Raw genomic sequence first — 117,859 nt, forward strand, 5'->3', positions numbered from 1 at the left:
CTTCGCTAATATTAATATCGGTGTTATCTTATAGAAAAAACACAGGGGTCCTCTGAACTTAACTTTTCATCTTCGAGATCTCTTTTATTGGAAGCAAAACGACTGATATTATCAGCTTCTATATTGGCGGTTCCTGAGACATGGGATATTGTAAAGTCAAATTGCTCCAGTTGAGAAAGCCACCGAGCTAGCTTGCCACTAACATTTTTAGATTGTTTCAGAAATGTGATCGCTCTACAGTCCGTTTTTAGAAAAAAATGTCTTCCGATGAGCCAGTAACGAAAAGAACGTAGTGCATACACCACCCCAAGAAGCTCAATCTCATATATTGAGTAATTTTTTTCTGTGGCGTTTAGAGATCGGGAACAATACCCAATAGGAACTAATTTACTGTCAGGGTTATCATCAATTGGTTGCTTAGCAACCGCCCCCACCCTAGATTTACATCCATCCGTGTACAGAAATAATGGTCTGTTGGGGTGATAGTTCATTAAAGTTGGTGAATTTATTATTGCTTCTTTGAGTTTTTCAAAAGCATCCTGTTGTGGCTTTTTTCAGCTATATTTAGCATCACGCTTAAGTAATTGTAAAAGAGGAGCTGAAATTTCACTGAAATTCTTTACAAAGCGTCTCACAAAACTACAAGTGCCGAAAAATGACTTGAGTTGTTTAGTTTTTGGACGTTTGTAACATTTTATAGTGTCAACCACTGTCAGACACAGAAATACCATATTTATTTACTTTATGTCCAAGAACAACTACAGAAGTCTGTGCAAACTTGGTTTTCTTTGGAGACAATTTTAAGCCTCGCTTGCGAAAAGCATCAAAAAGTAATGTGCATCATTCTAACATTTCTGGTATGGTGTCAGCTACTATAAAACAGTCATCTAGATAATTCAATATATGGGGCGATGGAATGTCGGCTAATGTCAGTTTTATGAGGCGGTCCAACGGCGCAGAAGAACAAAGTAATCCCTGGGGAACCACATTATAATGAAAGGATCCTTCCCCCGGAACAGAGAATGCTGTGATTGGTTTGCTATCTTCTGTGATGCGGATTTGGAAGAAGGCATCTTTTTGATCACACGTTGTAATAAATTTCTTTCCAGAAAAACGATTTAACACGTCCTCCATGCTAAGAATTGGAAAGGAATCCCCCCTACATTGAACATTTACAGCTCGAAAATCAGAAACAAAACGATAATCACCTGTTCGTTTTTTAACTAAGAGAATAGGTGAGTTCCATGGGGATATAGTTCTCGAAATGATCCCTCTTTGTAATAAATTGTCCAGCTGTTTTTTAACTACAGCGCGCAAATGATACGGTATAGGCAGGGCTGGTTTGCAAATAGGCGTGTGGTCTTTGAGCTGAATTTGATATTCATAATCCTTAGCAAAAGAAAAATCTTGATCGTGCCACATGAAAATATCAGTATAACGATAAGCGAGATAATAAAATTTCTCTTTATCACTTTCAGAAAGTTCGGGGTTAACCTGAATTTGTGACCTGTCAAACAGTTTTTTTTCTAAAATTTCAGGTGACAATTCCTCCTGACTTTGACCTACTAGATAAGCAGAGTCTTCCTCTGATATTTCTTCAAATTCTTCGGCTAACCCTATTTCTTGACCCTCGTTTAACGTTATGTCATTAATAGTAAGATTCGTAATCCATACACAAGGCTGAGATGGTGACAACATACAAAAAGGAATAAAAATTTCTAATTTATTCTGCAAAGAAATATTTGGCACTAAAAGATTCTTATTCCCTTCTATGTCGTAACGTTTAGTGAGAGAAACTCGAGTATGCGTTTTCGCTGGAAGCACTATTCGTTCAGAAAGTGTGTAAATAGCTTTAGAAAGAGACGCTAATTTCTCTTTTAAAGTTTCAGAAATTACACCTTCATTGTTATTACGTGGAAGCTGGTTTAGAGGTGGTTTCCCAAATCTATTGACTGAAAAAATATTGTTCTGAAAATCCAGGAAAACATTGTGGGATGTTAAGAAATCCTGACCAAGCAGGGGCTTAAATGGAAACCGAGGAATTATTCTGAACGGGTGTGTAAAACTCTTTTTTCTTATGAAGAAACGCAAAAACAATATGAGATACTTCAATTGTGTTGCCCGTCACTCCCTTTAATTTTGTAGTAATTTCTATTTTCTTTGCTCTTTTAGGAACTAAATTTTCAGGGGGACAAGAAACTTGTGATCCTGAGTCGATTAACAATGGAGTGTACACGCTCCCTGCTCTAATATTAATGTATGGGAGTTCTGATTCCTTGAATATAGGGACTTGTAACACAGAATGACAAATAGTTGTGTTCCCAACCAACTATTCCGTTTCTTCGTTTAAAAATGCGCGACAACCTCGGGCTATGATTTAATCCTTGGCAGCGCCCACAGACGATGGGAGAACGTGGTGGTTTAGATGTTCCCGCAACGGGGCTTGAACCCTGGTCACTCGAGTTATTGTCAATCGCGTTACCTCTGTCACCATTACTCCCTTGATTTTGAGCATAGTTTTTGTAGTAGCGAACTTGGTTTCCCCCTCTACCTCGACCTCTTCTTCCTCTGTTATTACCACGAAAAGATGAACTTGCATTTCCTGTGTTTGTCGATTGACCTTGATTTGCAGTGAGAGACGTAATATTTAAAGAAAGTTTCTCTAACTGTTGCTGTATTTGCTGCAGTGCATTGGAGTCAGGGACCTGAGAGTTTACATGTTTGTCAGCATTTTTCTGAGCAGAAATTTTCTCAACTGCTCTGGATTGTGTGGTAGGCTGAGAGCAAGAATGCGTATTCATCGGGTCAACATTCGTATTGCTAGAAACTAATGAAGACTGCAATATCGATGAATTACGCTTAATGTATTTCTCGATGGTTTTCCGTTCTAATAAGATCTTTGTTTTTTCCTCAGTTATTAAGTCTGATCTCAGTTTTTCAACTGAATCATATTCCTTACGAATAACGGCCCTAAAATACTCAGGTTGCAACCCTTCTATGATTAATTGTGTTTGTTTCGCTTGAGGGGGGGCTTGAGGGTCTACCCTCAAAATGAGGTTGAGTTAGAATAAACATAATCAGATATGCTCTCAGTTTCTCCTTGTTCGCGAGCACGCATTTCACTTTCTGTCAACTGAGGCATGGTGTTGCTCCCAAAAGCTTCTATAAATTTTGCTTTGAGCTCATCGTAAGTCCAATTGGCAAATTCGGGTTTTTTGGAAGTATTGTCCATCCAAAATTTAGCCGGACCTTTCATCAATGTACATAGGATAGCTTTTTTCTTATGCCTGTCCAATTATTGATGGAGGCAATAGCCTCGTATTTCTGGAAATACCGCGTGATGTCTTCTCCTAATTTAGCATAAAATGGTTCGGGCCTTACTATCGTATGAATCGAGGTCAATGAACCTTCTACATTCTCACTATTAATCTGGGCCATGTTTAAACTGTCCGGTGTGAAAGAATAAGAAATACTTGAAACTGGGGGTAGATAAATGCAAATTGTCTTTAAGATTGGTATAAAAATTTCTAGTAACTGGAATGGCAATCGGTGAACAAATCGGTTCAGGTTCAAAGTACTGCGTAGTGGAAATATCGTTTGGATCATCAAAAGGTTGTAGATACTGTTCAGCTAATAATCGAAACATGCAGAAAATGTTAAGTAAACATGCATATAAAATCAGTGTCAACACAACATACTTAAACTTAAAATAAACCCAATCTTTGCGTCACTTAAAAAAAATAAATAATAAGAAAAACATGATTTGATGTAACAGAATGGTAACAAAAAATGATATGATAAAAATCGTCGGATTGATGTTAATTTAAAAGTCTTATGGTTCGGAATTTATAATAACAATGTCTCACAGAAGCTGCATTTCTACATTAGGAGAAAAAAATCCTAAATGCTAGGCAAAGGCCTCAAAAATCTTCACAAAGTGAAGGTCCACATTTCCACCATCTTGCTGTACTCTACTGTGAGGTTACAACCAGTTATTTGTCTCGATTATCAGTTCTTTACTAAAAGAATGTGGGGATAGCACTTCGCATGGCAAGAGAGAAAGTACGTGGGGATCTGAGCAGTACAGCGCTGAAGTAATTAATTGGGAATGAATGAAATAAAATGCATGTTTTCTAATAGAAGAGATCACAGAGACGCAAAGGTTAGGAAAGGAAAGGGTCTTACTGTACCTCAGCCATTTCGATATGATGACCCTCTTCAAATATCGGGTGAAGCCTTATCCTCCAATCCGTTGAGTATTTCCGTCTGGTATCGATCCCGGACCTCACGTTCGAGAGTGAAGAACCTCCCTACCTCAGGGCAACAGCTTTCAGATGTCCTGGCCTCCTCGAAATGACACCTCTGTCATGCAGTGGATGGTGAGGGCCCAGGCGTGCCAACCGTCTCTCAATTGCTGCTACGACGACTCTTCTGAATAGGGGTCAAAAGTGTGTTTCTGGCGGCTTCTGTCACACTTCTCACCTCGAGGGTCCCATGTCCCCTGGTTTTGTTCTACTTCCTTGTTTTCGCTTCTTCCTTGTGCTCCGCACATGGATGACCAGCTCATCACAATTATCTTGGTCAATAGGGAAGTTTGTTAATTGCTGAAACGGCGTGGCTGAGTTTGTTTTGATGAAGTTACGGAAATTAGGAAGAGAATGGTAAGCATGAATTTGTATTGGGATGAGGTGACAACATAGGGAAGTCTCTTCTATATTATTTAATAATTACAATTTCTTGTTTGAAGAACAATAACAACATACAGGGAGAATTCAAAATAGTCGCTAAGCCTGATATCCTCTACACTCCCTGCTCTATTTCTCCACGATGATTTTGAAAAAAATTCGGAGTGTTCTCCTGGAGACAAGTGTTGTTGACCAAAGGATGCTGTAGTAATTCTCCAATGTCCTAGTGGACTTCTGCCCTAATTAAGCAAACTTTGGTGGGCTTTTGTCCTACCTTTGGAAAGTTAGTGGGCTTTTGCCCTACTCTTAATAAAATACACTCCACAGAGTATATATAGAGTATATATATATATATATATATATATATATATATATATATATATATATATATATATATATATATATATTGCAATTCTGAATGCTTGCTTGGTTTCAGAAAAGTCTGGTAAAATATGCTGTTTAAACATTTTTATTATTTTTTAAAAGAAATTTGTTATGTGATCCTCGTATCTCCATTTGAAAGAAACGAATATCTTAACCAATCATATAATTAATTCTTAGAATGAAATAGGTTATATAATGTAATTCATGTATAACTACAGATGTGATAATAATAATAAATTTAGTAGTACAAATATAGCTGTTACCGTTGGAATTAGCTACTTTCGTAACATTATTGCCAATTAGTTACTGCATCGTAGCAATTTCGTGTGGTGGTGGCGAATTTCAGAACTAAATCAGGTGAATGAAAAAGGCACAGGACCTAAACGGCACAAGTCCTAAAAATCATTTCGCGGCACCAGACCTGAACGGCACTAATCCTAAAAGGCACAAGACCTAAAATTTAGGATTAGTGCCTATATTTTAGGACTTAAGCCGTGTAGGTCTTGTGCCTTTTAGGAAGCGACTACATCGAATCCGCTTTGGATTCTGTTCAATTACGAGATTCAATCAAAATTGAAGCCTATTGTAAACTTGTTCTCTCTTGGTCGATTCGAAATCGACCACCAATTTCATTTCAAAGATTTTTAAGCGGAAAGATACTATAACAATTTGTTACGTTATAGCAGTATAATTCAGTGGCGACTTTAGCGGGTAGGCACGGATCTACCAAAACATTTTGAAAAATAAATAAACACTAAAAGATACAATAAGAAGTAAATATATTTTCCACCATTCATATTAACGATAGATAGTTGAGATTAACAAATAGCACCAACCACTACTGTAAAGGGAATTTCCTACTGTCATTAATCAATCAAATGTGTGGGAGCAGGAAAATTCGGTGTAGGAAAACTTGGTGTAAGAAAATTTGGTGCACGGAAAATTCGGTGTGGGGAATGCTAGTGTAAAGAACGATTCGTTGTAGTAGACCGTAGGATCTATTAGAAACTTAAGTTTGAGAATAAATGAACGTATTAGTTTTAAGTTCAAACTGTCTACTAAGTCTTATAAGGAATTTAAAAATTTGTGCTCATGAAATAATTTCAATTCGATATTTCGACGGATTTTAACATTTCATGACTAGAAATTTGTTTTTCTATGTTCGTTCGTGTGATTTAGCGGAGCGACCATTGCTACCAATCGACATTTAATTTAAAACTTAAGTTTTTATGCTGTTTTAGAGAGTGTCTCCCAGAATTTTCTACTTCCAAAAGTAAATATAGGTTACTGGACGAGTAAAGTTGAAAATTGCAGATTTTTCAAAAATGCTCTAAGGATTTTATGTTTATTTTATATATAAATATTTAAATCTAAATTCTTCAAAAACGATATAGTTTATTTATCATTTGTTACTCAAAGGTGCCAAAAGAAATGCGTCAACTAAAGTATCTACGCCTGATTGAAGAAGTCAATAAGGAGCCAGTACTTGCTTACCTTAAGACAAACTGAAGTGTCTGATTGGAGGAGAAGTTAACTATTTGTACAACTATTATCTGATAAAACCATCTTGGTTTATATTGCCCATCTCACTAAGACTTTTTTTATCATTATATATTTGCATCTTACATGTGTATATACCTACATGTTCTATGATGTATTATATGGAAGGTGTTTTTAGTTGTTTCTATCTCTGAACTTATAGTTGCAATTGTTTTATTTCTGACAAAAGGTGTTAGATTCATTGTATGATGAAAACTAATTATAGTAATAGCCCACAAAAGACATACAAGAGATATCGGACTCAAAACAAATAAATAAACTGCTTAACTTAAAATAAGTAATAACATTTTATTCGGTACATTTTGTGGTGTTTTCGTTTTCACAATATGAAGTTTCGTAAGTTATCGTAAATCGTAATATGAAATATGTATTACACCGAATCTTCCTAGATTCCAAATGTGTACATGTATCCATAAGCGAGGGAGCGGGCTTATCCAAAATTAAAATCATAGGGACGTTAGACTCAAAATCAACTAAAGCTGTCCCTGGTATAATTAAAAGATGAGATTATCATAGCAATGAGAAAGTAAAAGAAAACTATGTTGAGACTTTGAGAAGGAGATATTAAAAGGATCATGTATTTGAACAAAAGAATTTTCAAATGAACTCAAAACAATTGCAAAATACGTTAACCTATTATTAATGAACCTCTACTCCATATTGCTAGTAGTATCCGTCCTTGTACTTTTGACCCCTGTACCATTCTCCTGCCGTGCTTTCTATACTACTTCCCAGTTATTATATTCCTAAATATCAAACATTTCGTGTAAATGCTAGAGGGTTTTCCCACTTTTTTCATTTGCATATTTTAGTTATAGATTTGCCACTTGCATAGTTGTCTTCCCTTTGTTTAAGAGGCAAAAGATTTTATTCGTATTTTTTTTATGCTGGGCTCTTCTCAAGTTAAAGGGTTAACTACTGCAACATTTCCAACGAAAAGGTTAACTGCTGTATCGCTAGACCCATTTTAGAAAATATACCAGATGAATTGGAGAATTTATTTTGGTTTGTGAGTGAAAATCAGATGAGGGGAATAGTAGAAATAAAGAAAATACTTATTGTCTTGTAAGCGGCACTATATATGGAGGCGGAGGGACTATTTGGCGGACAGGTCACATTTCATGATTTATGGGAAAGGCGTGTAGAAATGTTGCGTAAATGACAAGATTGTGACACATTTCAAAGTTGAATATTGCGCAGACGCGACAGCTTGGAGTGGATTGCAGCAGGGGGATGGAAAATAGATAGGATGCCGTTTCATAAGAACTTCAACAGTCACAATGGACCTTCAGCATAATGTCAGGTAACAATGAAATATCTGAACAATCGCTGTACTTTAATGATTGACTTCGTTTCGTAATAAGTACGATCACAAAAAACACCTTGTTCAACACTCGAAAGATGTCCATGGTAACTGTTATGGTATTCCTATATAAAATAGCATCATATTTTCTTCCAATCTCCCACTCATAACCCACTCTAAGCTATCGCCTGCGCAATATCCAACTTTGAAGTGTGTCAGTCGGCTCCGAGCCACCCTAAACGAACTGAGGTAACACAATGTTCTGTGTTTCAATGTTCCATTGCGACTGATCATATAACGTGGCGTTTTTACCTCTTTCGGTTCCCACCCAGCCAACTAATATAAGTTATTACGCCTGCGCAATATTGAAGTTTGAAATGTGTCAGTCGGCTCGGCACCACCTTGTATTTGGGAATGCAATAGTTGGAAAGTGGTATAGAAAGCAAGGCAGGCGAATGATACAGAGGGCAGAAGTGCAAAGACGGTATGGAAAAAGAGGTTCGAAGAATTGATAGTATGGAAGAGAGTTCGTTAATAATGGGTTGGGCGTATTTTACAGTTATTTAATACTTATTGAAACTGCTTTTATTCAAATACATGAGCCTTCTAATATATTCTTCTCAAAGTCCACCCTCTTACCCAGAGTTGGAATAGACAGGGTTGCGAGGCGGAGATTTCCGCCTGCGCCTATCGTCTTATGGCACCCCTTTGTCACCATAAAATAGCCTTAGTTGTATTGAAGTCAAGACAATTTTAGTTAAATTTTCCATTATTGTCTTTATAATAAATATATAACAGAGTTATTGCAGTGCGTAGATTATTTCAAGGCTACAAGCTGTCACGACGCCGTGCTCTCCTCGTTGCGGGTGCCAGCACTGTCAGATATCCTAGTTGATATGTAAAAACTCGGTCTGATTTATTATTATCACAAGTGGTCTCATTCTCTCGTTGCGTTATTTGACTGAGGTAATGTAACAGTGTTAGCGTTGAGACTCAACGAAAGCGGCGCCTGCGTATTCTCAAGTAGGAAAGTAGATGTTAATTAAGGCAAGAATATGGTGTTATTTACAGTGTTACAGGCTATTGTTTACAGTGTTATTTAGTAATATAAAATTGACTTCAGTGTCATAGATGATGCTAAAAATGGATTTTTTTTATATATAAAATTTTCTTCAGAATTTTAATATCCAAATTATACGTAAATTGCGTTTAACATGTCTAAAAGACATCTTCACATTCCGTCTGGCTGAATTTTCAATATTTATGAAATTATAAGTTTATTTTGGTTAAAAGTTAACAGTCACTCTTTTGACTAGATCAGTGTGTTGTCTGCATTGTAAGAACGAAAACAATATGTAAATGTAACGTTTAAAATTTTGCTAGATCCACAGGGTATTTGGATTTTATATTTTATAATAAAGCCCAATATTTATTTATATTCTAATTTAAAATATAATTACATGCAGTGCACATGTGATGTAAAGAGAGCAGAACAGCCAGAGCAGTAAGTTTACGAAACAAATGGCTGAAATTCGAAACTAATGACAGCAGCTCTTTACACAAAGCTATGTGAGCTTACAACATTAACTTTGAATTACCCACTGTCCCCAAAGATAGACTACTTAAAGGCATGGGAAATAGTCCAAACATTAGCTACAAGTTTAAAGACACTCAGAGAAATTTTCTCACCTGTATGGAAACGTTAAAATGTTCTCGGAAAATCTTAACAGAGAATGAGATGAAAACGAACTTCTCAGGGTGGATGCTGATTTTGCAACGAAAAGAATTCGGTGTAAATTTTTTTTTTTTTTTTTTTTTGACGAAAACTGCTCTGATGAAGATTCGTCTTTGCAAGAAGAAGCCAAGTGGAAATGTTCTATAGAATTTGTAACACCGCTTTTACAAGTGTTGAGAAGAGGTTTATTCCAAAAGAACATTTAATACGGTAAAAGATTGTGCGTGTTTGGACCCAAAGAGATTTGAAGAAGTAAAGAAAATGGATTACCAGGTGGAGCCTTGAAAACATTAGCAGAAAATACAGGCGTATGTAAAGAAACCCTGTCACGCGAACTCAAACAATTTGCGACTCATTACAAAAATTACTTCAAGAATCTGAAGGATACTTCTACTAGTGACTTCAATGTAATTCAGTGCCCAGTTGATTCTGGAAATGAAGACGAATTGAGTGAAAACAAAACGGAAGATCAGGATCAGCTGAATCCAGGGTTGTATACACTGTACGTTTCACATTCTTGTATGAGCTGACTTCAAATGAAAGTACTTATAGCAATTCACAGGGTTGTCTAAGAAGTAATGAGACTGAGTCTATAAACAGGAATTTATTCATCCGATTTTAACAACTTCTAAAAAATTCTTCAAAATCGTCTTTTGAGCGTCGATATACTGCTGCCAGCGTGATTTCCATGATTCATACGTTCCCTGGAAGTATGCTTCCGAAATGCCTTTTAAAGATTTGGTTACGGCCGGCCTTCGGGGTGGCGGCAGCGTCATCAAAACGGCGACCTTTCAGGGCGGTTTTTACTTTGGGAAACAGGAAAATGTCTGCTTTACCTTTCATAACCTCCACCATTTCACGGCACACGTCAATTCGTCGTTGTTTTTGTTCATCACTCAACACTTTTGGTACCAATTTTGCACAAACTTTTCTCATGTTCAAATTCTCGGATACAATGTTGTGTAGCGTTGACTTGGATATGTTAAGTTTTTTCCGCTATTAATCGCAGATTCAACCGATGGTCAGGGTCCAAGAGTTCTTTCACCTTTGACACGCTTTCATCCAAAGAACTCGTCGAACAGCGTTCAGACCAGTCCTCAACTGTCTCCCGCCTGTCTTTGAAGTCCTTATGCCAGCAAAAAACCGGGCTTTCGACATGGCATTTTCTCCGTAGGTCTGCTCAATCAAGGCAAAGTGTCTGAAGCAGTTTTACCCAAGCGAACGCAAAATTTGATGGTGTATCGCTGCTCTATTGTCCGCTCGATTTTTCGCGTTTTATCCCGCGACCAAAAAAAGGCATTGCGCAAAGATCGATCCTCATTCTCTCACTGCTCAGAAGCAACTTCCGCGCGGTGCGATGCTTAGGGTAGGGAAGACCCTCACCACCGATACCAACCATTGAGAGCCCTCTAGTGGCGACTGGAGCGCTGCGCGGCGGCCAGTCTCATTACTTCTTGGACAAACGCTCTATGTTGTGTGTACAAATATGATATGGCTCTTCCAACTAATGTAGTAACTCGTGCATTCTTATTTACTAAGTTGAGGATCATTAAATCAAAACTGAGATCACTTTTTGAAGCAAAGTCTACTGGTAAATTTAATCCTCCTTAATACTGAATATGTCCAAAATTTTCCAGTAGATTACGATGTTATTGGAAGCGAAATAGCAAAAAGCTCAAGAGATCTTAAACGATTACTCATGCTATGAAATTTAATACAGTCATACAATTGTATTTAATGGTATCTTTTCCTTCTGTTTGTATTGGAATAGGTAGACTACTGCTAATTTATCCCAATTCACATTTTTGTTAGCTGTAATTGTAATATTATTCTGTACTATGCAACATTTACGGTATTTCGTCGTAGTCGTTTTATGTGCAACTGTGTATAAATTAAAAAGTCATTTTAAAAGCCAAAATGTTTGAATAAATTTATCCATGAGTCGCCCCTCTAAGTTTCCATCTCCGCCTAACTCTGACAGCTCCAGTCCGACACTGCTCTTACCAAACATTTTCTTCTCCACTATTACTGCTATTTTAATTTCGTATTTTAATTATTCTGCTAAAACAACAAATTGTAAACGCTCTTCAGAGAATGCAATATCAATGAATCCCCTCTTCCTCAACTACCAATCTCTTTTTTTTAATTCTGATGAATCATCAATTTGTGTGACATAAAGAAATACGACCTTACATAACAGAGCCAAAACTGATTTTAGTCAGTTTTTATAAATCACATTTTGGTAATGCTCCTTGAATACATGAATGTAGAATAACTTTTCTTTTTTTTAAGTTTAACGTGGGAAATTATACCCTAAAGTTGCGGGAGACGGCGATGATGCTAACTAAAAATTAAATTAAATTTTTCAGTTTAACGTCCCACGATTATAGAAAAATTGGTGGAGCAAGAATGTGGGAGGAAACAGAAGTACCCCGAGAAAACCAACGGACACTATGTTGTGTACCACAAATTTACTTGGCAGGGGATTGGACCAAGGACGCCATGCACAAGAGGTAAGCATTCTACCATTGAGCCCCTGCGACGATGATAACGAATGAAATATTGGAATGAAAAAAGATACAGAACCCCGAGAAAAACCTCGATGAATATGTAAGGGGAGGGAGGTCTCTCCAACAGTCCAGATCTTCTCTCTGAACACTTTTTTCTTTTTTTTTCTTTTTTTTTTAACGATTCTTGTTTAAAGCAAACATATGACATTACTAAAACATACTGAAAATGTTTTTATTTACAAAATATGTTTTCACATATACACATCCTCAGACTTTACAAATAAAAATGTACAAAATACAAAGTTTATACAAAATATCTTTAAGAAACGACTTCAAAAAATGTTCTTAAAATATTGTAGCGAAATAAATTAAAATTCTGAGGAACGCTAATTCTAGTTTAATCTGGATCTACTTCAACTAGATCCGGATGTATTAAAATTCTTTATCACATGCTAAAATAGAATGACTTAATTAATTACAAATTTTAAATAGTTTTAAAAACTAATTCCATAAACCACCCTACTAATCTCTAATGTAAACGTGCTTTTGTTGTTGGTTAATTACCTTTTCAGTTTAACACGATTATCAAATGAAATGCTGCAAAAAGATCTCAATATTCATAAATACATGAAACAATCAAATAGAATTGAAGCTGAGTAAAATGATAACTGTATCCTTCAAATGTACACAGAATCCTTTTATTTGGACTTCTGGTTTAGCATGATTGGATAATTTCCTTAAATTTTTTCAACTCCTAATTATTCCTTAAAAATATTGAATACGGCAGTAACCTCGATGAGATAAATGAAACTTTACGATAAACCGCATTACAGATCTCCTTCTTCAATATAAATAGCATAACTTTGAACATACGCTGCGCTAGCAATACCAGTCTTCAGGAAACAAATGTTGAAGGTCCAAAGACTGTTGTTGCTCTTAATGTTAATAATAACAAAAGTTAGATCTCATAAAAAGCACTAATCTACCTTGTTTTCTTACTTTCCCATGTATAGATTTTTCTGATTTTAATATTCAAAACTTTCAACTTTTGTTTCTGAAGACTCATGAATATTTAAAATGTTGTTACTCACAGTGGAGAGTAACATTAGATAAAAGTAGTTACTTTTTATATTTGTTTTCTTGTTCAACCATACCAAATTTGATAATACATGTACTTATGAGCGTTTGTTATTCGTTTTTTATTAGAAATGTGCACTGAACTGTAAGTTTTCATTAATTTTTACAAAATTATTTTTTGTACCTGCTTACCTATCTCAAATACAGATTATCTTGTCCAAGGTATCGCACTTACATTTGCTTATACAGTAGAAAGGCATAGGAAAGTAGATAAAAGTTCAGTGAATTAAATTCAGTGACTTAGAGACAGTTGTCAGCTTTACATATAAACATATAACAATTACACATCTTAAATATTAATGCATTCGCATGCTATCATGTAATTGTAAACATAGCGATTGAAATAAAACATCTTTTAAAATATTGGAACAGCTATTTTAACAAATGCTCAATGACGTTCGGATTAAATTTATCACTCCACGTACTAATACAAACGAACTTTTAAGTTATTTACCAGTAAATTAAAGAAAGAAAAAACACGGTATGACGATTGAAGTATTTTCATTTTACACTAGTGATGGCTTCAATAATTTTACTTCTGGAAGAAGGATTTTTGATGCCCATTTCCTCGAGATCGGATTCTGTCAATGAAAAGAATGTGCCGATATCGACCTGGAAAACAAAATTCACTTGTAGTTCATCTTATTTATGCAGCATTTGTTAATCCACTAAAAATTGTAGAAACACATGCAGGCTTTACGTTAAAGATGCTACAAATCTAACAATCTGAGAGCTCTATACATACAGTTTCCGGAAAATTACACAATTCACCAATTATTTGCTGGTCCTTCACTGTGATTCAAAAAAAATATACGGAACTTTTAAAGTCCCATGGTTATGTACTTTAGGTTAAAGGAGACGTATAGTTAACCCTCTACAGGCCGCAATATGAGTTGTAACACCATCGAGTGCAACTAATCCGTAAGATAAACAATATTTGCCAATTTCACTGAATTGGACTGAAAGAGTACTAAAATTATTAAGTTTATTTAAGTTGTTCATTAGAAACTAAAATTGAAGAATAAAGCACCCATTAGAATAATAAAATTGTACCTTTTTCTGAAATTAAATCTATTATAATCATTATCAACGTCAAGAAATTTGAATTTTGTTCATGAAAGACCTTGTTTCACAAGAAAGGTATAGCTTTATTATTCTAACGGGTTGTGTTGTTTTTCAATTTTAGTTTCTAACATATAATATAAATAAACTTAATTTCTTTCAGTTCGTTACAGTGAAATTACCAAATACTAATAAAGTTGCCAATCTGATAGATTAGTTGCTCCCGGTAGTATCAAAAATTTGTTGCTCACGAGCCATACCATTGAATAAAATATTTAGAACTTGATCAGATGCAATAAATCTCTCAGATTGTTTCACACAAAAGGCATCTGTTGTTAGTAACCTTTAGCGCTCAAGAATTATGGCATACTCATGAAAAGAAAATTCAGTTTTGGAAAATAACAAAAAGTTACACGATAGAACGCAAGTAATTCCACAGATTACAAGCTCACTACTCCAGACTGCATTGAACTGTGAGAAATAATAAGGTTATAGTATAGATGCAGTTAAAATAGGAAGCTATAGTGGAGCCAATGCCATTCCCGGGAAAACTAAGTTTGACGAATAAAAACTTTGCTCATCATCTTGCACAATATATATACACAACAGAGGGCCAATGAAGTTTAATGATTATGAAAGAACCGGTGGAATAAGACTGCGGAAGGACCGCGAGAAAACACATGAACATGATGTTCACCACAAACTCATATAGCCTGGGATGCAACTAGAAACTCGTAGCACCAGAGGTGAAACCTCTACCACTGAGCTACCATACCCCCCGTATAATAATGATACTTCGGAATCGTTATCACGACAGCGAAAGCTCTAGTGTATCAGGTTAACGCTTGTTCTACTGTTCTTGCACCAGAGAAGGATAATACAGTTGATTTTTTCCGAGCTGATAATTATTTTATTGACGTAATGTGTTCTAATAAAATATATATATATATATATATATATATATATATATATATATATATATATATATATATATATATATATATATATATATATATATTGAAGTTGAATTTTAATCATATATAAGCAGTTCATCGATTTATATCGTCATTATTTTTGGCTCTTTTGATCCGTTGTATAAATTAACTGCTTTAAGATTCGGTGTCAGCACCGAAAATTATAAACGACCACTGTGAATCAACCCTAGAACGTACCTTCAACTAACGACAAGCAAACTAGCCATTGGATGCATGGAAGACAACACTAACACACAACAAATCTTCAATAAACATCATACATTAATCTGTTTCAGTCATTATTAGACCACGGAAAGCTATATTTATTCTTCCCTCCGTAATGCCATTTAGCCTTCGCGGGAAAAAAAAGTGTTAAGTTGAGGAAGAGCTTCATTTCAGCTTCCATTAAAGACAGCAAACTATAATTACGTACATGGATCCCGGTTGAACACTATGCTTCAATTAAATTATAAGTTTAAAAAATTTGTAAAATAATTCTTTCTTACTAGAAATGCATCACATACATCTAATGCAATGATTGAAGAGGAATACTCCTTGTATTTCTCAGTCATCACATGCAATAAAATTAATTACTCGCATTAATTCTATGAATATACAAAATTTTTAACATCTCCCTCCCCCTTTTCACCCAAAATAATAAAAATAAAAGAATTCTTACTTCTTGATCTGAGAATAAAGGAATTAATGTCTCTAGTTGTAGTTTTGATAGTAATGCTGCAAGTTGTTCTCCTGTACTATCTATCGATGAAATCATATCTTCTGCTAAAGGCAATTTGGAAGCTTCACTCGACACTTGAACTCTACATTGTGTTAACGCATCATCCCTTACACTGGTAGGAACATTCTCCCTGTAACAAAGCAGAGATCGGTAATAGAATTAATTTAAAATATATTGAATAAATAAAACAGGCAACTGATCACTAGACTAGCTGGGTCTTTTGTCAGTTACTAGTGGGTGCTCTAGAACCGAAATCAAGTCTTAGTATCCACTGCCGACATATCAGTTCAATTCACTAGACCGCTCCCGGCAGCTGACTTTGAGAGGTAATTTACAATCATTTAGATATTTTCATTGAAGATTTTGCTGTTTTGTACGAAGATTAAATTCAAATCATTTATTACTGTTAAAAAATCAGCAAATTTTAAATTGAAAATTGAGCGAACGGAACACTATATATAAAATTTGGTATTCACAGAGAGTTCTCCAAAAAAGCAGTAGTAATTAATACTTTCTATATTTCGAACAATGTATTTCATCATCAGGGTTTCTTAAGATTACTAAATTATTGTCTCGTTTCTACATCTTGAAGTCAAGTACATGACTGTATTTGTAGATATGCGTATATATGCTTGTGCATGTGAATAGTGAGACTGTTCAGAATATTTTGGCGAGAAGAAATAACCACTAGAATAAGGAAACCTTTCGAATAAGGAAATTACAACACTGAAACAAAAAAGTAATTAGGAATTTCACTTAGTAACTAGGAATATAACTTATTATACAAGAAAAGTTACCAGTGAAAATAAGGACAAATATCTGTCGTCAATATTATGGAGCTGAGTAAGTTGTCAAGCATTCCAAGCAATGTGAGATATTTAAATACTGATCGGATTTCTGACTTACAAATTAACTTAAATTTCCAGGAAAAGTGTTAACAAGCATAGTTTAAGTACTGTTACTACTGAGAAGGTAAAAATTGAAAACATATTTACTCATAATTTGTTCGAAATTTAACTGATCTGACTATTCCGAATATTCACTGACCTCTTTAGGTATGGTTTTAAATTTGGTGGCTTTACGTACTTTTACAGGAACTTGTTAAGTTCAGAGGGCAGTGTTTTGTATTTTTGGAAACGATAAACGCGAGTCATTAAGGTAGACTGCAAGATATTGTTAATAATGTGCGGGAGCGTCATTTCAAATTTTGCTTAGAGGGAAGGAGCAAGATTCTCTACTGATATAGTTTTACTGTTTTCATTAGTATATTACTATATCAGGGTTTCCAATCCTAATGAAAAGAATATAGGAAATCATGACGAAAAAATATAGGAGGTTTCGTGAAGCTGTGAGAAAGGAACATTTTGAAAGAACAGGCAACAAAGAAACTATATAACAATATTTCCACCTATTGGAAGGAATATTTCAATTATCTAATACACAGAAATAAAAAATAAAAAAAAATAAAAATCCCTTCCTGAAAGAACTATCTGAAATGTAAAATAAAATCTAAAATATAAACATTTTGCAGCTGGCGCTTTTAAGGTAAGAGTTGACTATGTGCAACTATTCTACAATTATCTGCCTACAGTAAGTCCAAAAAGTACTGATACACCTAAATAAATCAATCATAAGTCTTTAGAATCACTACTTCATAGAACTTTTTAATGAATATGACGAAACTAGTTTACATTTTGTAGGTGTATGAATACATTTTGTGGTAACTGTATATTGTTTGGTGTAATTATTTTTAAACAATAAGCAGAAAAGGACGAAACATAGAAGTCTCTCCATTCAACCACGCTACTGTGGAGACAAAAGGCCCTTCAATCACCTACACCTTATTTCGTTATTTTATTTCCACAAGTGGAAGTAGCAATGCCACAAAAATATAGGAGGTTTCGTTAAAATGTAGAAAATACAGGAGTTTATAGGAAGAGACGCAAATATATAGGAAAAATAGGAAATATAGGAGCGTTGGAAAGCCTGCTATATACTATTGATTAAAATATATATATATATATATATATATATATATATATATATATATATATATATATATATATATATATATATATATATATATATATATATATATGTAACTCGAACTCTGGGAGAAAAGGAGAGGAAGGCTCCATAACTTTTTCTGCCATCTTCGCAGGTGATGTTATCATTCTTGCTTCCGTCTATTGCATTTAAAGTGCAGCATTTATTGAACGCCTTAACAACGAACAGATGGAAATGCTTTTCCATGCGACGAAATTCTAATATATCGCTGTGTGCCTGACTTTGCCGTATGGTATTACTGTTTCTGTATTTTAACTTGAAACGGCTTCTTGATGTTCACGTCCAGCGGTTGCAAGACTGGCCATCGGAAATTACAACACACTTACTCTTTATTAGTCGTATTTGGTTCTGACATTACCGGTCAGAAAAAAGTCCACGTAGAGCACCGATTTTGGACTCAACAATACATCAGATCACGCCTCCACATATTTTTCAGCCAGTTGATAATCAATTCCTGGATCATCCAACCTCTTTCGTGGTTTCTGATAACCACACCTTTGAGAAAAGCTATTCATTGGCCCGAGTTTTAAGCTTTCTTTCTTTTTTTTTTTTCCTTTTTTGTTGTTGTTTCTTTATGTTTTCAAATTTATTAAAAATGGTGGGAGCTGAAGTTCATCTGTCGTACCCGCCAGCATTTTGGTGATACGTTGTTTCTCACATCCGGACATCTTGATTGCTACTTGTTTCGCTCCTTTTTCTTCAGTCATGTAGTTTCGTGGATGTCCAGCCAGATTGGAGTCTCACCAGTGATGCAAATTTGACCCAATAATAAACAGTCTTTCCTTCCCGCGGGTCATGTAATGCAAATGTTTGCTGTTTGTGTTCAAAGTCTGAAGGTAGCATCTGACATCGCCATCTGGCGCCAGACAGACAGAATCATGCGTCTCATAGAGCAATTACCCACCCACGACTTGCTTTTAACACGTCCTTTGCTACATTTTGAGATCTCGCAATTTTATTAGCTTTCAGTCTGATGCGACCTCTTTGATCACATGACATAACATGCCGCAAACAATGCACATATATATCTATATCAATATTACAAGATTTATGAATCGCCCTTATTATCATTCTAAACATTCTTGTTGCAGTTCCTGTGTATACACTCTTAAGAGTCGAATAATTCAGTTAAGATCCCTTCTTCTTTTACTATGTGCAGGATTTATTAGCCATAAACAGTCGCACTTTTGATGTCTATTTGGCAATACTTTCAAGAGAAGGTTAAAAACAGAGGGAATGTACGTAGGACAAACGAAAATTATGATTATCAAATAGTAACAAATTATAATATAAACATCTTAAAGTTGCTCTACGTTTTCTTTTACTTTTGGTAACGACAGTGAAAGTCAATGATACTAAATCTTAGCATGAGGTTTATATTAGTAAGACGTACATGCTGACTCCTATTTTTTCTTTCTTCACAAGAATCCTTCGCGCATGATCACTTAGTACTTTAGAATGATTGCTGCTTTTCCATCTGTAGCTTATAATTATTTATATATTATTTTTACGATCACAATTTATTGTCATGTGTGTTATTGTTTCAATGTCAGATAATTTTTGAGACATTTGTTGCTTTCAGGTTTTAGTCCTAACCGATCTCGTACAAAGTTAGTGAGCCAAGAAATACCTACATGTCAATCAGTCAAATCGTTTCTGAGAAGTTGGTATTCACGGACTGACACACGAACGACATGATACAAGACTATAGTGGTTTGTCGCGAGAAATACAAACGACTAAATAATTGAAGCCATAAGATTGAATATTAAGGGTCTATGTGAAAGCGCGTACACATGCAACCAAACTATTGGGCACCTAGAAATTGTACATCAACGTACAATTGATGGAATACTTACAGAAAAATTAGCCTAGAATTTTGTAAAACAAAACAAAATCATTAATAGAAATCCTTACCTCCCCAAATGATCCATTACAGTGTTGTTTGATAACGGCAAGAGTGAATTTACATTTGTATAAATGTCAACTTCCCCGGTTGATTCTGACATTGGCTGAGTTACTACAATCAAAGGTGTCGAATTATGTTCAACTGATTTACTATTGGAAGATATAAAACAAGTAGCAGCTAAAAATAAATAAATAAATAAATAAAAATGAAATAAAATATAAAATAAAGATGCGAAGACACTATACACAACAGGACTACTTTTTAATTCAGTTTCCATGAACTGAAAAAAAAAGAAAAGAAAACAAGAATGATATAAAAATATTAACTGCACAGAAAACTTTCATATCTATGCTACTTTTTAAGTAGGAAATCTATCGATGTTAAAAGCGTGTTAGTGAAGTGCTTCTTTAAACTTACTAATTTTTCAGATTAACTGAACGCATGTGAGTTATATCTGTTCGATTGTCCATGATTGACTGATTTAGAGCTCAGAGTCCCATTTAGCACCGAGGCTATATGAGGCATGAACCTACAACTTAACGAGGGATCTGAACCACATGAACTCCAACTAGGAATCAAACCCAGGTCTCCGACGCCAAAAGCGTGTACGCTAACCATACAGCCCCGAGGGAGTTCTAGATTGTGCATGAATATGTGATGGCCTTAGAGACATGAAATGGTGGCGATAAAATAAATAAATAAAATATAAAAATAAAAGCGATACAAAAGTGTCATTTCTAAACAACAGCTATCTTGACTTTGCACGCCACGAACTGGAAGGAAGTTACCCTCGCATTTTCGTATCATGGATGCTCTTCAATTTAGAGTTAAGTGTTAGTTAAAAATACGATGAAGTATCAAAAAGTAATGCCTCCTGTCATCCCAGATATTTCATAGTGCATCAATTAACATAAACTATACATCATAGTGACGCCTTTTGTACATATGTTTACTGTTCCACATAATCACCGTTCCGTTCAATGCATCTATGCTAACGTTGAACCCAAGAGTCCAACCCTTGTTGGTAAAACTCTGGAGCTTGTGTTTGCACCATGTCTCGACAATTGATTTCACCCATCCACATCGTCGAACCCGGTTCCGCGGAAATGGTTCCTCAGAGCTTCAAAGAGGTAAAAGCCAAATAATGCCAAATCTGGAACGTATGGTGAATGTGACACCACAGACCCATTTTGGCAATTTCCTGTGCTGTTGCAAATGACGTGTGTGTTTGTGCATTGTAGGGGGATGCAGTTGGATGGAATGAAAATCTTTCTGGGTCGCTTCTTCCTGACTGCCTTCCCCAATTTCTTGAGTGCTGCGATTTAGGACTCGCTGTTGACTGTGCAACGCCCTTCCTAGAAGTCAATGAGAAGAATACCCTACGTGTCCCAAGAGATTGTTGTCATCATTTCCGCGTTGATCTTGTAGACTTGAATTTTTTGGGACGTGAAAGTCACTATGGCGTCATTGCATCGATTGCACTCTACTTTTCGGGTCACAGAGATACTCCCATGTTTCATCTCTAGTGTTTCAGCCTTTGAGAAAGTCGTTCTGATGTGTTTCGAACAAGGCTAGGAGCTATTGCGATATCTCCACAGGTCTAGTACGTTTGTCTGCGGTCAGTATTTTTGGGAACCCACTTAGCACATATTCTGTGGAATCCATACAACAGATTAATGCCTGAGCAAACCCGTAAGACAGGTTAAGTACGGCTGCCAGCTCCTTGGTTGTGATGCGCCGATCCGTACAAATCAAATTATCTGCCCGACTTCTGTTGTCTTCCATCAGTGATGTTGATAGACTCCGCTGCGCGATTTATCTCCAATATCGATATCTCCTTTGAACCTCTTCACCCAATGTCTGGAATTGCCCACCTGCACTACAGTATCCCAATAGACATTTGTTAGCCTCTTATAGATTTTTACAGGGGTGTAACTCTCTTTTGCCAGGAACTCAATCACAGCTCTTTGCTTATGCCTCAGCTCCATGGCGTCCTTCAGTCAGTCTGAAACATACGTATACAAGTGTTAGTCAAGGTCTAATAATATAACATAGTAATAACACATCAACAGCGTGCTACTTATTACGAAAACTTATAAAGGAGGTATTACTTTTTGATACCCTCTCGTAACTTCGCATGTAATGTCAGTAGTAATTTGAATAATTTAAAAATATTATTCACATGGCGTAATTACAAGGCGCACGCAAATATAACTACCAAAGTGCACTAATACTGCAGACTTTCGATAGACTTAATATTGATTCTAGGCAAGAGCATAAAGAAAGAAAGGGAAAAAAATGGAATGTGTGACATGTATATTGTTAACAGTCATATTAAGCCACATGATAGGGACGAAGAGTTAACAGTTCATTCTCAGGAAAACAGCAAACTCGAAACAAAGAAAAAAGAGAAAACTAACGTACACATGAAAATTAAATATCGTTGAAGAAACTAAAGTACTAGATATAATCTCCATGATGACATTTTCTAACGCGCACCTAAAGTCCTCTAATCCTACAGCACAAAGAGTTGGAAAATTAAAATATAGTAATAATAATAATAATAATAATGAGGAATATGAAAGAAAATAATACGGTGATTATAGCCGTTTTAATCGGAGATAATAGGTTGCTGATTGAATAGCAACACGTATTCTCACATTTTAGTAAAGGAATTACAATAATTTTGGACAAAGGACTTTCATACTGGTTAGAAAATGAGAGCTGTGATTAATAAGTGATAGGGTTTCTGATGTTACACGATAGTAATAGTGAGTATTTAGGACTATAGAAATATGGGTTTGGGTTTCGCCGATGCAAAACACACAGTGTCTGTAGTTCAATAATTAAGAGAATTGCAACTGATGAAATGTGAGTACAGTTTGTTGTTTCTGGGTAGCCCAACCGTTCAATAATTATCAGCCTAACAATTTAGTGAAGACAATAGTCAAGACGATATCTCAATGGTGTTTTTCTTTTTAACTTATTTACTTCGAACTTCAATATCTCGAAATTCAGCTATGATTTGAAGGAAAGGTAACTTAAATGAAATTCTTTTACTTGTTCTGATTCGAATGAAATTCAAGAGTTTCTAATGATATTTGGTCATGCCGAAATTCCTCTTTTTATTATTATTATTTAGGCAATAGAATATTACCTGAAGCTTTTTTGCCAGTTGGCATCATCAATTTCGTGCAGCTACGCTTTCTCTTTTTCGGTTTAGTTGGGAACGGTGGTATCACAGGCTTGATCATTCGGTCAGATGCTAACTTCAGAGAGGAGACAGGCTGGTCCTATAGGAAAGAAAGAAAAAATATTGAATAAATAGAGCACTTAGTTACACTAAGCTAACTAAGTGAAAAGAAAAGGTTTCATACTACTACAACCCACATTATCACTAGTATTATATAGTTTTATTCAGTTCTTTTAAAAATCTGATGAATTTCAGTTTTGAAAGATAAGGGACTATATTTAAAAATAGACGCAAGTTATCGCCACCTTGTAGAACTAACACTGGTTCACTTCTATTGTTATAGTTGGTATTACACTGCCTGAATGATCCATTACCGTTAATATATGGTCACTGCCCAGTTAAATGCAGTGAGTGTGCCGATTGAAGTACGGAGGTGACAGAATGACAAAAAGGGTCACTGGGTTCGGGCGTACCCACGGGTATACAATACGTAAAGTTGTCTCATTTGTTCGTGCATCAAAGCGGGGTCTCTAACGTGTTTAAAAGAAAAAAGGTCTAGAACACGTGTGAACGCAAATCAGTGTCAAAAGGTCGTAAAAATATCCGAGCTTAGTGGGACCGCCGACGAGTTCCACGTCTGGTCAAGGAAAATCTTTTTCAAATTTCTCCAGTTCACGAATGTAGCCCCATCCAAATCAATTTCCGAAAGACCTCACTTCTCACTGCACACCTTCATTAGATTCAAGAACACAAAATGGAATATAGCGGAGTGGAAACGTGCAATGTAATTCTGTGTTCCAATGATGCAAATAGTCAAGTATATTTAGAGAACAATAAAGTATTTTATCCGCAGTGTGTGGTTCAAGCTTAATGGTATGTGGGTGTTCTTCGTACTATGATTTCAGTTCACCTGTACAGGTGAACGTGAATATAAACCAACATGTTTGTTTTAGACATTCTTAGAGTTATAGATAGTGCCAATTCTCAACCTCGTCATGATGGAAATGCAATGCATATTCCATCTCCCAAGTTGACAACTGCCATAATTCACAGAGCTCAAAACGTTTACATATGTTGTAGGGCATCCTGTCGCATCTGGTCTTGCCTGCAAAGTCCTACTCTCACTGAAAATATGTGAGATTATTTGGAGAAGATGGTGGAACGCAGAAATAGGCATGTTTGTAACTTCATGCAACTACTGAACTTACCGATGAGTGAGTAGATTCACATTGATGTAGCATATCTATAGCATCACATTGACTCACTTCCATACAGAATCCAGGCCAAAGGCAATGTTATCCGGTGACTGTTTTTGTCAGGTGTGATTGATTTATCCAGCACTTTTTTTCTGCTTATACCTCTTACTTTGATTTATATTAGAACAGAAAAATTCCAATATATCATCTTCGTTTTCTCTATACATTGATCACTAAATACTTCGACTTGAAAGCTAAATGTTCGTATACATTTTACTTCGGTGGTTTAGTTCACAGGATTTGTAAGGTCCTGAAGGATTTATAACTGAAGAAAGGAAAAAGAAGAAAACGAAATGTCCAGATAGCCGCTACTTTGGAATCCTGAGTCATGATGTGCAGTATTGCCAGGTGAAAGTAGATAGGTTTAATTACAAAAGATAAAAGTAATGGGACGGGAAAGTAAGAACGCTAACTGTAAGTTATAGTGGAAATGTATCAAAAAAGTTGTAAAGGAATATTCAATAAATTATAAGAAGTCTTGTATTATTATTATTATTATTATTAAACAGGTTTACTTCGTTCTTTTTAGCATGACTATACATAATTATTTTGATTCCAGAATTAATAATGCCCACAATTCATCAATAATTTAAATTTAGGCTTTGAATCATTAAAATTAACACTGTTAAAACTAAACGAATTACAATAGCACTAATATAAACTGTATTCTCAAAAAACTTACTCATCTCCTTTTATAGTTCAGATATGAGTTACTTGCTGCATATGGACAAACTTCACATGATGGTCACTGTAACAATAAGTAACTTGTGCCACATATTTGAAAATACGCTTGAATATGCTTGCGAAAGAATTGATAACATGTATGTGCATATAGATAGGTACCTTAACCACAAAAATACTTGTTTTACCACTATATTATAAGGTCATTATATCTTTATCTTTCATATTGTGTATTGTGCATGCACTACGTGTTTCTATTCTTCTATCTTTATTTATTTTAATTCTAAACACATTCCGAAGAATTAACACCTAAAACTTCACCAAATACTTACAGACAATATGACGTGTTTTGTAATAGCAATATTTGACCAGCTTTTAGACAAATTTCCAAAGGGAGACCACGTATCCACTAAAGGTGATTTTGGTAAATCTAATTTGTACGGTGGATAACTTGTTCGTCCCATCTTTTTGCTTCGAAATCTATCAGAAAGGAAAATAATAATAATAGTTCTACTTTGCCATGCATAGAAAGAAAATAATATAGGCAGATTATGTTTCATTGAAACAATGAAAAAGCATTTTCTTAACATGTCTTTAAATTTAGAATATATATTCAAGTACATTTTCAAACTTCTTCAACTACAATAATTTAGTTCTTGCAAAATTAGTACTTGAAATACAAATATTTTCTCTAAATGATACAACATAGATAAGGTGCATAATGAAACTCACGCACACAATAATAATAATAATAATAATAATAATAATAATAATAATAATAATAATAATAATAATAATAATAATAATAATAATAATAATAATAATAATAAAAAAAACAGCTTTACAAAGAAAATAAGTACTACAAACGTTGAATTTCATATGACAGAGATTTTTTGATAGTAAGCCCTGGCTGCGAAACATTCACAGAAACCTCTATGAAATTTCTAGTGAAACATTTCACAGTTATGCCCTTTAGGCTAAAGAAGACGAATAATTAACGAAACTGAAACTTTATGAAATAATAGTGGGATGAGAATTAGAAGAAATGGGAGAACCCCGAAAAAAAAAAAAAAAACACGGACGTGATACTGTACAGCACAAACTCACACGACCTTGGATCAAATCAAAGACCTCTCATACCAGGGGTTGAACGTTCTACCAATGAGCTATTGTGCCCCATTATTCAGCAAAAGAAAATAACCTCTCAGATATAAAAACGTCAAAATTGCACTGCATAGAATAAGAATAAGTTTGCTAATGCCGCTGATTATGCAATGCTGTTTACAAGTGTTCCATATTTTAGTTTTAAATAATGTTGGAACCCTGTGAATGTAATGAATAAGAACTCGGTTATCTGACTTTGCTGCACCCTATATATATAGGCATAAGATATTTCGAATAAATGTTGAATGATCCGAAAATGCTGCAACGAACTTCGGAAATTCTTACATTTAACTGAAAGTTCTTATTCTATGGTTATAAATCGCTACGGTTTATTCACAACTACATTGTGCTGCCTTTAAAGTTGAACGTGGAAGTATACAGTTGCACATATCTGGTAGTCTAACAATTAATGAGCCTTTTATACACGAAATAACGTTAGTGTGTCAAATCGCAGGGTATATGAGTCGCAGCAAATCTGTCCTAACGCTATTTAAGATAGTAGATGTGCAAAAAGCGACAGAATTCGTATAATCAGATGTAAGGTATTGAGCTGTGAAGATTAGTGGATTTTCCACAAAACTGCGCTACATTTTACAATTCTATTTAGATAAAGGCCCAAATACTGAGCAGGTCCTTGAATAAATTTGTGCTGTTTATGGGAAAGGTACGTTATTAAAAGCAACAACCAAAAGACAGCTCATTAACTTTCATTCTGGCAGCTAATCACAGAAAAAGTGGATGATATTCTGGCGAAAGTCGAGCAAGATCAGCATGTAAGAACTCTTGACATAGCCAGTAACTTAAAAACATCCATCGTTAAGCAGTGTTACACTATTTGGAGAAAGTTGGCTACAAAAACAATCTCGACGTTTGGGTGCCACATGATATGACTCAAAAATATTTATTCGATTGAATCTCTACTGAAATGTAACTAACTCGAGACATTTCTAAAGTAGTTGAATATGAGTGATAAAAAAAGATAAGAAGATAACAGTATGGTGGTTGAAGCGAGAAGTTCCACAGTCTATGAGATTCAGGCTCAGAAAGGTTACGCTGTGCGTTTGGTGGGGTTGGAAGTAGTTCATACATCATGCGCTGCTGCTGCCAGAAATAACTCGGACCTATGTTGTCGATAGTTAGCGCGACTAAATCTAGCAATTCAAAAGGAATAGCCGGAACTAGACATGTCGTATGCCACGCTGGCAACGCCAGACCGCATACATCTGAGAAATTAAGAGAACTTTGCTGAGAAGTTTTAATCTATTGTATAGATAGGATCTGACTATAATAATTTGTTTCGGTCTATGCAGAACTGCCTAAATGGTGTCAGTTTCAAAAGAGACTTGTGAAAAGCACATGTCACAATTTTTTGACCAGAAACCACAGAAGCTCTATAGCGACGGGATTATGGTGTTATCGGCGAAATGGCAGGTCATCAAATAAAATGGTGCATATGTAGTTTCATAACGTTTTTAGTTAATGTTAACTAAATATATTTTCATTTTTGAACTCCAAAAGTTCAATACCTTTCAGACAGTTGAACTTCGAAACGAACTGTTCAATTTCGAAATGAATTTTGTAAAGAACGCATAGGACACAGACATAAGCAGATTTTAAAAGTCATAGCAAAAGGCCTTATCTAAAAATTTATTTGAACAGAAATACACAATTAGAAAGATAAAAATTCTACATAAATCAAGATCACGGGAAGGAAGAAACAGAAAGAGCAACTACGAATCCATCCGTTAAACCAGATCTATCTTGAACTAGGTCTAACATCATTGATAATGTTAAAAACAAAACTCCATAACAGTAACTTAACATATTAATTCATACTCCAAATAAGTTATAATCTGACGATTCTGACACAATTTTTCTTCATAATTTTGATTTGCAGTGCAGACCGCCATCGAATATTTCTTCTTATATTCAGGTAAAATTTTTTCTTATCCTACTTGAGATTCATAGTTTAATAATAATAATAATAATAATAATAATAATAATAATAATAATAATAATAATAATAATAATAATAATAAACGAACATTTGGAACGAGAATCTAACCGAGGTATCCGGTTTACCGTGCCGGTGCGTTAACCACTACGCTATTAGCTCGCTTCCTGATAAACCAGCCATTTTTTACTCTCTAGGTTGGTGTCCAGCATTTTTTACTTTTTAGGTTGGTGTTCAGAGAATCTGATGCAGATCGGGAAGCATAATAGTTGACAGATTGGTACGTAGGTCGGAAGCCCATGTTCCATTCTCAGAAAAGCAGTAATTATTTTGCTTTGAATTTAGTTGAATTAACACCTATAGTATAAGTAAAAGTAGGTTTTCCCTAATACTATACACGAGGATGTATCAAAAAATTCGTGTAATCACTAGGAGACAAACTACCAATCCTCTCGGATGTGTGTATTACATACCTTAATACTTTTAAGTTAAACATACAAAATAGTGATAATGGATATTTATATTTATATATATACAGGGTGAGTCAAAAGTCCTTGGACATCTGCATAAGTTTGAAAATTGACGGGAAAAGTAAAAAGTGATCATGGGAACAGAGGTTTGATGAGGGTCCGCAACTTTTGGAGTGTATGTCATCCATAGCCGCCATCTTGAAATCCGCCACTTTGGATTCAAGTCATTTTTTTTAAATGGGAAGGGGGGTGTATGACACATCAAATAACACTAGTTTGGACTCAGGAATTTAGTGGTGTAATTTGTTTTTTTCTATCTTGTACATTTTAGAAGTTTTAATGTTCAAAGGTGGGAAATTATCTTGATACTGACCCAGTTCTCTCTTTGTTCCAGGTGATCTAAAATGGGTCTGACACGTGAACAGAAGATCGAAATCATCCTTATATCAGGGGAACGCAGCTACCGAACAATAGCAGCTGACTATAACAGACGGAACCCAGACATAGAACCGGTATCGCACAGCACGTTGGCTCACGTGATCACCAAATTCCGGGAGACGGGCTCTGTTCAAGATAGGGCACGTAGCGGGCAACCAAAGACTGCCACCAATGAGGAAACTGCAACCGCGGTTGTTGCGTCGTTTGTAAAAAGTCCTAAATGAAGTACCCGTCGTGGTTCCTAGCATGAAAAATAAGCCAATCCTCCGTTGCCCGGATATTGCACGCCAATCAGTGGCATCCTTACATGCTGCACATGCAACATAAACTGAACGAGGATGACCCTAATCGCCGGTTGAAGTTCTTCATGTGGGCTACTGAACAACACGAACTGGATCCTGAGTTTGCCAAGGGCATACTGTTCAGCGACGAGGCGTATTTCACTTTGAACGGGGAGGTTAATCGACATAATTGCCGATATTGGTGTGACGCAAATCCGAACTGGGTTGACCCGAGTCGAGAACATATTCTAGCGAAGGTGATGGTGTTGTGTGGCATATGGGACACCCGCATCATTGGGCCATTTTTCATTTACAACACCGTAACTGCACCACAGTATCTGATGCTGCTGCAGGACCTTGTGTTCCCTGCCACACTGAACGCTGGCGGCATTTTCCCATCTTATTTTCAGCACGATGGAGCCCCTCCACACTATGGACTCAGTTTCCGTGAATGGTTGGATGAACAACTGCCAGGGAAGTGGATTGGTCGCCGTGGTCCCATAGAGTGGCCGCCCAGATCCCCTGACTTAACGCCCCTTGATTTTTATATATGGGGACATCTTAAGCAGATAGTGTATGCTGAGACAATCCGTGATTTGAGACACACCTGGAGGAACGCATCCAACAAGCCTGTGACCAAATTCCAGGACACATTCTCCTCCGTGTGCAGTCAGAGTGGTTGCGGCGACTACAGTTATGCATTGCACGGGATGGACAACACGTAGAACATGTGTTGTAGCATTCAGTATCAAGGGAATTTCCCACCTTTGAACATTAATAACTTCTAAACTGTACAAGATAGAAAGAAACAAATTACACCACTAAATTCCTGAGCTCAAGCTAGTGTTATTTGATTTGTCATACACCACCTTCCCATTTTTAAAAAAAATGACTTGAATCCAAAATGGCGGATTTCAAGATGGCGGCTATGAATGACATACACTCCAAAAGTTGCGGACCCTTATCAAACCTCTGTTCCCATCAGCACTTTTTACTTTTCCCGTATATTTTCAAACTGAAATGAAAATGAAAACCCATCCTATGAGACAGTACAAAACGAAACGGCAATTTCAAACTGGTTACATGATCTTTTGGATCCCCGTAAATCTGAGAGACCATTTTATACAAATGATGCTACCATGACGGAGAAAGTGGAGATCACACTGGAAGACAGGAGGATAACCACTGAAAATGTGGCTGAAATAGGTGTTAGTTATAGATCCGTCTGGAATATACGAGCACTGGAATTTTAATAGTGGCAATTATTTATTTACAACTGATCCAAAATAGATATATACTACTAAGTTTTATAGTCCTTCAAGTAGTCACCAGCACTGTGTATAACCCGTTGCCAACGACGTGGAAGTCATTGGATACATAGCAACTCCAGCTATATTGATAGTTCTAATGGGCCGGTCTACTGCCTGAAGAATCTCTTGAACAATTTTGAAACGAATCAGGGTGTTCACTCTCAAAGCGTTTTGAAATTCCCGGTTTTCCCGGCTCTACTAGATAAATTCCCGGTTATAACGGGCACTAAAAGACGAATATTTTACGAAAGAGGCGGAAGGATTATTATTTAGTTCCCACCCGAACAATATAAAATTATGCCATCGAAATAAATTATATTTTCTTACCTGTTTACGTTACTTCCCGATAAGTGCATTGATTTTTTCTTCTAGAAGAGCAGCTTCTTTTTTTGCCTCAGCAATTACCTTTGCTTTTTTAGCTTCCATTTCCAGTCTTTCTCGCGTTACACGTTTTCTCTCTCTTTCCTTTTTTTTTTTTTTTTTTTTTCCTTTTCACTCAAATCCTTCGCCTTTGTCTTCAAATGTTCAGTATATCGAGCATGTATATTTCTGGCCGCATGTATCATATCTTTGCTGATTTTAATTGACTCCAATCCACCTAATGCACTCACACCATCATACACTTGTCTCAAGGCAATAAGGCTCTCTTGTTTGATTCTCAAAAATGCATTCAGAATTCACAGAAAATCCTCTCTCTACTTATGCATTTCCGTGTGACAGTATCAAAATACATTGTATAAAACCATTGAGTTCTCGTACACTGTCCTCACTGAATACCCTAGGAAGTTCAACAAAAAATGCATCCAGACGCTTCTCCTTTCTTTTAAACGTTTTGCACTGATTAATAGATTCAGGTGACGAAATTAGCTTCCGATATTGTTCCATAATTTTACCTGCTTTGCTGCCTGTAAACCATCGTTTAGCTACCATCTCCTCCAAAGATAATGTCAAACGCTTCTCCGCTAGTGGCAGGTTGTGACCAAAAGCACAGGATCGAGACACGAAATAGCTCGAGTAAGTTTGTATTTCAATGGTGACTTACCCATTATTTTACTAATCATCGCTGCGATAGCTTCTCTGCATGTTCGTCGCAGCGTTAGCTTGTCTAGATCCGTTATTTCCTTGATTCCATGCATGGCATCCCTACTTGCAAAGCCTATGTCCACATCTTTAGCAGGAAGAAGATTGTTTGGATTTGAACAGATGCACCTGTTTTATTAAGAACATCACCCTTCACTATTTTTTCCATTAATTTTTGTACGAGAGAAGTGAGCTCTTCATGCAAAAAGGGTTCCATGGGTTGGTCTATTTGAAATTCGGTCAGAAATGGTTCCACCATTGAAGCAATAGTTGAGAAAAATGCTAATTTTGGTGCTAGCATTTTGTCGTGCATTTTTTTATATACAACTAAGAACGTTGTCGAGCCAGGTATTTTCTTGTCCTTCTTGACACACGCAATATATTTTTTTTAAATGAGGTAACATTATTAATAAGGCTCGAGATGCAACGTCACTGTAAAATAATTACTGCTAACTTATCTGGTGGTTAAAGATATCAGGAGATTGCAGAACCAGACCTATTACTAAACAAGCAATCATAACTGCCAACTAGACAATCTCATTCCCGCCATTCGCATTCATCTTTACATTGCTATTCATTTTAAACAAAAATAATAAAGAATATATCAAAGGGACAATTCCTGCTACTTAAAGTTGAATTATAGTTAAATAATATCCATATTTTTTTTCTTAAAAGACCAAGGCCAAAACAACAGACCGCACACATGATTGTTGACTACAACATAGCGCTTTTTCAGGATTCAAACAACCCCCTTTGACGCATCACTACTCTATTCTTTTTTCTAAATACAAAACTAACATGGTCGATAAGCGAACCTCAACATAGGATTCAAGCGATCGCCTGTTTCACCGTCGCCACGTTCACTTGCGATTCATCATTAATGCTGAATTCGGCGCCCCAAACAGTGGATACCGACAGGATGACGCTAGATCCGACCCAACGGATCATGAATTCAGAAGCGCCGAGTGACTTATCAGTAGAAAGCAATTGAGCTACGCCTTTCGTTTTTAACTTTCGGCCTTCTTCGGCTATTATCGTTGTGTTTCCCGGTTCTTTGGAGAAATTCACGGCTTATTCCCGGTTTTTTCCAGGTTCATGAAATTCCCGGCTATTTCCCGGTTTCCTGGTTTTTCCCGGTGGGTGGACACCCTGCGAATGCCACGAAGAGGTTCCTCTATCTTAAGAATCAAATCAAAGTCATAAGGGGAGTAGAGTGGATGGTACAGCACTTCCCACTTCCATCGATCGAACAAATAACTCACCCCTTGGGCTGTATGCGCCCAAGCGTTGTCCAGCAAAGTGATGAGTGGGTTCTGCAAAAAGTATCACCGCTTCTTTCTCAAGGCTGGTCGCAAGTTGTGTAACAGAAAGGAACAAAAATACTGCGTACTGACGATCTGATGTGGGGAACGGTATGCGTTAGGATAACATCTCAGTCGTACATGAGAATCTCTATAGCTTTCCATTACTGGGATTCTGAAGAAATTTGGATTTTCGTGGTGACCTAAAATGACGCCATTCACTTGATAGGCGTTTCAATTGTAGCTCGTACGATTTGACCCATGTTTCATATAGCGTAATGATACGACGTAAGAAAGACTCTCCTTCCCGGTCGTACCGTTCCAAGTAGGTACGAGCAGCGCCTTATCATAGGCATTTTTGCATTGCCGTCAACTCATGCGGATCCCACCACGAAGCAGTTTTTCTCATGTCAAAGCGTTCTTTCAGAATGTGCAAAACAGTCGTATGCGTTAATCTGTATGGTGTCGATTGGGTCAGCTCACGAATAGTATGGCGTCGATCAGTGTTCAGTAACAGCATTCACGTTTTCTTCACTGACAAGGGAATGACCACATTTTGGCGTCCCCCCTTGAAGGCTCGTACCCACCTCGCCATTGTTTTGTATGACAATGCAATTACCTGCAAGCCCCTTGAAGATCTTGATGACACTCTCGTACTGTACGGCCTCTAGCACATTCAATTTTTATCCAACTTCGTTCTGGTTTCGAAAACACAGTGACAACAATAATCTTGCCTCAGACCGACCGTCCGTTACGCGAGGCTCTGTTCTTCTCGTCTGCTACCTTTGTGCGTAACATCGGAAAGAAGAGTTTATTTGCGCTGAGGTAAGATAAGCATGTACCGAACATGCAGTACGAGGAACATTATTTGATTTTGCTGCGTAGCGTCTCTAAAGCAATGTGGCCAGTATTAAGGTTCCAATCCTCATGATTCATAAACAGCTGCATCCTCAGAAAGTGTCAGCACGGTGAGTGCCACGGCCTCAATTCCCTTTCAAGAAGAGAACTCGACAGGGAGCGTCAACGGAAACGTTGGATCACTATGAGCGCAATGAAGAGGACTTTTCCGGCCAACTAGTCATAATGAAAGTTGAATATATCTTTATGACGCAGAAACAAAGGAAACTAGCATTGGAAACTAGCTCTTCCTCCTTTAAAAAAATAAATAAAATAATAATAATAATAATAATAATAATAATAATAATAATAATAATAATAATAAAGTGAAAAAGTCTGTCACCAAAGTGGATCTGTTTGTGTTTTGGAACTGTGACAGTATCATGACAAGACTACCTGCCAGAGGGTCAAATGATCACTAGTCAGCATTATTCTCATTTCCTAGATCAGTTACGAGAGGAACTAAAGAGCCAACGTCGAAGAATGCTCAACAAGTGGGCGCTACTGTTGATAGACAATGCAATATTCACCAGGTCTAGCACCAAGGGCTTTTACCACCAGAAATGTCATCTACTCAAAGCACGTCATTTTGTCAGCAGGGTGACGTCATGTCTGAAGTAGAAATATGGTTTCTAGCCCAAAGTATAGACTTCTAAAAAACGGCTTGCAAAAGGTTAGGGATCGCTGGCTAAATGTGTTACGAAGCACGGCGACTACGTAGAGAAAGATGCATGGGGTCCTTGGTTCGATTCCAGCTCGCGCCTAGTGAGCTTTGTAATCGATAAACACCGTGTACGTAAGTTTTCTTGGGGTTTTCCCGTTTCCTCCCACTTTCTTTATTCCATCATTTCATTCGTTCTCATCCTCACTGTCTCCTTTAGCCTAGCTGGCATAACCGTGGGCGTAAAACTTATTTTTTTTTTAATCTAATTCTAATTCAGCCGTCATATGTGTATAAATATAGGCTATGGATTGTTCAAATACAACAAGAGTAGTGGTGTATGTCTGAACGGCTGAGTACCAATTTCAAGACTGAAAAATGCTAATCTGTTCAGCATTCAGCAGACAGCGTAGCGTAGTGCTTAACGTATCGGGGCGCAAAGCCAGGGACCAGGGTTCGATTCCGTTTCAGTTGTTCATTTTTCCCTGAATTTCACTGAATTAGCTCCTATAAAGTAAATGGTGTGATAAAAAACGATTGTTTCCCATATTTGTCTTATAGAGTCAATAATATTACTTAAATGTAAATAAATTCTGACCAAAGCAAACACGTAAACTATTACTAATCAGTGTTACAGTTTATGATATACTGGCAAAGTTGCAACATAGGTTAGTAATAATAAATGGTTGCTTTTGTTAGAATTTATTATTATTTAAGTTATACTTAGTTCCAAACCATGAGCAGCACTCAGTACGACTTCTATAACTCAAATTACCGTATTTTTGTATCAGTTTATTTTTTCTAAGTCGAGGCTATATTAATTAATTGTGGTTCTAGTATGTTAAGTTCATTATGTTTCAGCACTTTCCTCAGATTTTCATCCCTTATCTATAATGGCGCTACTGGAAGGGACTACTTGAACCATTTACTCAATAAAATATTCGACAAGAATGAATACAAGGCAAAACGTGATACAAACTAAAATAATGAATGAAAGTCTCTACAAAACTTTTCCCTTGTTTGTTGTTTAGGATATAACATTGAAGATACGCTTGAACCAAACAAAGAAAAAGGTTATTACTATTTACTATATGGTACATTATTCAGAATTAAAACTCACCTTAAATTACAATATTGAATCGCTGTGTGATCACTTTTACAAAATAAATTTCATTCTTTTCTGATAGTATTCTTCCGGTAAGTAATACCGGGATTGTTTAATAAGAGTATATGTGCTGAACATTCGAGGAATTTTTTATACAATATAGGTTTTCCCAAAAAATAAATAAATAAATAAATAAAATAAAATTATATATATACGAGGGTTGGGGCAAAAGTCATGACAACTATTCTTTTTTCTTCCAGATATGTGAGCGGATCACAAACTCACATGTGACGTGTAGAAGTTCTGCAGGCATAGTGTGGCACGCATAGTATGCAGAACAACAGATGGTTCTGTGATAGCTGGTAGTAGCACAGCGAGGGCTGTGAAATCAGTCAGTTGGTGAGTGTCGTGCGAGATGGAAGTGACCCGTGTTGAGCAGCGCGCTTACATCAAAATAGCCGTTCTCCGAGGGAGAAATGCGATGGAATGTCACAGTGAATTAGTGGAAGCCCTTTGGAATAATGCCCTATCATACCGGACAGTAGCACGGTGGTAGGAAAGTTTCAGCAAGGACGCGTGTCAACCAGTGATGAGCAACGTTCGGGACGACCTGTCAATGTGCGGACCGACGTGGCACGTGCTGTCATCGATCAGCTCCTGGATGAAGACAGACGATGGGCGCTACTGGAGTTGGCGAAGGTAAGTAGCATCCAGAAAAGCATCGTCCACAGGATATTGCGTAATGAGCTGCAACTACGCAAAATCGCATCGCGGTGGGTACCGCATGCACTGACGGAAGTTCAAAGGTAGATGCTCTATGCAATATGCTCCGACCACCTTGCACACTGGCAACAGGACGGCGATCAATTGTTGTCACGAATAATCCCCATCGATGAATTTTAGGCCAGGGCATACGAACCAGAACTGAAACGTCAGTCCGCGGAGTGGCGACATGTTGGATCACCAAGGAGCCAGAAGTTCCGTCAGAATCCTTCCCCAGTCAAACTGATGGTGATCGTCGCGTATGACGTCAGGGGTGTCATTGTTTGCACTTTGTTCCACATGGCAGAACAGTGACCGCACAGTACTACAGGGACTTCCTGGTGCGACAGGTACGACGTGGCGTTCGGGAGAAACGTCCGTATCTTGTGGACAGTGCAATAATCCTGCACGATAATGCAAAACCACATAAAGCAGAGTGTGTAGAGGAGCTACTGCGATGTTGGGGATGGGAAGAATTGGAGCACCCACCGTACTCTCCTGACATTTCGTCCTGTGACTTTGATCTCATTCGAAAGATTAAGGAACCACTACGTGGTAGACGGTTTGCAACACGCGAGGACATTGCTAATGCTGTGCGCGAACAATTGACCCGATTCACACATGGCGCGGCAAATGCTGAGGAGGATGGTATTCAGCGCCTCCCACATCGTTGGCAGCGTGTGGTGCAAGTAGCAGGGAACTACTTTGAGGGTCTTTAGGCCCAGATTTGTTATGTCAACTGTATGCGTACTGTGTTGTCAATCTTTTGCACCGTGAAGGCCATACTGCCCTGTATACTACCGTAATAAATTAGTGTGTTACGATATTTCAGTGCTATTCATTTCCACACATGTAGTTAATACCTTGCCCTTTCGTCTGTATATCTCATATTTTCCAACCGGACTGGTATCTTTAAAAAAAAAAAAAAAAAAAAAAAAAAAGTTGCCATGACTTTTGCCTCAATCCTCGTATATATATATATATACATATATAAGAAGTATAAAGGTAATATATATTTAGGAAGTGAATAACTGATAATTATATATATGGTTAAAAATGGACATAACAATTAAATATTATAGTTTAAGGGGATCTTATACCTCTTCGCTTAGGTTTCTAACTCTCCATTTGATAACACGTAAATTTTGATATGGTATTTTCTAACAAAGTATTGCGCGTGCACTATTCAGTTAGTCAAAGAACTCATATATGTAGCTTGAAAACTACTATTATTTATACCAATATTGAATTAGACCAATTTGTGTAAAGTAAGATAACCATAGTTGGAAATAGTGGAATAGCCAAATCTAATACCATCTTGCAAAGACATTACTTTAGTTTTATTATAGAGGGGAGCATTTATAGCATCTTATATGAGAAGAATATAGAACTTCTTATAAAGATAAAGTACATTTAACACAATATTTTTGTTCCTTCTAATTTGTTAATCCAATCTACTTCTGCTGTTGTCTTTCATATCAACTGTGTCTTCGAGGTTGGCTTTCTTTCTTTTTTTCTCTCGATTCTAACACTGAGGTTCACGGAGAGGAAGTGACCGTTCCAACCGAGAATCAACAATTTCAGGCAGTACAACTGCTATTTCTATAGAGACAGCCAACAAAAGGGCAAAGCTGCCCAAAGCTAGTTTTTTGAAAATAAATAAATAAATAAATAAATAAAGGAAATCAGAAGGAAAGGAACAGAGACAACATTGGTTTTAGCCAGAAGGGATCATAAATATCTACCACGTGTCGCGAAGACTAGTAGGGGTAGGGGTTCAGAGGGCTTTCAATTCCTGGAAAAAGATCTCTCCATATGCTGTACGTTGCCAAATGTAAACGGAAGTATGTATTATAATTGATCTAAATTGATTTGAGCCATTAAATAAAAAATAGAAACCGTGAACTCATAGATATTGCTGTTGGAAAATATCATAGAAAATTTTGAGTCGGTAAGTGCGATATCTTGTTAAATATTAACATAGAAATATCTATGTGTTATCTTATAGGAATTCTGAAACACCTGCAAGTGGGTAAACATCCCCTTAAGGTGAGGACAGAGAATGATTAACTAATAACCACAATATATGAAAAACAGATGTAAGTTCTTAGGGAGTGTTGGAAAGTCTAATTTTTAATTGTAAAGTGTGCGCGCTCAGGATATTTGGGGGTATTTCTTTAGTTACACGACTAGAACAACCACAGCCATAAATACCATTTGGTTTTCTAGTGATTTCTAGCCTTCATCTCAACGCCACGAATTCATAGCCACAGAGGGGTCAAAAATACGAAGTGGAAGTGAAACAGTCCGTGTTGTAATGGCAGTCCGAGGTGTAAAGTGAGTTTTTGATTCCTAAGAGAAAGATATTTAATAGAAACAAAATTACCTGTTTGATATTTTGTGCCAAAACGCTTTGATGGCTTGATTATTTTCATCTTCGAACGATGCAGAGTCACTGACAATACGCGAGCGTCTTACACTATAGGAGGGAATCAGTGATTTCACATGAAGAGAATGGGAAGCAAGTAGTCGAATAAGCTCAACATCACTGTTCTCAATTAGCGTTGCCAAGTCGAAGGCTGTGACTCCATCAAAGCCCTCAATATCTGCATCTGCGCCTGCCTCTAACAATATCTCTACTATTCTTCTTTGGCTAAAATAAATAGTATTTAACGTTTAAAAAAAAAAGGTCAAAATTAACATTTATGTTAAAACATCTCAAAATCTAATACACAACTTCTACAAACGAATAATTCACCCGAAAATACGAAAATAAATAAAATAAAACATTAAATATGAGTCGTACAACTCGTCCATATGATTTCATTCTTGATTTAGATGTATACACAAACCAGTGTAAACTCTAGTGAATATGTGAGTGGGGAAACGCGAGGAAGACATTCCTAATCAAATTAGATTCCCTCGCTCAAACAACTAAAAACACTTGTGAGAATATATCTTTAGAAACCTAAACGTAATTCCAAAGTCTAGCACATGAATTCGAAATATCACTTATGAACATACTACCAACATTGGGTAAAACGAAGTTGTGCCTCTCTCTTGAACCAGTTCAACCATCCTAAAGAAAGCTTGTTGGCTACACTTCTCTCTTCATTTAAATAGGCGTTCCATGAAGCTTCTGAGACTTCGTGATATTTTGAAAAATATAATTTCATTCAACATTTAGTTTGAAATGTTCGTATTCCTTGAGGAATTACTACAAAGGATAAAGTGCCTGAACAAAAACGCACTGAAAAAAACTTGAATAATATTACGTAGTACTGCCATAAATTCTGTCCCAAATGTCACCTATACAGTATAGTTACTCAAATAACCTTGGAGTTACAATTCATATTATTCTGTTCATGAGCACAAAGATTCAAACTCATCTTACAAGTAAAAAGGATGCAACAGGATCAGTAAATAAAACAGATTGCTCCCCTTTCACCCCCTCTCCAAAATATTAAAACTGGTTTTCAGAACAGAGTCGGTTAATGGTAGTTTCGAAAAGGAATGTTTTGTGGCTTTCTGATAAAACCTTTTCAATCCATGCAAGAAAACAGATTGTTTTAGTTTTCATGTTTTAGATTCCACTTCAATGTTAATTAACTCTTGATATGAACCTAGAAATTCTGTCTGAATAAGTTCTTCAACAATTTTGGACTACACTCACTGACGTTTATGAAGCAACCTAACCAACTCTTGACAAGGGTGCAAGCTTCTTCCTGAAATGCATAAATTAGTGATTCATTTTTCTGAAACAGATCTAAAAACCTCTCACATATGATAATGACGCAAGTACTAGAAAATGCAATTGACTAAGAGTTCTCAAAGGAAAATCCTCTAATAATACAATATTCATTTATACCGATGATTTTGCTCTAATTTTTGGTCTCGTTCTTTAATATATTTTACAATATTTTTGTATTTATTTATTGCTGGCCACTGAGTTATGAAAGCTTTCATCTGCTAGATCAAGATCAACCACCATCTTTCAACAAAACTGCAGGGTGAACTCTATGGTAACATTACTTCCGTATATTTATTTCTGATTAAAAAGTGCGAAACGTAGGATTTATCTTTAAAAGTAGGACAACTTGAATTTCTGTCTTGTATACGAGAGACAAAATTTATAGCATTACTAGGCATATTGACCGTATCAAGTAAGTATGATTTATCTGAATCCCATTCGGGGAAACAAGTTATAATTTATTAGGTAAATAAAAATACTTAATCCCGTTGTTATGGAATATAAAACATATGAATTAATTATATCTGTAGTCTCATTCTGCTCTGACTTCAAAACGTAAAATATTGGATGCGAGAATTAGTTAAGAAGGATTTTCTTTTTCCAACTGTGTAAGTTCACCACACCTAAATTCTGTTGCACACATAACGGATAAAATGACACTAATAATAATAATAAACTACCATGCTTTGGCGGAAAACCAAATTTTGTGACCAGACCATAACTAGAAATTTCGTATAGATGTGTATGACAATTATTTTCCGTAATTATTCGTAAAATTGTCGATGTCACTATTTATTTAAACTGACTTAATTTAAATTAATATATAATTTTCTTGTTTCTACACAAAATGATTGAAAACTGTGTAATATCTGAACTATATGAATTCCGATATAATATTAGTTTCAAGATAATTTCTTACCTATGAAATGTTGCATGCATGAGAGCTGTGAAGTGATTTATTCTGTCCTGTTTGTTTAAATCAACGCCAGAGCTTACGAGAAGCATAACAATTTCCACATGACCTAGCATTGATGCTACCATCAGCGGAGTTTCTCCTCTCGTTGTTTCTATATTAGCAAGATGAGGGCAGTTCCTCAATAGCAAACTCACTAAAGATACATCATTATTTCTCACTGCCTGGAATATGTCTCCTTTGGAGCATGGAACTTCTGAAAAATATAAATATTTTTTTCTTTTACGAAAAATATTTACGACTTTTGTGCAAAGAGTAATTATTCATGGCCTTATCAATTAAACGAGTACTAATAATAATACTAATAATAATAACAGTAATAATAAGGATGAGGTAGAAGAAGAAGAAAAAGTTACCCTTATAAACATAATAAACTGAACACCACATAAAATCACACATTATATTTATAAAACACGCATGATGATAACCCATGCCTCCATAAGCATATTTCCGAATTAGAAACTGCATGTACTTAGTGCGAAACTTTCAAATAAATATTTCGATAACTCAATATTAATGAATTTAAAATACCATTGAAACTTGCGTGATTTAAAGATACTAAAATAATGGTCTCTCACATAGACTTCCAAATAAATAAAATCAATCAGAAGTCTCACTTTCGGAAATCCAGAATCACCACAAGAATCTTACCACTTTCTATAAGCTCGCACATTACCACACCCGAAGCAAACTTCAGATAAATTTTACATTCCTAGCAATTTCAGAATTGGCAAACGAAATCTCAATTCTTTTTCCTCTTTTAAAAAATACTTAAAGAAATATTTAAATTAATTTAAATCTAATATTTACTGATGGATGATTTACTTTTATACTTTCTTTAATTAGATCTACTCGAGTTGGAGATTATTCTGTCCTCTGGAGAAATACATTTCATGATTAACTATGTGATATATTTCTTAGCAAATATTAAAATCAACGGTATCAAATAAAAGAACCCTATAAACATGTAAATGCTTTAATAAATTTTGTCTGTTTTACCTATAAGTGGCTTTACTTTGGTCTTCTTTTCCAAATATGCTTTCACTTCTAAGTTTCCTAACGCAATAGAAATATCCAAGGCGGTTTCTTTCAAAACATTGATGCTATTAGGATTGGAACCTCTTTCAAGCAATACTTTCGCTGTTGCTTTATCACCAACTGCAGCTGCTACCATCAGCGGTGTAATACCTACGGAATTAAGCTTTCATTAACGGTTGGTCATAGCAGATTCATTTTAACATTTTCCATAAGTTTACGTAATATCCGAAATAGGGACAGCATATGAGAAAAGAAAGACATATACATATTTGTTAGCAGATTCATTTTAACAGTTTCTAAGAGAATCTTTTGTAATATGAGAAACAGGAATTAGCTGAATTTAAGAGATTAAAAGATTTATAAACCGAAAACTGTGTGTTATCAAGAACCATTTATTAGTTTTATAGAAGTCTTCAAGTTTACGTTTAATTTCCTGACATCAGCATTACATGAGCGCTCTTAAAGTCACTCGAGCAATATAGCCTCAAGCCAGAGAAAAAAAGGAATTTTGTGTGGTTTGATTTGCAAAATCAAATTCTGTATCGTTCAGCGTCGTTTTAAAACAGTATGGTAAACAAAATAATAATTACACTAACCCTTTAGTACTTCTAGTAGCTGAAATTATCTTCGATATTTCAGACACTTAACGAGTATCCATTGTCAAGGACCATAGAGGCTTAAATCATATGCAGTAAAAGTTTTACATGCTTTTAACTTCCAATATCAGTGGAACTTTTAAATTTATATACGAACTAACTATTTTATTTTTTAAATAAACATTATGTTAGGGCTTCACTCTTCTGGATGTGTCCCCATAAAATTATGTTAGTATGAAAAGTGCACTTTTTAACACAGTAAATTTCGAATTGGGTAATAATTATTCCCAAGTACAAAGTCATTTACCTTCATAAACGTAATGCGATGTTATATTGAGAAATGTTTTCAGTAATAGACCAACATGTTAAAAATCAATTGTATCTCTACTAAAAAGACATTAACCATTAATGTTAATCCAGAGTAGAGTTTTAGGAATTTAGTTCACTTAACCTGAGTGGAACGATGTGATATTGGGATCAAATCCTCTATTTAGTAACACTTGCATAACCGAAGTACTTTCACTCAAAGTTCCAAAGAATACTGGTGAAACAACTGATTCCGACGAATGTTGCGAATGATTTGAATCAAGGATTCTTTTTACAATTTGCTGGTGGCCACCTGCTGCTGCTACACACAACGCATCGACACCTGTAACACGTGTTAAATCACTTCATTAGAATTATGATTAAGTTTATTCCTTAAGATTAATTAATAACAAACAAAGAATTCTGGATATATTTGTCATCCTTAACTTACGTATTGTTTGCACTGTGAAGCTATTGAACTTTAATAATAATAATAATAATAATAATAATAATAATAATAATAATAATAATAATAATAATAATAATAATAATAATAATAATAATAATAACGAAAAGACTATATTCAGGATGTCTCAAAACAACACCGACAACATCTGGGAGATGGTTCCTGACACCGAGATAAGACAAAAAGTATAGACCAACCTAGGTGCACAAATGCTTCCTTTCGGTGTTACAGGCTGCCGAAAACATGAAAAAATGAACTTTATAGGTCCATAGCTCCAAAACTATGGAACATACCGTAATCGGGTCAAGACTTCACTTAGGAACTAGTATGACCCTATCCAAACATCCATGTTTCAGAATCCTGCGGTTACTTCCGCAACAATTTTTATAGAGGTAGTTGTTAAGTACTTCAAATTCTATGCCCGCAGCCAAACCCCCTTTATAAAAATTGTTGCATGAATACCTTAGGATTCTGAAACATGGATTTTTCGATAGGGCACATATTAATTTTTAAGTGAAGTCTTGAACTGATTACGGTAAGTCCCACAGTTTTGGAGTTACGGACCTTTGAAGTTCATTTTTTCATGTTTTCGGCAGCCTATAACTCCGAAAGGAAGCATTTATGCACCCAGGTTGGTCTATACTTTTTGTCTTATATTGGTGTCAGGAATCACCTCCCAAACGTTTGTCGATGTTGTTTTGAAATGCCCTGTATATAGTTAAAAAGAGTCAACTGCTTAGGAACACTACAAATATTTAAAATTACCAAGAATGTCTGTAATAACATTTCTGAACTTTCACTTGATTCACTGTTGCTAAAACAACTGACTTCGAAAATTCATACAGTGTTTGTTAGGTAAAGTGTGCTGATTTCAGCTATGAAGTCCATTTCTTGACTTTAAAAATGCTTTGGTCTACTACACTTCTTTAAGGCCACATTTACTTTCCACCTCACAACTGCCATAATTATTCCTAAGTAACAGCAGGTCATTGTGTAAGGTCAACATGCGATTGCTATTCTGTCCCAACAACTCACTCACAACAAAATAAAACAGACAAACAATAGTAGTAAAACGAGAAAACGCTTCACAAACGTTTGAAATGATTCAATGAAAAATCAAGAAAACAGAAAAACCGTTACTTACTTGCTGAACAGAAAATGAAAGCGCCTTAGATTGTTTTAAAATGGAATCTTATTAAAAGATTTTTTTTCCACGTTTAATAGATGTTCTAAGCTATGAAATTTAATACGCAACTACATGTGTTATTTTGCTAAGGTTATTCTTGTTACACAGTTTCTTCTGTATTGCGCTCTACGTTGAACTCAATAACCTATTTACTTTTACTTTCCAATTCAATGTTACATTTTCTATTGACTAATTTACTTATTAAATTAGCGAACTTGTTCAGATTCCATTGCAATATTTTTGATATTGTACTATCAATGTAATATGTACTTCCAAGTTTGAGGTAGTCAGAACCGAGCTTTGACTCCATCTTTTATCACCATATAGTTTAACGATTTCTTTTGAGAGAACTTTCCTTTTAATTTATATGACTGAAATTGCTATCCTGCTCACTTTACAGGAAACAGTAATGAAAAATGTATGGAAGATACATAATCCTTTAACTTTTGGTACAGGAAACTTGTTGATACGCGTTAGAAATCTAGAGTTCGTTTTACTTCTCTAAATGATTTTTCCAAGTCGTCGCATCAAAAATATGTAGTTTAGCCCATTTGAAGATAATCGATACACCTTTCTTAATAAATCTTTCGAAAGTTACCTATAAATGAGTTATTTCAAAGTCCAAACATACAGACTTTTTTTTTTTTTTTTTTTTTTTTAATTTCTGCTGAAAAATACGCGTTCATGCATTTCATAAAAACTTTACGTATTGAGAAAACTTAACGAAAAGAAATTAATTCTTATTCAATCGTTCATACACTTTACTCCTCCCATCACGCAATAGGTCAATTCTCAGGAATGTAAGAATGGCAATAACTAACCTATAAATATATTGTAGATCTTAAGGAAGAGATGATAAAGGTTTCACTGAAATAAGTCCATAAACACATATACATACATACACCACCTTAGTATACATAAACGTTTTCTCTCTTTTGTGCTTCCATTACTTTCTAACGTGACTCTCATGACTTCCTAACAAGATATGATGATTCAACTCACTACCTGTATTTGCAAAATATTTACATAATAAATTCGTTCGTTTGCGTCAGCGATCGCATGAGACGCATGTTTAAGCACAATAATCTTACTTATTCAGTGTTCTATGTCAATGTTACGTTCCTTATACTTTGGTCAATTTCTACAGAGCAATTACGGACAGGTTAGGGAATTTTAGAAATTACAAAAGTAAATTACGAAGAAAGAACAAGTAATTGGTATTGCCTTGTGACTTTAATCTTTTTTGCATAATAAAAAAGACTATTATTATTTACACTTTGATTTTGTGGTTCAGAAACTGACAGTAGATGTCTTCTTTGTTGTCTCGTCAAGAAAAGGATTCATTTCTAGATAAAGTGATGACGTGCAAAGAAAATCGGTTTTTTACACTTTTCTACATGCAGTCATCATTTGTTGGTATCACATGAACCTACTCCAAACAAGCAAAATAACCATTACTACAACAGAAGAGTATGCTCGATGTTTGATAAACTGCTTAGGATACCACGAATCGTTAACAGCTACCTTCTGGTCAGATGACGAATGCAACTGAGTACTCGGAAGAACTGGACGATATGCCTAATTAACTGAAAACTATGGAGTATTGCTTATGAATCGCAGAGGCGTTATTGCTGCCTTGAGGACAACGTGAAGCCACTCGCTGCTAAGATCGGTCGTGACACTATTCTTCAACTTTGTTGAGAAATCCCAATGGATCCCTACATTTCCTAGACATTGCATTGTCGGATTACTACTTGTTCCATTCATTGGACAACCATCTGCGGAGACAAGGTCCGAGTCCTCGACAAGCTTCGGACAAATGCTCTGCAGTCCAGCAACTTTAAACCCAAAAAAGGCCTGAATTGGAAAAAAAATAAGGAGAGATGAAACCTTTTGCAAGATTGCTGGATCCTTATCCCAACACTATTCATGAACTGACAAATCGCAACTCTTAAAAAAATGTAATAAATTTAGAAAACATGAGTCATGGTAACAATTGCAAAGTGCCAGTTGCAATCTTAAAACATGCGGTGAAAATCAGGAGTGTTGCCAATTTGAAAGATCGAATAATGGACATTTGGTGCACATTAGAAGAGTCCTAAATTTATACTGGATAACTATAGAACAAAAATAAGCATACCATTGGCTTTTTGGGGAAAATTTACTATTAAAATGAGATATCACATGCTATGGTTTTCATTTTTCAAAACTTCACTTTAATTCAAAATTGCGGATTTCAAGATGGCTGCCGTTAAGGATACTCTTATCGTATCACTTCCCTCTAGGCATAATATGTATTACCGAAACTTTTATCCACTTATTATCATTAATACGCGGGTTAGAAGCGGAGGTAAGGAACTTACGCACATAGTAAGTATAAACAATTAATATGCCTGCAACTTTTCCCCAAATGGGCGTGTCTTAAAACTAACTTCACCATTGTCTTTCTGATTAAATTCTAGCCCGAAATTATGTATCATATTACCCTACTCCCATTTAAAAAACTTGACCTTAATTCAAAATGACGGATTTCAAGATGGCTGCGGTCAAGGTTATCGAACCACCGAGAACTATGCTGTAATATTTTAATGTGCTCCAAGTTTACAATAATTAGTTTAGTTACATTTATTATTAACAGTTAAATACTGCTGATGGAAACACTTAAATCTAGCGATACCGCGAGCGTAACGAGCTGAAAGAAATTTAGCATAGGTATGAAGCCTATAATATAATAAGTTGATTGCTATATTTTAGCATTAAACAGAGGGATTTTAAGGGGCCATCTGAGCTTGGGGTTTCGGAGCCTGGGCTCCATTGGCCCCGCCCTTAATCCGGTAATGCTTATAGATTCAAGGGGCCGGGTCGGGTTTGGGCTTAAAATTCCGGCCCGTGCAGACCTCTAGCCCCTGTGTATATGGTATCTTTGGAAATACAGTAGTTTCACTTATCCAACATAAAACAGGCAGGCAGAACGCCGGAATTTATGGATGTGTTAAGAAAAGACCTATTAAAAGTCAAACTATGATATAATTTTACATATTACGCATCTAATAATCATGTTTTGTAAGAAATAAATATAATGCATTGAATCAGGGACGTGTCGAGCTTGAGGTCCCCTTCCAAAACTCAAGCACTTTTTAATAAACCTTTTTCCCTTTTGAGGTTCTTTTATATCAGATTACTTTGAGGCAGTGTCCAAACTGTGGACAATACATTATTGTTATAATTCTAAGAACATACTGTAATGCCATTGATACAAGGTGGAATTAAAGAACACTTTTAAATGGCATTGCAATTTCGATTCCGTTCTGTTTATAACGTTAATGTATTAGACCGATACACTCATTGCCATTTGCTATTTTTGTTATGTGATATACGTAGCAGACAGTTTTCCTTACATGTGTCTCAAAAATATTTTTTGATTTCGTTTGTGCTACAATGCCATTTGTTTAAAGTAAACCGGTTCATAAATGAAAAGTAAGAAAAAAGTTTAAAAGAAATACAGAACTGTTGCATTGTTATTATTATTGATATTTTTGAAACGTTAGAATTACGTGCTTACGAGGATTCGTATTGGGCCCCCTCCGAAGAGAAAAACTGGATACGTGCCTGCACTGAATGATAGACGTATGAGTCATGGCGTAGACGAGCGTGCTAGGCGATAGAGTCCAGAGCATCAAAAACAGACTAAGACCACAACTTGCAGTTCTTCTTGCCGATTGATTCTACTTTTTACCTGCAATGATATGTCGGATAATATAGTCTTATAAAGAATATATACAGGGTGCGGAAAAAGTCCCGGAACGGTTCAATATCTCGAGAAATATACAGATCAGTAAAACAAAAATAACATGGGTTAAATAGTTTTGAAAAAGCTATCCAATGATACCAAACCCCCTATCCCCACCCCCTTCGGGGGTACGGGGGGTAACTTTAAAATTTTAAATGGAAATCCCCTCTTTCTATTGCACTTTTGGATTCTCCAGATAAAGTGACAAGGATTTAACCCAAAATTGAAAGCAGTACCTTCACGGATAGCACTTGAATCGACACAAAAAAGGGGGTGGCAAAACGTTATGAAAATGTAATATGTCAGTACTCTGTAACATGTCATAACATCGTACTCTGTGGCCATACGGTTAGCGTACTGGACTGCAGAATCAGAGGTCGTGAGTTCGAGTCCCGCGCAGGGTGACGTTTTTTAAGTGAACTTTTCATACCCAAATAATAAATTCATACATTTTAACTTTGATAAAAATAATATATTTGTCCATATTTATTAATTTGCAAGAAAATACAAATAGCGACAAATTGGTTTATTTTTGTTGTAAATAACCCTATGAACTCTATCTCTAATAATCCTATTACTAAGAACTACTTCTTAAAGCTAGTTTGCAAAACAATTATCGAAATTTGTATTCTATGTAACTTAAAAAAAGTACTAATTGAAATTAAAACGTATGGAATTCATTTGGGGGATGAAAGAAAAAAAGGTTGCCTTGAACGAGGATAGAACCCAGAACCTCTGCCTCAGCAACCCAATACGCTAACCTTACGGCTACAGAGCACGGGACTGACAATCAGCACTTTCCTAACGTTTTGCTGCACCGCCTTCTTTGTGTGTCGATTCAAGCGCCATCTGTGAAGACACTGTTTTCAATTTTGGGTTAAATCATTGTCACTGTTTGATATATTGAAAATTTGAATTATTTTCCTTGGGAAATCAAGAGGACTTTTTCACGATTGAGATAAATTCATTGGGCACCAAACACATATAGTATTTATTTTCATACAATTCAACATTTACCATATTTTGAGGTTTGTTTCGGAGAAACGCAAAGTGAAGTTAAGTTTTGCCATACATATAATTTGGAGTTTTGACGAAAAAATAATTTGGTTTGCTCTTACCTGTGGATCACCAGTTGTATTTGCGTGTATCTACGATTACTGTACAGCTTGACAAGTGTATTAGAAGTTAATGAAAAAAAAAATAGAAAATAAAACGTCTCAACAAGTTATTTATGAGAATGAACAATATAGGTTAATGAAAAAAAAAAATAGAAAATAAAACGTCTCAACAAAAGTTATTTATGAGAATGAACAACATATAACATATCACTTGAGAAAAATGTGTAAATGCCGAAAGTAGATTTAATCTTAAAGCAGAACACGGAAAATACTGAGAATACTGAATGTATGTGATGCAGTTGTTTTCGAATGACAATTTCTTGTTTTTTTCTGTAGTTGCTAGTTTAAGGAATCATGTCAACTAATGGGACATGAAAACACTAACTACACGTATACGGTATTTTCCAGTAAAATTATAATCTCACTGCCAATGTGCTGTGAAGACGTTTACTTAAATTACAATCAAGCGCAATCTAAGAATATGGTTGATATAAAATAGACAATGATTGACAGTTGTTTCTTTGTAACTTTACTATTAATCTTACTCTGGATAACTATAAATTCACAGTAACTAGAACTAAACATTGAAAAACATATTATTATAAGTAAGCAATCATATTATTTTCACTTTCAAAATTACTTTACATACATCTTTATGCATGCATTTATTGTACCTATTTAAATGCTACTTTTGTCCTTTTATTTTATCATTTAGTCTGCCATTTTAACAGGTTATTTTGCAATTAATTCCGGGCTTTTTCAGTAACATCAAATATTTTTAACACAGTTTTCTAATTAACATTGAAATTGTCCTTTGTAATAGATTTTAATTGATTTGATTTCAGTTTAGCGTCTCTTTCAGCAGCGAGGCTATATGAGACGTGGACCTATTGATTAACGTGGAATTCGAATCACATGATCTCCCATCGGGAATCGAACCTGGGTCTCCCACGCCAAAGGCGCGTATGCTAACCGCTTAGCCATGGGGAGATCTCCCTTGTAATAGAAACAAAACATAAATGCAACTCCTATGTACTCAACTTTAAAGTTATGAATAGGTTAAGACCGAGTTTGGAAAACAGTATTATTGCAAATTATGATTTTGAACTTTACAATTAATGCTAGCAACCATTGCTAATAAATCAACACATTTGAATTTTATTTAGTATTTGTCTATTTATTAATCTCAATGATACCAATCTCATTTGCAATCTGTTACTGTGGAGATTAGTCTTTGATATACGAGGAGTGACTGAAAAGTTTTGAGCGTAACATAGAAAATGATAATCTAGAATAGATCAAGCTCTTGGTTCCAAGTAATTTCTTATGTCTTTTACATGCTCTTGAAGTGAGTGAGGTGGCAGAAGTTGGGAAAATGGAAAGAAATCGAGTACAGGTAGTCATTAAGTATCTGCAATTAAAAGGAATGTCGACGTCTGAGATCCACCAAGATACGGTCAATACTGGAGGTAAATTTGCCACTTTATATGCCACCATTAAAAGATGGGTGCAGGAATTCAAGCGTGGTAGGCCGAGTGTTGAAGATGAGCCGAAATCTCGGAGACCATCAAGTGCTACCACCACGGAAAACATTGGCCTGGTACTTGATATGATCATGGAAGATCGTCGATTGTCAATTCGACAGATAGCAGACATGCTGGGCATACCACAGGAGTGAGCAGATAATATTCTCAAGAATGAGCTTGATTTATCGTGTAACAAACCAATTACCGGTTTGTTTACATTGGATCCGTATTGTTATGTGTACCGGTTGAAGTCGAAGTTGGTTCCCGCATAATATTACTGTGCCCAGTTTTGTTACGTGTAAGTCTACACTAATTTAATGTTAATTTGTTTTGTATTGTTAGTACAAGGAATGGCACCAAAAGAATACACGCACTCAAATTTTGATATGATATACGTATATAAACACATTCGGAAATCTTCTAAATCTAACTCTTACCGGTGACTGCTTCTTTACAGTTTATACAGTATTTTAGAACAATTAGTATAAGTAAGACTAGATACAACTAAAGCTTACCGAATATTTTGATATAGTCTTATTATTAGATTTCATTCGTTTGTGAATTAGCTCGACGGTCACTTGTTACACTATATTACTGCTAACATGGCGATTTCTTTGGTTATTGCCGCAAGAGGGCGTTCGAATCGCTATACGTGGAAATAACAGTGTAAAAGATGGCGGCTCGGCGGTGAAAGGAAGTTCTCCGTTACTATGGCAATTTCTAAATAATTGCCGGGAGAGAATAATCTTTTAATTATTTATTTATTGAATAGAGTTTTCGGTAAGTTAGATATTAAAATAGATATAGAAATTCATGATTTTTACAGTTAGATTCTTGTATCGATATGTATTTATGGTAAAATTATGCGAATTATAATCAAAGATATAATAGTAGAAACCGCGTTTATAGAGGCCTGGCTACGAGTGTAAGATGACGCAGTGGATTAGTAGATTTCAGTGTGGAAAAACGATGGCTTGTTAGCTCCTCCAAAAATTTTAGAAATTCTGTAACTAAAAGTGTAATTCGGCCTGTAACCTAGTCAAAATCATGGTTTAGACTAACCTAAGACGTTATTTGGAAGAAATAGATACGGAGGAGTCTAACAAAAGTCAAAATTTAGTGAAAACCTTTTTCGGCCACAAGCCATCGAATGTCATCTCCGCCATTACTAGACATATGCAGTAATGGAATGGGAGATGTAATTCATCGAAGCTGATTGCTGCGGCGGACCGGAAAGATATTCTACGTTCGTGGAGTGTGTAGCCGGTGTACCGAAGGAGTCATCTCTCGATTTTAAATAAGCAAGTAGATGAAACCTACTTTGCGAGAGGACTATTATTCTGTGAAACCTGCGGATAATCGGGTAACATCTTTTCTTATTTTTCTTATAAACAGTATAGCAGTTCAGCAAATGGCATCTTTAAGAATCAGGATGTGTAACTAAGTTAAAGGGCGTTACGCGTCTCTGAGCTTGTCAATCGTCATTATCCACTTATGCTACAAGCATGTATAATTGAATTATTAAATCTTATGTGTGCCTCTACGTAAATTTGAAAAATATGTATGTTGATATTAGGGTAATATTTTACTTTGTACGTACCTTTCGATGGCAATGTACCTTGAAAATTTTGAATATTTAGATTAGATCGGTTATGTTAAATACATTACTGAATTATGTCCCGTGATAATGCCTTATTTTGTGAAATATTTGCTGTAGGTTAGGTTAGGTCTAATTTTGCAAATGTGTGATCCATAATATCTATGTAGGTTAGGTTAGATTCGCTTTTACCCGTGTTTCCAAATTTAATACGTGTCTTTTATATATTGCAATGTGATATATGCTATTTTGTTGGGAAATCTTTATCATGAACGCACATACGAATATTCCGTGTCTGAGAAATTTAAGTATTTCTTAATTCATTTCATTCGCTTCAATATTGCTTCATATGTCAGTCGTAAACATTAAGATGAAATTTCTTTGAGAGTGCTCTGATATATATATTAACGTGTCTTTTAATCGTATTTGTAATACATGCATGTAGGTTAGATAAAATTTCCATTTCTTACGTGTAGAACCGGTAACAATTGTGATGTGAGCGTACTTTCCTATATTTTGTCGTGTGTCGCTTTGATATTAATCTGTAATGTATTTTTGTATCCGTGTTTGCCATATTTTGTCATGTGCATATTCAAGACGTGTAATGTTGATAAAATTGCATTTCAAACGTGTCTATTATTATTATTTTGTCGTGTGCCCTTTTATAGTATCTCGTAATACATTAGTGGTTTAAAATCTTATTTCGTATGTATGATCTCATTTCGTTGCACCATATATTTAGTTTTGTAGGTTAGGAAAAATTGAATATAACATATCCTCCGATGTTAATATCGTATCTTGATGAGTGCGAGTAATAGATCTGTGCCGATGTGGGAGAACTTTACTCTGGACATACCTCCGGAGTTCATTACTATTTACAAAATACTATTTCGTGCTATGTTTGTTTATTTTGAGTTAGGTAGATATTTACTTTGAACGTGCCATAATTACAGTGCGGAATTAAATGTTCGTGCCTACATTGATATTTGCCTCGTTGGAAACCAATAACGTTGGAATGTTTTTCAACTTGCTATTCTCCAGTAGAGCGTATCCATCCCTCTATAAGTTTAATTAGTTGTAAACAGAGATAATAAGTTAAAAATAATAATAATTCTTTAAAGAGGCGTTTCAGTAATTGGACCCCGTCGAGCATATGTAGATTTTTTTTTTCTTTTCTTTCGTTCTCGCTAGACATTTGTATATATATATATCATTTTCATTGATAGTAGTGCTTTCATAGTAGATTTATTATGCGAATGATGCATAGGCTAACGTAAAGTAATACATGATGCTACTCGTACTTTTTTTTTTTTTATTGAATTGAAAAATGGAATTGTAGTAGCGATGATACTGCCTATGTCTGCATAACTTGCATATTGTTTGATGAATGACAGGGACATTATAAGCAATGAACGCCCAAGTAAAAGAATCTTCTGTAACTACATAAGTAGAGGGGATGGATCGCCAATTCTTTGATTGATAATGAGTTTTATATGTATTAATGAGATATGTTTGAGAATCATGTTGGAGACTAGATATGTTAAAACAATATAACAATATCATTTTATAAAATGTTGATAAAGTATCTTAGAGATACCACAATGGAGGCAAATGTTTTTAAATTTTTTTTTCTCTTTCAATCTGTTATGATGTAAATTGTTAATAAATTGGCACGAATAAATAGTCATAAAAAAATTTAGCTCTATAATTTCAAATATAATCTATACAATTAGAATTTATGAAGTTTTTTTTTTCTTTCTTCTTAAAAGTACTAATTAAGCTGAACAATGTTGACTCTTATTGTTGGTTGGCCACAAAACAAGAATCTGGAAGCTTCTGATGATAAATAATAGCTTTATCGTTGTGTTTTCCTTTTCTTTTGCTAAAGCTAATGCAACCTGAACATTAAATCTAATATAACCTTGATTTTTTTTCTTCAATACCCTGAAAACGATTTGTTATAATCGAAAGTTTCTGCTCGATGGGTCCCACGTCTTCTGACTCCCGAACAAAAACGCACTCGGTACTTCCTACCCGTGGACAATTTGAAACTGTTAGAACGTGATGTGGACAATACTACAGTGACCTTTCAAAAAACTTCGAGGCCAAATTCAAGAAAAAAAGACCACAAATGAAGTCCAGAGGCGTTCTCTATCATCATGACAATGCTCCCATCAGCAGTCCACACATCAGCAGTTCCCATGGCTACTATTCACGAATGCGGCTTTGAACTCGTTCCTCATCCACTCTATTCTCCAGATCTTGCCCCCTCAGACTTCCACTCGTTCCCTAATCTAAAAAAGGCTCTAGCTAAACGTTTTGCAAGCGATAATGACGTCATGACAGCCATAGAGGAGTTTCAGTGGTCACAACCTAATGATTTTTTTCTACTGGAATAAGAGCACTGCAACACTGTTGGAACAAGTGTTTTGCTGTCCAAGGGGATTATGTTGAAAAATAAAGGCATTACGAAATCTGTACTTATAGTTTCCTCAAGGCTCAAAACTTTTCAGTCACCCATCGGATACTGGAAATAGTGAAATTATTCAAAAATACCTGTTCTCAGGATGCATAAAGTTAAGTGTTGAAAGCACATATTGGAGTAAATATGGGTTCAAGATTAAGATTATGAAGAATTACAAGCATGAATTAAATTTATACATGTATTTCCCCTGTACGAATATTCTATATACTGAAAATGAAGAAACGAGACAATGAAAGGTAATACAAAAGTCTATATGAGTGTCTGGTAGATCCTTCAATAATATTATCAAATTAAAGTTACGGGAATTTATTTGTTAATTTATCCCTAAATAACTTTAAACCCACATAGGCTAGATTGATTTATTAACAATATCTTGAAGCAAGAATGCCACGACGCAATAAATCAAGTACAATTTTGTCAATTTACCTAATTTGTTGCTCTTGTTTACATCAGCATTATGTGCTATGAGCATTGATACTGCTGAGGCATGTCCATTTCTTGCAGCATGCATCAAAGGCGTCCAGCCTAAATTATTTCCTTTGTCCACAGACGCATGGTTTTCGCAAAGTATCTGGATAATGTCTACGTAACCACGCGCTGCTGCTATTTGCAATGGTGTAACTCCATCATTACTTTCACAATCAATGAAGGTACCTGCGGATAAAAGGTAATCGTGAGAACGATAAATTTCACAATGTTGAAAAGGAATAGTATCCGCATACAGGAAGAAAATTGCGAAAAAGAAGTACCAACTTCTGCTAAGATCAGAAGTTGCACAACGTTACATAGTAATGAACCACATTTCAACGCTATCTCTGTGCTCATATATTGTTTACATAGGCCTACAGAAATGTGCATTTTAAACATTAGCCTTTCTTTCTAAAACAGATTTTATCCGTATCTTTTCCAGAAAATACGTTCTGAGATATCATGCAATTTAAAATTCACATTTCAATTATCGCATTATATTTGTTCCTTATAAATGTGTTTGGCATTTGTGCGCAGAGTAGATTCAAAATATAAAGGCTTAAAATTTTGTCTTTCTTATCAGGAAATTTATTGTTACTACCTTAGAAAGTGTTTCTGAAGGGAGGAATTACATTCCTCGATAAATATTCACTTTAGTAAGGCATTACCGTTTTACTATCAATAATGCTTCTGGACATGCCATGAAAACTAGTGAGAAAACAAACTAACCTGTGCTAGGTGGCCAATAAAAAGCACGATTGGTGTGTAATGGAGTTATTAGGCGCGTCCACAACGGAGTATATACACATAAACAAGAATGTCACTAAAAACACTAGGGGTCAAGTTTACAATACACCCTCCAGCTGCGTATCTGTAAGTAGAATCCTTAAAAGGATACGATCCGGTTAGAATATCGTTAGGGGAGCTTGGATCCATTTTGTTGATTAATCGAGCGTAATTTCTTGTGTCTGTGATATCATGCCAGCTGAAGTAGCTATTGTAAAGTTTACCTAACACTTTGTTAGGTTCAGTAGGTTGCTTTCAGGTCTTCCAAATTCCCCACAGGTTCTGCATAATTTCAATAACCAGTGACCATCTATAAAACGTAATAATTCCTGGTCTTTACCAACATACGTTGTCATGACAGCGAAAATACAAATGAAATAAAACATTTCAGGTTGACGTCCCATCATTATGCTCTTTAGACTCAGGGAGACGATGAAAATACAAATATCAAATCCATCACATACAATAAGTTTCCACTAGGTTTTATGTACACTAGTCTCCGCGGCACTCATATGAACGCGTAATTATACCCGTAAGCAGTCAAATCAGTTTCCACGCAAATGATCAATCCGTATGCAATTAATTGCCCATGTGCCAACAAAATGTGGTTGGAGAATGTCTTAGGGTATCATTTAAATAGAAAACAAAAAGTGAAATATGGTGCCTTCCATTTCAACTCAGGCAAAAAAATATAAAATTGTACCATCACCATCTCAGATATTGTTGAAACTTTTTTTTATAGCAACTAGACATGTTTTTAAGAGACCCATATTTTTTTGTTTTGTCGAAAAAAATTTTCCCGCCAAGTAATGGGCCATCAAAGACGAGGAGTACAATTTATGAATTGTAGAAGACATGGAAAATGGTCAACTTCGGAGCCTCACCATTCGGCTATTGAGACAAGTAGAGTTATAATTCTTGTTGTGGTATGTACATAGGGATATAAATAAACTATATTTTATTATAGTTTGGTTTGCGCATGCGTATCTTTTTGTACATAAATTAACAAATGAACGTCAATTTATCTGAAAAGTCGAAGTTTGCGATTTTTTTTCGAGCACTTCCGGTTCGAATTTTAAAATTCTGTTTTCACGGTTGGTAAGACCTAGTTACCCGCTTTCCGAAAAAAATTTTGTATCGCTTCTGTGGTCAACCGTTTTGTCGCAAAAAATTCGAAAAATTGTAAAATTTTCAAAAATCGCCATTTTTGGGCGCCATTTTCTCGAAAACACCATTTTTTAAAATTCTGAAATTTTGTCAGATGGTTCAACTTTACCTGAGTAATAAACACACCAAGTACCATTCTCGACCAATGCTTCATGGATTATCTGCAGCCTTTTAAATTTAGCGAAGTTTCGCTAATTTTGATGTCACAGTTAGCAACACTGGGAACAATGAAAATTCAATGATTTGATGATGTTTGTGGTTCACATTCATTAAATGAAGAATAAAAGGTTTTCTTGGCTGTTTTTTTATTATTTTGATTAAAAAGGCTCTCTGAAATAGTAAAATGAGTCTCCCTCTACTCCTCCGTTTTCTTAAACTGAAGTAATCTGAGGTGGAAATTACGATTAGGAAACACACAAATTTCAAGTTCACTTAAAATGGTCTTCGGAAACAAAATTTAACTTTTTTTTTTTTTTTTTTTTTTTTTACATGGACCAATTATTTGCTTGGTTGTTGTCTTCTTTGCTAATAGCATGTAACCGTGCAGATGCTCCAATAGATGTTGGTTCACTCATAACTCATCCAGGAGTGGATCTGGGGGGACAATTGCCGCCCCCCCCCCCCCAAGAAGAGGAAACTTTCTTATTTATATATAAATAAAACCCATCCCAGAGTTTGGAGCTCTTAAAAGTACCTCTAAGTAGCAGTATTACAATCCCCCCCCCAGAAGTCCGTCCTGGATCCGCCCCTGCGTAGCACATTGTCGATAGTCACAAAACACTTATTTTCACTTCTCTTATGCTCTTCTGGAAACCTGTACCCTGCTGAAGGTTCATGTGGAAGCATAAACAGCACTTAAACTTCACGTAATTCATGATTTATTCATAATATTTCTGCTACGCACCACTGGTTATCATACATATATGTATATAACAAAATTTCCTTTTTGCAGATTTCTTAAATCTACACTTTGAATTGCAAAAGTTCGATTTTGGGGGAAGTATGAAATTAGTTCATGGTGACCCGTTACTGCCATAAAAACTTCGCAATTTTCCGAAAGCCAAAGATAACTTCTTGAATACCAGTTACCGGTCGCATACTTTCCCTTTTTTCTTCCGGAAGTCGTCGAATTCAGTTCCATGTAACAAAACGAGAGTAATACCCGGAGTTTGTACTTGCACTATACTCACGAATTCTCGTGCGGTTTTAGTGGGGACGCGGTGGCTCAGTGGTAGAGCGTTCACTTCCGGTGCTTGGGGTCCCTGGTTCAATCCCAGCTCGTGCCGTTCTGCATTTCACCATTTCATTCATTTCTATAATCACCGTCTCCTTTAGCCTAACCGGCATAACCGTGGAACGTAAAACTTAAAGATTTCATTTCATTTTTTCTTCTGCGGTTTTAATACTGTGTATCTGTTTTAGCCTAAGGCTATGGCGCGTGCCACATTCTTTGCCCCCCCCCCCTTCCCCACTACCGTCGCCGAGACCCTTGCATGGCCGGTTTCACTGCAAAAACACTGCTTTATCGGACCTGTCTGCATCTCGAACATCTGAAAGCTATTTTTAAAGTGGGATGCAGCACCATCAGAAATCACTGGCACGGTTTGGGAAATTGTAGACACCTATTTTCACGTATTCAAACCTTTTTCTATAAAATATATTTTCGCTTTTCTTCGAGTATGTTTAGAATCTTGTCTATGACTATGAATACATGAGCCGAATCGTGTGTTTTATCGTCGTTTATTACAACAAAACTGTAAATTGTTTCATATTTCGGTGATAACTCTGAATTTCACTTTGCAGAATAACAGTCCAGTTTTCAACGAAGTCCACATGAAGTAAAATAGAATTTGTATCTTGAAATTTTATACGGTGGTTTTCGGTAGCAATTGATTCTCTTTGGATTTTCTTGATGTAGTCATGAATTACAATTCTTACAGTTAAACCGGCAATGTACGATACGAAAACAGAAAGTGGCACAGTTTTTTTTTTTTTTTTTAACGAGATCATTATTCTCCCATATGGCATACGTAACCACTTTCATTTTCATCAGGATCAATAATTAAAGACACCACACTTATTTTTTCCACTCCAGGACATTCACTATATTCTTGAAGAAGACAGTTGTCATTTTCTACGGATCATACTACTAAAGGAAATAGGTCACTCATGACAGCTTCAATACAGGTTGCACCTTTGATTTGTAGCAACGCAGTAGCAGCTAACTTAAAATTTGCACAATACACACACACACACACACTTCCCTCTCAGGTTGCGGACTGGCACACTTTAGTCGAATACTATAAAATTCCGAGTGACCCATTTTTATGCTGGAATTGTTCTGTTTAAAAATTCAGTAAATTTCTTTGGAACGCGTAAGAAAACGTTTCGATTTTTTAAAAACTTTTCGTCATTTTTCGATCACTGTAATGACATCGCACTTAATTGAGACTTTGTCTGGAGCATTCCAAATCATACTGAGGTAATAGTTTAGGCCTTTTATAGATCATCAGAATTCATTGGATGGCCATTTCAAGTAAACTTAAAATTTGTGTGTTTCGTAATCGTAATTTCCACCTCAGATTACTTCAGTTTAAGAAAACGAAGGAGTAGGGGGGGCTCATTTTACTATTTCAGAGAGCCTCTTTGTTCAAAATAATAAAAAACCAGCCAAGAAAACCTTTTATTCTTCATTTAATGAATATGAACCACAAACATCATCAAATCATTGCACTTTCATTGTTCCCAGTGTTGCTAACTGTGACATCAAAATTAGCGAAACTTCGCTAACTTTAAAAGGCTGCAGTTAATCCATGAAGCATTGGTCGAGAATGGTACTTGGTGTGTTTATTATTCAGGTAAAGTTGAACCATCTGACAAAATTTCAGAATTTTAAAAAATGGTGTTTTCGAGAAAATGGCGCCCAAAAATGGCGATTTTTGAAAATTTTACAATTTCTCGAATTTTTTGCGACAAAACGGTTGACCACAGAAGCGATACAATTTTTTTTCGAAAAGCGGGTAACTAGGTCTTACCAACCGTGAAAACAGAATTTTAAAATTCGAACCGGAAGTGCTCGAAAAAAATTCGCAAACTTCGACTTTTCAGATAAATTGACGTTCATTTGTTAATTTATGTACAAAAAGATACGCATGCGCAAACCAAACTATAATAAAATATAGTTTATTTATATCCCTATGTACCTACCACAACAAGAATTATAACTCTACCTGTCTCCATAGCCGAATGGTGAGGCTCCGAAATTGACCATTTTCCATGTCTTCTACAATTCATAAATTGTACTCCCCGTCTTTGATGGCCCATTACTTGACGGGAAAATTTTTTTCGACAAAACAAAAAAATATGGGTCTCTTAAAAACATGTCTAGTTGCTATAAAAAAAGTTTCAACAATATCTGAGATGGTGATGGTACCAAATTTCACAAAATTAAATCCCCACGTTAAGCGGGTTTGCATATCCAGGCTCCTAACTATGAAAACATTTACGCTCAGTTCAACCTCAATCATTTCACGAATTCAACCTGTTTTACGTATGTTATTAGGACATAATATCGATTGTACTTTATTCTAAAAACACTTTTATACATTGCAAGAACTATAACGTCCAAATTTTTACTGAGAACTCATAGTCGTATCGGAATAAACAAACGCGAGTATGGAACAGTAAACTGCTATAACAAAAGACGAAAGAAGATGTGCAAAGACATACAAAACGGTCGAGTGGTTTGGGTCGATATACCATCAATCACATGTTTTTGAGTTCAAACCCGGTAGCAAGTTGTTTCTTTTTTAAGTGTCTTCCTATTTTCATCCGGAGGCTGAAAATATTTCTTTGAGTAACTCATTGAAAACTTCTTTTGTTTCAAATTCGATTAGAACGGAACATTATATGAATTGCGAATCTTAAATCCATAGCTAAAAAAATGAAGTATACTCACTACTCCATTATCTTCTGATTTCTAACGAAAAACTATTTATAAACAGTGGTGACTTCAGAAAATTATCCTCGGGGGGAATTTCAATATGCGGGTGGAGGGCAAACATTGGTAGTCCACATTGAGCACGATTGAATATATGGTCCTGAAGGCGGAAATTTCTTAGCTCGAGAGGGGTCTCAAATTCTCCCTCAGATCACGTCCTGAAAGCATCATTGCTTAAAAGCTTTTCGTAACAAATATAATATAAAACTTGTTTCTCGTTCTACATTTAGAATTGGTAAAATCATAACTTATATAGGATTATAATAAAAGCATAAAAATTACAATACCAATCATGTATAAATTCTCCTGTAAGTTACCAACTTTGGGTCAGATTAAAACTCAAATATTTGTTTTCGGATTGCACTTAGAAGTAAGTCCTCTCTATATAATCCTGATTGGAAAGCCATGTTTAACACTAATTAATTAATCAATATTTATATGAATATTTTTTTTTATTTCACTATTTTTACTATTCAGCAGTATATACACTTCATTTCCAAAATCAAAATCTCGAAAATGCATATTGTACGAGTGCAGACTCGAAAATAAATGATTATTTATCATATATATTGGTCTCTATTCGAAATTCAATTTAATCGAATCCGACAAGAACGCAGACAGAAACATCGAGAATAGGTGAAAAAGAGAGAGAAAAAGGCGTTGTGCCTGGCGGGGACCCCGAAGTAAGTTCGAATGGTGCTTTACAACCCGAACGCCTTAGACCACTTTTTTTTTTTTTTTTTTTTTTTTTTTTTTTTTTTTTTTTTTTTTTTTTTTTTTACCACTGGGCTATGGTAACAACTGGTGACAGTAGCAAAGGCTTCGAGTAGTAGTTCTTATTACAGAATAACATTTTCTATTGCCTAAAATTTAAACCTAATTTACTTTGATATAATATATCTATTAATTTGTTACATGAACACGTTTTTTTTTTTTTTTTACTTTGATGAATGATGTATGTTATTGATATAGATTCTATTACACGTTCTTTCGTAAATATTATAGAAAGTATCAGGATTATTTATGATCTTTCGTGGAAATTGACTGGCGCATGCGCAGTACACAGACAGTTCAATTGGAGGGCGAGGAAGGAAATGCTAACACACTGTTAGAATGTTTCATCGCTGTGAAGTATAAAGAACAGCCAAAATGTTTTTACGCTTGTGATTGCGTAAAGAATCACCAGGTTAATGTTTGTCCAAGTTCTCACTAATCAACTGGACTCATGAAAAATAATTAATATTGTCATTACTGCACAATATGAAGAATAAAGAACGTATATTACACCACATTGTTCTCGAATTCGAACTTAGCTAAGGAAGGGACAATAAACAAAATGTGATTTATTCATTCGAATTGAGATACTTCAATGAAACTAGAAATTACACAATCAAAAGTAAAAATATCGTTAAAAAGACAATAATACTTTTATCCGAGATATGAAATAAAGTTATTAATTAACTGAAATGAAAGTAATATTGGGCATGATATAGAGTAAGAAAAAAAAGTGAATGTATTCTTAGAAACGTTCAAAGTAAATTCACAAATACTTTTTGAAGATATACTACTCTTCCTTTACGTTTTAACGAACTAATACGTAAACAAGCAAAGGAAAAGAATGAAGAACGAAAGTATTGCTCTTGAAAAAATATAATAAATAAATGAAACTTAAATAAATGTTTACACAAAAAATAACACACTAGTACTTCGTGTAGTCACCTCCAGAGTCAGTAACTTCTTGAAGTCTGGAGGGGATACTAGATACAAGTCTCGAGCAATGCGACGGTGTGTCACGAAAATGTTGTCACAGTTCCATAAGATGATTTTGAAGAAACGTTTGGTCTCTGTCTTCACGTCTCTCTTCCCATTCTTGCACCATGTAGGCCCAGAGATGTTCAATTGGGTTCAAATCTGGGGATAGAGGGGGCCACTGAATACAAATAAACTCTGGATGTTCACTTACCCACTCTCGTGTTTGCCGGGAAGTGTGAACAGCACTGTTGTCATGCATAAATAGTCTATATATTCTTCCTGTTCGGGGAAGTTTCTTTCTAAGGACGGTAACAACGTATTTTCGAGGATATTAATGTAAACACTGCTGTTCATTCTCTCAGGCACCGCAACCAAATCTCCAGGACCAGCAGCCGTCATGTATCCCCAAAAGTGTGCTGATATTCGTCCTGAACAAGAACTTCTGATAATATTTTGTTCAGCATACCTGGTTCCGCGCGGTCTAACAATATAACTCTGCCTTGTTGGTTAGACTTGAAAACCTTCTCGTCGGTCCAGATGAATAAGTCCCAATATGACTGAGGTTGGGTTATGTTATTCTGTGCCCATTCCGTTCGTCTGGCCTTGTGCGTTTCTGTCAGAAGAGTCTTCCTAGCGGGTCTTGAACAGTGTAGACCAGCCCCCAATAATCTTTTTCTTATTGTTTCGTGAGAACAATTATATTCTCTGGCTTTGTCCAAGAGGATTGACGTGTGGCGTAGAGGTCTGTTGATTACTTCTGTAACTAAAGCTTGATCTTGAGCTGCAGTTGTCACTTTTGGCCTTCCACTTCTTGACCGAGACCTGAACCATTCACCACCTTCTTCATGTCGCTGAACCCATTTCTTGACCGTTTTCTTGTCACATCCCAGATCTCTAGCAATCTGAGGCACAGTTTGTCCCGTTTTTGCTCGGGCTATGATTTCTCCTCTCAGAGCAACAGACAGTTCTCCACAACCTTTAGAACGAGGCATTTTGAGAACGTGTTAGAAATTTGCGTTCTGGCGTGTATGACAAATGTCGGTAAAGTGCATCTTTCTGTTTCTACTGCGCATGCACCAGTCAATTTTCATGAAAGATCATAAATAATCCTGACAATTGCTGTAATATTTATGAACGAATACGTAATAGAACCTATATTAATATCATTCGTCAAAGTAAAGAATACCGTAAACATAAAACAATTTCAACAGACTATTACATCAGGCCAAAATAGGCTTAAACTTCAGGGAATACAAAATAAATTTCATACTGTAACAAAAGAAGGAACATAAAACACGCTTACTATATTTCCAACTTGTCACATTAGCCGAGTGGACTAAGGCATTCGGCTAGAGATTCAGAGGCACCATTCAAGATTAGTTCGAATCCTACCACAGTACAATTTGGTTTTACCTCTTCTTGACGTTTCTGTTTGTGATCCTGCCGGATTCTGTTAAATATAATTTCGTAATACGCTAAAATATACGTAATATTTGAAGTTCTTAACCTCCCATTTTTACACTTTTCAAGCTCAATCGAGAAGAAAGAGGGAAAATGAAAGTACAAAGATTTACAATAATTACTTAACATTTACTGTCATTGTAATTGTGGATATTTTATTTATGAAAATGTATAATGAACTAAAAATATATTTAATAGGTCACATGTCTCCATTTTTCGATTCTAACTTGAAAGTTACAGTTTAGGCGGTGACATATCGAAGACCCAGGGGGTTGAGGGGGTTGTAACCCCTCCCATTGAAACTTTTATATTCTATTGAAATAAAAACTGTTTCAGTTTAAAATATTGGAAAAGCAACAATCACTGTGAGTGCAGGACGGTTTATTTATACTACGATTTATCACTTCCAAATCTGTAGAAGATGTGACTGGATATTGTGTATAATCATTCAAGAAATATAAGACAACGAAGGGACTTCGTAAACCCTTCACGCCACCCCAGGAGGACGAAGTGCGTCCCGCCGTCCCTCGGTTGGAAACTACTGCTTCCGAGGGAAACATTCTAACAGTGTGTTAGCGTTTCTTTCCTCGCCTTCCAATTGAACTGTCTGTGTACTGCGCATGCGCCAGTCAATTTCCATAAAAGATCATAAATAACCCTGATACTTTCTATAATATTTACGAAAGAACGTATAATAGAATCTATAGCAACAACATACATCATTCATCAAAGTAACGAAAACGTGTTCATGAAACAAATTAATAGATATATTATATCAAAGTAAATTAGGTTTAAATTTTAGGCAATAGAAAATGTTATTCTTTAATAAGAACTACTACTCGAAGCGTTTGCTACTGTCACTAGTTGTTACCATAGCCGAGTGGTCTAAGGCGTTCGGCTTGTAAAGCACCATTGGAACTTACTTCGAGTCCCCGCCGGGCACAACGCTTATTTCTCTCTTTTTTCCCACCTGTTCTCGATATTTCTGTCTGTGTTCCTGTCGGATTCGATTAAATTGAATTTCGAATAGAGACCAATATATATGATAAATAATCATTTATTTTCGAGTCTGCACTCGTACAATATGCATTTTCGAGATTTTGATTTTGGAAATGAAGTGTATATACTGCTGAATAGTAAAAATAGTGAAATAAAAAAAAAATATTCATATAAATATTGATTAATTAATTAGTGTTAAACATGGCTTTCCAATCAGGATTATATAGAGAGGACTTACTTCTAAGTGCAATCCGGAAACAAATATTTGAGTTTTAATCTGACCCAAAGTTGGTAACTTACAGGATAATTTATACATGATTGGTATTGTAATTTTTATGCTTTTATTATAATCCTCTATAAGTTATGATTTTACCAATTCTAAATGTAGAACGAGAAATAAGTGTAATATTATATTTGTTACGAAAAGCTTTTAAGCAATGATGCTTTCAGGACGTGATCTGAGGGAGAATTTGAGACCCCTCTCGAGCTAAGAAATTTCCGCCTTCAGGACCATATATTCAATCGTGCTCAATGTGGACTACCAATGTTTGCCCTCCACCCGCATATTGAAATTCCCCCCGAGGATAATTTTCTGAAGTCACCACTGTTTATAAATAGTTTTTCGTTAGAAATCAGAAGATAATGGAGTAGTGAGTATACTTCATTTTTTTAGCTATGGATTTAAGATTCACAATTCATATAATGTTCCGTTCTAATCGAATTTGAAACAAAAGAAGTTTTCAATGAGTTACTCAAAGAAATATTTTCAGCCTCCGGATGAAAATAAAAAGACACTTAAAAAAAAAAAACAACTTGCTACCGGGTTTGAACTCACAAACATGTGATTGATGGTATATCGACCCAAACCACTCGACCATTTTGTATGCCTTTGCACATCTACTTTTGCCTTTTGTTATAGCAGTTTACTGTTCCATACTCGCGTTTGTTTATTCCGATACGACTATGAGTTCTCAGTAAATATTTTGACGTTACAGCTCTTGCAATGTGTAAAAGTGTTTTTAGAATAATTCACAATCGATATTATGTCCTAGTAACATACGTAAAACAGGTTGAATTCGTGAAATGATTGAGGTTGAACTGAGCGTAAATGTTTTCATAGTTAGGAGCCTGGATATGCAAACCCGCTTAACGTGGGGATTTAATATTGTGAAATTTGGTACATGCTCTGCCTGAATTGAAATGGAAGGCACCATATATAGTTTTTCAATTTGATGGTGCATTGATAAACCACACAATACAGTAAGAAAGAATAAGCTAAAGCTTTTAACATTTACTAATACGATATTATACTTATTTAATTTCTACGAATTACATAAAATAAAAATTCTTATAAAACTTTCATATTTTTGGACCTACTCCCAGGTACTTAAAGTGGACTAACTGCTATATCGCCGGACCAATTTTCGAAAATTTACCAGATGAACTGGAAAATTTATTTTGGTTTGTAGGGAAGAGTGGGTGAAAGTCAGGTGAGGGAAATAGATTAACTTTAACGAAAATACTTGTTGTTAGTTTTTTTGATATTGTAAGCATCACTATATGCGGAGGCGGAAGGGACTATTTGGCGAAGCTACACTTGTTATGATTTATGGAAAAGGCAATATGAAATGGTGCGTGGTTATGGCAAGATTGTCACATATCGTGTTTGAGTTTTATCGTTATAAAAAATATGGAATGTCATTTGTTGAAATTGTGTGAAAATGAAACGAAATTTGAGAGTTTTACGTCCCATGGTTTGAAATTGTGTGAAAGGCATAGTCTACTAAACAGGCGAACACGTTGTAGTAAATGTTGAAACAAATTGAAACTACAGAAGAGAAGAGGAACATCTAAACAAACCTAATCTAGTACATTTTAGTGCTTTTAGAATCTCCCCTAAAGCTGTGCAACACATCAGCCATGCATTTTATGACATATAAAGTGCCTTCCCACTATCCTCGTTTCGACATATACCAAACCATCGCTAACACGCCTCCACCCTACGGACGCACGCCCTCACTAACGCTCGAGTACTCCTGATCTGAATCGGTTAGATAGCACTCGTGCTTTTAGTGGACACCTAGAACAAGTTGGTTCGTTTTATGCACAAGTTTCTAATCATACGTTCCACTCTATTTCGAACAATAATCACTATCAAGTGAGCCCGAGTCACAGCCTAGTATTTTGGGAGTTGAAATTTAATAATATCCTCTTTCTTCGATTCTCATGCGGTCCGGCGATAAAGTAGCAACACCATTAAAGCTTTTTTAATGCAACCAACATCAATTATTATCATGTAATAACTGTAAAAAAAAAAAAAAAAACGTTGTTTACTTCCATTCATGGTATCCATCTGACGTTCATTCATTTACTCGTTTTAATAACTCATTTTTTATTTACATTTTCTATGCAACGATACCATGTATAGGAATAAACTCTATAAACTGTGGCTATTATTATTATTCTTTTTTCTTTGTGTTTACAACGGTAACCACGTCAATTCATAAAACTTTACAGCTTACTTTATGCCAATATTCTTTACCGTTTTCCAATAAACATTGTACTTGTTCAATATTTCCTGTATGACAAGCCAGCAATAAACGTTTCTCGTTATCCATTCATCAAATGAATTAAATCTCATGCACATTATGTGCCTGTGAAACTACTATCATTAATCAACACACCAGTTTTAAACTAAACACCTCCATAAACTTTGGTGTACACACACACACAGTGTTCGTAGGTTTCCGAAAGAAAATTTCCCTCGAGTAACAAAAAATTTCCCTTTTCCTAATAAATTTTCCCTAGTTTCTTGATTATCAAATTCGATGGCAGATGTTATGTGGTAAGATTCATTAAAGGAAGCGGCAACCACATTTGTTTTATTCATTTGCTTTTTGTTTCTATTTTTTTTACCATTTCCTTCATTTTTTACATGAAGTACACATGAAGTACACACAAACACACCCAGCCAACAATGAACTTAAATTATGCTACTTTGAACAGACTCTCTCTCACACACATACACAGTAGCGGATCCAGGATTTGATCAAGGAAGGGGCTAAACCATAGTTTGCCGCTTTATCCAGCATAAAGCATAATTGAAGCCCATTTTATCCATTGTATACCAGAGCGTCAAGGGTGGCTATAGCAGGGGCGGATCCAGGACCGACTTCTGGGGGGGGGCGGTGGGTTGTCATACTGCTACTTTTAAGGGCTCCAAAGTTTGGTATGGGTTTTATTTATATATATAAAATAAGAAAGTTTCCTCTTATGGGGGGAGGGCGATCGCCCCGATCGTCCCCCCCTGGATCCGCCCCTGGGCTATAGCCCGTATAGACACCCTTGGATCCCCTCCTGTACACACATACTTACATATTTGCTCCGTGGCTAAGCGGTTAGCGTACGCGCCTTTGCGTGTGAGTCCCGGGTTCAATTCCCGGGGGAGCTAATGTGGTTCCAATTCCATGTTAATCAGAAGATCCTGTATCATACAGCCTCGCTACTGAAACGGACGTTAAACTCAACATCAACTCAACATACACAAACTATTGCTATTGTGTTCGTTTATTACTTAAAACCAAAGAAAAATTAAACATTTATATTGGTCAATAAGTCAGCGTATTTCCCTGGATTTTTCTCGTTTTTACAAAAAATTTCCTTTTTCCCTTTCTGCTAAATATACCTATGAAATTTTCCTAGATTAGGGAAATCTCCCTCAAACTACGAACACTTTGCACTAAGGCCTTTTCTAAATTTAAATTTTATTCGCTCCGTATAACCGAATTACATTTTCGTACTCACAACCACTGGTATGTTAAATAAGGATTTGCAACAACGCATCGCAAAATTATCGTTTTATTTTAATATAATCGGAATAGAAGTGATAATTATTTTACATATGATTTGCGATCCATTCCTCTGCGTTAATCTCTGGAGATTTTCCGAAGGTTGTTACGGAATGTTCCCCATGATATTATAATTTATTTAGGCCTTAAGGTAGCGGTTCGTGTTAAAGAAAATCAATTTGCAATAATTGGCATAATACACTCCTTGTTAATTGCCTTACCAAGTAATGAACACGTTGAGGAAATAGCAGCATTGTAACTACGATGTGACAGGTCTTGTTATTTATTTGACGTAACAAATGAGAGTAAAGAATATGTAGGTTTCATTTGGGTTTATTCTTGAATATATTAAAGTGATACTATATTTATTCCTCTGATGTAGGTAATTCACTTACGAAGTGACAAGTTTTCGAATGGGTGATGAGAAAATTGGGGAAGAAGTTCTCCCAAAAGAATGAACTTGAAATTCGTGCTAGCTTGAATATGAACCCCTAATAAACCGCAGATACTTCTGTAGCGGAATGGCTTAAATGGAGGATTTGTAGTTTACAAATCTGCGTTCGAACCTAGGTGATGCAATTTGCTTTTATTTATGCACTGTTACAAAGGAATAGGAGAGAATTGGTACTCCTTAACGTTGAATACTGAAACTACACTTCGGCGAAGGACGTTCTTGGTTGAAGAGGGGACAGGGCGGGGACACGTTCACAAACGTCAGGATGGACATTTCTGACAAAGATATATGCGATGGTGGGTCCTGGGGGTCCGGACCTCCCCCGAAATCCCGACTATTTTGTAATTGAAATAAAAGAAACAAGAGCGTGGGAATCAGAAATTGCCATTGCATACTTATATATAGTACAGATGGTTTTAAAAGAATATCGTAACATTTAGGAATTATACAGTATAGTATACTTGTTTGTAGTTGAGTTAGTGCACCAACCGCGTTGGTTTAATAATACTGTTTGTTTTGGTTTTCCTCTTTCATGAATTTTGTTTTAAATATATTTGTGTGCCTTTTTTTATGCAAATACGGTATAATGTTTTGAAGCACAGACTGTCCTATATCTAACAATCAATTTATTTTCGTCTTATTACCCCAGGGGTAAAATTGGATCTGAGAAGGTAAAGGGCGGTAGCTAGCGGCATGACGTCACGCCGTCCCCTGCCTATCGTTGCCCATTGTACTTTTTAGTAACTGGGAGACGCCGTACATATTTTTGGAGGTGGGAAGACGGCATCCCCTCGCGTTTCCCTCACTTTTACCCCTGAAAAGATACACCAAATCAACAACATTAAAAAAAAAAAAGGCGACAGCTTTTCGAAATTTTAAAACGGGGTAGAAACATTTTCTTTATGTTTAATTTCTTGGATTTAAAATCAAAATATAGGTATTTCTCAAAAAGTTTTCTGTTTGCTGTGAACCTAATGATTTGTGATTATAGAATATTGCAAGCATTATTATTAATTTATAAGCCCCATAAAGCCAACAAGGAGTAGCTGTGCCGCAGTGGCAGCGTTACGGTTTCGTATTCGGGAGGTCCGTGGTTCGATCCCCGAGGCCAGCCATCGTGACAGGTTATTTCACGGTTTCCCTCAGGCAAATGTTGGGATGGTACGTTCTTTATCGGCCGCACTTCCTCCTCTAATTCCTTCTTCCTTTCCTTCCTCGGTTCCTTTTTCCGTTTGTGTGCTCGCCGAGGGACGTCATCTTTTAGTCACGTGAAGGGCTGATATAGCCAAACTTGCTGAAGGGCCTATAAAAATTCTAATCCTATCCCATCCACAAAGTCGATGGTCTTATTACTAATTGGTGACACTTTGTAACAATTTTTCAGTGTACAATTATTATTTACAGAGTTGAAATTTTGGTTCACGTGATATTTGTGTTTGGATTCACCATCGTTGCTTTACGAACACAACAGAAAGCAAAATGAACACTGCTTAAGTTCTCGGAAGGAGCACTCAGTTTACACATTAACGATCGCTTGAATCCCCTAACTACCCTAATCACGTAACGTTCACTTAGGCCATGTAGCATAAAGTGCTAAAATCCGTACATTAGTCTGACGTTGAAGTAAAAGAATTAACTTAGCGTTACTAAAACGTTTGCTGCAGTGGCGGCGGTTGGGCGTTAAAAGTGGGGGGCAAGACATGATCTCAATATTTATATATCAATGTTAGTTTTCCTGATTTCTTCTAACATTTTGTTTGACGAAAGATTGTATAACTATTAGGATACTCTCTTTTCCAGTTAAAATACCGTATATCGTGTTTCATATTTTTTAAAGTAAATTGGCAACGAGCCCTTAGTACTCTTAAACAACGAAGGTGTAAGAAGAGATTTTATTCCTTGTTCAAGAACATTTTAAAATTCTGTCTGGAAAATTGTGTGATCAGATTAGGGGCCTATTTAATAACAAATGTGCAAAACAAATAAACAGAAAAAATAATATTAATCGAATAATAATGAAAAATGAGGCTTGTTTTGCAAAAGTTATATTGAAACCGGGGATTAATGAACAACTTATATTTTTAATTCCACACATGCTATTAAATGTATGTTATTTCTCTTAGAAAGATGGTAAATACTAGAAGCATATGCTGCGACATTTAAAGAAGTACTTTTGCAGTTTCCGAAAGCATGTTCGTTGAATGTACAGTTTTCACTTTCTTGGAATACGTACATCAAATCTCAACAATACTTAGAATCACTCCAGTTATACAAAATAATCCTAAAACATAAAATTATGTTGAATTTACTAAATTTAATTGTATATACAAAATTGTATATATACACCCCATAACTCGTATATTACACTGCAAACATTGCCGCGCCTTTGATGTGGGAAACCCGGGTTCGATTCCTGGCGGGAGCTCATGTGGTTCGTATTCCACGTTAATCAGTAGGTCCTTCTCTCATATAGCCTCACTGATGAACGGGATATTAAACTCAAAAAAATCAAATCAAAATATTCCTTAGTATTAGAAAGATGAAAAGACATTTTAGGAACTTTCGATTTTTGTGCAATTAAAGAATAACTTGTGATTCACAAGTTGTGAAGGACTTCTTTTTTGTACGAAATGTTATTTCAATATGTACCAAAGCGGCTGACTAACATATTGAGCCCTTATAAGAAGAATGAAAATACACTCGAATTATGGCGCTCCAATATTTTAATTTTTGAGCCATTTTTCGTAGTAATTAAAACGCGATTCATGTAGCTTTCTTAACTGAACCGGAAGACAACCAAAGTAGTAGGATAGGGGAACATATCTGAAGAAAATGGTAATTGAAGTAATTAGTTTTTCTAATTGAACTCATGAAAGAATATGACGTATGTAATTGAAATCACGATGGGGTATGACGTATGTAATTGAAATCATGAAAGAGTATGACGTGTGTAATTGAAATTATGATTGCGTACGGTGTATGTAATTGAAGTAATTAGTTTTTGTAATTGAAGTTGTGAAAAGAGTATGACGTATGTAATTGAAGTGATAACGCGTGGCAGATGGTGCCGCTGGCGCCATTACTGTCTGACCGTAATGCGAGTTCCCTTTATACTTTTTCCGCCCGTCTACTTTGTATATTACCGATTGCCGCACTGTATTGAATGTTAGCTTTCCGCTGGCGCCATTACCGTCGCGAGTTTTTTGCCCGCCCGCTTTGTATATATGCCGCTCGGTAGCCACGGACGCTAATGGTATTTTGCAACACTTTGTATGTTTACCCGATATTTTAACTTAAGTAAGAAGAGAAAGTTTACTTACCTTTGATAATATTCCGCCGCTGGCTATTTTTTTGGTTGCTGCCACTGCTTTATTGATGATGTCATTTTTTATGACGTAGAAGAACTTGTTGTGCGAACAAACAAATATTGCGATACCGCATTTGTAATTTCATGTATTAGGATATATTTATAACCTTGGTTGACTTTTTTGATTCAGATTATTATTAAACTTAATAAAATAATAATTCATTGAGTGAATATATGAATTTGATATTGTAATTTTATGAAAAGTATAAATATTGTGCCTTTATTAATATTCTATTTTTTTATACATATGAAGCATATGAATTCTTCCTTTATCTAATACAGAATACACATACTTTAGTATAATGTACACAAATAAGTTTATATAATAGTATGTGAAGCATATGTATTCTTCCTTTATCTTATACAGAATACACATACTTTTTTGCATTAAGTACCTTTTAATTTTATAGGATGTAGAAATTAAAGGCATGAATATAGTTTAAAAAAATTTTATTGTAAAAATAATGACAAAATATTATATATAATAAAAAATTGCAAATATAATAAAATGTAAAATATATAATAAAAATTAAAATGTACATATATAATAAAAATAAAAAAATTGAATATATATAATAAAAATAAAAATGTAGATATATAATAAAAATAAAAATGTAGATATATAACAAGTGTTTGAATATAATGATATATAACAATTGATTAATATAATGATATATACAGTGTTCTATTGATTGTTTGTATTTGATTAACAAAACTAATTTAATATTTGAAATATGGTATTTACGTTATATGAAAAAAAATATTTACAATATATAAAATCTACAATATATAAAAACTATTTACAATATGAAAAATCTATTTACAATATGAAAAAAATCTATTTACAATATATAAAAACTATTTACAATATGAAAAATTATTTACAATATATAAAAAACTATTTACAATATGAAAAAAATCTATTAGCAAAATTTGTATAAAAATCTATTTACAATATATAATATATTATTTACAAAATGAGGGTGCGATGTGAGGGGTGCAGATATGTTATAAAGATGATATAATATCCAGTACTTGTGAATGCAAGAAAGAAATCAATGATGTGAATAATTATATGCTATATCCGAGGCAGTATAGCAATGTTTTGCGGAATTGCCATAGTCATTTCCTACCATTCATACAATTAATGTATATACATTATTTACAATACTATTTACATATTTACAACACATTCACTCTTGTTTTCATTCATACACTCCTCACAGAACAAGACTTTGCCTTCGATAACCGTATGGAATACTACGGTAATCTGTTTCACTGTCAGGGTTTAGTCTTTGTCGCTTATTATTTACTTTACGGTGTGTCTTTACCTGTGTTTTAGAGACAATAGAAAACCCAGCCTTACGCACAATCCTCCCTGGAAACTTTAACTCTTTTTTTTTCAATTTTGTTTTGAACTAATTTGTAAAAATGATCAAAATTAATTTCCTGCCGCGTTCTACTGTCCAAAGTGATACCCCGAATTTTATACACATAATCAAATTTTCCCGTCCCAATTTCTTTCATTCTATACGCATAATTTTTAGCCCCTAATCCAATAAACATATCGATTTTCTACCCTTCTGGTACTTCATTAGTTAGTTCTCCCAGGTAGGATCCGATTGTAAGATTGGATTCTCTATTTCGTTGTTGTATAAACATAATGCTGTCTGTGTCACAATATAATATGGCTTCGGGCCCTACAGCAGTCAATAGGTCATGAAGACGAAGTCTTGCCCACGATGTGATGAACGAAGCAAGCACGACATTTGAAAACTTCCATGGTTTATTTTCGCTTTCAATGTCTTTGTAAGTGATTAGGAGATGACGTTGACCAATGGGTGTTACTGTTTGTACTTCGTATTGCGGTGACAGCAGGTACGTCAAAAGTCTTTCCGGAGTGTCAACGACTTTTGATTGTGGAAGATCGGTTCTCTGTCCCCATTTTCCATAAAGCGAGTTGAGGAATATCTTGGAGATATACCTCAGACCCGGGTTCGTTCTAATATTATTGTAATTTAACTGTATGCCTTCGTGGGCATGATACTCCTGAATGTATTTTTGTTTATCTCCTTCGCTTTGACATGATGCAGGAAAACCTGAAGCCTCCTGCTTCATTTGAAGGAAAGAATTCACATAGTCTTTAAACAGACTACGCGAATTTTCTTCCTCACCGCCAACCAGGTTAAATTCCCAAACTTCCTTTATTTTGAGTATCTTATATCCGTTTTGAAGTGCTCTATGCAATTCTGGGGTGCAGAATGTGTCAGTAATAGCACGATCATTTTCACAATGCAAACACTCGGTAACACTTTCTTCCTCCATACATGTGCGACATAAACCGAAAAGTAATCGACCATGTGCAACATATGGCAAGATCGGAAAGAATAATTCACTTGGAGGCAAAACGGTACATTTAACTATACCATGAATACTTTCCACTTCTGGAAAGTCCGGCCCCCTATGAATTTTTGGCGCACCCACTGGCAACGGTTTACGAGCCATTACCCAGGGGTAGAGACTAGTAACGTCCAGATACTGAATATACTCCTCATTAGTACATTCATACAAGGCATTAAAGCATTCAGTTCGTCCACCATTAAATCCGTGCTTGGGAACCAAATGATCAACAAGATCATTACACTGAGTTTTAATAAACTCCTGAATGGACTTGTCGCACTTCACCTGGTTATCCCATTCACACTCCCATTTCTCAACAATGTTGAAATTACGTTCTTTTAAATATTGGGATTTAATAGTGGTCGCTTCGTACTTTTGCTGCATGGTTGTACGATGGGGTGAGGATGCGTCAAGTTGTTCGTAGCGCATATCAGGGTAACAGGTTAGGCACCCGTGGAAAAAACACCCATGAAACTCATAAACAGTATTACTAGATGGCTCATACCCATCCACCTTGTATTTTCCAAATCGTCTTTCGCCTCCATTTCCTGAATGTTGAATTACAGTACCTCTTGTTTTGCTCATATACCGCAACCATTGCAAAGCTTTTACACTTTGCCGATCGCGGTAGTCAAATCCAAGAGGCGGAATAATCGCAATTGACTCTTTGGGTAAATACAAAGTGCAGTATGTAAGCATAGCAAGACTGGCTATGGTTCCGGATGAAATGAAACACTGGATTCCGCCAGTTTTCTCCTCTACCATATCCGAAAACTTGATAACCGCTTCTGCTAAAATTTTCACATCATTGCGGCAATACTCCTACATTTCCTTTTGCAGATCATACTGCTCGCCACTTGCAGCACGTTCTTGGTTCCAGGCGATTAATTGTTGTCGTTCTTCCGGAGCACGATTTTCAGGATTAAAATACTTAATGTCCGGAATTTTGCCTACATAATTTTGATTACTTGGTGTATTGAACAAGTATGGGAAATCTCCCTTCTTTAAATTTCCAGAAAGACCTAATGATTTTGGGAGTTTTGATAATTTCACCCCCATATAAAGAAATGTATCGCGAAAGATTAAATGATTACCGACCCGCAACTCGGTAATTTTGTGCCCCGTCATTGTCATTGATGGTGTAAAATGTTGGGTTTCAATGAGATTTTTAAGACAGAAATGGATATCATAGCGTGATCCATTATGGCTCAGTACAATTGTACGTTCGAACTTCGGACGAGATATTAACACAAAGTTAATAAACTCATCGATGTTCTTAAAAGAAAACTCGCGTTTTCCATTTTCATTTCCACATTCAAAGCATGGTATGTCTAAACTGCTACCCTTACACTTGTAGCAAATCAATTGCGCGCAAACAAGATTTACTATATGCTCCTGTTCGTTCTCAGTATTCATATCTAGAAGCATAGTCTCTACATCAAAGATTATATACAAATACTTTTCTACCCGGTTAAGTTGTTGGTTCTGCACATAACATACATGGTCACGTTCAACATGCTTATAGCATGATTTACACAAACGTTCCCCGCATTTATGCACAGAATTATGCCGGCGTCTCAAATCAAACATAACACCACATTCATCACACACCCTAACCGTATCGCATACAGTCTTGCCTCGTGCACTTACATCTTTGTGATTGTCAAAACATTCACTTGTCGGAAACAATCTATGGCAATCATCGCATTTTCGTTGCATATCAGAGGTCGATAACTCGTGGTACTTTTCACAATATGTGCACTTAAATTCACACTTATGAAAAATACTGGATTTATTGTACCCCTGCAAGCAATGATCACAAAATCCGTCGGTTCCCAAAAGTTTACGTACACTAGTTATCAGTTGGTAGTGATTATCTTCATATAAAATGTAAATTTGCTTACCACCCTTAATTCCCGGATATATCACATAAAATTCTCGTGTCATTTGATTCCTTTCGTACACAATGATCTGATACTTAGGTGCGAGGTGGTTTTGTATTTTTTTCACGTCGTTTAAAGTACACCCATTTTGATCTGCAGCGTTTATTCCTAGTTTTATAGCTAATTTCCTTGCCTGTTTCAACAATCGTTTTGGGTTTTTTTTCAATTGATATACCTGTTCATACCTTTGATCAACTCTTGCCATCCCAAGAATTACACTCTTTGGGAGGCAGTACACATCCTTTTCCATAGGAAGTAATTTATCTTCCAAGAACTCACCCAATGGAAGATATTTCTTAATGGTTCGTTCACGTTTTCTTCCTCTTCCCTTTCGGAGATGCACACTATGCACCTTAAACGTAACGTCACCTCCAATTAGGAACTCCTCTTTACTGTTGAGGGTATTTTCCACTATGGAAAAGAGGACCTCAGGGTTCAATTCCGATTTTTTGCGCCATGACAAATAAATTGGTTTATTTAACTTCGAGGCACTGCTCTCGATAGTTATACCTACAAAGGTGTTCTTGTCAACATCCTTTAATGTATGGGTCATTACAAAATCAAACAGATTTCGTATATATTTTTCCGGATCTTCGATTCCATTTGAACCCATACACTTAATAGTTAGCTCTGTCCCCTTTAGCCCGAAGTATGCATAATTACGGGATGTACTCCTTACAATCTTAAAATTTGGCACACCCGTACCATCCATTGTCTTAGGCACATTTTTAGAACTCACAGAACCAGATCCCACTAAGTTTATAGGTCCACCAGAACTTGCAGAGCTTGGCCCTGGCAAGTTTATAGGTTCCCCAGAACTCATAGAACTTGATTCTGCTAAGTTCACAGGATCACCTAATAGTTCAGCAGCACCTTCAGCAAATAAGCCATCTGTCTTACCTGCTAATATCAACTGCTTGAACTTTTCGCAAGCCTGATTTTTTATATCATCTTTGCGGAAAAATCCTATCCGATAAAGATCGCTGATATCGGTTGCGGATTTACACCCTGCTAAAATAACATTCTGCACACCCTTAAAATGGTGTAATAGCGCACGTAATAAACTATCATATTGCTCATTATACACACGCACCCCCTTGGAATGATAATTTTCTATTAGCCTTGTCCAAGTATAAAATGTAACTTCGGGTGCCTCAGATCCAAATTGCATTTGAAGATCCAACAGATTTTCTGCCTCCTTAATTAATGCCATATGTGCCATCTGTAATCAAATATATGTTCAAGTAAATTCACAGTATTTTTCACGCACAACGATAATTGTAAATCACAAATTCAGTTTCAAGTTTACCGACAATACACTTGAAAGCTTATCGATAATTGCACTAATATTTGCCGTTAACTATAATAATAAATCTTCTCGTGACTTTTCTTTCAGTTTACCGAACACACTATTTAACTTTATCGGTAAATTCTTCAATAGTTTCCGCTTTCACCAGTTTACAGTTTGCCGTAATAAAATTTTCTTCATGCTAATTGCACCACGTAGTATAAACCAGGAACGTCTTCACAATTTCAATAATTCTTCACTACCGACTGACCGCTCAATTTTACTTAACTTATATACACGAAAATATTGTAAATTCCACACGAAGTTTTCCGAACATTAACGAAATTTTCCGAAGATTGCCGAAAATACCAATCCTATACTAACACTGTTTATTGAAAATATAATTAAATGTTTATCAACAGATCCTGATAACTATAACTCCGTAAGTTTTTCACTTTACAGAACCGGTAAATCCACTCACAGTTTTTGATAACACTAAATGACAAAATCCTGTAATATTTATCTAACTGTTTTACAATTGCAGCACACAACGTACAAACAGGAACGTCCTCTATACTGATTCGCCGCGGCTTGCTGCGCCGTATTTATACTTTCGGAAATGTAATATCGTACCCAAACGCATTTAGTTTGTAATATCGTACCCAGATACATTTACTTTAAAGTCTCGTACCCAATCGTGTTCAGTTTGTAATCTCGTACCCAAATAATTTAGTTTGTAATCTCGTACCTAGACGACATAAAATATTTTCTAAAGTAATAATGTTATTTTACAAACATGTATTATTTAAAGTTATGTGACGTTCTCGAAGTTTCCCGAATTTAACCGAATGTTTCCGAATATTTAATTTTACGGGCAATAATATTTTCATATTTGAAAAAATGAACATATCTGATGTGAACATTCCAAAGAATAAAAAATCATTTCAAAATAACACTGGCAATAAAAAATCCAAGTAGTAATAAACAGAAACACAAATTAATAAAAAATAACATAGTAAACAAAGCATATCAAAGAAGAAATAGTTTAGCAAAAAATCAATTAAGAAACAAGGTTAGAAAAAAGGTTTAGAACAGTTTATGACCCAAAGCATCAGAACTTTATCAGACAAACAATATAGCAGAGATTTAAAGAATATAGATAATTAATCAATATAGGTTAGCAAAACCATATTTAATTTAGCCAGTTATTAAAACAAACGATAGCATAGAAATAGCAGATTTTAAAGATAATGCAATTTTATTCAACAAAGAATAGCAAAAGATAACATTAGGATAGTTAATTATTAGAAATCGTAGTTAAAGGCCATCCAACAACAACATAACGAAGACATTAATAGAATAGCAATAGTATAAAAATTAGCAGAGAATAAACAAACTTGAAACCAAATAAGAAAAAAAGAAGAATGGTTAGGAAAAGTACATTTAGTTTAAAAAATTATTTAGCAGTTTACAACTTTTAACAAGTTTCGAAACATTTAACAATTATTTTTTACACAAATATTTATTGGATCCCAACAAAGTTGGTCAGAGCTTATTTTAGTACACTCACATATTATTCGAACATGTTATACATGTAAACGAATAAAATAATTAGAATCATAGATTGTTCAGAGCTTCACTTCATAGGAAGCGTACGAATTAAAATTGTAAAATATCATAAAATGTATAAGTAAACAAAACTAACACACACACATTAAATATTTTTTCTGATAATGTAGTTTTTATAATACAATTTTTTAAATTCTGTTTTAATGTATTTTGTAACGCATTATTTATTTATTACTAAAAATATTATTCACTTGTAATGTTAGTTTTCATTAAGTAAGTGTTAATAATATTTGTATCTTTTACTTTGATAGCCATTTATATTCTAACTGATAAAATGAAGAATTTCTTGTATTAGTAAAACTTTTTCATATTTCTAATTTACTTGTGTCGATACTTTGAAATTGTTATACGTATAAAAATGTATTTAGATTATACAAAATTAAAAATACAAGTTAAAAAAACAATGATGCAATTTTAAAATTAAAAAATGCAATGCGTAAACAAAAATTGTAACTTTGAAAAATAAAAAATGTTTGAAAAAATTTTTCTGCACACGTTCATAAAAGTTCAGTTAATTTTGTTTTTATAAGTTAATTGTAAACGTTAATGTTTTATTTTCAATTGACATTAAATTCTTGCAATGCAATTCTTTATATGTTTACATGAAACTTTTGCAAAATAAAAAAAATGCAAAAAAAACTAATTAAAATTTAAATGAGTTGCAAACGAAAATATAATTTTACATGATCTTAAATATGCATTAAGTTTGTGTACTTAAACACATGTAAAGTTAATTTACTCAAAATTATTTGTGTCTTTAATTATATACTCTTTATATTATAGTTTCATTAGATTAAAATATTGTTTTTATTAATTCATTTATGTAAGTAACAAATATTTTATTTCTATTTAACAAAAAATGTATATGAACACTTACCGCCGCTGGTAAGACAGGAAATCCTTATCTAAATGTTCTTAGATGTCAAATAAAATATGAGAAGTGGTAAATTCACACTTGAGGATGAAACACTTGAATGCTGTAAGAATAAAGAAAGACAATATTACTTTACATGAAACATTATAAAAATTTGAAAATGTGTAATACTAAACTGTAGAAATTAATTTGCAAAAATTTAACTATGTTGCATGCTACAAAAAATTTTTAAGTGGTGTTAACAAACTGCATGCTAAAAAATGTTTAAGTGGTGTTAACAAAACTGCATGCTAAAAAACTTAACATGTGTATTGCGAACAAAAAATAAATTCAAAGAAAATTGTACGTAAGAAAAATTTATCAGCTGTTAACAAAAAAAATGTATGTTGTAAACGGAAACATGTTACAAACTTTATGTTGTGCAAAACAAATGCAGGTTCTCAAAAAATAAGTAATGCAAAATAATTCTTTCATAAAGTAACCTGCATGTTACAAACTGTTACAAATAATGCACGCTATGACAAATGAAATAATGCAAAATAATTCTTTCAAAAGTAATCTGCATGCTACACAAGCTCAGAGCAGCTACGCTGTGAACTTGTAAATAATTCGTTTGCTGAGCAAACTCCTTGTTAACTTTAATTTGATCGCTTCTTATTAATTTAACCTCTCGTAATAAATTACTCGAACACTTACAGTGTGAACTTACAAAAAATTTCTTAAGCACAAACTATTATGTAAGTTACCAATGATACTTACTTTACTTCTGTGAAGTGCGATACTTTGGAATTCTGAATTCCGCTGCAACTTTTACTGCAATTAGCTGCCTGCCCTGAAACAATGAAACATTACTAAGTAACACTTGTAATTTATTTTCCTAATCATTTTTTTAATTGGTTCTTATTAATTTAACCTTTCGTAATAAATTACTCGAACACTTCATGTGAACTTACAAAAAAAAAATTCTTATCTTTTACCGATCACTTGGTACACAAGCTCAGAGCAGCTACGCTGCGAAACTTACAAAAAATTTGTTATTTTTTATTGGTTCGTATGCCAAAGCATACTCCTAAGAACACTTACAGTGTGAACTTACAAAAATTTCTTATCTTTTTATTATTTCGCTTCTTTTTTTTATTGGTTCGTGTTATTTAAAATAACACTCGTTTTTAAAATAAGAAGCTCAGAGCAGCTATACTGCGAAACTTACAAAAAAATCTTATTTTACTATTTCGTATTATTTTCAATAATATTCTTGCACCAACATAAATGGTCTATTTAAGTACAAAAGGAATAAAAAATACCTTTGGTAGCAGAAAATATCTTGCTCCTCTGGTACTTTTGGGTGGTACTTCTCGATACTTTTTAGTACTACAGCAGTAATAATGGTATTGCCACAAAAGGGTAACCTAAAATATAACGTAACATATGTTAGAACATATGTTGTAGTATAAAACCTTATACCTAACTATATATCTATATTTACATTAGAGATATATCTATATCTACAACTATAACTATATCTATCTATATCTATCTATCTATAACTATATCTATAACTATATTTATATATATCTATATCTATAAGTATATCTAACTATATATCTATATCTATATATCTATAACTATATCTATAACTATATTTATATATATCTATATCTATAAGTATATCTAACTATATATCTATATCTATCTATATCTATATATCTATATATAGCTATATATATCTATCTATATCTATAACTATATCGATATCTATCTATATCTATAACTATATCTATCTATAACTATATATTTATATTTACATTAGAGATATATCTATATCTATCTTATATGTTAGTATAGTATATGGTATGCCTTATATAAGATACAAGAACATGATATTGAGTATATCTAAAGATATATATTTCTGAAATATGTATAAATCATTTGGTTCTGTTAGAATTAAATTTTCAAATATCAGTACTATAAGATACTAGGAAGAGGTGGCAGGAAAAAGGCATACAGGAGATGTCAATGGCGTTTTGATAAGTTACGAGAAATCTAAAGGAAACATTTATAAAAAGTCTACGAAAACAGAGTACAAAAAAAACAATACAAAGAAAAAAACAAAGGCAAGCATAAGAAGAAAACATGCATAATGACAAAACAACAAATTTGGATTATACACAAACAGAAAGCTTCTGCTATATACAGAAAGATAAAAGACATATAATAGCTAATGTCAAATAGTTTGGGTTAGGTTAAAGAAGTTATAATAGAATAACAGACAATCATCTTGAAAAAATACAAGTAGTAGTGCTAATAATAGTAAATAGCAGTAGAAGCCAAGCAAGAAAAATACTAAACACAATAAAATACCAAGCAACCATTTTAAGAAATATATAATGCTAACACAATAAGGAACCCATACACCACTCTTAAAATCATCTACAGAGAGGCGCACAATTGGAAATTCTAAGAGACATCTAATAATAGAATTGGTAACAGACATATAATAGCAAACAGGGAGGCAAAAACTTTTCAAATAGCTTAAGCTTAGTTTAGGATAGGAAAAAACTTGAGTATGCATTAGTTAAAAGCACCATACTGGTTTAGCATTAATTAAGAACTAGCAAACTAATTAGTTAGCAAGTAAAAGCAGGACATGAGCTTAAGTTTAGAGTTTAGGAAACATTTAAAGCTTAGTTGTTGTTTTGTATGGCTGCAAAACACTGTCACTTACTCTGAGGGTAAAACATAAACTAAAAAGTATTTGAAAACAAGATCCTAAGACGAATATTCAGTCCTCGGAAATGGAAAATGGCGGAACTACATAATTTATATGGTTTACCCAACATTGTTAGGATCGTCAAGTCTAGGTGGGCAAATCATGTAGCTAAAATGGAAGAACGCTTTCAAACTCTTGACTGGAAGACCAGTCGGAAAACAACCATTAGGAAGACCTAGGCGCGGCTGGAAGGAGAATATTAAGATAGATCTCGCAGAGATTGGAATACAGAGTAAAAATTGATGCAAGAATAGAAGTCAGTGGAGAGCTTCTGTGAACATCCGGGTTCCATAGGCCATAAAGTTAGTTAAAGCTTAGTTGCGGACAAAATCTTAAAAGTTTAAAATAATTCAAAACAAATTATTCAGATCATGACCGTATTGGTCTTTATTGTAAGTCATTGGCAATTGACGAATGAGGCAAAGCACAAATACAATAAATTAAATTTAGTTCAGTACAATAACAACAGGAATAAAAGTAGCGGCAGCAAAGTAAAAGAGGAAATCATGTAGTACAATAAACAAAAAGAAAATATTTAGCGATCCATACCACGGAGTCGTTGAAGGACAGATATATTACATAACAAGTAAAGGTGGGTGGGCAAAATGAAGAATATGTTAGCTACAGCATAGTTGGAAAATCCAAAGAAAAGCGAATCAGGACGTAATTTATGTAAAATTGGAAGCCCATCAAAATTAGGGTACCACACAATAAGTTGGAATAGCTTAGGTTAAGACAGGTTACATAAAATAAGTCGTCAGACTCAAGCAAGAGAAGATACTAATCTGTAAGAGATGGCTTATTAATGGAACTTTACTTAGTTTTTTACCTACTTCATCATATTATTCTATAAAAAGAGATAGACATACATGAAAAAAAGAGAATATTCAATAGAGATAAACCAAGGAAAGAAAGAGACAATTTAAAAAGCCGATCAAGGAAAAAGTAAAATAAAAAATAGGTACAAATAGTACAAAAGGTGAAATAGAAATCTAATAGCATTCTGCATAGAGCAAATAGGTAAAAATAATTAGAGAAAAAACACAAAGAAAAGAAACTTTGATTAGAAAAAAAGGGCATACATGCAAAGAAAGAAAAAAGAGACATACATGCAAAAGTTTACATGGTAGTAGAAGAAAAAAGGTTAGATTACAAGCGGAACAAAGAAATAACCACAAAACAACAAGCAGTAGCCGATATTCGATAGTTCACACAACCAATAGGAGTAGTAATAGTAGTAGCAGTGGTAGTACTAATAGAGTATTAGTAGCAGTAATGATGGCAATACTAGTAGTAGTAGTAGTAGTAGTAGTAGAATACTAATAGTAGTAGTGGCTAACAGTGGTAATACTAGTCTGTAATAGTAGTAAAGGTTGTAGTAGTAGTAGTAGTAGTAACAGTAATAGTAGTAGTAGTAGCAGTGGTAGTACTGGTAGAATACTAATAGCAGTAGTGGCTAACAGTGGTAATACTAGTCTGTAATAGTAGTAAAGGTTGTAGTAGTAGTAGTAGTAGTAACAGTAATAGTAGTAGTAGTAGCAGTGGTAGTACTGGTAGAATACTAATAGCAGTAGTGATGGTAATACTAGTAGTCGATAGTATTAGTAGTGGTAGTGCTGATAGAGTATTAGTAGCAATAGTGATGGTAATACTAGTAGTAGTAGTAGTAGTAGTAGTAGTGGGAGTAGCAATAGTAGTAATACTAGTACTAGGGGGTAGTACTGGTAGAATACTAGTGGCACTAGCGGCGGGGACAGTGGTAATACTAGTAGTTGGTAATAGTAGTAGCGATAGCAGTAGTACTAATAGTAGTAGTAGTAGTAGTAGTGGGAGTAGCAATAGTTGTAGTAATAATAGGAGTTCATGCAGCTTCAACGATCGTGTGTTTTTACATATATAAAGTATCTGTAATTCAGAACTTAGTTACTTAAGAACCCAAGGTAAATACATATGTAACGGCCTCAACTAATACAGATTTACTTTAAATTAGATACTTTCTGTTACATATACATTAAGTTTCCATATACGTAGACTCTCATTGGGTAAGCATTTATCTAATGTAGGGTTCCAGGGTAAGCATTTTACTTTGAACTAAATTAGTGACTATTTATAAGAAAAAGGGATGCCTAAATTTAATCATTATTATTGTTAGCATCAAAATGAGTCTTTACAATGTATCAGCTATATTTTCTAACAATATCAATAACTTGGTCCTATTTGCAAATATAAGTTGAACAAATAATGAACCGGTTTTTTCTTAGTTTCGCATGTGTCAGTGTCTTGAACAATAGTATTCACATTGAATTGAAACAAGTGTTTCTGCTTCTATTATTCATATTGACTACTCCTCATACTTTCACGAATATTAACAGCGTACAGTTCTTTCGCCTCTGATTATATTGAAATCTTCTAATTAAATGCGTATCCTACTTATAGTTAAAATTGCGTCCATTTAACTCGAATGTATGCCATACTCAATAGTAAAATTGTTGGGGGCAGTGCTATGAATTCTTGGTTCAACAAATCCTGTAGCGTTCTCATGACAAAAACAAGTGTTTTGTATAAATTGTAGTAAACAATCAGCGTAATCGTGGGTTTCCTGCCACTTTTTTATATACTATTTCAACAGCTTTCTTTGTAAAGCAAATCAATATAAAAATCATTTCTCATAAGGGACCGCGATGGTTCAGTGAGCCGGTGGGTGTAGCCGAGCGGTCTGAGGCGTTAGGCTGATAATTGTGAGGTAAAGCCAATTGGGGGTTCGAGTCCCTCTGTAGTAGCAAGGGTGGAATTTTAACTGTCCTCGATGTTTCTGTGTTCGTGTCCCTGTCGTGCCTAGTAGTTTGAAAAGTGGTTAAAGTAGGAAATAAGTCAGGAAGTTTAAAAAGTGGTAGAGCATTCACCTACGGTGTTTGGGGTCCCGGGTTCAAACCCTGCTCCCTCCAAGTAAACTTTGTAGTGGACAGCATCGTGTAAATGGGTTTTTTCTCGGTGTTTCCCGTTTCCTCCCACTTTCTTCATTCCACCTTTTTCATTCATTACTCATCATTACCGTCTCCTTTAGCCTAACCGGCATAACCGCGGGACTCAAAGATTTCATTTCATTTTTCATTTTCTCATAATCACCATAAACTGAAAGATACTGATCCTCTAACAAGTACATACAAAATTCCCTCTGCCCCAATCTTAGTGTCCGGTCTTAGTGTCCATGTCCGATCAAGTAATTTCATAACAATTTTAAATCTTATATAAATTGTGGTGGGACCCCACCCCGCCTTTGGCTTACATTTGAAAGAAAATTGGTAAGTATTTTTCGAAAGTCATAATTGTGGGACGCTAAACTAAAATATGTCATCTCAGTATAATAATAAATTTCAAAGAATAAGTTGAGATATGGTAGTATCCCTGGTTGTATGCAATCCAGCGGTACATAAGTGCTTATCTAGTCTACATAACATTTCAGGCACTTTTCTATTAAATATGTTTGGTATCGTTCCCTATATAGTTAAACCTGCTGTACGCTAAGCATTTTAAAAGTCAAAATATACAAGTTTCGGCATGTCCTCAAATAAGTCATTATCCAAGGTAGCCTAGAAATCTAAAATTCTCAATTCCAATTCTATATGTATTTCTGAGTATTGTCCTGAACATCCCACTAATCAACCTTACAAGTATTGAGGAGTGCTATAACATTTCTCGCCGGCATCAAATATTTTAAGGAAGCTAAAGACTCTATTTGTTAATTAAGAAATTTCATTTAATTTTTTTTGTCCATCTAAACATTTTCTCATTTGTATTATCAAACGGAAATAAATATAAAACAAATCGGGTACGGTAATATTCAAATATTACTGTAAACAAGGCTGCTAAAAAAACACAATTTATGTATACTGTTCAACTTATTTTACATAAATACGGAACTAATAGCTAATTTGATAATTCTGATATAAAATTATGATTCCAATAATAATATTGAAACTCAGTCGAGTACAAATCAAATTTAGTTTCAGGAAATACTAGTTTCAATAAAGTCAAATAATACGCTACAAACAAAATTCAAGAGTACTATAACTCGTTGTATCTGAAATTGTGTCTACGGACCCTGTAATCATCATTATTTCTTAATAAAATGTAATCTACAAACTAAAATACCGTGTAATTAATCTAAATACCAAATCAGTACAACTACTCCTTTATATAGTCTTAGTATTAATCAATTTGTCCTCATACCAAAATATTTCCTATATTTCTTTAATTGTGGGGAAATCAGTGATAGAGTGCTTACTTCAAAGCCAAGTTAGGGCATTATAACAATGTCCATAGATTTTTTCGAGGTTCTATCTATTTTAATGGATCAAAATAACCACCATTTCCCTCATAACTTAGCAACTATAATTGCAAAAAGTCGGAATTATTCCTCAAATCATTATAAGTGTTAGTTTTTCCTCAAGTGACTTAAAACATTATAATGCAGTAAACAAAGTGAGAGAATTCTTTAAATTTGTTCTCCAAAACTTAAAAAAAAAACGTGTGTGCCGTCCGTTTTTAAAATTACTAACAGCCTTTAGAATCTCAAACCAAACAAAGCGGCGCTACTAATTCAATAATATATGCCTCATATAATTACACCGTTGGAGGTTCATGTCTCAAATAGCCATAACTTTAAAACTTATGTTTCGCCACCCATTAAAAACTAATAACTTAGTTCATACACTCTATCCAGTGTCCTTAAGTGTCAATATTAACTGTATTACGCTATTTCATCAGTTATAAATCTATTCGCTTTGCTTCACTCTATGACATCCAATAAATTAAACTGCTATTTCGCTCTACGCAATTTCTACTTTCATTTAAACTGCTCCCCATAAATTTAATTTTATATGCGTCCAAAAGAAATAACATCTATAAAGTATTAAAGTTTTCTCGGAGTATCATATACGGCTTTAACACGGTGGAGATCCCCCATGTTACTTCCTGTGGTTCAGGAATATAATAATAAAATATAGGTCCGTGTCTCCTATAGCCTAGCTGTTAAAAGTAATAATAAAGCTTGTTTCTTACTAATCAATTAACATACACGTCCTAGTTGTGGGAAACCCACCAATGGGGAAGCAACGCTAAGCTATACTTCAAATAGCCACAGTTCTAAATGAACTCTATGTATTATCTTGGACTTTAAACGTAATTTTACTCAATAACCGTAAAATTGAAAAAGTACATTTTCGATGAGTTATAATCCAAAAGATCTAAGTGGGAAAATAAAATTCAATTACAAAGCTAATATAAGAAATAACATTACGATCAATAAGCGTAGACTCCTCTCATTATGCGGTGTAAAGCATCTAGATGTTAATGGAAATTATTCTACAATTACATCTCATGACTTGTCCCTAGCTGGACATTCTTTATTTTTTACTGCTACCAACTCGCTGGATACTCACAAAATTTTATAATTCAAACCCTTTAAACTTAATTATTCTGTCACGCACCAATTCCTGTAACATTGGCAATGCCCCCCTTTCATATAAAGTCAATACTTTATACTATCGGTATGTAAAATCAACAATAAAAAGCTTAGTATTCGATGACTATAAGGAAACATCCTAAATGTAATTCACTAGACTTGACATCATAATTTAATGGTCATATTACAAAATAAGGAAAACAAACGTAATGATGATAAAGGCACTGAAAAACAACCAAATAAGATAATATTCTTGCAATTAATCCTTTTTTCGCAAAACGAAGGAATCTCTCTTTATATATAATCTCAAATTGATTCCTAGTTAGAAAACCTTAAACACCAACGTGATAAATACGCATTTCACATTAGTAAACTTCAATAAATCACTTCAACAAATAATGTTTCCTACAACTTTGATTCAATTCTGTACTGCACAATAACGAAATACAAAAAAAACAAAGTTTGAAATTAAGCTCAAAATGTGCAAAATTCCAACTCAATAATAATAATAATAATAATAATAATAATAATAATAATAATAATAATAATAATAATAATAATAATAATAATAATAGAGCTTCTTTACTGCTAAACTTTTTAGCGTATGTGCCTTCGGCAATTAATTCTTTTATTCCTACAAAGTAATATTCAGCTTTGCTTTCCATTGTTTATTAGTTTGTTCGTTTCATTTAAAAAAAAATCGGTGCTAAACAGGTCTATAAACTCAAACTTAAGTACAATCAACATAGTGAAACAAATCTCTTTTAATAAAACAAAGTTTAAAAACGAAATATCAATTTCATGAATCAATCAATCTTTGCAATATTTAATTCTATATTTTCTATGTATAAAATTAGCTAAAGTTTTCTTACCTTAATTCTGCATAAGCGCTGAAACAATCTTCAATGTCAATACACCTATCTGCAGAAATCAAACACCAAACTAGTACACCAATAAATTCTAATACCACCACACAATAAAATCTTCTCTATACCAAGCGCAGTACTCAGCATATAATAAAACGGCTATGGTCGGTCATGTATTTATAAAGCCACCTCAATTCCGTCAAAGCATAAGTTCATTTACCTGCCCTCCCTTCTCCTATCTATGATTAGTTACAAAATATCTTTCAGCTTTCTACCGGTATGCTTATTTAAAAAAAAATAGATAAAATCTGATTTCCTCATGCGTTTTCATCAGATATAATAAATAAGGGGTCAGTCTCCTGCCTTGTCCTAGTTTTTGGGTTAAGCAAACAGTTAACCAATTTATTTATTTTATTTCTAGCCAGCATGTTATTCCAAAATAAGATTGGACATAGAAAAATTGTGGAAACCGTTTACTGATTACATGGCAATAACCTCTGTAAATAATGACCCCAGTATACATAGCACTTTCTTTCCTTAACTAGCATTCCATCAAAGTAATCTTTAGTGGCCATTCCTTTCAAATCGTCTATTGGTACACAATTAGAGGCGTCTTGCAGACATAAATATCTTCAAATAAGTAAATCTTAAAATATCTAAAGAGTCGCCATAAAGTGGTTCTTTAGATAATATCACTCATTGGGCCATCACTGCAGATAATATCATCTATAGGAGAAAGTCCCATAGAGGTTCAGAAAATAGCACTAAAAATCAAAGCATGTATTTATTTCAACATTTGTGGCTATTAATCAGATACTGTCTACATTTATAACTCGTCAACCGTCCTCATTTCAAAAATATTTTATAGTTCTTGTGTACATCAGAATAGACACAAGCATCAAAAATAATATTTCAACAAGCTGTATTTCAATTAGAGGTAAATGACATTTTAAAAATAAATATGTTCCACATGCTTTCAAGACTGAGTTCCAAATTTCCAATATCAACGAATATTCCGCTTCAATCACACCAAAACCTATTGCTAAGGGTTCATTTCAAACAAGTCATATATCTTGTCTCATTCTCCGACTCATTGTAGTACAAATATCTGCCACATGATGTCGCCAGCTCCTTATACGCAAAGAGAAATTTATCTTTGAAAGTATTAACACACAAAGAAAGATGCATAGCTGGTTTGTCTTTAATTTTCTTTCAGCAACGTACCGTAAACCGTTGTCACCGCTGTACCGTAAAAAAATATCAAATATTTTTATACTGTAATTTCCAGTATTTATAATTCCACGTACTTAAATAGATCAACCATTTGTTCCTAAATAATTATAATATATGAAAATGTTATTATAACAATAAATAATTCTAAGTTGTTCGGAAAAAATCAAGTTCATTCTACAAATAATTAAAAATTAAAAAAAAAACTCCGGAATCATAAGACCACGATCTGTGCGGTTCATGTGTCATCGGAGTGCTACGTCAAAAAACATCAGTGGTGATATCAAAGGTAATATGTCTTCTTACTTAAGTTAAAGTATTGGGTACACATACAAAGTATGCCGGAAAATACCATTAGCGTCCACGGCTACCGAGCGGCATATATACAAAGCGGGCGGGCAAAAAACTCGCGACGGTAATGGCGCCAGCGGAAAGCTAACATCCAATACAGTGCGGCAATCGGTAATATACAAAGTAGACGGGCGGAAAAAGTATAAAGGGAACTCGCATTACGGTCAGACAGTAATGGCGCCAGCGGCACCATCTGCCACGCGTTATCACTTCAATTACATACGTCATACTCTTTTCACAACTTCAATTACAAAAACTAATTACTTCAATTACATACACCGTACGCAATCATAATTTCAATTACACACGTCATACTCTTTCATGATTTCAATTACATACGTCATACCCCATCGTGATTTCAATTACCCACGTCATACTCTTTCATGAGTTCAATTAGAAAAACTAATTACTTCAATTACCATTTTCTTCAGATATGTTCCCCTATCCTACTAACCAATACGTACTCACTGGACGGCAAATATTTTATGGCACAACTGTTATTCTATGAACCATTAATACATACAAAAACTTAATATTTCCAAATGAAACTATATATATTAATGGGTCATTTCAAAAAAGTGGGCGGCAACCGCCTCCCTAATCGCCGCCCATGGTTTGCTGTTTATGTAGGAATACAAAAAAATGCGTATGTTACGCATGTGTCCTTGCTTTTCTTTATTCCTTACTTTATGTCTAACCAAAAAAGAACTCTTCTTGACACATGGTTAACATCATCAACAAAGAAAGTACCGAAAAATACAAGTCTTCCTGGTCTTTATGAATAAAATTCACCAACAATCAGTGCCAGCATTGGTACAGAAAGTTCAAAACAAAATACATCTCAGAATTCTCTGCAATGTGCCTCCCTTTAAGCACCGGATCCCACGAGTACCTCCAAGCAGCAAATTGGGCAAAGCTTCAGGCAAATTGCGACAAATTCCCCCAAGCATTTGCCTAAAGAACTTGACGAAAAATCTTGTGTAACCAATCAAGGGAAAAAGGTCGAAATTCCTGTTTTAGAAAATAAAACTCAGCCGACTAAAGATTTCAATTTTTCACGAACTGCACGCCGATCTTGTCGCGAGGAATGGTTTCATACATTCCCTGGTTACATTATGATGTCAGAAATTATGTTTTGTGTTTTGATTGTATAAACCATATCATTTGACAGGTAAAATGCTGATGCAAGTAGCTGAATTGACTTTGCTCGCCATAGGGTTCAAAGAACTGGGAAAAGACCACAGACAAATTCAGAGCACATTAGAGAAGCGGACTCCATTGTCCGAATAATGTCCGTGTGGGCATTCCCAACACAGTTAAAAATATGTATAAAAAATGGTAAAAAAATGTAGTTACAAACAGGCATATTTTTGTAAGTAGTACAATTTTTGCTATTTTATATGTTTTTAACTATGATTTAAGTGGTTGAAAATATTTGCATCATACCAGAATCCAGCACAAAACTGGCACTTGATTTATTAATCTTAAAGATGTAAACCAAGATGCTTCTCGTAAATAGAAATTTTACTCTTACGAAACTGTTTACAGCTGAATTATTATATTATTATTATTATTATTATTATTATTATTATTATTATTATTTTTATTATTATTATTATTATTATTATTGTCCAACCATTAGTGCTCTCAACGGATCGGGTCGGGTCGGGTTGAAGACCGATCCGACCCGACCCGTGACCCGAATTGACTGACCCGAACCGTGATCCGACCTGATTGACCTGACCCGACAACCCTACCCGAGCTGACCCGGTTGACCCGACCCGAGCTGACCCGATTGACCCGATCCGAATAACCCGACCCGACAACCCCACTCGAGTAGCCTGACCCGACAACCCGACCCGAACTGACCCGACTGACCGAACCCGACCCGTTTCAAAGCATCATGATCACGACACTGGGTGAATGCCAAAATGCACTCACATTGGGAATTAAACCCGGACCACGTGTACCGAAGTCTTACACGTTAACCACTAGCTAGATCAAGCGGGGGATTTGTATATGCATCTTAATGAATATTTGGCACTTTTGAGGTTTGGTTATTTCTTTTTATAACTGATACCAATGTCCGACGTGGGAGATTTTTTTCCTTGCTTTAGAGCTCCCTCGTGGCTAAGCGGTTAGCGTACGCGCCTTTGGCGTGGGAGACCCGGGTTCGATTCCCGGCGGGAGCTCATGTGGTTCGGATTCCACGTTAATCAGTAGGTCCACGTCTCATATAGCCTCGCTGCTGAACGGGACGCTAAACTAAAATCAACAATTTTTTCCTTGCTTTAGTTCTATGTGACGAAATTTTTCTTCAAGGTCAGTGTTCTCACCTGCTCGGTCGGCAGGGGGTCTTCTCGGAAGGCAGTAGCAAGAGTATCTTGGCGGAGACAAAAGGAAATCGTTTAACTACAATGATAAGGGTTGAGGAAACGGGAGAATATCTGTGATTTTTTCCAACCCTTCAACTTTCATTCCAAAATAGGTTCCTATGATTCCGGGACCCGTGCCACTTTGATTTTACTTTCTCGATAACACTAGTCAACAAGGTTTTTGCCACATGAAAGAAGAATGCTGATCTTTAAGGAACTTTGGCCGCTGAATTCGAATCTACAATCCGTTTTGCTCTATCACGCACAGTTTTCCCGTGACAGAGGGATTTTCGGGAAATTTCCCCCAAAATTTCCCTTTTTCTTCATTTTTGTACTTCTAGCTCGGGTACCCTTAGGCATATAAACATACAAATTACATTCTAGGTTAGCTTGATTTATACTTAGTAAACCCTGTAAGTTTCATCTGAGTCGCATCATTCATCATTGATAAATAAATATATGTCTATAAATATATGCTATGTGTACTGTCCATTTTACCATATACAATAGGTGCAGAAAAATTACAAGTAACTTCCACGGGAATTACAATATAAGCAAGGCATATACTTCATTGGATTTGTAATGAAACATACTTTACAATGATGTATACACCATGTCCGCCATTTTTATAAGAGGGAAATTCTAGAGGGTTTTTCGGGAAATTCCCTAAAAAAGTAGATTTTTTGTCTCATGTCACTGTTCATATAGTGATACAGAAACGGGAATTGCGCCAGATTAATCCTATTGAAAAACTGATCTTTAACTCCAAAAGTATACAACAAAATTCTTAGTTTTCACGCCTTTTAAACGTTATTCAAGATAGTAAACAAAAAATTAATATTGACCTACAAAAACAAGTATCAATAACTCACAATGGATCAAATGCACAACTGCTTTGGAAAGTATGAAAAATAAAACATTTGTACTTACAATTAATTCTTCCTTTTGTAGTGCCAGTCACTTTCTCTAACTAAAAACCAGCAGTAGTCGCCCATCATATGAGGATCCCATTTACCTTGATAACGTTTCTCCATTTTTTGAATGTCCTGATGGAATCGTTCCCCTTGTTGGTCACTTACAGCTCCTAAATTCTCGGGGAAAAATCCAAGTGGGAATGAGGAAAGTGAATTTTCAGGGACATTCTACATCCTAACCTTTGATAGCTATCCAAAAGCTCTTGAACCAATTGACGGTAATTTTCTGCTTTATGATTTCCCAAAAATCCATACACCACTTTACTGAAATCTCTCCAGGCAGATAGTTCATCATTATTTTACTTTGTCTCAAAGATGTTGTCCTTTAATAGTTTCCGAATTTGGGGCCCGACGAATATCCCCTCTTTTACTTTCGCGTTACTAAGTTCTGGAAACTGACTTCTAAGTTACGCAAAACCTTCTCCATTCTTGTCCATGGCCTTAACAAAGATTTCATTAAGCCTAATTTTATATGTAAAGACTGCAGCAGAATTTTTTCCGAATTAACTAAGGGAGAATACTTAACATTGTGTTTTCCTGGCATATATGTTTCTCTTGGGGACCATTCTTTTTGAATGTAGTGTGATGCAGTTGCCCTACTGTCCCACAAGCAAAGAAAACAACAGTATTTTGTAAATCCTCCCTGAAGCCCCAGTAATATAGCAATGACCTTTAAATCACCACAAATTTGCCAACAGTACTTGTTATAATGTATCACAGCTAACAATACAGACAAACTTTCATAAGTTTCCTTCATCTCTACGGAATATGCCATTGGAATTGATGGTTTAGTGTTCCCATTATGTAGCAAAACAACCTTAAGGCTTGTTTTAGAGGAGTCGATAAACAACCTCCATTCTTCAGGGATGTGTTGGAAGCCTAGTGCATCCATTAAACCATCTATATTTGTACATGCACAGAGGGAATTTTGCATTATATAGTAACCTGAAAATTGCTCATGTCGGTTTTGAAAATTGAAATTCTGGTGGTAGGAGCCAGTAAATTCCATTCTTGAAGTCTCGATCCGAGCAACTCAGCTTGTTGCTTACTCAGATTTAGATCCCTCACTAAGTCATTCAGTCTGGACTGGTTAACAAGAAGAGGTGTGTTTCTGGTTGGGCTATAGTTTGGATCAAAGGAAGTTGATGGTTCGGGCAACTCATCTACTTCCTCTTCTGCTGGAGAAGATTCTTCTGACTGCGTATGGATCAGGGATTGGGAGTTCAGGTCCATGTGGTGTGGGTTTTAGAGCGAATCGAACATTTGGGTACTCAATATTAGAGTTTGTTGTTTTAGAATGGCCCCAAATTTTTGTTAGACAGAAATAACAGTCTTCAGCATGACTGGTTTGTTCTCGCCAGACCATTGGCACCGCAAAAGGCATAGCTCGAGTTTTATCGCCATTTTTCCACTTAATAAGAGTAGAATAGCATGTTACACAGCACACATGGGGAACCCATACTTTGTCTTGATCACCCACATGACACCTAAAATAGCTATAATAAGCTTTTTTTAACGTTTCTGTTAATGCACGGCGCTGACTTTTCACAGTATATTTTCCACACACGTAACAGAAAGTGTTCGGTGAGTTTATACACGCACGCCGCGATCTCTTCATAGCGGAGAAAGAAAACAAACACGCACACGCACTTACGACCACTTGTCACAGGTAAATCCAAATTAAAACTAGACCTACAATATGCATTCAGTTATACAACACTTCCTTATCTATTTGCCATGGACCTGACAATTTATCAGTAGAGTCCGATTTTGCGCAGCTTTATTGCATCAGCTAAACACGTGTTGTTGTACAGCTGTATCAATGCAATCACATGCCAGGTGGTAGAAAACCACAGACCTCTTACTAAAACCGCAAACCACAGATTAAAATAATCAGATCAATCACCACTCTACATCCAAAAAGTAAAAACTTTTTTTTAAATTACAGCATTGTCGAGCCTATAACCCAGCATTATGGAGTGATCTGCAAACATTAAAGTGAGAACTCAAGATCCTCCCAAACACAAATAATAGAGCAACCCAAAAGCATAAAAAGAATATAAAGCATAACAGCAATTTACACATATGGTTGGTACCTTGAACATGATTGTGATTGTCTAAGAGTCCAGAAGAAACTAGTTTTAAAAGCATAATTTTAGAAAATAAAGCATAAAGCATAATTCAAAATATATAGCACAATTCTTGGAAAATTCTCTTTAACTGAAAGTTTAACATACTGTGTTAATATTTTTTAAAACCAATATTTACAATGCAAAATCATTCAGAACATAACAATGCAACAATGAAAAGCTTATTTGTATTTCTGTAAACTTTTCGGTGTAATCCTTTGATGTGGAGAAAAGTAAAAGAAGAAATTTTTCCGCCAACAATGAATAGTACGCAAGAACTCCATACTATATTGTTATGTTTATTTTTTGAACTCAAGCACTTTCTGTACTTTTTGGTGGCATCTTTTACTTTCCTTTTCTGTATATATGTACCTGTAAGGCGCACACAAATGATTAAAAAAAAAAATTATTCGAGCAAAGCACATCTCTTTACAATGAATTAAGTAGAAATTCATTAAATATGAAAGTACAGTAGAGCGTCGATTATCCGAACGTCGGTCAACCGAATGACCGCTTAACCGAACTGTGTACTCGTTCGCACCTGTTACTCTACCACCCTACCGTCCATCATCCCCCTCACTCCCAAACCAAGTTTCCCACAGTAGTCGCCGCACTGAGCCACCGCTGGCGGAACATTGCTTCTAATGGGGCCTTCATAAGGCGTTGCTGACCGGCCAAGCCGCCAGTTGTTGTGTTTCAACAATCAGTACACTTCTGTCGGTTTGGCACTGGCTGTAGAAGTGCAGTGCAGTACAGTACAGTACAGTACAGTTCAGTTCGATTATCCGAACAAACCAGTTTTCCGAACACCCATGTCCCCCAATTACTTCGGATAATCGACGCTCTACTGTAGTTGCAAAAAAAAATATCAATAAATAGATCAAGATATTTAGAATATTTAATGTATAATAAAATATTATACATTATACACGATTAATGTAAAATAATCATTGAAATTAACAATAAAGCATAATTTGGAAAAAAAGCATAATTAAACAAGAAATAAAGCATAATGTGGGTTGCTCTAACAATTAAATTGTATGAAGACGAGAAGAAAACTAAAGCTGATTCCTTAACGAATTTTGTTGATCTTCTTTGTGTCTACAAAAACGCATTCCTAGAAACCTACAAGCTAGGTATAATCTCTGTGATTATATCAGTTTCTAGTGCTACATGTGAAAGGTCATTCTCTTCTTTGAAAAGATTAAAGACTTGTATACGCAATTCAAAGACTCATGATAGGTTGAAAAACTGAGTGTTACTTTATATTGAGAAGAAAATTGCTAAATCGTTAGATCTTTAACAAGTTGTGGATATGTTTGCTGCTGCCCACACGAATAGAAAGATCCTCTTTAAGTAGAGGCATGAACCTTATTTTCTTTACCTGTAAAAGTGTGTTTGCTTCCACTTAAGTCAACCAGCTACACATATTTTAAACGCCATGAATAAATAACTATTTACTTATTAGAAATCAATTGCATTAATGAATCCTAGTTGTTTGAGGTACTAAATTCTTATATTTTCACTGTTTTCCAGAGTAAAATCATGATCAACAAAGATGGAAACGTTCATTTTGAATACACACACACACACACATACACACACACACATACATATATATATATATATATATATATATATATATATATATATATATACAGGGGCGGATCCAGGATATGATCAAGGGAGGGGCTAAACCATATTTTGCTGTTTTATCCAGTGTAAAGCAGTATTGAAACCCAGTTTATCCAGTGTATACCTGGGCGTCAAGGGAGGGGCTATAGCCCCTATAGCCCTCCCCTTGGATCCGCCACTGGATATATATATATATATATATATATATATATATATATATATATATATATATATATATATATATATATATATATATTGGAGATGGCCCCCTCAAAATCTTCTTGGGCCCTACGTTGCCCCCCCTGAAAAAACTCTAGCTACGCTACTCGACACCATGCACCAGAGATGAATTCTCTACCACTGAGCCACTGCGGCCCTGCTTGGGCTTGGTCGTCCATATCCAATATCTCTTTTGGCGTTACTTAAACAACTTCTAGTTTTGTTCTAAATCCAGACTCCATATTGGCGTAGATATTAATATTACAGTCGATTGATAAAATCAATCTTTCACATTTAAAAATTAAAGTACACACAAATACAAAAATAAGCATTTACCATAAAAACACTAGCTGCAAATGTTCAAAATAGATTTATGGTTTCTATAAAATCAATTGAAAATTGCTATTTTTAATTAGGCAGCTGGTGAAAAACAGCAGCTTTCGACTCCAGCCGAGTTTAAGCTCAACCTAAACTCAGTTGACCAAAGTGAACTGACCCGACTGACCCGACCCGGCAACCCAACCCGAGCTGATCCGACTGACCCGACCCGATAACATGACTCGAGTGACCCGACCCGAGCTGACCCCATTGACCCGACCCGACAAATCGACCCGAATAACCCTACTTGACAACCCGACCCGAGTAGCCTGACCCGACAACCCGATCCGAGCTGACCCGACTGACCCGACCCGAGTTTACCTGACCCGACCCGACCCGTAACCCTACCCGAGCTGACCCGACCCGTTTGAGAGCACTACAAACCATGTTACATTACGAACATATATTCCTATTATCTTACCTATGTCACATTACCGCGTCTATTTTCAAGACAGTAGTTCAAAATCAGTTTGCCCCCCGGCTGAAAAATACTTCCGACGCCACTGCTCGTTCTAACATAATTCTCATCAATTCAATAGAATCTCTTATGCCTATTCCTTTCCGGAATTCAATTTGATCTTCCTCCAACATCTCCTTTAGCTTTCTATCCAGCCGCCCGTTCAACAGGTGCAAAATAATCTTCCCAGTGTGGTTCTGTGATCACTGCACTTCTTCACTTGCCTTATCTTGGGTAATGCGATAATTCCAACATAAAGAAAATCTTTCGGCCATTCTTCACTCGTTGTTAACAAGTGAAGCCAGTACTTTAATTGCATTGACTCCTAATCCGTTGAGCAAATCTGCTGGTATGTGGTCGTCTCCAGTGGCCTTCCTCCTTTACGTGTCTTTGATGGCTTGTACACTGTCTTTGATGGCTTGTACTTCACTTTTCAATATACTGGGTAATTTTTCTTTATCATCCACCTCTTTCTCTGATTCGATTGCAAGGGAGGTTCATCTGATCATACAGATCTTTCATGTATTTCTCTCAAATTCTAAGACTAGTTTTAGACTGAAGCATTTATCGTAGCAAAAATCATATAATCGATATTCTACCGTGTAAGGTAGCAAATGCTATAGCATTTTCCATGCTATGGCATATCCTATGGCATTTCTTGTCGATAGAACCTGCTCTATTTCGTAGTATTTTACCCAGCATTTCTGATCTGAGAATTGAATTGTAGTAAAGAAAAATGAGTTGGAGTAGGGATGCTCTTTGCCCACATACTTCTTTGTGGTTTTCGGTTTTTAATATAATCGGCGAGACTGTTGTTACAACCACTATAGCTTTAGCTACCTTATGCTATAGTTTCGGATCCATAATTGCGCCCTTCTCCAGTGATTTGTTTGCTACGTCACGATAAGATGCTTATCAAAATGCTACCGTGTAAAAGCACCATGTGCTTTTGATGGCATAGAATACTATACGAGATTGTTTGACAGCACATCTGTTACGAGAAGTGCTACGATAAATGCTCCCATCTAAAACTAGCCTAAGGATTCTTCGATGGTTAATGACTACATGACCTTGACGATCTTCGATTTCAAACGTTCGTGTACTTTTGTTAGCTTTTCCTCCTAATTCTTGTGCTTTCCGATATATTAAATCATATCTGCCGCGCTATTGAAGTCCCATTATTTCCTCAGATATTTGTTCCACGTACTTTCCTTTGGCTCTCTCTTTTCAATTCATTATTTAGCATTCTGTATTCTTTGATATCCGTGGTTTTCGCCCTTTTGCGATCCTCAATAGCTTTAAGCATTGCTTCAGTTATCCATGATTTTCTCGGTGCTCTTTACATAATGCCAATGCTATTGTGGATTGTGTCAAGTAGAATCTCTTTAGCTTTACCTCCAACTATTTCTACATTGCCTATCATATCATCCACTATGCATATTTTTTCAATATCTTCTTTCACGTCACTGTCCATTCTTCTTCGACACTCTATAAGTTCCATGTTCAAATTCTTCTCCCATTTAGCTTATTTGCCTTTAACCAGGTTTGTACTTTCAGGTCCGCCAGTAAGCTATTGTGATCGAAATCAATGTCCGTTCCCGATAATGTTTTCAAGTCTCGTACACTATTCCTGAAACTTTGCTTGACAACAATATAATCAATTTGGTAGTATTTCTTATCTCCTGAACTTTTCCATGTGTATAGCTTGGGTTTCTTTTCTTAAAGCACGTGTTCATCAATACCATATCATGTTGCCTAGAGAATTCGATAAACATTTGGCCCCATGCGTTTCTTCTAGGTAGAAAAGGTACCTTATTCGCAACTTCTACTACGCTGTCGAAGTCTCCCATTACTATGGGGTGGACCTGAACTCATCCCTCGTAATGCAATATATCACTAATGTCATCATATATTGCTTCTACTTCATTGTCATAATGGTCGGTTGTTGGCATATATTTTCTACTCTTGTAATGTATTATACACTGGTTTTTCACTTTGCTTTATAAATATCAAACGGTCAATGCAGCATTCCACTTTACTTACGTTTCTTGTAACTTCTTTCTTCATTGCTATCACGATACCATTCTCGGTATTAGAGCCTTCTGAATAGAATATTGTGTAATTTCCCAAAACTATCTCTCTTTTTACTGATCATCTCACTTCACTCAAGCCCACTACGTTCAATTTACATTTATCCATTTAGAGTTTTAAAATTTGAAATTTACCCGCACGTCGTAATGTTCGTACGTTCCAGGTTCCTATGCTGAAATGAAAGTTATTATTATTATATAATGATTCTCCCATAGTAGTCCCATCTGGAGATCCGTACGGGGGACTATTTTACCTCCGTAATGATTAGCTCAGGAATAGCCATCACTATATTTATTCTCCTCCTTCATTTCTCCTGGGAAAAAGATAACGTGGTAGTATTCCCATCTCGTTTCCACAACTCTGCCTTTGGTCACTGTAGTTCATCTGCCTCTTAGAACAGTTTCCCCTCCTAAGATCAAGGTGCTCTGACCCCTACAAGGTCATCCGCCCTCCAAGGAGGCTTTTGGCACCCGTTGGAGGTTGATTCCTTATCCTGGGAGTCAGTCGGTCCCTACCTACATTCGCCGCCTAAGACGTCGCTCGCTTTCTCCCTCGAGGAGGTGTGGGTTGAACTTTCCTTTCGTTTAGTTTAAGAGCCGAAAGCATTCCTCAAACTTTTAGAAAGAGTACTTTTAGAAAGCATAAATAACCATGTCGAAAGAAATTGGATAATTACAAAATACGAAATAATTGGTACGGTACGCAAGAAACGTGAGAACGGGGGACAAGACTTGAGGATTTTTCCACTCATCTAATGAAAATGATGCCTTGTATCACGAATATATTCCTATATTGTTTTGTCTCTGATTTTAAGGTGAGACAAAAATAATACAAATTAACATATACCACGGACATGGGTGCCCGCAGGATATTTTCCAAGGGGGGCAAGACACACACACACACACACACACACAATTGCTAGAATGAAACCCAACAAAACAAAACTTCATTGCTATCAGCACCACGTCAGCAAAAGAAACAACAAAGAGCGAAATTATCTTTTGAACCCAACTGACGGATACCATCATTCAAAATACTTAGCATTGCATGTAGCATCAGGCTGAATATAATTATTACTGAAAATTATGAAACATCACATGGAGGAGAGAAGTAGATTAAAATCTTAGGGATGTATTTGACTAAATTTTGTTACTCTTAATCATTTAGTGAATGTTGATTTTAAAAGAATACTATTGTCAACAGAAGAGCCTATAAATGTTAACCTTTTTCGAAAATCCAGGGAGGGGGCAATTGCCCCCTCTTTCCTCTCTGTGTGGGCGCCCATGACCACGGATATATTGTATAATAGAAGGATGTTATAAAATAGAGGATCTGCCCATATGTATCTTCATCCCATTAATTCAATAAAGTCACAAAATAACACAGGATCGGCATGTCTGATTGGCTGCTATCATTTCCGCCATCGTTTCATTGGCCATTTTCGTTTCTGCTATGAATGTTGGCTCAAAACATTGCGATCTTATTGCACGGAGTGGACAGAGTACGGGTGGCGAAACTGTGACGCATGGCTTCAAGATTTTGTTGTATAGGCAGGTCCTCTATTTTATAACATCCTTGGTATAATATATATTTACATGTAATTTCGTTTACAAGGATATACAAGTGTAGAGGGCAGTTAGTCTGTTTGTTGGATTTTAAGTCCATTTCAGCACCGACGATATATGAAACGTGTACCTAAAACTTTACGTGGAATCCGAACCACATGAAATATAGTGGGAATCAAATGCTGCTAGTATGCTAATGATATCGCCACGAAGCAGCTAAATGCCGATATCAAGTAAGTACCCACCAAGGATAATAAATGTATACATGATCACAAAATCAGGTGCAAAAGTGAAATCGTTTAGAATAGCCTATTATAAATAGCCATGTCGAAAGGGACTTGTTATATACGAATTACAAAATTATTATTTTTATAAGCAAGAAACGGAAAAAACATGAGATGAGACTTGCATAGAAAATATATCCCTGTCTCGTCTTGAATTACTGGCCCAGACGAAAATGAAATACCCAAAAAAGCTAGCGTTAAAAATTTGATCAACATACAGCAAATCTTACATGTTGTAACGGAAGCAACAGACACTCGAACAAGACAGATTGTGAACGAACATTTGCGATGTAATATGTTTCTGTCTCCTTGACCTGGTCAACTTTGAGGTAAATAAGTTATTTTGATTTGTGAAATTGTGAAGTTTTTTTGTTTACCAGTAATAATTTTGCTTTTCCACGTTTCTGAAAATATACCGAAGGTAAATGTCTATAGCCTACTCAAAATTTATTTAAGTAATTGTTTAGCATTTAATTAGAAAAATGAAATGAAATCTTTCAGTTTTAAGTCCCAAGATTATGCCAGCTAGGCTAAAAAAATAAGGTGATGATGAGAAATGAATGCAATGGTGGAATGTATAAAGTGGGAGGAAGCGGAAGAACCCCAGGAAATCCACGCACACGGTTTCTGTCCACTACAAAATCCACTTGGTGCTAGCTGGGATCGAACCTGGTACCTCATGCACCAGAGGTGAACTCTCTTTGAGTAAAAGCCCCTAATACACCTAGGGAGTAGGAGGGATGACGTATGAAATGATCGAAAACGGATGATATGAGTCTCGACAGTGCTTTCGTAGATTGTTGTAGGAAAACAGACAACCAAGAAGATTAAGCAAAGCTACGAGCATTTTCAGAAAAGATTTCGAAATTTGTGCTTGTCATACAATGCGGGAATAAAAAATATGAAAGAATTTTTGCAAGCTGTTTCATTTAACCCTTTATTGCACGAATTAATTTTGGTCGTGTTGAAATTATTTTTCTTCTTTCTGTCTTTATCCTTTACGTAGATAAATGTAAATTATATAGAATAATATGATTTTTTAGGTTTTTACTTCTGCGGTATCAAGTTACAGGATAGATGTCATGGTTGTATTATGCAAGTGAAAACAGAGTTTAGTGTCAACATCAGCAGAAACCATGTGGTATGGAAGATTGTGAAACAATTATTTTTTTAATGTTAAGAGAACAAAAAAGGTTTTGTGAAAAAAATGTACAAGTAACAAATGTGCACGTTTTGTGCTTTCTATGTTTTTGAAGCTCTCTGACATTCTCTGTCCGGCCTATGCCACTAGACGAAAAGTGTGTGGTAGAAAGCTTAACTCCATTAGAGCCACATGACATCGGTGTGCGATATTTGCTAATGTACACATTTTAAGAATATCATTATTATTGCTATTGTTATTGATTCAGTATGATGCCAATTGGCATCAAAATGCATTTTAGGGTTAACGTTGTGAACAACAAAAGTTAAAGATGTAAAGATAAAGTACAATATGTTAGGATTAGTATTGTAGTAAACTATATTTTATTGTAAATCATGTTATTCTAATTCTTTTATTAATTGGTTAATTTTTCATGCGTAAATGTGTATTAAAAGTTATCCGTAGTTCAATAATTTCCATAATGCCAATTAGTTATTACTGTATGGTTGAAAGTAGAAAAAGTAAAGTACAAACCCATTAGGGGATAGTTTAGACTTACTTTGAATATCTAATGAAGCTTCCACAATTATCTTTTCCTGGTATGCATACCTTTGTCGCTGGCTTGATTCTTCATGCAGGAACAGTTCTAATTTATAACATGTGAACTTTAAAATATCTATTATATTCAGAGTATATCATTTTTTTACACTTCCGTTTGCATTGTTTTTGGGTGTTGAAATCTATGTATTTTTAGTTTCTTGATACCAACATTACTGGGTAAAATCTACTGGCGCCAAAATTTACGTCTTTCTCTATTTTCAGTCTCCGGTCCATTATCATACCTCACGAACCTCCCTAGCTTCAAACCTCTATGATTACCCACTCACCCTCTGAAAGAAAAAAATAAGTAATGTAGTAATCAATATATGTATCTCCAATATTAGAAGTATATTTCACACATTTTAATTGGCAAACTGAAAATATTGATTAAGGTTTTTTTGTAAGTTCTAAACCTATATGCGCTTATGCGTTTAAAGCAACATTAATTTCAGAAACCCATAATGATAATCAAATCAATAACAATTATTGGAACTAGAGTGTAGAATAAATTTTGTATGTTATAATGTATAGTAGAGAAGCGGTACATGGATTTCTTTTCCCCTCAGCTTTTATTTATTTATTTATTTATTTACAAATGGTTCAGATACAGATCAATGTCCATTTTACACTGAAGCAATGTAACAACGTATATAAGAACAAAATGAAAGAAAAATTTAAAAAACAAAAAATACATAATTATTACAAAAATACATAAATACATTAAATATACATAGAATATGTACCATATTTACAGAGACTTTAACTTGTTTTTAAAACGATTTTCAGAGTCAAAAGTATCAACATCTGACAATAAACTATTATACATTGATGCCAGCCTGAAGTATAGGGAACGTTGCATAATTGATAATCTGGGCGTTACATACGTAAGTAACGTTTGACTGCGAGTAAGACGAGAAGGTACGCGAAAATTTAGAACGGAGACCAACAATTTGGAGTTAATTTTCCCATTGATAATTTTATGGAGCAACAGCAAGTCCGCCACCATACGTCGAGTAAGTGGAGTCTTAATATTGAGTTTGTTTAGGAGCTCTGTTTTATTAAAACTAGGCACACTTTGTTTGACAATGGCAAGAGAAAAAGTTAAGGACAGAATAAAATGGGATAAGTTTGAAGCACCGGCCATATTTCATATCGGTGAGTAATATTCGATTTTAGAAGATACAAAAGCTTTGAAGGAAATACTGAGTGATTTGAGATCGCGAATTAGAATAACCAGTATCATAGCACTCTTAACAGTAAAGGTGATGTGATCAGCAACTAAAAGTTTTTCATCGATCAATACTAAGGGATCTTTATGTGAAGCGACTATTTCGATAGGACTGTTATTAATGCAATATTTTTTTCTTCAAAGAAATACTAAGAGTACAAAATTTTTGAGGGTTTGGTTTTAAATTCCAAGTCGTACACCAGTCTATAAGTTTAGTAAGAATTTATTGAAGTAGTAGGGCATCATCTATGGTAGATATTTTATGGAAAATTTTACAATCATCAGCAAAGAGAAGAATATTCGTAGATGGTAAACATAAGAAAGAAGGGAGATCATCCATGTAAAGAAGAAACAGCAGAGGTCCTAAAACACTACCGTAGGGAACTCCAGAAGGAACTGGAACAAATTTGGATGAAGCATCTGGCATAACAACACGTTGCATGCGATTAGTAAAATAATCCTTTAGTATAAACAGGAATTTGTCATGAAGATTAAATCTGTTGGATAGCTTGTAAAGAAGTATATGGGTGTAAATTTTGTCGTAAGCTTTGCAGAAATCTAAGTATATTACAACCAGTTGAGAGGTTTCTGAAATACATTTTATAGCATGAATAAGAAATTCTGATAGGTTGGTGAGACATGATTTCTATTGCAGGAGACCATGCTGTGCAATGTTCAAATAAAGGACTGTGAACTTGTATAGTCTGTCATTAATGATTTTCTCGCGAAGAATTGACAACGGAGAGAGAAGAGAAATGGGTGTATAGGGACATACATCAGTTTTAGTGCCAGATTTATAGATTGGAATAATGTTAACTTGTTTCTAAAGTTGGGGAAAAAGCCTCCTCTAAAACATCTATTGAATAAAAAAGCCACTGGATAAATAATTGATGTGGCTGTATTGCGAAGGAAAGTTGCAAAAATATTGTCTGGACCAAAAGCACGATGGTCAGGTAGAGCTGACAAGAGTGACTTGACTTCAGCGGGCGTAGTAAGAATCGAGGATAGGGAATGCGAACATACAGCTTCAAGAGCAGAAAGAGTATTTGGTACTGTCTGGGTGGAGAAATTTCTGTAAAAATGATCATTAAATGTTTCAGCTCTGTGTTCTAGAGTAATAGCGCTGCCATCATAGTTGACGTTCATGGGTATACTGGTTTTATTTATCCTTGGATTAATGAAAGATTAGAAGCTGTTAGATCTCGAACAAAACGAAGTTACAATGTTGGAACTATAAATATTGTATTTTTCTAAGTAGGAACTTGGTGTATCGACGACTTTGCGAGAAACTATTGTAAGTAAACTGATTTGGATCTTGTTTCCATAGTTACGTCGCGAGCTTCTTGTTTCTCAGAGTAGACCGAATCTCAGCATCAAACCAAGAAGAGAATTTAGATGACTTTTGTGGTTTTTGAGGAACAAAGTCTTCGATAGCAGCTAGAAAGGTATTAGTAAGAAGCCTTGTAGCATTATCGATACATTTTCCAACAAACAGCATGGGAAAAGATCTAAGGCACGGCAGATATCATCCCATGGTGCCTTCTTCCAAAGTCTATTAACAAGTTTCGCAGGGCTAGAATTTCTGTTAGAAGTTCGTATGTCAGGACAAAATGTATTATCAAATGAATAATGGTCACCAGAGAAAAAATTCATACGTGGAGTTAAATCAATTTCATTTAAAGAGGAGACAACATAGTCTAGGTTATTATCCCTGCGCGTATTGGACACATATTGAAGTAAAAACAGACCATGAATAAATATATCCAAAAAGCAGTCATCATTTCCACACTTACCAACCTCCATATCAGGTGATATTAAATCAAGGGACAAATTAAATTCGCCCATTAAAACCACATCACCTAATGAGAGGGCTTTAGTAACATTAATTTCAACCCATATCATTTCACAATTTCTAATTAGGTAGTGGTGTACTTTACTGGTCCATTTATTATTCACACAAACTATAACATCACCACCCCGAGAGGATTCACGATCCTTTCTATATATGTTAAAATGAGATGAAAATGGAAGTTCTTCATCTTGTGCAAAAGCATTTAACCACGTTTCGGTGAAAACTAGGCAGTCATACAGCACTAATCCAGTTTTGTGAATTTGACAGTACATTAACTTATCCTTTATACTCCTAATATTTTGATGATAAACAGAAAAATCAACACTGCTATTTAATGGCCAAGGTTTAGCTGACTGTCACCATTTAGAAGGACCAAAAACAATAAATGAAGATTCATAGCAGTGGGTGAGAGAGTTTCATTTCTTCTGCAAGTTGGCCGAGCACTAGTCGAGTTACATAAAAAAAAAAAGTTACATGCGAAGAGAAAGCATTAAAAGCAAAAACTCTGTGATTCATGCTCAGAGCATCATAAAAAGTTCTATACAGGTTTATGCACATAGTACTAAACTACAATAAAGATTTCTTCTTTCTCTATGGGTTTGCACCTTCTGCGCAGAGCAGCTTGGAGACGGAACGGAATCTTCTGCTCAGAGCTAATTTCTCTACGGGTTTGCACTTTCTGCGCAGAGCAGCTTGGAGACGGAAGGGAATCTTCTGTTCAGAGCAGAATTCTCTATGGATTTGCACCTCCTGCGCAGAGCAGCTTGGAGACGGAAGGGAATCTTCTGTTCAGAGCAGCGCGGGAACAGATAAGAACATCCCGCCCAGATCAGTGCTTACCTCCTGCCCAGCGCAGGGTGGAGATTGGTAAGGTTAGGGAGCCTTGCTCGCTCAGAGCAGCTTAGAGAGAAAGGTAAAAATCTATCAGCTGGAACTGACGTCTTCTGTCCCGTGACATGCTGTTTTATAGCCGAATTTAAAGGCGGTGCCTGTGAAGGGTTTGTAGGGGTCTCTACGAGACTCTCCATGTTCTCTTTGTATTTCTTCGGAGAAGGCATTCGGCGGCTCCTGTAATCCTTATGGAGAAGCACGTGTCGTTGTTTATGGATATGACAGGAAATTGCAATATTTATATACTCTTATAAAATTCTTTTTATGTTTGATAATTACTATGTCCAATAACACATAGCATATAAAATGCAACTAAGATATGGAAAAGGAGTGGAACTATTAAGTTTAATTTCATTAAAATTCTTTGGTTCTTCAGCTAAAATCCTTCGTCGCTGACGCCTAATATCACGCTTTACAGTCTCAGTGTTTGGAAACGTTGCCCTTTGAACTTCCGTAGAATTTTAAAAGGATTACTAGTTCCAACTTCTCCATTTTTGTTCGAGCTTTGTTACATATTTCTATCTCCACGCATTCCTTTAATGTTTTCAGTTAATGGCTTGGGGTTATGATTATGTCCCGGGCGAGCCATCGTCCCTCCCGCTATGGATATAATATATAATAAAACTAATCATTTCTGAGAAATCATTTCACTTCAATAATAAACATTTTTATAACTTCAAGCTTTAATAGAGGATCTATAACTAGTAGATTCTCTGAAGTTCCTTAGACTAAACAATAACTAGGTGTGGTTAGGTAATGTCATTTTCAAAAGCCGCCAGGAATGAAAAGTATAACTGAAGCGATCATTGGTGGAAAGATCACCTTTGCTATCACCATTTTTATGTCAATTGCAAATCGAGCGGTCATGTTATCAGTTTCTTTCTTCATAACATATTTATATCCAGTGAATAAGAACTTCCTCTTTCCCGGTAAACTTTATAATGTAAACTGTAAAATATCCCATCTAAAAAATTACATAATTTATAACCACTGTATAATTAGCAATATAGAGAGCTCTTGTGGGATTTTGTCCTACAACTGTTCATAGGAACTTTAAATAAAGTTTTAGGGTGGTATTCAGAGAGAATTCGTTAATGAAGGCTTTGTCACGGACTAGTTAGTGGCATACTAGCTCTTTACTAAGGAATGTGTACTTTTTGGTATTTAGAGTCTACTTTGAACACAAGTTAAAAGTTGTTTGGGTATGATTAAGTAATATAACTTCAATGCATCCGGTAAGAAAAATAAATGTGGCAACTACGGAAAAGAAGACGTGCGCATGGGTAGTCTGTAACATTAAAATACATGAAATACGAAATCGAATTGTGTCGCACACTCTAAACCGGTGCTAAATGGGTACCCTCTGCTCTATATTAATTACTCACATGTGATTAACATCGTCAACTACTACGTCCTAATCAGAGACTCTGAATTAGGGGTGTTCGATAAGGCTGAAGACCTATCGGACTTCGGGAGTGAAAATTTATCGAGTTGTCATCGGTTACTCGAAACCGTTCGAGCATTTGAAATTATCGAAGTTTCGGGTATTATCGAAATTTCGAGTATTATCGAAGTTTCGGATATTATCGAAATGTCGAGTATTATCGAAGTTTCGGATATTATCGAAATTTCGAGTATTATCGAAGTTTCGGGTATTATCGACATTTCGAGTATTATCGAAGTTTCGGGTATTATCAACATTTCGAGTATTATCGAAGTTTCGGGTATTATCAAAAGTAGTGATGAACAGTTCGGTTCCTTCACCTCTCCAATGATTTCTTTTTGCAGGCAAACTATTCAAACAACTTTTTTCATCTGATAAGTTATTGTAAAGTTGTATTGTCGAAATCATATGTACCATTATTTTTCTGCCTGTCCCGTTATTGGCGCAATCGCCAAAGTGACTATTAGTAGACTAATGTTGTCTTGGATTCCAATTCCATTCGGGTGATGCATGTTTTCTCTTCCTCTTTCTCTCTTCTGACCGACTGCTTAAACCTTGTAGAGATCAATGGGGAAAAAACTTTTCCTTCACTACATTGCTAAGGAGAGAAGTTTTAAACTGAACACTCTGCGTATATGTAATACATATTATATACAACTATGATAACCTCTAATACATCGTTTCTTTCGAACACTCCGATAATCTCGAACTTTTCTAAATATTCAAGCAACTCGACAAATGCGATCATATTGATATATTTCTTTATTTGCTGCTTTCAAACAATTCGAGATTCTCGAACAGTTCGAGTGTTTCGAAGTTGCCTAATGTTTCCTATATTTCGAGAGTCTCGAACATTTCGGGAGTCTCGATCATTTCAAGAATCTCGAACATTTCGAGAGTCTCAAACATTTCGGGAGTCTCGAAAGTTCGATAATTCGATAAAATTAAAATTTTTTATCGATGAAACGGTTTTGAAATTTTATCTAATTGTTATCGATTACTCGATTATCGGAACAGCCCTACTCTGAATACACTTATGATAACCATCCGTTAGTCAAACTCGTAGTAGGGCTTCAATCAGACGTCAAAACGACTCTGCATAATGCCCTTAGTTTCTACCTGTTTTGAAACAAGTTGTTTTGTCCTTCTGGAGTACCATCTGTAAATATTGTGTGATTCGCTTCTACGTAACTGTCCAAAAGAGGATTTGCTTCTTGTTTACTTTTTCCTGAGTTATGACAAATTAAATTGTAATTACATGTCATTCTTGTGGAAAGTACGTTCATTAAAAATAATATCCAAGCGCAATATCTCACATTTTGTTTTTACCGCCACCTAGATAAGATTTTCTGTGGAGAAACCTGATGAGAATTAATACAATAAGCCTTCTCTGTAATAAGCGCTGAGAATAAGAGCTTGGTATGTGGGTTTCGTCTGCAATTCTTAGTAATCACGAAACATATCTCATCGTCCAAATATTCTTAATAAAATAGAAAACTAAAATCACAGAATTTTAAGGAATTGGTTAAAGTTTAGTTATTATATGGAAGCTCGAAACCCGCACAAAGAAAAGGCTTTTTGCGTGTATGTTGGTGAGGTTAAAATAAAATATAGAAAGTCACTAATAGAGACAGCTATTGCAAGGAGGTAGGAGGAGACGATTTGCATTCGTAACTCTGATCAGTGGCGGCTCGTACTGTCATTAACAAAGCGTGCTACAAGATATATATATATATATATATATATATATACGTGTATTTACCCACTGAAGGCGGAAGTTGATATCCATTCTTTGATTCTTAATGCTGGCAAACTTTTATATCACCCTGAAGTTGAAATCTAGCATGTTGTTGATCAAACATTTTTCTATCGAAAGCATGGCAAGGGCAGTTAACCTTCCTGACCTACGGAAATTTCTCACGAATGTCTTAATTCTCTTTAGAGACGAAAAGCATCTCTCAGACTCTGCTGTGGACATTGGTATGGTCACTATTATTTGCAAAAGGGTTGTTGTTTCGCTAAAATTGTCCTGTAAGTTGTTTTAAAAGATAAGCTGACAGAACCAAAACCTCAGTGCGAAGTCACTGCTTACCTAACATTGGGTAGCTTTCAACCGCAGTGTCCAGAATATGTTTCGGAAAGATCACTAAAATTTGCAGAATTCAGAAATTTGGCGGCATCCAAATGGCTTGTTTTCTCGAATCGATTTCGCGTATCCGCAGAAATGCAATCACATACTTCTTTGGCATTGGATACTCTGCAAGATATAATCCGCCCACATTTGTTTTCACCAACTGTTGGAAGGAACATATCACTTGTCCTAATATTGTCTGTGTCATTCCGAATTTTCTCAATGGCTTCAATGAAATATTTAAGTGCTGTTTGTACTTTATGGTAGGCCTGCACTGAATTTGATTATAGAAAATATTCACATGCGGCATTATTTTGTGAAAGAATTCTAACCAAAACATGAATTCCCTGTGTTGGATTTCTCTAGGTCTGAAAAGCACTCTTTCGAAACATTTTAATTTTCATAAACGGAATTGACGGTTCGTGACTTGAAATTCCATTGAGTAGCTGACCCACTCGGAATACATCGTACAGCCACTTTTCCAAAACAGATATCAAATTTAATTGGTTAATAATGGGCGTAGTGTGCCAAAGGAAATTCTTTAATTTTAGATTGTAGGCCTACGCCATTAATTGATCCTTTATTACCGATGCCCCATTAAATGTATGTGCTATAATTTAGCTACGATCTGAATCTGTGTCAAAAATGTCCAATTCATTTAATATACATTCCCGACAATTCTGGGCTCCCGGACCTTTAGGATTAAAGAAAATAAAAAAGAGAAGAAAAGAGAGAACCAAGCGGCGAGCGCCGCCAGTAAGCAGAAGAAGAAAGCGAGAAAGAGGAATTGGCGCTTGCGCAGAATGTCTTCGGGCTCAACCTAACTCAACACGGTGGAAGCTACTCTGGGTGTAAAAAAAGGAAAGTGGACAAGGCATATTGAGATCTTTGCTCCATGCTAGAGATATATTTGTTGAGTAGGCTTGTATAGTTCAAGCGGGCTCCATTCAATATAGCCCGTTCGGTTCGTTAGTACAACTTTCACACTGCTGAAGGCGCTGATAATCGCGCTCCACGCTTGAAAAAGATCGTCATGGGAAAGTTCTGTACTTTGTTAATTAACGAACAGTTTAAATAAATGAATAGATGAAATTTTTTTGAACTAAAATTAGTCTAACACAAATACACAAACATAGGAAGCATGCTGTAGCCCGGTAGCCCTACGTCAGAAACCGCTACTGACTCTGATGCTTTATCTGTTTTTAAGAGTCGGCGGGACTCAAGTGATCTTGACAAATCGAAGATATCAGCCGTACAAAGTGTTTCCTTATTTTGGCAACAGATGGGGTTGTTGCTGAAATGCCGTCAAAGCAAATGGCACCCCTCCTTTTCCTTCTTTTCCCCTGCATGTGGTCAAATTGAACAGCGCAGGAGGGGGGTGGTTACGGCTGCAAATAAGACAGAAGAGTGAAATTCCCTGTTTTGGCTAAAAGAGAAACAGAACTGAAGAAAAAATAAAGAGGGACGAACATGATATCAGCCCTCAGCCCCGTGTCTAGAGAGCCACTCAAATATCTACAACGATCACAAACATACCATAGAGAACTAAAGCACTTGTCGCCTGTCTCTTCCTCAAAGGATTCTACCTATGGTAAATAATAGAATAGTGCGAGAAGAGTCTGATATAAAATGAAGAATCATGCCAATATTAAAAAAAAAGAAAAAAGAAAACACGGGAGAGTCGATATTCTAATTTATTTAGAGCCTTCGTGGTTTAAAAAAATGGAATTGAAAGGCAGATAACCCAGTCAAAGATCTGAAATGTATTGACAATGTGACTCTTTTTTAGTGGAATCCACTTCCTTATTTTTATTTATTTATTTTTTTTTTCTCAAAATATGACTACTGGATTTACCCTCTCACCTTCACATTCGATACCAGTGGCCGACAATCCTGAGTTTTTCCTATCACAACAGGAAAGGGCCGCAATGTTACATTCAGCCTTGGGGACCGGCTTAGAAGGACAGGAGGGAGCATATGTCCCGCTTGATGTTAGTTTTTATTTGGGGAAATAGACCACTTCATTAACAATATAATTAAAAGATATGTCACCTTCTTCAGGAAGGTATACTCATGTCCAAAATTATTGTCGCATATCTATAAATATATTGTTGTAGGAATATAATTTGATAACGAATTCATCCGGTATTTCTTATAATGTTAGTATGTGTACAATCGGCAGAGACATGTATGTGGCAAATTTCATGTCAAACGAGCAGTAAATAAGAACAATAAAACGAAAATAAAACTTTCGTGTCCATTTAGCAACATTTTGTTTTACTCATTCTAATTTTCGTATTTATAAATATTTTCCTATGAAATTTACCACATATACATTTCCCAATTGTACACATAGTATCAGTATTAAAAGTACCCAGCAAAATCATTATTATACTCTTACAAGAAGATAGTTATAGATATGCGACAATCATTTTGGACATGAGTGTACAATGACGTAACAGGTGTTTGTTTCAAACATTGAATAAGTGTTCGTATAAATTGAACTTATTTCCTAACGTCATAGAACTAAGAACTGTTGCAGAGCGACGTAAGTCCGGTGACAATACAATATTCCATTGTTACTTTCATACTTTGCAATATATCTATTTATATTAAAAGCAAATTTTAATGTTTTTTATTTTCAACTTCTTTATCCTAAAATAAATAATAGTCTTTAACCAGCCCTGGTTTCCCTGGTTGCATATCACTTTAGGATTTGGAAAATGTGTCCAACGAATAAAAAAATGATAAAACACCTTTTAAAGACATTCTATTGTTAATCAATTCGCAATAAAAAGTTAAAAATAATTTTGTTTATGCAAGACTAAATAAAAAGAATGGGGTGTGTTATTTTAAGAATTTATAAAGTAACTTTAAGCCTGTGTTAGAGTGCATCTCATTTTTTTTAAGTCATGCATAAACAAAATTGCTTTTTACTTTTAAGTGCGACTTGATTAATGAAAGAATTTCTTTAAAATGTTTATTATTATCTTTTTTATTATTGTTAATGTTTCCATCCTTGGCATAAGGTGTTTATTTTGGTAAGGTACCGTATGATGCGTTTCTACACTACTAGGGTATATTAAAATTTAGTTTCCTATGCGTTACTACATACATTAAAGAGCACCTTTTTTTTTTTTTTTTTTTTAAGAATTACTACCGAATATAGAGTGTTTCTCCGCTAATAAGAGGGAGACAGATTGAGGGTACCAAACACCCCTACCCTTGATTGAGAAATATTTAGGTGTCGACACTGATGAGCAACATCTACATTTGAATTTGGGTGTTTTATGGGCTTTAGACAATTGATTCAGACCGGGATACATGGGGTACGGAATGTTGGAAGCAAGTAGTCCAGTCCCTAGTTTGAATGCCTGGAATGAGTAAGGACTCTTCCCCCTTGGTAAAACCTTCCAGAATTGGAAGCAAGTAGTCCAGTCCCTAGTTTGAATGCCTGGAATGAGTAAGGACTCTTCCCCCTTGGTAAAACCTGCCAGAATTGGAAGCAATATCAAAGAAACACTGCTTCGAAAAGAGAGAGAGAAAACATGCATAAATAGATAGTCAGAGTCGGATTTAGGTTTAGTGGGGCCCCAAGCTGTTTAAGGTAATGGGGCCCTTTATGTGTCCAGATGAACATAGGCACCCTACATACAGAAATAAAGAAACTAGAGATAATTTAGGAAGCAGACTAGCAGAAGGAGCCCCATTAATTACATGGAGCACCATGAATGTAGGCTACACAGTAGGAAGCACTTGCTACGTATATTAAATTAATTTTTTTTTTAAATTTTCTTATATTGTAGAAATGTATATCCAGTTTTTCTTTAGATTTTGGAGCCCCCAAGAGAGCAGGGCCCTAAGCTATAGCTTGTTTATGCTATACGTAAATCCGGCACT

General features: G+C 35.3%; 2 protein-coding genes and 1 long non-coding RNA gene across 5 annotated transcripts; all 3 read right to left on the reverse strand.

The window, feature by feature from the left end:
- Window positions 1-12,383: 12,383 nt before the first annotated feature.
- Window positions 12,384-68,813, reverse strand: LOC145674129 (ankyrin repeat and SAM domain-containing protein 6-like). 3 transcript variants are annotated; one of them, XM_081743965.1, is made up of 12 exons: window positions 68,604-68,728; window positions 55,875-56,102; window positions 48,495-48,668; window positions 43,426-43,623; window positions 42,340-42,528; window positions 41,287-41,536; window positions 39,003-39,269; window positions 25,526-25,673; window positions 23,221-23,356; window positions 20,072-20,240; window positions 16,030-16,219; window positions 12,384-13,926 (listed from the first exon to the last, which is right to left on the reverse strand). In XM_081743965.1, the coding sequence occupies exons 3-12, from the start codon at window positions 48,607-48,609 to the stop codon at window positions 13,816-13,818; spliced, it is 1,773 nt and encodes a 590-aa protein (XP_081600091.1). In that variant the 5' UTR covers window positions 48,610-48,668; window positions 55,875-56,102; window positions 68,604-68,728; the 3' UTR covers window positions 12,384-13,815. The 3 variants fall into 3 exon arrangements, with proteins under 3 accessions (XP_081600091.1, XP_081600086.1, XP_081600084.1); XM_081743960.1 differs by lacking the exon at window positions 48,495-48,668 and having other exon boundaries at window positions 20,072-20,174; window positions 68,624-68,813; XM_081743958.1 differs by lacking the exon at window positions 48,495-48,668 and having other exon boundaries at window positions 68,624-68,812.
- A 6,512-nt stretch (window positions 68,814-75,325) lies between these two features.
- LOC145679110 (uncharacterized) lies at window positions 75,326-76,915 on the reverse strand. The gene has a single exon (XM_081749704.1). It carries the CDS (start codon window positions 76,913-76,915, stop codon window positions 75,326-75,328), a length of 1,590 nt encoding a protein of 529 aa, XP_081605830.1.
- A 4,972-nt stretch (window positions 76,916-81,887) lies between these two features.
- LOC145679703 (uncharacterized) lies at window positions 81,888-91,115 on the reverse strand. The gene is made up of 4 exons (XR_014130506.1): window positions 90,991-91,115; window positions 83,189-83,293; window positions 82,644-82,716; window positions 81,888-81,987 (listed from the first exon to the last, which is right to left on the reverse strand). It is a non-coding gene; the product is annotated as an uncharacterized LOC145679703 (long non-coding RNA).
- Between the last annotated feature and the right edge of the window lie 26,744 nt (window positions 91,116-117,859).

The sequence above is a fragment of the Thermobia domestica genome, chromosome 2 (assembly GCF_964235325.1).
Source record: "Thermobia domestica chromosome 2, izTheDome1.hap1.1, whole genome shotgun sequence".
Taxonomy (NCBI): Eukaryota; Metazoa; Arthropoda; class Insecta; order Zygentoma; family Lepismatidae; genus Thermobia; species Thermobia domestica.

Excerpts from the sequence above, each read along its gene's own strand:
- LOC145674129 (XM_081743958.1), bottom strand. The coding sequence starts at position 68,699 with ATGGATAACGAGAAACGTTTATTGCTGGCTTGTCATACAGGAAATATT. Across the intron at positions 16,220-20,071 it reads GTAATGGATCATTTGGGGAG|GGAGAATGTTCCTACCAGTG; the intron begins GTAAGGATTTCT and ends GCTTTGTTACAG. Across the intron at positions 13,927-16,029 it reads CTTTATTCTCAGATCAAGAA|GTCGATATCGGCACATTCTT; the intron begins GTAAGAATTCTT and ends TTTGTTTTCCAG.
- LOC145679110 (XM_081749704.1), bottom strand. The coding sequence starts at position 76,915 with ATGGTAGAGGAGAAAACTGGCGGAATCCAGTGTTTCATTTCATCCGGA.